Raw genomic sequence first — 135,314 nt, forward strand, 5'->3', positions numbered from 1 at the left:
CAGGCGCGGAGACCGCACTCTGGGAAAACGCATGAACGTAAGCTTCAGTACAGGGAACCCCGATCCCGTTCGCAGCTATTCTGGAGTAGATGGGAATATTTTTACATTTTACATTTTCAGCCCTGTGGACTGTTGCCGTTGAGCACTCCAGATTCCAAGGAGGAAAGACCCATCCATGCCCATCGTACCATGGCGTTCCCGGCGGAGTATATCTCATAACACTCCCCACTCGTGACTCTCAATTATGTCAGGTTTGAGGAGCGAGCTCGGAATGGGTAAACTATTAACTCAACCTCGACTCGTCAAGCATAGTAAAATTAATCCAGCAGTTCACGAAAACCCCGATCAGTCGGTTAGTCAATACGGCTCACGACGATACCGGGATGACGCCGCAAGTGCTCCCGTGAGATATCGAATCGCGTGTGAGGGGGCCACGGTCATGCTCCCGATCTCGGATTTCCGCGGCACTTTGAGACAACCGGGATGTCTTACAGCTCACAGGGAACCTCCAGAGGGAAATAGCTCTCTTAGACTCGAGATGACGAAGGTCGCGATCGGGAGGACAAGAGCACCGTACTTGAAGTTCTTCGAGACTCCGCCAGGGAAAGATGCCTACGAGTCCACCCGGAGCAGCATCTCCGGGCCCTTAGCTAGGCAGGTTGGAAGAACGGGGCGAAAGACAGGTCTTGAAAACTCGTTCGGATGAGGAATAGCCGTCAGTCAGTTATGGAATCCACGAAATGTCCAAGCTGAGGAAAAGGGGAGATAGGAAAAGCCAGCAAGTGGATATTCTACCTTTCGAAGAATGAGATGAGTGAGCAAGATGATCATCCGAGCCCTAGGGAGGCGAAAGGTGCGACTCGACTGTGAAAACCGACCGCAAGCTATCGCAACTCCGAGGCGGTCAGGGCGACACGGGGCATACTGGGTTGGAGATAGAAAGCATATCCATACCGGTACTCGGAATGCCCCTCGAGCAGGTGACTGCCTGCCTATTCTCATCGACTTGAGACTTCCGTCAATTGATAAGCTGCCCTGCGCTCAGCCTGCCGATTGAAACGGCTGCTCGAGATGTTCGCGAAAAGCTAAGTCATGGAAAATTCATTCGAAAAAGAGCTGAATCAACTCCCTTGGCGTCTTCAGATTTTACTCTAAATGTCCCACCTCCATAATGGAACAGGCTTCCGATAATCCTTCCTGATCAAGGATGAAGTTCGATTGCTTGAGCTGCCTGGGAATGAGAAGTTAGCCCGGGGAAGCAGAGGGAATCGCCCGCTGAAAGTTCCAGCATAGATCATCGACAGCATCATTTTCCGATCATTCCGATCGTCGAGAAATTCCGTGAACACAGTGTCGCGGCCCGCGATCTATCTGCGTCTTTGAAACTATGAAAGTATAAAAGTTTGCCCCATTGTCCCCGTGAGCTTCCCTGCAGGCGTACGCTGAGGAAGTGACAGTCAGCCAGGGAGGAATCAAATGTCAGAGTGAAGCTCCGTCAGATGTTCACGCAGGTCTGCAGTGAGGAAGGTCTGCAGAGAAGACTGACACTCGGCGCTCGAATGCGGGACGCGGATTCTTCGACGCCTTCCGGTGACCTCCGCCTAATGTCAGGAATGTGTATGAAACTGACATGAGTGCTCGCTTCGCTTGATGCGAAGTTCCGAAAGGAGAGCGGCGTGCTTGTTATTGTTGTTTGCCGCTCTTAGCTTCTGCTATCACAGCAGGAGGATCGCTCAACGTTTAGAGCACCAGCACGGACGTCGAACCCAAGGGAAAAGCCGTCACAAACAGACCGACGACAAATCTCTTTCGCTATTAAGCCGGACCGTGTGTGAAGCACATACGTTCATTTCCGGAGTGCGACGTGCAGTTGAAGTGCGGGACGAATCATGGCCACGGCTGCTGCGACGCGGATTAAAACTTGACCACCTGCTCATATCAATAGAATTTTCGGCCTGAACGGGGAAAAACAAACACGAAAAAAGACAAATCGTTTTGTGATCTTTGCTCGGAAATGCAACAAAGATCCTCGATATGCACCTCATACGAGCTCTGCTCTTCGCATCGATCGCCGTAGGTCTCCGCGCAGAAGAGGTGAGATATATGAAGCAGAATGGCTGGAACAGGAACGATTTCTCGTGCGAAAAGTTCTATTGAAACCAAGAGGGAATGAATGGGCTCGGGAAATCCTCCGGAAAATTCAGCGCCGTCGATGTCGTTATGATCCTCGAGCAGTATCGGTACAATGTAGGAGTGGGAGGTGTCGCTCTGCGATCATCTTCGTCCAAGTTTTTCGTTCAAGGAAGGCGGTTTTCTCGTTGCGTCGATTTTCGGGCTAATTCTGACCTCCTACCGAGGGAACGCGCTGTTTTCTTCGGAGGGCGTGCGACCTCTTCGAACACATCACACCCTATGCATCAAGAGCCGGAGAGATTTTAGGATTCAACGTAGACTTCGATTCCATACCGAAGAGAAGGGAATTCATCGATCGATACGATTGTTCGAGATCGCTCCCCCACACGTACCATGGAGTCGCTCAATGCAACACGTAACGAAATTTCTTCTGTATCCGTTCTCGGAATGGAGCTCTAAGAAAAGGCAGTCTCGGGGAGCTTCCTGATCCAATGCGTGTCATGGTATTCGTATCGATAGGAGCATCGATCATTTTGCAGTTTTTCCGGCTTCTATTCCCCTCGAATTTCGCTCTCCTCTGTAGGAAGAGCGACTCAAATCAGAATCATGTCCATATCATATGATCGATGCTCCCCCGGCGCGACGTAGTAGGAATCTGTCGCATTCGTTTCGGCTCCCTGGTCTGATTTGAGTGATCGGAGCGTTGCCGCTGTAATTCAGCGTTTCCGTCCACGCTGGTGGTTGTTCGCTTCAGCGGCAAGTCGGTCCGCTCAGAGATAATCTGAAAGTACAGCACTCATTGAATTGTTGCAGCCGCCGGTATCGGCGATTCCTCCGGACGAAAGAGACCGCCTGACCGAAGAATCGAAGCCGCTCGTTCTGACTCGGAGAGCGATTGCGGTCTCTTAGAGGCGCGCGAGTGAGGGCTCGCTTACAGAGGAGCAAGTCAAAGTTTTGAGATCGTTATTGAATAGAATAGGATATGTGTTCGATGACAGATGCTCTCGACATTCGATCACGTTCGACAACGCTGTAGTCGAAGCTATAAACGCATCGATCCGGGAGTAAGAAGCACGAGGCGTTCGATCGATTCACGGGATAGCTGGGAACTTCTTCGAGCTATGATTCTCGCTAGATCTGATCCGGCTCCGAATCATCTTCCTCCGCTGTCTCACACCATTCTCCTTCGTAGGAGATGTCGATCCGATCCGATCGATATACATCTGACACGCTCATTTTCCCGGGGCAAGCGACGCTGTCGACTAAAGAATTCTGTTCACCAAGGTCGCTGTGGCGATACGATGGGATGCGATATCTCCTCGCGGAAAAATCGAGAAAAATAACGCATCGATAACCTTTCTAGGACGCGGCAAATAATGCGAGCAAATCACGCTCCCAGCTGAGCGAAGTCCGTCCTGTTCTGCTCGTATCAACGCTGAACGGACAACTTTCTGCGGTCGACAAGAAATCTGGACTCGTCCTCTGGTCGAGATATGAGGACCCCGTTCTCAAGGTTCGTCATCGATGAAATCCGCCGTCATGGCGCTCAAACATTTCCCCCGCGAAACGACCTTGCCCTCGACGATCGATACGACGTGGTACGATTCGTCCTTCCAGGTGCCCCCGGGTGCGTCTACGGCTTTTCTGCCTGACCCCAAGGACGGATCCCTTTACATATTAGTTTCCGAAGAAAAATCATCAGATGGAGAGGCTCGGAGACCGTCCATCAAAAAACTGCCGTTTACCATTCCCCAGTTGGTCACAGCGTCGCCCTGTCGATCTTCTGACGGCATGTTGTACACGGGCCAGAAACTTGATGTTTGGTTTGCGATAGATCTAGCTACGGGCGAGAAGAGAGAGACGATTTCTCTCTACGGCTCGGACAATGTGTGCCCTCAAAGTAAATCCGGAGTGGCCTACATTGGCCGCAGTGAATACCATTTAGCTATGTTCGAAGCTGCTACTGGTGAGAAACGCTGGAACGCTACTTATTACGACTACGCTTCCACGGCGGCTAACATGCCTGAAATCGCCGTGGGCGAATACGATCTGATACATTTCGCCTCCTCGGAAGTCGGTCGGATCCTATCGTTCGAAAAGGCTTCGGGCGACTTTTTGTGGGAAGCCGAGTTTACTTCTCCCGTTGTCGCGCTTTATCTGATGGACAACGCCGACTCGACCCTGAAGAGTTTGCCGTTCACGTCATTGGCTCAACGGACCATCGAAGATATCGGCTCGCGACTCCAGAAACAGACCTGGAAGAAGTACCTAGCCTCGCAGCTCGACCAGAGCTCACTTTTTCCGGCTCTCTACGTGGGCCTGGACGCCACGAGACAAGAGCTTTACGCGCTGCCGGCGCTCGTGGATAAAAATATACCTCTCATCCCGGTGAGTGCGCCTTGCGGGTGAGAAGACGACGCTCTCGGGGCCGGTCCTTGCTATTTCCCCGGGGTGGCTTTTCCGTTGCGCGAGTTCGTGTGCTCGGAATTCTCCCCGCTCGCTGATAATGTGTTCCGAAAACTGCAGGCGGAAGCGTCCAGTCGAAACATACCGCTGCTGGAGGGTCCGAAGGCAAAGACCGGTCGTCGCCGAGAGATCTTCGAGGGTTACTACGAAGTGCCAGAGGCACTCGTGAGTTCCCTGGCACCGCGGAAGCAGATTTCCGGCGATTCGTCTCTGCCGACGGGATTTCATCGAGCTGCGAATGGTAAGCAGCGTCGACGTAGACGCTGGAATCGGACAAGACGTCAGCGTGTGATAAATCAGGTGCCTCGCTTCTGCGGCCGTAATTCTACAAGAAGATACCTTTCCTCAAGGCGTTATCATCGAAGTTTCGCACCAAGACACAGGATCCCAAACCGAGGACTCGCGGGAGGAGATATCCGTCACGGAAGAACTCTTCAAAGAGCAAATCGCGAATCAGCTTTTCTGGATCAAAGTGTCTCTGGTAGCGCTCATTACAGTAATCATGACCACTCTTCTGTGTATCCATCGACAGGTTCGCGCTTTCTGAATTTTCGATTTGAACTTCATGAGGGGAGGGGGAACTCATTGTCGGAGCCCCGAGTGAACGAAACCAATCCTACTTCTCTGACATCTTGTTTCCCTCTGCAGTCCAGCATGGTCTCGAAAACTCCGAATCTCCGGGTGTCTGGAGAAACCGGTCTCCCGTTGAGCGAGCTGGAACTCTCTGAAAACGGAATTTGCAGCGTGGGAAAAATAACCTACGACTCTAACGAAAAACTTGGTGCTGGTGGGAATGGAACTGTCGTTTATCGGGGGCGTTTCGACGGGCGTCCCGTCGCCGTCAAGAGAATTCTGCCGGTTTGTTACTCGCTCGCGCTCCGGGAAGTCGAACTCCTTCGAGAAACCGACGAGCATCCAAACGTTGTTCGGTAAGTCATCGTGAGCGCGGGGAAACTTCAGAAATTTTCTAGCCCCCGTCGATCCTGCTCTGCACAGAATCGACTCTCCAATGTGGAGTAATTTCAAATTACAGATATTTCTGCATGGAACAAGACCCGCATTTCTACTATATCGCCTTGGAGCTGTGCGCTGCCACGCTTACCGAGTTCGTGGAAAACACGGATTTCGACAGACGAAACTTGAGTCCCCTGGAAGCGATCTATCAGGCTGCAGCGGGTCTCGAGCATCTTCACAGTCTCAACGTCGCCCACCGAGACGTGAAGCCTCAGAACGTTTTGATCTCGCAAGTGGGCCGCAACGGTCTGTTGAAAGTCATGATATCGGACTTTGGTTTGTGCAAAAAACTCTCCCACGGAGACCGAAGCTTCAGCAAAAAGTCTGGAGTTCTGGGCACCGAAGGCTGGATCGCTCCTGAGGTACGTTGGGTCTTTCCGGATCGAATCATGGGAGGGGGGGAAGCATCAACTCAACATGGTGGAAGGCAGAAGAACGTTATCATGATTAAGTTGTCCAGGCCTAATTCGCCATCGAATCGGTTTGCAGGTTCTGGAAGGCCCCGAGTCGAGTCGAGTGACAAAAGCGATCGACATTTTTTCGCTCGGTTGCGTGTTCTATTACGTTCTGAGCGGGGGCCTGCACCCATTCGGCGACGTCGTCGAACGTCAGGCCAATATCCGCAAAGACCGAATGAACCTGTCAGGGCTGAGAGCTCGAGACATCACGGCCAAAGGCCTCATACACCAGATGCTGCAGGCAGATGGGAGCAAACGGCCATCTGCCGCTCAGATTACGCGTCATCCGACGTTCTGGGACAACACGAAGATTCTGAACTTCTTCCAGGAAGTTTCCGATCGCATCGAAAAAGAAGACCATGCCAGTCCAGTGGTTCGACATCTCGAAAGACACGGCTTCCGGATCATCAATAGCGTGAACTGGATCGACCAGATCACCCAAGAGCTTCAGAAAGATTTGCGAAGATTCCGCAGCTATAAAGGGTCTTCAGTCAGAGATCTGTTGAGAGCCCTCAGGAATAAGGTAGTGATCTGGGTCGGCTCTCTCGGAGGAGCTGCGCATCGATATGGAGGGGCATCTGCCGAGCACCAGTCGCCATCAGTAATCTCATAGACGACTTCATCTGCTTTTTCCAGAAACATCACTATCGGGAACTGCCGGTGGAACTGCAGCAGGAACTCGGGACCATCCCGGATGAATACGTGGCGTACTTCACTTCTCGTTTTCCGTATTTGCTCATCCACACCTACGTCGCCATGCAACACTACCGTCATGACGCCCCTCTCCTCAAAGAGTATTACGCTCCTGATGGCCTTTCGGCACCCGTCGAGCTTTGCCAGCATCCCGATTTGGATTCGATTCCGCCGCCGAGCGATGCGTGGAAGATTTGGCGCACAAACAGGATGCTTAAAAGGGTCGACGAAAAGTCGGGGGCCTCTGCGGCGGATCTCAGTAATGGTCCGAGAGGCGACGCCTCCGCGACGTCGACGATGAAGGCTGTTGCGACGACAAACGGGTTCGCGGCTCTACCCCCCTTAGCCGCAAATCCAATCGGCCATGGCGACGGCGGAACCCAGGTCATGAATCCGCTGCGAGGCTGCAAGGACGCCGAAGACGACAACGCTCAGAACGATGAGAACGCCGGATGGACAACAGTGAATTCCAGTGCTCCCCGTTCGGCGTCCTCCTCGGTCTTGATGTCGGCTGCGGTTTCGGCGCTCCAGACGAAAAAGAGGAAACAGAAGAGAGCGAAGAAAAACGATTGAATTCCCTTGCAACATCTCAGACTCAATCAAAGTAACTTCCTGCTTTCGCCTTGTGTTACACGCGCGCATTGATAACTTTTCTCATCTTTTCCCCCGCAATCCTTGTGAAGCTCTAACGCGCAACATCTCACAAACGATTCCGTTCAAAAACGACGAATCGATCCTGTACCATATGCTCGAAGGCTTGTAAATTCTTGTGACATTCCTACATTTCCATCGCCCGAATTCTGTATTATGCGCTCGACATATCCGACCGGTGTACTTAAAGCCCACCGAGAACCGGACCCGATCTCTCGGAGTCCATCGTCATTATCGAAGAGATGAACAAACAAAGAAACGACGACGGAGGACTCACGGGAATTTCGTGCCGCATGTTCAGCGTTGTTCATAGGTTTCTCCTGCGGAGGATCATCGCATCCGAAGCAAGAATGTGAATTAGCACCATGATTTATCATTTTCCTGAAGTTACGCGTCGGAGAGATCCAGCGCTCCTGATGCTGTGGTCATCTCTGGGTTATATCGTCGAAACTCGGTGAATTTCCCTGAATGGAGATTCTCGGTCTTTTCGGAAGACTTGAAAGGCTTTATTGAATCCAACCGACTCTAGAATCGTTGTCCGGATCGGCAATTGTAGGAAAGTGTGTGATCCATCCGGACGTTACACAGTGAACGCGAATCGACTTCGATCGAGATAACTTGTGTTGAAACATCTCGCGAGAGAGCATATTTTTCGCATGACCAGAGAGACCTGTCTATTTTTGAGTGAACTCACCGCCAAAGGATGCAGCAAAACTTACGCTAAGCACATCATTTATGTTAGAAAATATCAATCCAGGACCTCGAGCTCCTGGATGGATCCAGTGGATTTGTGGAGATTCTTCGATTTTCGGAAAAGCGAGAAGGATCAAAGACCGATAGTCATTTCGTTCCGATCAAACGATGAGCACAAGAAGCCTCTCCTACAGAAACTGCATTTTCGCTCGCTGCCGCTTTTTCCGTTCCGGGCAGATAGCGATTGCGGGCTATCGGAGACACGGCGGTCCCGGGGAGACTCGTACTCGAAGTTTCCCTCCGGAACACAATTTAGGATGTATAATAGTAGAGCGCTCAGCCACACAGACTGACTGACTCAAAGCCCATCGCGGCCGACCGCTGAAAATATCAATCGGAAGAGCGTACGTACAGTCGCCCATGCGCGAAATTCTACAACCACGAGGAGAATTCTGAATGCCGCGAGTGCCGGCTTGAACCCTCAGTCAAGGACCAAGATTTCAAACGGCGTGAGTTATCAATCAAATCGCAATCCCCACAGTTCACGAGGTATGAGAAATAAATCAGATTTGAGAACAATCGCTGCATCATGGGAGGGGTCGATGTGCCTTTCGGCTCGAGGATATGGAGGGTCAGATCGTTGAAGGGCTCACCATGAGCGACGACATGCACTGTAAATTTCACGATAAAGGAGCCGCAATCACCGGTAAACCGAGGAACAATTGAAAGACTCTTTAGAGGGTAAACAGATAATCGCATCATATCACATGCATGTACCTATATAAAGATATGAAGGACGACAAGAAAAGTTTTTGAAGCTATCCTTACGAGGTGTCGAATCATCGAACTCCTCATGGTGGTGAATGCTCGCTTTCATTTTTATTCATTAATCTTCTCCATCAGCCGGATGACTATTCCTAGTTATCATCGCCTGCCGTATCGAATGACTACGCTGAGTTGACAGGACTACACTCCGGTTTCCGTACAAATATACTCATGTGGGCGACACTATATGCATGAGGGCGGATCGCTCTCGCTGAAGCAAGCTCCGACTGAGCCAGTGTATATCATATAACTCTATTACTCATGAACCAGGCCACATGAATCGGCCCACATGAATCGGCACCAAATCACTTGGATCTTCCAATTGGCTCCAGCCTCAGATGCACCTCGGGAATGCACCTGTGTTGGTGCTTCACATGAGAGGGTAGCCGACAAAGTCGGACGCTTGCGAAAGTCTTACGAGTTTTTCCCGAAAGTCACAGTCAGATGCGCTTCCGCCCTTCTACCAGGAGCGGAACTGCTGAGGAACTGCTCCGGCAGCTTTTTCTCGAAGCCTTTGATTATTCCTATCGTTATCTAACCCTTCGTAATCCTTTCTCGTAAACACTTGTGCTCAGACGGCAGAAAAATACGGAGAAATGTTCGGCACGGGCGGCCTTGATTGTGGATAACAGAGGACGGTACTTCAGTCAACTCCGATAGGTAAGGTACTCCAAATAATCACACGGAATACTCTCAGGTGAAAAATTCGGGAAAAATTGCTCAGCCATCGTATAGGATTCAGTCAGAGGTAGTGCAGGCAGAGTCGTACGACAAGCCGACTTGAAAAATGCGTTTGAAAAGCCTTTTCTTCCTTTTTCCCCTGGCGCTGCAGGCTCAACTCTTGCCGTGGCTGGACTTGGTTCTATTGGACGGCTTTTCGATTGCACGTTTTTTCTTTTTTATGTGTCCTCATCGAGGGTTAACAGGGAACAACAGCGCCTCCGATCCCCGTCAGCAAACCGACGAGTGAGAGGATGCGCAGGTTCCGAAATCGCCTCAGTCTCGTTGGATTTTGCAGGAGGATCTGAGCAAAGCCATGGGATGCATCTCGCCGGCGACTGTGACACCTTCCCAGACCTGAAAGAAGAGTTAGCGAGTTCTGTAATCTCTGATCCTTGTCGATCGTTGAGCAGGATCGGGAGTAAAGGAATGTGGAGATTTCAATCCAGAAACGGCAGAAACAATGAGAGGGAGAGCTTGTCGACCAATAATTATCGGAATCAATTTTGTAGAATTGGCTCGTTACCTCGATTTGGCAGTCCTCAATGGTGCTTGGTATGACGTTCTTGACTGGTTTGTTGTTACAACTATCCGTCACGATGTGCACTGGTTTCATTTTGAGACTAATTTCGTATTTGATACCGTTCTCAACTTTGTGATGTTTTTCCATGATGTGAGCCACCTCGATACCTTCACACATCCCCAAAGTCCCCGCTTCGCGTTTCGAACGCTCCAGTTCAGCCACAACGAATTTGAGTAAAGCGTCGGGCTCCGTGGAGTCGACAGGGCGGAGCAGGGACAGCGAATCGAAGTCTGAACTCGGTGGAACGATTGCGGGAACCGCGTTGGTCTGTAGAGCGCAGAACAAGAAAAGGAGGAAGCCCGAGTGTAACATTTTGGCCATCGAGGGAATGGCCCGATCGAGTATGAGACAAGCCGAGTCACTCTAGCGGGGAGATGCTCGGAGGAGCTCAGAATCCCCAGGAGATCTGGAGAGGGAACGATCGGGGGAGGACACTTCGACACGCAGACCGCATCCCAAATCGCGCGGTATCGCAGTCTCGGAGCATGCTATCGGAAAAGCGAGGAACATCCCGGAAGCGAGGGACTCCTTCATCTATACACGCTATCATGATTTTTCCTGTCGTTACGTCGCCGACCCGCATGCTCCTCATGCTAGAAATTCAGCGGAAATCCCGTGATTCAAGGTTTCGAGTCTGCCTCGGGAGTGATTGGGGAGCAGATTCCCGGCAATTCATGGTCTCTGGAATTCCAGTGAGGAACCATCCGAGGGTTCTACAGAGAATGATGTGGAGTTCAAAGGCTGACATCTTCTCAGGGGAGCGAGTTGACGGCGAGTTCCCGATGGATTCGCGCGCCGGCATCTCGGGCAACGATCGCGCGTCACGCTCGCCCTCCGTGAGATGACTCATGCCGAGCGCGCCGAAGATCCTGGCTATCTGCAGAGCGGAGGTGAACTCCGGCGCAGTCCGAATTCCGTTCTCGGTATGAGTGCGCCCGTCTCCCTAATCCGCCCGACGAATCTGCCTGCGCTGATCTTCGCTTCGCCCCGCTCGCAAGTCGCAACGCCCCGAGGAATTATCTCTTCGATCCCCGCGAATGAGGCATTGAGCGGAAAGTCCAAAAAGCTCCGAGAAACGATGCAAATTCGCCGCTGATAAGACGAAGTCCGCCCGTTTGATTCGGGATGGCTCAGTCTCAGATTAGACAACCCCCTGAGAGATATGGCTTGGTGTTCCCCGTGACCTCGGCTCTGAGGGCGTTGGACTTCTCTGATTGATTTGAGTGATAAGATCATGCACGGGACTTCCGCAGTGAAGTCACTGCTTGAAGCTTCTCGGCGGGTAACTTCTTGTGACTTGTGGCTACGTGCGCTGTACATTGGCTGCTTATCGAGACCTCTCTCCCCTTGCTGATGGGGACCCTTTCCTCTGATGTCCTCTACTAAAGGGCCATACAGCTCTGCTGGAAGTACGATTGTTCGCTCTTCGCCGTCTTGTTCAAACGCATCAGTGCAGGCAGCTCTCGCTTGGTTTCGTTTGTCTGCTTCCCGAGAGCAGAGGCCAAAACTTCCTTCCCTTCTCGCATCGCCCTTTGTCAAGTCTTAGTGGCTGCGGTGCAGTGATCGCCGATTCTCTTTCTCAACGTGACACTCTTCCTCTCTTTTCCTCGCCACTACGCTCGGAGTCGACAACCGACCGGGTGAAGGTGCCTCTACCGAGTGCAAACAGTTGCGTGAGAGTTATATAAGCGTTAACAAGGAGCCGTCATCAAAGGCCCACCCGTTACCGTCAAGAATCATGACTACTCCTCTCAGTGACGCCGACAAGCGGAGGCAAATCTCCGTGCGCGGGATAGCTCAGGTGAGTTCCATTGCTGAACCGCGTGCATTTCTTCTGAACTCGGAACCCGACGTATCGACCCACTCCCACCGACCGGATGCATGGCGCCGGTCGCAACTCCATGGGAGTTTGCGATGAGCTACCATAGCTCAATTGGAGCCTAGTGTGAGCGATGAGACTCGATACTGTCGGAGTTTTCCGAAGATTCGTGAGATATTTCTTTTGCGAAGGCGTGATTTCGCAGATATCCCTCTCTCCGTCCACATTCCCGTCGTATCTGTCCGGAAGAATATTTTCTAAAGGTTCTTGTGTTGCGATCGAAAAAGAGAGAATACCAGAGGCCGTCGAACCTTCACGGCATCCTCAGAGCTACAGTTGTGAACAGGACCGCCGCATCAGGATGACTTGATGTTTTGTATGCGCTATACTCACGTACAGCTCGCCGCAGTCCGACAGTTAGAACATAGGGTCATATACTCTGGAAACACATTCTCTCTCGAATTGTCTCTTTTTTCCTTGCCGTGTTGAGGGAGATAATTGCCTTTCGGACCACCTCCGTCTCAGCCGCGTGGTGATTTGCATTCGCGAGACTGCTAACAGATGCATGCGATTCTTCGCGGCTGGAACCGGGTCTTCGGAATTAGCGCCTCAATCATCGATCCCCCTCCGATCTTCTATGATGAGAGATGCTATAAGATAAGCTTCCGGCGTATGCTGCCGCGAAGTACAATCATCGGGAAATACTCATCATTTGCTAGTCGAGTCAGTTCTGATAGGTTGGGAGGGTTCGATCGATTCGATCGACGACCGTCGCAAATACCGGTAGTCGACTCAGCTGAGCGCCCAGCGTCTCCCGAGTCTCTGTTTTCTTGCTCGTAGCTCTTGACATTGGAAGAATCAGCTGACGGGCATGGCCGCGTCGTCTCTGGCAGAGTCCTGCAATCGTCGATCAATAGCGGCACTTTCTCCCAATCTGTAATTCGAGGCTGAGTCCTTTTCGTCGACCGCAAGTGGACAAGGTCGCATTGTTTTCTACTTCCTAAAGAATGGATTTATCGGTGCCGCGTAGATCCCGTGAGAGCACCTGGTCACTACATCTGCAGTACACGGACCATCCTTACATTTCACTCGGCGTCTCTGCAGTGATTCGTGTCACGATAGAGGAAGTTTCCCTTGTTTCCTCCTTGTCTTCCTGGTGGTCTTTGCTTTCCGGCAATGATAATAGCGAGTACTCTGATGACAACTGCAATTCCGCTCGAGACTAGACGCGGTCAACTCAACGAGATGCCCTCTTTATTGCGGCGGGTCAATTGAGTCGACGAATCAAGGTATCCTACATTCATTTCTATCGGAAATTCAGGGAGGTCGGACGAGGTTAGGCGGAGTTAAGAAGGAATCGGCGGGCCAGTCAGAGTCGGAATTTTCCGAAAAAGTGCCCCATTCTCCGAACAAGCCGTCGTGTGTCTGCAATCAGATGATTCAATTCGCGGGTTGGCATCAGGCATGAGCACGCCACAGCCGATTGATGCATTCAATCGTTTACGATTTCCAAAACCCCTCTTCCTGTGTAGCCGGTAAAGATAAGACCACTAGCTCCAAGAATAACGTTCGGCTCTCCGCGGAATCGTACAATCGATGGCGGCTTCTGCCCTGCCGTGGATCGAGGATGACGACAATCACGAATCGAACCACCTTTCGAGAGCATTTCTAAGCTTGAAAACACGAATCTCAACGCCGAGAGACGCAAATGGACCTTGTCGATTAGAACTTTCAATTCATTTCTCCGCATTTCTCGATGCTCGACCTTGACGCTCAAGAAAATACTACCTCATCCGAGATAATCGATTTTGAATGGACAGATCGAATGACTATTGCCTTGGCTAAGGTCTCAAGGAGGATTCCTTAAATAACTTTCTCGATAGAGCTGATAGGTATGAAACTGAGGTAGCGAGGCTCCTTCCCGGGAACGTCGGGGACAGTAAAGGTTAAGGGGAAAATCTCGCGGGAGAACTCGGAATTCTAAAGAATCTTCTGCTCCCAGGTCGAGAACGTCGTGAACGTTAAAAACGCTTTCAATCGCCATCTCCACTACACACTTGTGAAGGATCGCAATGTCTCGACCGGACGCGACTACTATCAGGTGGGTGTTCCCTAATAGAGCAATCCATAGGGACGAGTCAATCTTCGGTTTCGCTCGGACGCCTCACTGGAGGTTCGATTCAGTGTATTTACCCTATTCCCGCATCATCTCCAGGCCTTGGCGCATACCGTCCGTGACCATCTCGTCAGTCGGTGGATCCGTACCCAGCAGTATTACTACGAGAAGGATCCCAAGAGAGTTTACTATCTCTCTCTGGAATACTATATGGGTGAGAAAGAGTTACTTTTCGGGTTTGAAAAATTTCGAACCAATTCATTATCGTTAGCTTCGGGCATTCTCCGAGCTATGCGTTCCGCACGTGGAAATAGTACTAAAGCGATTCAACGCATGCAGGACGCACCCTGTCGAACACCATGATCAACCTTGGGATCCAGAACACGTGCGACGAAGCTCTCTATCAGCTGGGTCTCGACATCGAGGAACTCCAAGAGTTGGAAGAAGACGCCGGTCTCGGGAACGGAGGTCTCGGTCGTCTTGCGGCCTGCTTCCTGGATTCCATGGCCACTCTCGGACTCGCTGCCTACGGTTACGGCATAAGGTAAGCTAAGGATTTATTGACTTATTATCTCCCCATCTTCGCTACCCGATAGAATATCGACAGGACCCGTGCGCTCGTTGGGCGTGGGAGAGCTCCACTCAGCCTTCAGGTTCAATTTTGCCATCACAGGTATGAGTACGGAATCTTCACTCAGGCCATCCGGGGCTCTGAACAAGTCGAGGAACCGGACGATTGGCTGAAATTCGGAAACCCGTGGGAGATTCCGCGTCCGGAATGTGAACTTCCGGTCCATTTCTACGGACGGGTCATCGACGACAACGGCAAAAGGAAATGGGTCGACACTCAAATCGTTCTCGCGATGCCGTACGATAATCCCATCCCGGGATTCAAGAACAATGTTGTGAATACCATGCGTTTATGGTCGGCGAGATCGCCGGTCAACTTCGACCTCCACTGCTTCAATACCGGCGACTATATCCAGGCAGTGTTGGACCGTAACTTGGCTGAGAACATCTCTCGAGTACTGTATCCGAACGATAACTTTTTCGAGGGAAAAGAACTCCGTCTGAAACAGGAGTACTTCATGGTCGCGGCCACACTCCAGGATATTATTCGCCGGTATAAATCCTCGCAGTACGGCAGCACACAGGCCGCTCGCACTAATTTCCACGAGTTGCCAGACAAGGTGAGCCATCGAAAAAGGGAAATCCGAGTGCGGAGCTGCAGCGAGATGTGCCTTCAAGCATCTTAACGAAATTCCAAAATTTCCCCCAGGTGGCAATCCAGCTGAACGATACTCACCCGGCTTTGGCCATCCCAGAACTCATGCGAATCCTCATAGATCAAGAAGGTGGGTAGTGTTAGGATGCGTAGTGCAGTGCCGCGAGTCTCGGGCGAAGTAGATTTTCGAGCGCTACGGCGCCGGCGTACTCGCTCTAATTCTTTTCCGCATCGGGAGCCGCTGCAGCGGGCCCATCTATACCCTAGAGTCGGAATACTCAGGAGAAAAATTCCCGCAGGTCTGACCTTCAAGGAAGCCTTCGATCTCTGCGTTCGCACGTGCGCGTACACCAATCACACCGTCCTGCCGGAGGCTCTCGAGCGCTGGCCCGTTTCCATGCTGGAATCGATCCTGCCGCGCCACCTGGAGCTCATCTACCAAATCAATCAGACATTCATGGATCAGGTCGCCGCCAAATACCCAGGTGACATGGGGAAAATGCGCCGTCTGTCTATCGTTGAAGAGGACGGCGGAAAACGCATTAACATGGCTCATTTGGCCATCGTCGCCTCGCACGCCATCAATGGCGTTGCGCGCATCCACTCGGACATTCTGAAGGCGGACGTTTTCCGCGAGTTCTACGAGCTCTTCCCCGAGCGTTTCCAGAATAAGACGAACGGAATCACCCCTCGACGTTGGCTCGTTCTCTGTAATCCGTCCCTGGCCGATCTGATCGCCGAGAAGATCGGTGAGGACTGGATCGTGCACCTTGACAAGCTCACCGGGCTGAAGAAGTTCGTCGCCGATAAAGCATTCCTTCAGGAGCTTTACAAGGTCAAGCAAGAGAACAAGATGAAGCTCGTCGAATACATCAAGAGCACCACCGGCGTTCAGATCAACGTCAACTCGATCTTCGACATCCAAGTGAAACGTATCCACGAATACAAGCGACAGCTCTTGAACTGTCTCCATATCATCACCTTGTACAACCGGATCAAGGCGAACCCGAACGGCCAGTTCGTTCCCCGTACGATCATGATCGGCGGGAAAGCCGCCCCCGGCTACCACATGGCGAAACAAATTATTAAACTAATTTGCCACGTTGCCAACGTAATCAACAACGACCCCGTTGTCGGCGATAAGCTCAAAGTCATCTTCCTGGAGAACTACCGCGTCACTCTCGCCGAGCGGATCATGCCAGCAGCCGATCTGTCCGAGCAGATCTCCACCGCTGGAACCGAAGCGTCTGGAACAGGTAACATGAAGTTCATGTTGAACGGTGCTCTCACCATCGGAACCCTCGACGGAGCCAATGTCGAAATGCGTGAGGAAATGGGCGATGAGAACATTTTCATCTTCGGAATGACCGTCGATGAGGTGGAAGCTCTGAAGAAAAAAGGATACAACGCCTGGGACTACTACAACAGGATCCCTGATCTGAAGCAATGCATCGATCAGATCCAAGGTGGTCTCTTCTCACCGTCCGACCCCGGCATGTTCGGAGACGTTTGCAACGTGCTCCTCAACCACGACAGGTGAGTCGATTGATCCATGCCTCCGGGGGGTGTTGTGCCGGAAAATCCGCTCAGGGACCGCATTCGCTTCCCTCGAATCCTCTTTTGTCGTTGGTTACCGGTTCTCAAATAATCCACGCTGATTCCAGGTTCTATCTTTTCGCTGACTACGAAGCGTACATGAAGTGCCAAGACCGCGTTGCGGAGACTTATCGAAACCAAGAGAAATGGTTGAAGATGGCATTGCTGAATATCGCCTCGTCCGGGAAATTCTCCTCGGACCGAACAATCGCCGAATACGCTCGGGAAATCTGGGGTGTCGAGCCGTCGTGGGAGAAACTCCCGGCGCCTCACGAGCCGAAACCCGAAGGAGCCAAGTAAACGCAGCGATCTGACCCAATCCAAGAGGAAAAAAGGACTACCTACGCAATTTACGCCTGCTGAAGTGACAAATCGTGAAGATTGCTAGGTAATGCAAAATATCCGTTTGACTGAGTAGTAACTAATGAGTCCGCTTGGCTCAACATCTGGGCTATGTTGAGAACTACTTCTAGATAAGATTGTTCTGTTTCCATTTAAATCCCCTAGGGATGACTTCCATCAGATTAACATAAAAGGCTTCAGATATCGCCTCCACATGAAATCTTAGCGTTGATGACTCTTTCAGTAGTTTGAAGTTGGTTCATCGTTCCGATCGGTGACAATGATTATTTCTCTTCCATGATTATCCCTCCTATACATATGGGCGCAGGTGATGGGTCATGCCGCGGACTCTGTAGACCGCCCACAGGTGCAGAATAGAGTCTCGGCACAGATCCTTCAACCTTTTAAGTGTTAAGAATATTTGAGACTCATCGGTCTCTTGGGCGAAATTAGTTTGTTGTTATGTCTTTCTCATGGTGCCGGTGTCGTTCACCGAGAATGACAGGGGAAACTGAGCACGAGGAGCCGCACAAAAACATTGGAATGAGGAAGGGGACAAGCGGCGGGAAGAACGAAACCAAGACTGCAATCACCTGAATGAATTCCGGCGATTGTTCCACGAACTTTGATTGTTTTGACTCACTGTAAGCTACCGATCACTTCGGAATCGGAGCCGCTGCAGATGTTCCGTTCATCACTCGATGTTACTGCCGTTTCCAGCAATGGACAGCACCCAATCAATAAAATCATATTTGCCAACAGAATTCCTGGATCTTGTCAATATTGAATTCCGGCTAAGAGACATTCCATTTCGGAACCCAGAAGGCTTGGATCAAAGACTTGAAATTCAGCATCGAGGATGAATGTCGCTCCCGTCCCAGGATTCACCCCCTCTCGGGTCTCAGGCGCTGAGTGAGGCGGGCTCCCCAGTCTCTATTGATTCTACAAGCATCAGAAAGGGATTCCTGAGAGTCGTTGTACTCTTTTCTGGCGACCTATGATCTCTTCAGGGAGAACGCCGCCCTCGGATGCTGTTTGGTAAATGGATGCATGAGACGATGGATGTGGGAAACAGACAGAGCCATCTCTCATCGGTTGATCTCCAACCATCCGAAGAATGGTTGGAGATCATCGCATCAGAAACCACGAGGAGATGGTAGAATAAATGCGGTGATCGATCATCGTATCGGGGCAACTTCGCTCCATTCCATGACAGTTCTGCTTTTCATCTTCCAGTTTCTTTATTTGCATATATCCAATTCTCACGATATCACTTGAGGGTCATGGACATTGTCGGAGGATATCTCACGCGCACGATTGAACGAACAATGAACAGGAGCGCCGGGGGAAAAGGAAGTCGGAGAGCTTCCCGCTACCCCGAAGATTCCAAACAAGATCAGATCAGGATTTTCTCTTCTTTTCGTTTCTTGGTAACGACGGTTCCCGGTTTGTGCTGCGCGTCAGGGTGATTCGCAAGGTCCGAAGGACAATTAGAAACTGGACTGGAGATGAGCATTTGCTTGAGATCGTAAAACAGGCCAGAATCGTCTTTGGTGCAAAACGATACGGCTTTCCCGTGTAGACCGGCACGACCAGTACGACCGATACGATGAGTGTAATCTGAGGACAAACCGGAATTAATCATTGCAGGGATGCCTTTACGGTTCCATAGAATCGGATATGGAAACGAGTACGATTTATGGAAAGAGTTCGAGACAGGGAGGTCATCTCACCTTCGATGGATTTAGCCATGTCGTAGTTGATGACCATGGACACCTTCTGGATATCGATACCTCGACCTGCCACGTCGGTGGCGACGAGAATATCTTTTGTTCCGTTCTTGAGTGAAGCCAGGGCGTACTCTCTCTGTTCTTGACCTTTTCCACCGTGCAGAGTGCACGTGTTGAAGCCGAGCTTCTCCAAACCTTTAGCCAATACATCGACGCCTTTTTTCTGATTGACGAAAATGATCACAGGCGGTATGACTCCGGCACTGAGGATTTCGACCAGCTTCCTACGCTTCTCCCCTTCGTTCATTATGTACACAACTTGCTCGACGCGCTCGGTCGGTTTGCCGATAGAACCGATGTATACCACCGCGGGCCGTCGTAGATACGTCCGAGCGAGACGTTCGACGGCAGGCGGCATCGTAGCCGTGAACATGACCGTTTGCCTGCAGGAATCGAATCTCAATGAGGAGAGGAATCGAAGGGGAATCGAGCGGGGATCAAATCGACAGGCAGCCTCTGAACTCAGGGTGCATAGCCTCACCTGAACTTCTGGGACGTGTTGAAGTTTGCCAAGAGGAAGGCTGCGTTCTCAGCGTCTTCCGTATCGGGTTTCTGGTTCGACACCGGCATGTGCTCCAGGACCTTTTGAGGGAAAGAATGAATTGTTATCGAAGGAGGTGGCGAAGGAAGAGCCGCAATCCTGGAAGAAGTCCGCGGCCGAACTTTCTGGCCATAAGCTGGCTAGAGTTGGAGTTTCGACTAACTTTTTGTACGTCTGGTTCGAAACCCATGTCAATCATCCGATCGGCTTCATCGAGCACGATGTACGTACATCTGGAGAGGACCAAATACCGGTTCTCTAGAACGTCGATGAGACGACCGGGAGTCGCGATGACAATCTGCAGATTCGAGGAAGTTCTTTAGAGCCAGAGTCAGCCCAGAGTCCGAAAACAGAAACGCATGCACATTCCGAGCGCTTATCGTTCCGGCGAGACTCGGTCCCGGCTCGAGATCCAGGAGGAGATGCTCTTACCTCGCATCCCATGCGGAGTTTGAAACCCTGGTCTTCACGAGACAGTCCTCCGATGACCGCCACCGTTCGTATTCCCATTTTCTTCGCGAACTTGATGGTCTCTTCCTCGATCTGTTGCGCCAACTCTCTCGTGGGCGCCATGATTATAGCGTAAGGACCCTGAGATTTCGGCATACAAGTGTTAGAATTAGGAAACTTTAGAAACTTGTGCCATCGATTTTTCTCGAAAACTCCGACGACGATCGACTGACCTGGTCAGCAGTTTCAATGACGTCCTGCTTCGGCAACGAGGATATCCAGCAAAGGAGCGGGAAGAGGAAGGCGAGAGTTTTTCCGGAACCTGTTTCGGCGACGCCGATGATATCTCTATTTTGCAGACCGATTGGAATGGCCTGTCGCTGAATCGGGGTCGGATCAGTATATTTCAATTCGTCAAGAATGTCCGTGATCTCCGACGGTAGCTGCGCTTCCGACCACTTGCGCAATGGGCTGGGGATGTTTCCACCTGGCAAAAATGCATTCTCACAATGTGCTCTCGTTGCAACCTATCCTCAATGAAGCTGAGAAATTTGCATCGCTCCGCTCTCCATCGATGGTTGCTCACCCTTAATAGAGATGTTGTAGTCTTCTCTGAATATTCGCCAATCTCTCTCGGTCATTTCGGCCAGATCTTTTTGACTCCAATGACGATCGTCCCAGCGCTGTTTCTCCTCGCGATTCTTCAATTTCTGGAGTCGTGCCCTTGTGGAAGAGGAGCGGAGATTACAGTGGATGGTTCCTAATGTTGACCATGTCAAACTTCCCTAAACCACGCATGGATAGAATGAATGATCAGAGCATAATATGGGGACGTACTGTTCTTGCTCCTTCTCCTGATTGGTCCTCCTGGACTCGAGTAAATCGCCGTAGAATTTGCTCTGTTCCTTCTTCTGCTGATTTATGTCGATTCCGGCTATGTGACCTCGGCCGAATAGTTGGATCGTGTGTCGGTCCTGGAATGGGAGTGTGAGGACATCTGTCAATTATTTCTTTCCCGGACGGACGATAGATGAGTCCCGCTCGAGATAGTGCCGTCGTACGGGAACCTGAGGCTAGGCGGTAAACGAACTTTGTAAAGAGGATTGTAGTCATTGCTGGTGTCTTCTGAGGGATCCCAATCGAAGACGAATTTCTTGTCGTTGAGCTTCCGGATTCGCCGTTTCTTTTTCATCATCCCCAGATACCGATCCTTGATCGCTTCCTGTTCTCGCAGCTTGTCTCGTTCAGTACTTGTACCGGGTGTCCTGAAGTGGTCATCGTCTCGTCGTCGTCCCACATCTCGGTCGTCGCGTCGACGTTCCCTCTCCCGAACTTCGTGGCGAGGTTTCGGCATCGTTTCCTCCTGCGATTCAATCCGGCGTCTGCGTTCGGCCTCCTGTTTCTTCCTCTGCTCCTCGATTTCTTTTTGTCGACGAGCTAGTGCGTCCGCCGCTCGCTGTTCTTTCGTGCGGAAGACCGGCTGGAGAGCGAGAACGAGAATAAGAAATCGCGGCAATCCACCCTCGTCCTATGAATTGGCGTATTTCTGGTTGGGAGAGATGCTCAAGCCGATCGACGATGAGCGGAACTTTTCAGTTATTCACCTTTGCCGCCAGCTCCTCCTCGTTCTTTTTCTTGGCAAGAATTTCCTCGAGAGACGGCGGATCCTTCTTGACTATCTGAACGTCTCCGCTCGAATCCACGTCTTCTTTGGTCTTGGCCTCTTCGTCCTCGTCATCGATTGTGATGACCTGGAAGCATTCGGAATATTCAATAATCGTAGATAATGCAGAATTCGGAAGCTCGTTCTTTTCCCTGAGGCTTCTGATCCACTGTACCTCTGTCGGCTTGCTGGACTTATCCCCGTGTCGTCTGTCTCTGGATCTGCTCCTCGATCGTCGTCGTTCGCGGGATCTCTCCCGTCTACGGTCCCTCTCGGCGTCACGACCACGGTCCACGGCCCTCCTATCATCCCGGTAGTCGCGGTGGGAGTGAGAGTCTCGATGGGGATGTGTGTCGCGGTCACGCTCAGGTGACCGGTTGCGTCTCATCCGATCGGGAGAGCGCCTTCTGTCCGATGGCCGCTCGTCTCCGTACGTCATTACGGGACTTACAAGATAGACTGTGGATCCAAGCAAAACTTGAGGCGAAGATTCTCGTTGCTTCCGACTGCATAATTGTCGAGCTGTCAGCACACCGCTCAAATGCTACTCCTACGAGCCTCCTGTTGAACAGGAGTCCAGGAGGGGGATCGAGAAGCACCACCGGTGCCTGAACGGGGAAGACCACGCGGTCCACATAAGCGAGAGGTTCCTCACCTGTGGCGCCAGAAGCTCCTCAATTGTTCAGTGTCTGTTCTTCCCCTCCAATCCGAAGTTCCGAAATGATTCGATGTGGAACAGGAGCTCGATACACGGTCGAGTGTTTACCTTCGGTGTTTACCTGATACTCGGGCGATTCTCACGTGGAGGTCTTTAAAGCGGCGTACAGAGCGGGATGTTCACGCGCCGAAATACCACTAACCAAGATCAGACCGAGATTAGAGACATATTATCCGCGTCGCGACGTGCATTCGGTGTCGTAGTTCCGAGGGAAAAACGTCAGATTCCTTCCTGATGAAGGACAAGGAAGCATGGGAAAAAAAACGCGCAGGTAGTGTCGAGACCACTACCGTAATATTGCGTGAAAACGTCTATTCCTCATGCAACCTCGAAATCTTAGTTCTTTCTACAGCTGCAGTGAAATCACATCGAGTACATACCCTCAGCCTTCTCATGAAGTGCGTGTAGCTTGATTTTATCTAAGAAGGGGGTTGCTGAACAAGTAACACGTCGATCGGGCTGAAACTTCGGTCATAGAACCCCTGCCCCGAGAGAAGTTCAACCCTGAGAGGTCATCCGCGTATGGCCACCTTGAAGATGTTTAAATGATTATATTATCGATAATTAGCCCTCAAGCATTGACTCTATGAGAAAACTGGGAAAGACTATGGACACCTCCTAGGGTTGAACTTCTCTCGGGGCGGGATTCTATGACCGAAGTTTCAGCCCGATCGGCGTCTTGCATATTCAGCACTCCCCTTCAAATTATCGATGTCATTCTATTGACGTTGAGATTCGTCAATTTGAGCATGACCTCTAATCCCGCGAATGCCTTCGATACGATAGTTGGTGTTCAATTGAATTTATATAGCCGTGCTCGATCCTCTCGGTTGAGAGTCCTTCTGACCTTCGTTATCCGACGAGTAATCCCTGGAAGCATGCCTCATGTCTCATGTGTGATATGTGATATATGTATTTCCTTCGTGGGATTCAATATTTCCGCGAACTGCTCCCCTCTCCTACCTACCGAGGGCTTCAGTGAAGTTTTATGCCGAAGGTCTCGACACAACGCGGAAGATGATCAAAGTCTCACAGATTCCGGATAGAACAGCTTCAAGAGTGTGGCCAAGCGGATCCTCGAGGAAACGAAACAGCGGACAGGAATGAGGATGCCTCCAGAGGTCGGAGACGCCCATGATTCGGACTTGGATTTGTATCCATTCGAGCGGAAGCGATTATATCGGAGCATTCGAGATGATTCGACTGTTCAGTGTTTATTGGTGAGGGCGCCCGGGAACTCCGCTGATCGGCGGCTTGAGAAATCGGGGTATCGGGGTCGAAGCGACTCAATGAAAAGCTCCTCGCCGATAGCATCGTCGTTCGCGATCGCAAAATGTTTGTGAACCGCTCTTATGCGGAGGCTGAGCTCACGTTCTCCGTACATTCGGAAGGGAGCGATTCTGATTGTTCCTTGAGAGAGTTCCCTTCGCTGTTGAGTCGTGCGACTCGGTAGGAATTCGAGATCGAAATAATCTCAAATACCGCGCATCGCGACTTTGATCTGATCTCCATCGATCTCAGGGAATTTTCCCTTGGATCGACTGGTACAGCCCAATGACTTGTATTCCGCCGGTCGAGCCCATCTGAATCTCCGCTACTCTTCTCAGATATATCGCACAAACTCAATATTTTCAGAGAAAATCCCGTGTTTATACACTGTCCGGGAGTATCCCTCGTGCATCCTGAATCGCTCCCGGGAACCTTCAGATCCGCCAGGCATAACCACGGAAATCGAATGGCAGATACCTCCGTAAATTCCCTTCCCATCGGTGCATCCAACAATTGGATCCGCTCTGAACAACACGAACTATCGGGTCGCAAATCGCAAAGTGCCTCAAATATCGTTGCATGGAGGACGGAGAACATTGATTCTACCCCTTGAGTGAAATTAAAGAGGTTTTCACGTCAAAATCATTGACATGAATCTCCGGATGGAGCTGGATTCGGAGGGAGAACTCGAATGACGTAGGGGAAAGGGCGGTACTGGGGGTGCCCGTCTATCCGGATACCTACGGTATACACACAGACAACGATATTCAGTCCCTTATTAGTATGACATGTAGCCAGCTGCATAGTCGTCTTTGCTGTGGAATCTGGAAAAATATCGATCACACTCCATGGGGAAAGTTGGCCTGTACCCGGCCCAGGGGCTGTGGTCACTCAGTAAGTCGCAGCTCTAGGTTTCAGTTCCACTGTTCGTCATTTATTTCTATCTAGGGGTTGCTTAAATACAGCTCTTCTGGAGGAAAAAGAGACCTATCTATAAAGAGCAGGAGCGCAATGGAGCGACACCGTCCCGTCCGCTACTGCGGCCTCGCAGGGCTTGGGGAGATGTATCATTTTATTCCTGCTCCGCATTCCCGACGAAGCTATTATGACTATTGTCGCAAAGCTCCTTGAGGAGTAATGCCTTTCATGATTAGGTCTGCAGGTAAAACACGCAGCCGCATTATTTCAGCAGAATCCGCTCGCGTCTGCACAAGGCAGCAGGGCGCAGCCCGCCTTCCATATACCCCATGACAACAGAAGGTTGCCGCATATATCATAAGCATATTTGACGATTTTGAGACGTCTGACATGAGCCCTCGCCTGCTCTAGGTTTCCAGCGTCACCCTTGAGAAGGAACTGGCGGATTCCTGCACAATAGGTGTGAACGTACGACGGCCAATGAATGGTTCGCACGTCGAAATTGAATTCGTGTTTGTCGTCGTTATGTAAGCCCGCGAAAAGCTTTTGGGTATTCGAGTTCTCGAAAACCCACTCGTTCGTCGCGAAAAATTCCAGGAGGTCCATCGACATCGACAGCCGTTGGTAGAGTTTCGAGGCCATCGGTTTCCTCCGCGCCAAGCGCAAGCCGGCATCGATGACCTGAGCCGGCACGTAGTGCTGAAGGAAGAGGCGAATTTGGTGCAATCTCTTGTGCGATGTAATTCTCGGCTCCGGGTAACGAATTATCGAGGTGGTGGGGTACTTGTGCGGGAAATCGACGGATTCTTCCATGAAAGTTCGCCTGAAACGATGGAGGAGATGTCGGATCGGTGCTTGTGCGTGAGTTCTCGATCGCGCTCAGATCGCACTTCTCCGGAATCTCGGTGGCCTCGTGTGCCGTCTTACCATTTTATTGGGTTCTGTGAGCCCGAGGTGCAATTGTAGATTTTGAATCCGTCCCTGGCGTGTTTTGCGGCCGCTAGAATTGTGTTCGCCACAAAATCGACGGGTATCAGATCGGCCGTGCAGTCGAGTTTACTGTAGAGCGTCGTGAGGGCTCCAGTGCCGAGTGCGATGAGGAGTCCGTTGGGGCCATTGTAGTTGTCTACCCAACCCGGTGAAGGTTCGAAAGCGGCCCCTGGAATTATTTTCAAGCGGCACGTCAGTCTCGAGGGTATCTCGCGACTAGTCGCCCGACTTCCACTCGCGGCGACTGAACGTAATGCTTGCGCGCTTCAGACAGAGAGCGGTTCTGAGAGACCAAGAGTCGAGTGACTAGAGTGGAAGCGCTAGCAAGATGGGGAATATTTTAAGAACGAATGAAGCTTTCGATCTTCGCATTGGATAATTTCTTCCATTCGAAGCGCATTGGGAAGGATCGAAACTCACCGGTGATGATCGAAGGCCTGACGATGGCTATCGGTAGGCACTCAGAGTACAGCTCAACCAAGTTCTCAGCCAACGCTTTCGTGAACGTGTAAGTGTTCGGCCGATCCTTGAGAAGCTTCGGAGTGATATGCTCCATGAGCTCTTCCGTCATCCACTCGCTCATCGACAACATGTTCACGGGATCCACCTGCTCCATGATGAACCCACGTATGAATGAGTGGTTGATCAATTGATCAGTAGATGAAATACACAAATCGATAGGTCTTTCCCAATTCTTTGCGAAGCTGTGTGGGCTTGGAGTTCGCGCCTCCATGCGGATTGCGATCGTCGTCGAGTGTAGCCCCGATTCGGGAGGGACTCGAATTCGGGCCGCCCGAGTCTTATCGAAGACAATAATTTCTCTGCTTCTGTCTTACCTCGCATTTGTAGATTTTCTCTTTGACTTCCCGCATCTGGCAATTCGAGTAAGCCGTTGATACATGTACGAAGGATTCCAGATGAGGCATCGTTTTCGCCAATTCGAGTACCTCGTACGTGGCTCTGACATTGATCTCGAGGCTGTTCCGGAGCGGTTCCGAAAAGCGCACCTGGAGGGGAAGCATCAGAGGATTTGCTCTCATTCGAGTGTTCACGAGTTTGCTCGGCTCCGCTAAGTGATTTCCGAGGCTGAATATGAGTCCTTGGGACAGTATCTCGAGACACTGAGATTCTAGAGATTCTCCCGAGTGAGGCAGAAACCACCTACCGAAGCTGCTGAATGGATCACGACATTGACTGTCTCCCGAAGCACTTGCAAATCCGCGTCGTTCGCGATGATTCTACGGTTCAAGAGGTCGCCGGATATCACTTTGACCTGCCACGAGAAAAGGTATCAGCTATCGCGTGCTCAGACTTCGCTGTAGAACCTCCTTGTGAGGACCGATACAGTTATTCCTGTACACCGGAACGGAAGCAATGATACTCACTTTCGCGAAGCATTCGGGATCACTGGTATGGAGGTTTTCGAACAGTTTCGCATTGAGGATATTTTCCATCCGTTTCTGGCCATTCACACCCTTCTTTTCCCGGACCAGGACGTATATTGTTTTTACTTCAGGGCATGATCGTAGCAGTTTCTCCACGAGCACCTAGAAACATACGGTCGTAAGACCTGATACACGGAGAGCAAAAGAAGGGGTACATCCGCGCTCATTTCACGAGGATCCTCCGGCAAATCGTTGCGACTCAACCTACCTTGCCAACGAAACCGGAGATGCCGGTGATGAAGACATTCTTCCCGGAGAAAAACTCGGGGATCTTGGTCATGCTGGACTCTGTTTTCTCTCCTTGCCGTATACGGTTTTTCCTCTGTTGGACCTGGAATCCGGTTAGGAGATCTTGAGACAAGATTCGACCTTCGATCGTGCCGTGGAAACCAGAGGAGCTGCTTGGAGCTCCAACTACACCACTCGTCCTAATCCATATTCAGACGTTGCTCGGATACAGGTCTGGTGCAGAGACTGAGCGCTATCTCGACCGAGTGAGGGCGAGAGGATGCTCGAATATCTCGTAGATTTATCTATTCTCAACACCCAAAACCGATATTATTCGAATTCAATGAAGCTAACGATGTTGTATCACATTGGCTAAGGGATGGAAGGTGCTACAATCTGTTCTGGTCAGGTTGACTTCGAGAACGCGGATTAGGAATGACGAAACGCTCAATTCATCCTGCCTTCGATGACCATAGAATAGGTCCACCGTTGAACGTGGTCATGGACCCACTGGCCCCGTAATCGGCGTCTGTGGAGATCCTGAGTGAGTCTGGAGGTAACGGGAATTTCCCTCCTTCGTACACAATCGAAAGATCTTGCGAGCCTTGCAAGTACCGCAAGATCTTTGAGGCCGCATTCCAGTGTTGTTCAGTATACTTGTCCAGGAAGCGGGAAAGGAAAGAGACCGGGAACGCAATGTTCGGTCGAGTACAGATAGCCAAAGACATCAGTGATCCGATAAGTTCTCGATATGGTCTAAAAGTTTTCTTATCTCTCTCTGGATTAATCTCGTGGATCGATGGGTCTGAGGGTGCCAATTGCTCATCTCGAATCGCTCAAGAATTGTTCACGGCATCGTCAGCGTAGACGGCCAGAATCTGGATGTCACTTCCTTCATGCTTGTAGTGAAGGCTTGGATCTGCTTGGCTTTGAAGGAGCTGGAAGCTCTCCAAGACGGGACATGGTTTCCCGTTGAACGAGCGGGGAGCTTGGCGCAGACCATAAAGGCCCTTGTGCAGCCTACAGACTCGGTTTGTCCCATCCGCAAAGCCCGGAGGTCGAATCATGTAGATTTCCCCTTTGAGATCACCGCATAGAAAGGCTGTTTTGATGTCAAATTGCCTTGATTGTAGTTTCTTTGCGGCACATAAGGCCAGCAAGAATCTCGCGGTTCCGAAGCGCGCAACAGTCGCCCATCAATGCTCGTAAATCATGGCTCGCTTGTGTTCGGAACCATGAGAGGTACTCTATGATTTTTTCTGATACCTCATCTTTGGATTCAAGGATGTATAACCGATTGAATTTTGAGAAGTGATCATGAATGCTCATGAAATATTTTGATCTTCCCAATGATGGTTTCATAGGACCACATAAATCGGTGTGAACTACTTGTCCTAGTCACTGCGGCTTCGTGCTCGGGGGCCTTGAACGATAAGATGCCCTGTTGATCTTCCCTTGAATTCAGGATTCACGATCAGCCGTATTATTCTTGAATGGGATGCTATATATCGCAAGTATTTGTTTGAGTCCATGTTTGTCAATATGACCGAAGGCTTCGTGAGCCTGCTGCAGAGTGGGGTTCAATTGAGAATTGATATGTTTGCCTCAGGTACATGGAGCTTCACTGTGTCCAAGACATAAATACCATCCACCAATCTCGGGGTGAGAGCTACCTTGTTTTTTGCTGAAGTCATTTTGTCTTTGTGCGCGTCCACGAACCAGCCGGATAGCGCCAAGGCAGAGAAAGAGACAAGGTTTCTTCTCAGTGAGAGCACGTAGTGAGCATTGGAAAGGCTCACAACGTGTCTTTCGGATTCCGTTTCAACTCCGAACTCTATTGTGCCAGTTCCAACAGTTTTGCTGACTTCATGATGATTGATTGGATCTTGCTTCGGTGGATAGCCGAGTTTGTTCGACCTCTATCAAGTCATAGAGATTCGTTAGAGTTTGGGATTCCTTCGGTGTCACCGTCCACATTTGATAGTTTTTCCCGGATGAGTCGAGTTTTAAGGCCGAGAAGTTCGGCATCTTCGATGCTCGGGTGTTGGTGGATTCACCTCAAAGCATCTTGGATTCGGTTGATAGCGCGGTTTTATTACTAAGATTGGAAACTGGATCGAATGAGCCCCTCGATACGAAATAGCCGTCGCTATCGATCGAGCTATTCATCGACAAAATACAGCGGTGTTGATGACACTGTTGCGGTTTCTAGATTCTTCCTACTGGGAACTTACCTCACCGTAGGTGAGTATGGTAGTTTCACTGAACTCTTTTCTCCTCGCTAAACGAGTGAAGTGGTCATAACGTGATTAGCAGGGAATATGAAAGCTTGTACTGGCTCAGAAGATTGGTTAGTGAGATAGGGTCGAGGGCAGTAGGGTCGTCTCCGCTGTCGCTCAGCGTCACCGAGGCGAATCCGAAGTTCAGTCACTACACTCGTGAAGAATCGAAGAAGCACTCGGGTCGAGTTTCCACGAGACAGCGTGTTTATTGGTTGAAAGGTTGTGTCTTATACTATTGTCTGTGAGAAAGGGGGACCTATGTTGAGGCGCCGATCCGGCACCCCTTCTACTTGATTGATGAGCACACCCCTGTACACTATGGGTCCCCATAATTAAACACTGGGCTCTCACAAGTCGAGCGCTTTGTCGGCACTTGCGGGCGTGCGTGAGCGTATGCGGAGCCGCTCCGATTCTCAACTCCGTACTGTTTCGCAAACCCGGGGCCAATGAGACCCGGATGCAGTTAGATGCGAGAATCCGAGATCGGCTGACTTCTAGCTAGCTTCTCTTGAAGACGGCTCGATCCATTAAGGATCATTCCGCCTCGATGACAGGTAGCTCGAGGCGAATGTTTGACCGGTCTTTTAGAGATTCGTGATGCGTCCTCGCGGGGTGGGAGGCATCGCTATCTATGTTTTTCTATTTTCAACACACAACCTTCTTTTCCCGAACCAGGACGTATATTGTTTTCACTTCAGAGCATGATCGTAGCAGTTTCTCCACAGGCACCTAGAAAGATACGCTTGTAAGACCTGATACACGGAGAGCAGAAGAAGGGGTACATCCGCTCTGAGTTTACGAGGATCCTCCGGCAAATCGTTGCGACTCAACCTACCTTGCCAACGAAACTGGAGATGCCGGTGATGAAGACATTCTTCCCGGAGAAAACCTCGGGGATCTTGTTCATGCTGGACTCTGTTTTCTCTCCTTGCCGTATACGGTTTTTCCTCTGTTGGACCTGGAATCCGGTTAGGAGGTCTTGGGACAAGATTCGGCCTTCGATCATGTCGTGGAAATCGGAGGAGCCGCTTGGAGCTCCAACTACACCGCTCGTCCTAATTCATATTTAGACGTTGCTCGGATACAGGTCTGGTGCAGAGACTGAGAACGATCGCGACCGAGTGAGAGCGAGAGGATGCTCGAATATCTCGTAGATTCATCTATTCTCAACACCCAAAACCGATATCATTCGAATCCAATGAGGCTTACGAATTTGTATCACGGTGGCTCAAGAATGGATGGTGCTGCAATCTCTTGTAGTCAGGTTGGCTTCGAGAACTCGGTCTAGGAATAACGAAACGCTCAGTTCATCCCGCCTATGGGACTTTCTCCAGTGGTCTGATCGCCTGATTTGGCAGAGAGATTATCCTTGCGAAGGGCTCGGTTCGCCCGATTCCCGTGGGTCGATATGCTTAAGAGCTTCATTGACTTCCTAGAGAGTGGGGTCGCTCTGGAGGATTGGGACAGAGGCTCCCGGATTTCCAGGGGAAGGATTGGGTCGACTCTGATCAGGAAGAGTCTACGATCAATGATAGCGGAGGAGCTTTGTGCTTGATTGGTTAAATTAATAGTTTTTCTCAACATTCACGGACCAGCCGGATTGCATCAGAAATGAACAGGAAAATGAGTTTCTACTGAGCTTCGGCGCGTGAAGAACAAGCTCCTCTCCCAGAACCCGCTCGTCAGAATCTGACTGTCCCTCGCGAAGCGGTGCCAGCCCCGGCCGCCATAAGGCTTCGCGACTTCGCTATCTTAACCTCAACGCTCGTGTGGAAGGTATCGTGAGGAATGGAGGATCCCGTTGCCGAATTGATTCAAAGGTCCGGAGTTCGATGTTAACCCGATGTTCGAAGTCTCCGGAAGAGGACATCAGTGGGCGGCAAGGATGAGCCTTCGATAGTTCCTCTGAGAATTCAAAGAAGAATTGTTGCAGCTCTGATAGCGTCGATTTAGGTTGGAGTCAGCTGGGGGTCTCCCTGAGTTCTTGGAGGCGGGATCTTGATTGAATGAATTTCAGTTCTTGTAGGGCGCATTTTGATTGAAAGACTTATAGATCTTGGAGGGGGATTTTGATTGAATGCTAGATAAAGCCGTTGGATTATATTCGAACCGAATCCTGCCTGAATTCCGACTTGAGACGCCTCATCTCATTTGCCTAGCCGATAAGACTACTCGATTTTTGTTGTGCTCGAGCAATAGCCGAGAAAGATTCTTGGAAAGTTCGTCAGGTAGGCAGCAAAGCATCAAGATTGCGACCGATTAGGACTGATCCTTCAAATGAACCACCAATAAAGAGTAAAGACCAATAAAGGGTGCGGGGTCCGTAGAGTGAGCTTGGGCAATCAGTGAGAAAGAGATCCTCATCTTGGGAGGGTGGCCGCCGATGGGGATGGAATCGAACAGCCTCGACTTCTCTACGGAGATTATGGTTGCAGCTGATTGAACGCGGAGCGGTCGCCGATTGAGAATGAGTTCGAGAGGAGCTCCCCCCGACTTAGCCAGGCCGGGAAACGGCATGACCAGTCGCGCTGAAGCATAATATGACGCCACAGTTTGGCTTCGGGAATAACGAAGCTGTATTTCGATTTATCCGCCGGGAGCCGTCGTGGTCGTCTTTCTACCGTCTCGGTCGACGGTCAGTCTTCAACTGCCGCGGGTCCGCTGCTGTGCGTGAAGCTTCGTGCGACCACGTCGGGGCTGCCCTCGCACCTCAGCGAACCTAACAACCCCACGACAACTCTCTCGGTTTCTCTTTATTGTAGCATATAAGTCTACCTAGATATGCTACACACATAATACCGTGTTTCCCCGAACATAGGCCAGGGCTTATATTCGCCAACTCCCTTGAAAAAAGCAGGAGGGCCTACTACCGGGGTAGGGTTTATTTCAAATTTCAACCTATGAAACGAATCGGAGTAACAACGAAAATCCGAATTCGACAAATTACCACGATGATCGTCAATCGTATACGACAATCTCATCCTCTTCTGTCACGTCTTGTTCACAATCTAAATCTAATACCGGAAGAACCCTCTCAAGCTTCTGACTTTCGATCGCAGAGCGAACCCTTGGGCCGAGACGCTCGTGATTCCCGATGTAACTGTCCTCGAAGGCATGACTTTTATCGAGATAGCCTACGCGGAGAGCATTCGCGACACACTCATTCGAAATCTTTCCCCGAGATTTCCTGACCGATGAGACAGCTCCACTCAGAGGGGGTTTCACGAAATTTCCCCGCATGTTCCTCTGCAGACGGTTCTCGATGAAATCGTAGACATTCCAGCGCAGATAAACTCTGAGTGGTTTACTTATGGCCAAGTCCAGCGTCTGAAGATAACCTGTCATGTCAGCGGGAATCATGATCTGATCAACGCCTCTACTCGCGAGAAATTTCTCCATGTCTCGGGACAATTATATGGTATACTTATTGCTATTCCTGAGGTGGAATACCCACTATTTGGACTCGCGGACCGAAGGGCTTATTTTCGGGGTAGGACTTATATTCGGGGAAACATGGTACGGTATGCGAAGATGACATGGAGACTGAGGCGCGATGAAGACCATGACGACTTCAGTAGACCCTGATGAGCTGCACAATTTCGACCATCCACTTCATGATTGGACGAGAAGCGCTCATTGTCGATTTCAAAGGTGCATAACGAGAACAACCCGCTTAGGTCACCTGGGACACCAGGCAACCTGGGAGAGGACAAGGGGAGGCCAAACGCTAGGTTCGAAGGAGAATATCGATCATGTCACTATTTTCTCTGTGCTCGCTGCTGGCTTTGCGTGGAGTGTATCGAGACTCGCGTCCACTCACCCTGGAGAGACGCCAGGATTTGAAGGGCCCTCTCTCAAGAGCAGCGCTTCTCAAACTGGGGGAACGCGTCTCCCGGGGGAGACGTGGGAGAAGTTTTGGGGGAGACGCGCAGGATCCCTAGAATTCCCAACCGACGGATTTTTCGTCTCTGAGAGGTCGCTCAGCTCATTGCTAGTTTACAATAAGTCTCTGATCATTGTACGATTCATCGAGGAAGCCCTATTCCATGGAGAAAACGGCACTGTGATATGTTCAGGTCGAAACTTCACATTCTCAGATATACGGTGATCTCCTAGGGAGAAGCGAGCGCCCCTCATAAGGCTTGGGGGAAACGTGGAGAGAAAAGTTTGAGAACCGCTGTTCTAGAGCATGCCCTCCTAAATCGGGTGATCCATTAACGGGAGCTCGAATTGAGTTTTCAAGGCCAAACTCGATTTCGCTGCCTTTGAATTAATTGATTGCTAACTCACTTCTCAATGCGATCCCACGAGTTCGAGTGAGATGCGGGCTCGATGTCCATCTCGGAATTGGGACTTGGATAGTGACCACATAGTGACCGTCGTTCTGAGGCTTGGATGGCATCCGTCGTGAAGGCCGTGCCCGCGGATATGAGCATGCCCTCCAATTGTTAAGATTATAATTGTTATACGATGTCCACTGTCTCGTCGAAAGCGCCATGATTCAGGTCCACCTCGGCGAATGCGGTTCCACGATGCTCCGACTAGCCTCGGGGTCAGGAGGACCTGAATATACCCTTCGATCCAAAAATATCTGACCGGTTTATCTTTACCAAAACTTCTCTGAAGGAAAGCGATGGATTCTCAGCTTCCTTCCCATCTCAGGATTCTCCGGTCGAGTTCGGAGTCGCATACTTTACGCTCCCTCGCGGGAGCCTCCTCCCTGTATCCTCTTCGCTCAGAAAAGGAGAGTTGACTCTTCCCGGAAAAAGGCTGCCTATGATAGCCCGATAGATGACCTCTACGGAGATCTACCTGGATCGCAGATGCCCTATTCTCATAGCGAAGCGGCCAACTTCACGGATTGATCCGCGTTTCCGTTCATGCGTCGGGTCTATGCAAGTTCATCGAACGGAAGCCCTGCGAGGATTCGTGGGAGCCCTGAGTCCACTGAATTCTCGCGACAGTGTGAGATCTCACGAGAGATCGGTGAGGCAGCGGAGGGGAGGGTAGCGCCCGAATCTCGTTGACATCATCAGCAAAGATCATCGGCATTGCTATCATCCTGACTTTCTCGACGACGATCAACCCCCCCCCTTTCTGTTTAATTACTCCTACCGCTCTCTCTCGAGGAGATCGCGTAGGTACACAAAATCTTGGACCGTTGAAGCAAGCGTACGATCGGTGTCGCCGAGCCAGCCAGTTTGCGTGCACTATGGTTTAGATTGTAGCGCCCTCCTGTTGATTCTGCTTCACATAAACACTGTAGCAACCACCGGGAGCAGCCAGTGGCCCATCTATCAGCTGATAGAGTAGATAGAGCAGTGGTTATTCACAAGAGGTTGTCCCGTCTCCGTGGGGAGATGGACCATAGAAGAGTAAGTACTGGCTGAGTGAATATCTGCGAGACACACAGGCAGTTCCTGGAGTTCCACCAGTAACCTCCGAGGTGGAGCATCATTTGCGCCTCAGTTCTGACAGCACACTCTCGATGCCTATTCAGGGAGTCGGCTCTTCGAGTAGTGGAGGAAGCTTCAAGAACTTAGCGATCCGGAGCGACAGGCTTGTCGAGGCGGGCGAGGCTTCTGAAAGCAGTGACGATGAAGAGTCTGGAGTTTTCGATGCGAAAAACAGGAAAAGAACTCACGTCAAAAGTTCATCTACCATCCAAGGTAAGCTCCGACGCGAAACCTTCCGTTTCGGCCGGTTCCGCTGTCAGATCCCGAATTCTTAGGTACAGAGATCAAATCTTATTCGCCGATGAGGAGATGTGCAAACATCGCATACTGCTCCGCCTTCACGAGCGAACTCCTGAGAAAGTGTTCAAAGTATCCGGAAGAAAACCCTCATTCTAGGAACATCATCGTTCGACACTGTGTCATTCTCATCGGTTACACCTGTCTCACCGTCGATAGCATCAGTATCACAAGTGAGTATCCATGACGTGCTTCGTCTTTTGCGACCCGAGCTGCTAATGTTCTCGGAAATCAGATCGAGCAGGGCTCAAAAACGGAATGCTGTAGGTACCGCTCTCAGCTCCAGACTCTCCGGAGATGAGCTGTCTCAGTTATCATCTCGGACTCCGAGGCTCCTCTGATATTGCCGGACTTCGGAGACGAATGAATCCTCATCATCTGTCGAGACTTTCGTTTCAACCAGCCACTCACCTGTTCCAGGAACACCCAGCTCGCCCGGTCCAGTGCCGATCACTCCACGAGTCCAATATAGCTTTAGGAAGGAACCTTCATGAGGTTGCTGGTCTGCCTTATGCGGTGGCCATCAGAGAGATCGATAACGTGGCTCTCGATCTGGTGCGCGGACAGCAATTGGTAAGTTGTTCCGGGAGATATTTCATATGACAAGTATTCATCGGTCACGGAATTTCCGTGAGAAGGAGCGTATGTTCAAGTCCGGCGGGAGAATTTCTCTCCCGGGGACGGAAATCGAAAGCTACAGTCTACTATGTATCAAACATTTCGATTACAGATGGATGACGTCTTGCGACACCTGGAACAGGTTGGGACCGGACTGCAGAGTATTCAACACGAAGCCGACGTTCTTCGAGCTCATTGTCGTTCTATTCTGCCGAGAGTTCCAACTTCCGCTCAAGGTGCAGGCTTCTCGAAAGAAGCATCAAAGCTACGAGGGTGAACGGCGGTTGATTGTGCCCTCAGATTTTCTGAGTCCGGGACATGAAGTCCCGTCGAAGGAAACGACGCTGACGCCGAATACCGATTCTCGATCAGTCGTCGTTGTTGGCGCCTGTTTCAGTTGCTCGGGAATTTCTTGGACTAGGACGCATTTCTCAAGTTTCTTGTCTTCGGAGCTCATGTCAGCAGAATCACCGGAGGATGAGACGCACTCGCTAGAGAAATTCTATGCGTCCTACTCGAATGTTATCTTTGACAAAACTGTACTGAAAAAGAAGGCACGCCCGTTTGCCGATCAAGTCGGTACATGACTCCAGTGAGATTTGTTGTTTGTGACGAGAACGTTCTTGCCACATTGTACTTTTGGATGTTAGAGACGTGAAGAAACACTTAAGGTCGACGCAAAGTATGTGTGGAAGCTTGGATTTGTTCCCTCATTCCGTTGGAAATATCTTCATAGCATTCAGGATATCTGTTCAATATCCATCGAGGATGCTATTCCTGTCGAAATGTAGGTATTGTACATGTGTCTCAGATGCTTCCACCTCGATGAGCATCCCGAGGGTCTCGTCTGAATGATCGCGTCGAGGTCGATTAACTCGCTGAGGAGCCCCACTATATTCTGCTCTGAAGCGGTCTGACGAGCATCGATCAATGAAAAAGAAGCTTAAATGGAATGGTTCTTCTCGGAGCTCGAGGTGCTGCGTGATAATGATTTTTCCTTACTTTCCTCCACATGCAGGTAGGAAAGGCATCGGACCGATTCTCTGGGGTGATAGATTCATCCTTTTGCACCGTATGTTCGTATATTTTGCCATTTCCCTCGGAAGCTACTTCCTCCGGATTCAGTCTTCGTTGCGTCTTCTTTCCTAAAAAGCATTTTTATAACCTCTGTCCTACTCACTCTCCGCTGTTTTATAGAAGACTCCTTACCGGGTGTTCATTCCTCAAGCCGGGCTCTGAGCCCCTCTCCCCATTTAGGCGATCCCCCTGCACTCTCCTCCTTCAGATCTCGCAAAGCTGGATCGTAGGATGAATCTCCCCAAGGATTTCCCCCGCAAACTCTCGCTGAAGTGCTCAGTGACGAAAGGATTTTCCTTCCCCAGTTTTAATATCACTCGTCGCGTAAATGTGCCGAGGATTCGACCAATAGACTTTACTCTGGTCCTCTGTATGCGACCTGTCACTCGGATCCCTTATGCCCTATCCTGCCAGGAGCGGGCTCTTGGAGCTGATTGATTCTACGCAAATGAGGATTCCTCTCATGGATATATTTATTAAGATCTCAATAATGAATGCATCTGCAGATTAAATAAGACAATCTCTCCATTCCAATGTTAAAACGGGATCAAATGACGAGTTCCGGAATTCGAACTCTATATGATCGAGAATCATAGCTTTGAGTGCAGCGGGAATTCTAAAATACATCCCCCATGATATTTCGAAGATTCGAAAGGGAACATATCCGCTCAACACTCCAGGCATGTACGTGTGTGGGGCACGATTTCTTCGACGGAGCTTCCTGTCTCATGTGGGCTCGGGAGCGTCAGCTCTCTTTTCCTTACCACCGGATTCTTCAGGGGAGGGAGTTCGCTCTTCTAGCGACTCGATGGTGGCTCTCGGCGTCTCGAATGGGCCATCAATCGTCTGGAATAAGGTGGCAGCTATGAGCAATGTCGGAGATTGGCGGACGAAGCAGAATAGTCCGCATAGTCTCATCAGGTGTCGTTTCATGCTGTGGGCATCTCATCTCGGTGACTCCTCTCGGGCCACTACCATCGAGCTCACCTTCACGAATGTGTAGATCCAGGAGTCGCTCTCGCTCACAAAATTCCGGTCGTTGCCGGCGCGACAGGGATTACCTGCTGGGAATTTCGATGTCTTTGAAATGGCTTAGTGACCACTCTCCCCTCAGACATTCATGGGTGGGCATCCCAAAGAAAACGTACCCGTCTCCGGAATTTGAGCTTCTCATAAATGATGCACAGGACGAGCATGACGACAAGGAATGCGCCTGGAAGAGCGACGTAGAGACCCCATAAGATAAGTTCAAGGGCTCGCTCTTGTCGGGGAAGAAACTATCGCAATCCCAGAAGATCGCCGGCTCACCTGCGATGCCGAATACAACTTTGGGATCGGAGCACCAGGTCGTGAGGGGCTCGATCTGCTGAGGTATCGCGGGACCATCGGTGAGCATATTCATCGACTCTGGCATTTTGATATTCTTCAAACGAGCTTTGAGTATCGGCCTGCGGCGGGAGTAGAGACAAGCGTTCTCACAGAAGATGGCTCTTTGTTCTGCGACAGCGGTATTAGCATATTTCGGGGACTCGTCCTGAGTCTTTTTTTTTTGTTCCCCTCTTTTGCTCACCGGGCAGAGGAGACCGAATGGGGAGCAGCGAGATTGGTAATTACAACTCTAGCACATTAAACATCAGTGTGACGGGTTCGCCGACTCTGTAGACGAAGAGCAGGAGCCGCGCGGCGAGAGGGAAGAGCAACTTGTTAGCCTGGCAGGGTAGACGGGAACGAGGGGGAAAAGGGAGGAAAGAGGAGGGAAGCGGGCCGACTCGGTTAGTTACTTATTCAGACAAGGAGACAACCCAGCTCTATGTTCACTGAACGCGAGCGGCTGGCTGAGTGAGAATGCGGTCGTGTTGGTGAAGCCTAGTGTCAAATTCACTTGTAACGAGTTCGAGCTCCAGCCTCCACTGACCACTGGTCTCGACTCGACAAGCTAACCAACGAATTTTCCGAGAGATAGGCTGGGCTCTGGCAGGGATCCCGTTTTTCATAGATGGAAGATCAACATGGGGTGATTTTATTCTGGAAACCGCGGCTGTATAAGTGAGCTCATTCATCCGTGAACGTGGAGATTGACTGTTCCCGCTACAGTCAGATGATAGAGGCAAAGCGAGACGGTGTTACGGTCTCATCATTTCATGCGGTCGCGGGAGTTTTTTGTTACTGTTGTCCGAGTCCCTCGAAACACAGCCAGCAAGCCACTCATTCACATCGAGACTAATAAGGAGCAAGAAGGGGATTTTTTTTCTTAGCGACGAAAATCCTCGCTGAGGACGGTTTGCTCCGGGAAGGAATAAAGAATTCCATAGGGTTTCCATGGTGGTCGCAGAGACGGGGACAGAGGATCATTTAATTCTCGAGCCGAGACGCGGGCTTATGACCGTGGTCACACTCCATCATTTCTGCGGAAGAGACGACTTCACATGCAGAGTCGTTCCTCCGCGCTCGTATGGTTTGAGTAGGAGGAAATTATGTCTTCGCATACGGTCACGCCGTCAGAAGAGAAGCTCGACAAAGTTCCTTGTTGTGGAGTTGAATAATTTGCCTTCGAGTCCGCTGGAGCTGTGCGATAACCGCGTCCTGACAAGAAACGTCTTCCTCGATTTCTTCTCGCTGCGAAATCAGCCGGTCTCGAACCATCCGCGGCCTACTGGTACCAATATGTACGTGGCGGTCCCCGTTGATTACTTGATGAAATCCTGCGCAGGAATTCCCGGATCTGACAGGCACCAGGGTCCAGGATGTGGTCTCATGTCACTTCCGAAGCAAAAATAACAGAAATATTGAATATCTCCCCGGGCTGGATCCATTCCAGTGCCTACTTCGAAAATCGCGGCCTAGAAAATCTGGCTCATCATCGAGGATGTATCGTTTCTGAGGACAGTTCCCAGAAGCCCGGATGATCGAACGAATTGTGGCGGAGGGAGAAAAGAGGGGCCGCTTCCTACAAGTGCAAGGAACGAAACGCGGGTCCCTGTCGAACTTCTCGGGGAACCGCGATTCCCCGTTAAATCCACTGATCTCGCTTCCGCCGATGCAGGAACCATCTATGGGATACACCTGCTCCATACGGGAATGAGTCTCAAGTCAAGCTTATTCTCGAAAGGATATATTCTTCCTTCATGAGTATGCGTGGCGGCTGCAGCCGCGAAAAGTCTGCGAATCCGAGCTAGTGCGTCCCATGGAGAGCCAAGCCCGTATAAGACGCTCTCAACGCGCTTGCACCTCGACTGCTCGCGGGTCTGACTGCGGACCTGTGTGGTCAAGATTAGCTGGACTCGTCTCGATTCTCTGCCTGATCGTCGTCGACTGCGAACCTCGACATAGATTCGGAGCATTAGGCGAGACAGCAGGAAACACTTGAAGGAGCTCGAGTGGCTTCCATCAAAGACATCGATATGAGAGCTCAGGCGACGAGCATTCGACTGATGCGTTTGTATACACGGCATCCACTAGCTGTTGTTACGTGTACTAGGCCGTCCACAATAACATCGACATATCTGCCAACAACCGTGGTCATCCACAAATGAGCGGATACTACCCAGCGGAACGAGTCATAGACTGTCCCCAGGGAAATTCGTCCCCGATGCATGCTCACAGCTCCTTACGGTGGCAGCCCCAGTCGAAGATTTCTGCGGCAAGCCCAATCAATGTCGCGCGAATTCCAGAAGAGCAACAGCTGTCGATAGTACGGATGGGACTGAGCTCAATCGTATGGCTCAGCCGGTGACCGCCCGAGTACTCTCTCGGTCAGTAAGCTGGAGAATGCGACCAGAGTTCGCAGAGAAATCCATCGGTCAGTCAGCTCTGTCGTCGATTCGATAATCATCGGATCGAAGGTGACCGCTCCGCTTTCGGACGTTGTCGCGCGGGTGATCGTCTGCGAAGGTTCATCGCGAATAAGGCGCCTCGATAAGAGGCGCTGACAGCATCGTTCCTCTGAACCTGTACAACGCGTTGTAAGCTCACAAGAAACTCTTGTGATGAATCGTTCGGGACGTCTTATCTGTTGGTTATCATCAGCGATATCTTGGGTCACGTGTGGGCGCCATTTGCACACTGCTGAAACGCCTCAGTCATTCGTAGGTGGGCGCATGCACTCAACTAATGCTCCGTGTAGAGCAAGTCGCGTGTTCGAGATCGGGGAGGAGCTGCAAGGAGTTTCATAACACTCCCATCTAGCTTGTTGGCCGGCCCGCCGCCGCGCCTCGGGTTGCTAAGTTGAATGACACTGTTCACGACGAACAACTGAGAAATTACATTTATGGACTCACATATTGACTCTTAGTTGAGTTCACATGGGGTGAACTTTGACAATTGTAGGGAATGAAACGCGAATTTTACCGATTTTGTCGATACAGCGTACCCCCGAAGCAACGGACCCGAGTCATCCGATCGAGGGATCGAAAAATCCGTATCCGAAATCTCACCTGAATGAGCTTGAGGTGTAGCCTCTTGGTGGGAATATATTTTTCGGAAGGATCATTTCCTAGGAACCGCTCGCGTCGAATCACAATACAAAACAAGGATCTCCAACGGTGGTGACTCAACATCCACCGGAAGTTGATCGTCGTTAGGTCCGAGGACGTTCCGTGCGATACGTGCACTTGGGACTCGCCGCGTCCATGCTTGTGGGGAACACTTTGAATATTTTGAAGTCCTTTCTGTCCGAATGAATTTCCTCACCCAGAGGCAGTGGCCTCTTTCATGAGCAGAAACCCGGTGTTTTTTTCCTTACCTGTCGCGCTCATGAAACGCTCTACGGCAGGGGATCGGACAATCGGAGTGAAATTCAGGAATTCAGAGTATTCTGGGCAAGGCGGACTCTCAAACTGAGAAGTCAATTTCCGTACCGCAAACCGCGAGATTTCCCTCCTCATGGAGGTTGAGCAAGATTTCCGCACTCAGACCATTCGATTACACACCCCCTCAGCGTATAAACTCGACCCACAGGTGTACTAAGTATTGACCGGGATCGTTCGATAACCGGGATCGATAACATAATCGAAGAAATCAGATTATCTTACGTACTGCAGGTAAGGAGAGAGGCGAACACGCGCGGAGCGATCATGACCAAAATCTCGAACCGCTTGGACAGGAAATAACGTTAAGTATCAGCAGCATCGTCCCGATTTTATTTCATGAAGTCGGCACCATCAAGGCATCGACATCGACCACCGCCGGCGCCGTGCCAGGCATCTGCGTAAGGCCAGCTGTATCGTATAGCACTCTCGAGGGCGTTCTCGATAGATAAAAGCTCCGAGATAAAGCTAATCTCCCTGAGAAGCAAGTACTCATTCGAGTCGCACTTCATCAAGGGAGCTATATCTCCGGGCCGCCCAACGCTGGCGGTCTCTCCCTCCTTCGGGCTTGCTCGCCCGCCCGCCTTCAGCGCTTGTCTAGACTAGGTTCTCCGGAATCCTAAAAGTATATCCGACATCAATGCCCAATTCTCGTATCGAATTATTGGGCCGTCAGAATCATCAACATCTTCTCTTCTTCATCATCAGCCGAGTTACAATCGACGGAGAAGGCATACAAATTGGGGTTGTGTGCTTCGCTGGTAGCTCTCGGAGGAGGAGAGCGGGCAGCTCGCACGCTTCGGAGACTCTCGCGAGAAAAGTGATGAGCATAAAATTCGCTGGCTTGATCTTAAACGATGCTCTTTCGTTCAGGATGAGTTCGCAAGGTGGTGGGCTCCAACCCCAGTATTTCTTTCTGTCAGATTCGATCCCTGTTTTTTTATTCCGATCCTCTTATCCCTGTGTCTTCCCTCCCCGACCCGTTCACCGCGCGAGCCCCGGAGCCGCTTCCGTGCACTCTGCCAACTTGGCAAGATTCGAGGATTTTGGAATAAGAGCTTCTGGCGAGACGATGTGACAGGTTTCCCCTGACGACAACGCTCAAACCCATCCAATCGACTTTAGCTTTCAATTGTTCTATCTCGTCTATCCCCAGGAATTTGCTCGACTTATTCCGTTTCCTTCATATTTTCGATTTTTTTCCCGATTGTCATCGATTCTCCTCCATCGAGACGTGACACAAAACGCGAGATTCGTAGGTTGGCGGAGCGATTGCGTGTTCGGGTGACTGGCTCGATGCAAGGAAATGCCATTACTGCTTACCTTATTCGAGTGCCGGATCTCTGTACTGTTTGGCACCCTGTCTCGTGTGTTTCCCACTGCTTAACAAATAGTGTTTTATCAGATCAAGCCGAGTCACGTGACGAGCTCGCGATAACCTCACTGGGCTCAAGCCCTGCGAGAACCTCGATCCTCCTCTCTCCCCGACAGGCACACTTTGTCTACCGAGCCCGCAGAAGCTCCCGAGGCTCGTTGCACCATACACAGTGTCGAAATCCCACCAGATGTAGTCGAGGACAGAGATTCCTGGGAGAGGAGCACGAAAGATGGAGCGTCGATACAAAGCTGATACCGGATAACAGATAACACCAACACGATTTCCCGAACTATATAGAGACAACGGGGTCGAGAAACGCCTCTTCCGACCCAAGAGCTCTGAGCATGACCATTTCGGCCGATTCCGGGGAGATCCGGCGAGGAAGGAAACCGTTGTTTTGTGACGTCATGATCCCTCTGGGTTTATTTACACAATATGAAAGCACAACACTGGTTCTGTTTATAATATGTGGGTGTGTTACGGCTTATGGCTGAACAATCAAATTATTCGAAGTTGACAAGTCGAAACTCTTCTAAGCTCGATACCATAGCGGACTAATGAATTGAACGTATGGAGAGATGCAATCCACGATCGCGGTAGTGGTAAAGCTCGCCTATAGCTCGTGAGTCACACTGAAATAGACGACAATCGATTTTTCACACGTTTTCCTCATCCGAAGCAGCTCCTCTACAGCTATAAGACCGTCCGGCCGGAAGGGGAAAATGACGTGCCACTGCCCCCCGAGACTCTCGAGTCGAGGCTCCCTGAATATTAATCTTATTTACACATCCCCATAATTGTTCTACGGCGATTCATCTAAATGATGCACAAAGTGCTCGAGTAAAAATGCTATGAATTCGCTCAGTCAATGCGATCCTCATGCCAGTTAGGCAGTCCGATCGGTTCTCCTCCGAATACATGCAGAGACCTGGGAAAACTTTGGCTCTTTGTTGTGCGTCTCGCGAACATCGGCTATTCCGATACATCGATTGGATCCCTCTAGGAAAGGAAGTGGAATCGCCTGAATCGTCGTCTCACAAGATCCCGAGGAGATGGAACTTATGAGAAATTGACCTCATACGCATCTTGTTTCAACGTCCCTCCGAGAAGTCCTCGTCCGCCCCGTGGGGGAACCGTGGCGAATGCGACGTCAGCGGTGGTTCTATCCTCGCGGTGACTCGCAGATGATGGCATGAGCAGCTCAAACAGGGGCCGTGCAATGAATGATCCTGACGCAGTCCTCACCGGTCAGGTCCGAGGACTACCTCGGATTGTCACGGAGAATGGCTTCTATGGAAAAAGGAGTTGTCGTAGGGTTTTCACGAGCCTCTTCCCACGGGGAGCTGGCGACTGACATACTCGCTGTCGCAGAACGGAAGGTTTCAATCTGGAATCGGAGTTGCAGAGAAGGGAGATCAATTCCGAAGTGTCCGAGTCCTCCGCGGAGCGATTCAGGGAGTTTCTCGAGACCTTGACAAGCATCTTCTAGATAGAGTTGGCGGAGAACGTTCACAATGCCTTCGCCGAGAGCAGCTAGATTCGAATTAGGTTTCGTCTGAGCTAGCTGCAGTCTCTTCAATTGGCGATCCAACTGCTTTCTAAGTTTCTTCTCTTTCTTATCCTTCTCTCGACGTTCGATCTCCGCAGGTGGAATGGGTTCTCCTGAACACGACTGAGGATGGGCATTGTGCGCGGGCCGACCGGGACCCTGGAATTCGAAGATATAGAATCAGTCCTAAAGGACTCGAACGCGAAGAGTATCTTCTACCGCCTGTATCCGCTCATAGTCCTGTGTGGGCTGGTCGAGAATATGCTTCTTACGCACCTTCTTTGTGTTTTCTTTCCGTCTCCACTTCGCTCTCCTATTCTGGAACCACACCTGGAAAAAATTGAGAGCGAGTCCGTACTACGGTCCCACTTCATTCATCAGGATCACCGATTATTATCATTCGTGCTTGAACGCGAATTCTCGCTGCGGAACAGGAGGGACCCGACTGGCAGTCGATCAAGACTTCCCGATGAGTTCTTCAGAACAGCGGGACGAGAACAGGTTGAGCAAAGGGATGGGAATCCGGCGGGTGGACGCAAGGGCGGCGTTGCTCAATGGAACAGACGCCTTGTGAACGCACCGAACGATCACAGTGTTGAACTCAGACGGCATTGAGTCGTACGTAGGGAATTGAGGCGTCAGTAGGAGCTTATTCTCCATCCGTCTCCCCGCGGGGGTCGTCGCTGGTCGCACCAAAGCTTTCACCCATCGCGAGTGCCAACTTCATCATTGATAAATGCAAGTCCCGCCGCGGTGTCTGAACGGCCCAACAATGAGATCCGTTTCTGCTCCGAGCTCTGAGGTTCACGCCTAAAAAACACTCTCATCGGCGATATTTCACTGGAGTGGCCATGGTCTAGTTGCGAACCGCAGCGTTCGAACAAAAATCTTTCGCGAGTGAAATTATAGTCCAGGTATCGGCTGATTCCGAGGGAACTCATTCGATAGATGGTGCCGCGAAGCCGGCAATCTCATCGAAGCTCCCGAAAATTCCATCTCGATGCCCTTGGAGTACCCAATGTAGCAAATAGACTAGAGCCTGGAGATGGACTCCATTCGGATAATATATGTACATTTTGCTGGCGTCCCTCTCATTCGCGCGGAACGGTTCCCGAGCTTTCGAAAACGACTGACTGGGTGAGTGAGTGACTGCTTGTTCGGTCGCTCTGTCTGTTCGGCCCTCAGTCGTTTGGTTGCTGGTTGTTGGGGTGTTAATGTGCACGAACTTAATCAATGGTAGCTCGCGGCTTTCCCTCGGCTCAAAGGTGCGTTCTTCGTCGGGATTCCTCGCCGACCGACAGATACAGCTTCGGCTCAATCCGACCTGAACAGAGACGCGCCGAGCGCTCGAGTGTATGAGAAACGTTTCGGCAGATGGTGTGAAAATTTAATTGATTGGTTGCTTGGTTTGAAAATCGGCTCATCATTCAGATGTCTTCATTTGCTGCTGCTCTTCACGCCGCCGCTCTAGTCATATCCTCGTTTTGCTTCGAGCTTCTCGCTTCTTTTTCTCAAGCACATTCGCCTTATTGAGATTTGTGGACGGCTCAATCGATATCTCTGTTATATTATTATGGTGCGTCAAGCTAATCATTATCTGTACTCTCGGTTATGCAGTCGTAGAGAGATGGACACGAGCTACACGCGTATCTGGGACGAATCCTCATGGAAAGAGATGGAATCCCAATTTTATGCATACAAAATCGGGGATTGACAACTTAACTTCGGGTTCCCAACACCTACGGCTCTCGGTCGAGTTCCGTTGCGATTTTGCGGAAATATCGAGAGACCTTCAATGTTGAACTCCACCTCGACCACGGTACCAAGGTCGCATATTCATTACCTAGTATTGAGCCCGACAGACGTGGGAGTTCGAAACGAATTTCCGGGGTCGGAGTTTCTCTAAACGTGATGCCTCCATTTGAGGATCACCGGCTCACGCTGCTCCGGTGTGACTCATTCAGCTGTTGTCTGGTTCGCTTGATTGAGACGGCTGGTGTCTATAGATTGGTTTTTGATGCTCGCCGGAGATTAAACCTCGGAACAAAATTAAAATCGAGCCCAGGAAGCTCGCCCCACCCTTGGTATCTAGTTCGGGCTGCTCCGGCAAGGGTCGATGTTTGATTAATGCCCCAGTAGTTGAAAAGCTGATTATGCTTATTTGTCACGGTTTTCGGAATCTTCTCGTCTCTACCGGCCCGCGAGCGCTCACACGATGAGTCGAAGGCGCCATGTCTCGTCCACGCTGGAAACTTTACTAGGAAATAGGAGATGAGGGCTTCGTGGTGGGGAAATTCGACTTGCGATTATAAGCAAGCCATAAGCTGACTGACCCCAGTATCCTAGATTTTCATTACACGGGCCGAGACCTGTCGGTCAAGTCATACCGAACTCCGTTAGCCCAATGATGGAAAAGTGAATGTCTCCTGGTCAGATTCTCCCACGCGAGCCGGTTATCTCCCAATCGAGGGAGCTAACCTCCGAAGTTCAGACGGGGGGAAAATAATTCATGACAGACGAAGCTGTTCAGACGAAGAAGCTGTTTTACACGATAGGTGAACATCCGCTCATCGTGTTTGAAAAGTTTGTCGTTACTTTCGGCCGGGGTTTGTGTTGAGAGGGCTCGATGCGGTGATGATGCTGCTGCTGCTTTCGTCTGTCGCTTCGTCTGACTTTCAGTCTGCATGCTGCTGTGTGTGATTGTGAGTCGAGTTCACGCATTCTCGCCGCAGGAACGCTGTGAAAAGAGTCAGCTCAAGGCATTCTAATGTCGGCGAGCACGCGAGACGTCGCTGGTCAAATGTTGAAGTGTTGCTTGCTTTGGTCACTCTGTGTGGTGTTCGTTGTCCAGAGATTATATTCCATGGATGGTTGGCCAACCGACTGACTGGCTAGGTGGCAAACGCTCGCTAGCTGATTCTTTTTACTGAAAGACTGCTTGAACGCAGAAGAAACCACGCCACAAACAGAATGGGATAGAAAATATTTTTAAATGGATAGATGGAGAAGAAGAGAGGAGCTCGGAGGATTAAGGAGATGTTCAGATTCGGTGACTCGCGGAGCCATCGTATGACCCGAGTCTCGTCTTTTCTAGCATCACCTATTGATCTGGACCTGTCCTTCCTTTGCCTCCGACTCCCCAGTGTTCCGGTGAGATCAGCGGACTCTGAGTAGAGTCGTCTTGGATGAGGTAAAGGGCTTCAAAGACGAGAAGCATCGATGAACTCCCTCATCAGGACATGGAATCGCATTATCGAAGGCCCAGGGTGAGCAAAACCGCGAATGTTCCGAAATTCTGTCCCGCGCTATCGCAGCACGCGATTCGTGTCTCCAACCATCGCTGCTGCATGATATGTGTAAATTCTCTCGAGTAATTTCCATTGCGGTCCCTTCTTGTTTCCGTGAAGATACCGAGCCCTGTTTACCCGATCCAAAGTCACTCATTCCATGTCCCGACTGTGAGTGTACGTATACTGTCATAAATCGTGTCGTCCGTCCTCTCATTGTGTCAGATGTGAGCCTATGCAGTCGGCAGCCGCCTTATCCCAAACGTTGACTTTTTCAGACGTGAACAAATTACAACGAGACAACCAGAGCGCGGCCGACATTCCCATGGAGGAAAAGGGCAGACGGGGGGAATTAGGCGAAAAAGACACACATTGCCGATGAGAGCGAGCAGTTCTCATTCCGGAGCAATAGTAAAAAATACGAAAAGCAATTGTAACCACAAGAATGGGATTGTAGCGAACAAATAAGACGTCAGTTTTCACACTTACGGACGCAAAGGGGGAACTGAACGGCTTCTCTCCGATTCGAAGGAGATTCAGATTGCCGAGGAAAGGATGCCATTGTATTTTTGACAAATTTCACACCGAAACATGACAACTGTAACAAAAAGTACCGAACTGAATACAAAACGCGTTTGTGGGTCTCGTCGATGCTGAGATTCCACGCATACCACCGGATTGAGACGTCAGTGCGCGCTACGGAGATAATTCAGTTCGCGTCGACGCTAAGACCTACGGAGCCTAACAGGTCGGCGAGTTTGAAGCAGTGACTTCATCAAAAACAAATGAAAATGATTGCGCCTCCGAACGCCAAAGATCTCTTAATCAGTGAAGTCCGCCGCGAGTGTCGATAGAGTACTCGGTGTCGGCCGTTCGGTGTTTTCGTCCGTTGAGTTTCCGCCGAGTCCACAAATCTCGGATCCGATCGAGGCGATTCTGGTGGAGTTCGTCTCAATCATGAAATCACACCCGGATCCTTGTCAATGAAGTTTCAGTGCATTGTTTCCGACAAGGAGCAGGGAGGACAGAAGTCTTCGGATCGTATCCAAGAGCGGTCGACCGCTGCACTCTCTACGCGGTTGCCGACTCAAAACGAATTGTGATTTCTTGAAGAAAATTCAATCAGGACCTAGGCGTTAATAAAATTGATCGTTCGAAAAGAGAGAAAAAAACGCGCGCGCCGAAGAAGCCACACCTGCTTCAGCGGCAGTCACAGCTCAACTTGACTTGGAGTGAGCGAGGTAGCGACGATCTATTGGATCATCGTCGTGGTCGAAGCAGCAAATCAGCTCGTCCCCAGATTACCTTCCGTTCCCTCTGATGCTATCTTCATTTCTATATTCCTTCCCGCGGCTCGGTCGTGGAGTTTCGTTGCGGTTCGCACTCTTTCTATTTTGTTTTAAATGACTTCTGGAGGCCCTCGCGTCTCTGTCAGAAGTGGACCGAACTTTCACTTTGACCATGGAGAGCAATGACGGCAGTTCCGACTCCGCGAATTAGCAGCACCAAAACGTACGGGGTTTCGGAGAGAATAAGGAGCGAGCACTCACAAACACCGAAGCAACCCTCACACCTCGGATCGCCATTCCTCACTGCGAGGTTTTCAAAGATTCGATCTTCAAAGCACGCGTGCTCGCTTCCTCTTTTTTTCTCTTTTCAGTTTCTCTTGCCGGTTTCGTTTCTTCTGAAACGTGTGCACGATTTTGATTCGTTGTCGATTTATAACGGGAGACCTTCGGTGAAGGACCACTTCCGAAAGCAACATATATCCTCTGGGTGACGTCTTCATGAAGCGCCTCGCTGTTGAGGTTTATTGGGACCTCATGACTTTGAAGGTAGCCGATATCCTACAGTAAGATACCGTGATAACAAATGAGTCTCTGTCTCAGGAGGCTATCGATGCATGGGATTCCCGAAGACCAGGGAACGAGGCATAACGCATAACTCGGTGGCGGGTTGAATAATTCCCCTATTTCGGGGACGGGGTGCGTGAATTGATTTTGGTCGCAATCATCGTGAGCAACCAGAATTAGGAATCCTGCTTTTTCTCTTCCTCAGACCCTTAGGACATTCGCAGTGAGAAAGCAGCGGAGAGGATTCCGACGGTCCCGAACCGGCGAATTTTAAGCGAGAAAGTCATTGGAGTTCCTTTCTTTTTCACCGATCGAAACATCGTCAACATCATCATCGACTCACAGTATTCAGAAAGTAAACGGAGCCCTTGGATCCCGACGGGCTCCATGGACCGGCAAGCAAAACTTGTGATGACGCTCGAGGTGGGCGTCTATAATCACACGAACAGCGAAGACGACCTCAGAGTCGTATGCCACCACCTGTTCTCCTGAAGCTCGTTGAATTTTTCTCTAGGTGTTTTTTTATATGTGTATGAAGCGCACCCAGCCATCAGCAATCATTCAGCAGCATGAAGTTTCTTTCTCTCGGTGGCCGAAACTGTCAGCGACAACCTCACCCGACAGCTCGTTCACTGACTGTTAGTGTCGTTTCCTTTCGCTTAGTGACGATGACTCCAAGTGAAGACGGGAGACCCGCTCCTTTTCACTTGATCGGAAACGTTCTTTGGTCGTTTGCTCAACCACCCCGCCATGCGGCATCTTCGTTGCTGTCGAATTTGCGTCCACAGTTCTCATAGCCCCCGCGATCGAGGGAAAGAAATCGTGTGACACCTCCGATAACAACGAGCGACGGCAGCAGACTTCTTCTGCTTCGGCAATGTCACTAGCCAGACAAACGAAGGGATAGCCGGTCGAGCGGGCGGGCGGGCAGGCGACCGGCCACTCAATGATGATTTGATACAATAAAGAATAAGCAAAGGTAGCAACAACAGCAACGTCGACAACTTAAGTCATGGGAGACGATGACGATGGCGACGGGTATCATCTGGCAGGAACGAGCAAACGCACCAAAACTATCGCAGTTTCGGCCGAAGGCATCCCGACCACCACAGGCACCAATCATGAGAAGTCATTGAGGCCTCCTCATATTTTCGGTTTACTTTTCCCTCTCTAACTGCAGAAACATACACATATCTTCTCTGAATTTATCTAAGGCTTTTCATCGCCTCCGCTCGCTCTCTCGTCTCTTTGCTCGAGAGATAATTTTTGTGCACTTCTTTTCCCATTTTTTCTCTCGCTGACAATCATTTATCTAAACAATTCTTCGCATCCTCCCCGCAAGACACTATACCCGCAACCATCTCCAGGGACTCGGCGAGTCTCTTCGTTGGGTACGAGTGATATAAGAGAAGCAGCTCGTAAAGCAAACACCTTGACCACCAGAAATTCATCAAATCGATGCAACCTCGCTCAACAAAGTCCCGGAAGCTCCACGCTAGAGAGTCATCTCGAAACTTCGCGAATGTGGGAGCTCGGCATGCATGCTCCGATCCGGACTCTGAATCAGGGAAAAAAATTGAATGGATTCTGTTCTCTCCAACTTCGATGCCCTGTCATTTCTAGTGAGCTTCGGGGAGCTCAATGAGCAATCCTGTCGGTTAGACGTCAGAGAGGGAGTGAGAGAGCGTGCACGAGAGGAGTGGTCAAGGGAGGTCACGCAACGTGAAGAAAAACGAATACTCAATCAACGCACGGTAGCAACAGACACCCAGATACGGGCTGGGTGTATCTGATATTCGGAAGAGAAACAGAGTACTTCATATGCATGCGTCGGGGGAAAACAGTCAGACCGCCTGTCGGTAGGTTCGGCAAGGAGACGCTCAGACCTACTAACATGCAGACTAAGTATGACGAAAGCACGGCACGGAAGGTGCATCTGAATGAGTCGCCTTTTTAGTTCACCACCGTGGAAGCCGTCACGGTGAGCGACAGACTGTCGTCAGCAAGCAGCGAGCGAAAGGAGTTGGCGAGTTCATCAAGTTCATGCATTTTTCACGCGTCACTTATGAATTGAAACTTTCATTCGAATCATGACCATCCACGATCAGAACCTTCTACGATAGTATCTCATGATCGAATCCCTGGGCGCAGGAGGCTGCCGCTGAGTGCATGGGAAAACTAAATTTCTCGTCGGAATCAAACATTGTTGGGACCGTCGAGACATCGGGAACGAAAGCTCGCCGTATAAAGTGGATGTCTGAATCACTTCAATTTGAAGCATCGATGAAGCGCGAACAAACATTCGCCACCATTCATCAAGAACCCGGAGGATGCTGAACACCGGATGAGTGATTGGCCGGTCGACGGCCAGTCATAGCGTTCCGAATCCTGGCGTCAGCACTTTCAGGCCCGTTTCGTGCTGTCAGGCGGTCAGCTGTTGATCATTTCGGATTTTCGTTTGTTCGGAATGATCTTCCGCGTGATTGCGTCCGGAGTAGGCGCTCTCCTTATCTATTTGTCAGTCCCACTCGATTTTTTCGGTTTCATCGGTAGAGGAGAGGGAGTCAACAGCTCATCAAGAATTTCGAATCGCTCGCAACGGGATGAGGCATTGTATGGTATGGAGATGTGGCTGAATCTTTTCACCCATTCCATCTTCGTCGTACCGCGGAGCGCAGACCTCGACAGGGCACTTTCTCATTCCGATCAGGATTCGATAAATGGGGAAACCGTGGTGGAGGTCCGTGAGGGACGACACCCCACTTTCGATGAGCTCGGGTATGCGCTCGGTGCGGGTTACACCTTCCAGGAATACCCTGCTCAGGAATGCGCGCTTTCCGGAAGTTCTCCCCCGCCTCCTTGCCTATCCGAGATCCACGGAGCTGAGGTCCCGCAAGGGCGACACTATCATTTGTCGTCTACAGAGGGAATTCGTCCGAAGGAGGGAAACAACAAGCTCTGAAACGCAGGGGTCGTTTTCTGTGATGTGATCCTTTGAGCGGGCGCATTTCGTCACTTGAACTGTGGCTAGCTTTAGCGAATGGGGCGTCTAGTCGATGAGTGCCCGCATGCCGCTCAATCATTTCATTACGCCTTGACAGAAACACACATTCGACGTCGCTTGGATGGACGGACCAACGAATGGTTACATAGACGGCCGAACGGAGCAGCCATGCAGCCAGTCTGCCAACCATCCACCATGGACGTGCTCCTCGACGTCAACAGGATCGCCAGATGCTGTCGTCGGATCACTGTCCTCATGTAGTACGATGCGGGATCGTCGTCGTTGGGCAGGCACGCAGTGTCGCTAGAAGGTGGCTCAATCGACGAAAAATGACAAATTGAATTCCGGGCCCACATGACCGACGGCGATCCGGAAAAAATCCTCGGTGTTCCATGGTCGTGAAAGGTGTTTCTGGCGGTAGCTATATCTGCCACTTATTAGCTTTCGATCGCTCAACAGAGGGGGACGGCAAGAGGAGCGCGGAGGGAAAACTCGAGGGAAAATTAGCAGAACCTCAGGATGCCAGACATTGGGACAGGGCGGCCTGGCGGACAGCCCGCTAGAACTACCCAAGGAGACCCCGCATCATCATCGGACTATCCGTCAAACCGTCATGAGGTTATCTATTTGCCACTCATCACATCTGGCTCATACTTGAATGCTCGCTCGAGTTCTTTTCATAGGACGACGATCCGATTGGTCTAAAATTATCTGTTCCGTTTTCCATTTCTTTCTGCTTCTTCAAATCGGAGTCCCCAGGAGAGCATGGGACAGACGAAAACTTTCGGGGTGTAGAATATCAAAATACCAGCACATCGGATCAGATTTGCGAACGCATCGAAAGGGACAAAAATGACCGCACGAAACATTCATCGGTCCCTCATTCACGTAACCCAATCGAATGCTTCTCGTTCATGAGCTGGCTTGGAGGCTCTTTTCTCCGTCATTCTTCCGCAGTATTAATTATTTATCGGGATAGAAGGCTCTGTCTGAAGTATTCGTCTCCGAAAAGTTCTCCCAGGCCAGTCGATTCTGAGTCGGCGTAGTAGGACCCACGGCTCGCTGTTAATACGTTTTGTTTTCTCGTAGATTGGCGCGACCGATACGTAATTTGCTACCGTGGCGGAGTCTATGGGGGTCCTCGAGAGCTGTGGTGATGACTTACAGCACGGAAGCATATACCATGTACATATGTATATCCGCTCATCTGTTAAGGGTGGCACCGAAAACAAACGGCAACGAGCTGAGCGTCTTTCGCTACCGGTGTAATAGATATTCCGTCACTGATAGCAGTGAATGAATTACGGAGAACATATATGACCGAGACAGACAACTCCGTACGGACACTCACTCACTCACTCAGTCAGGTCAGTCACTCCATGAGTGAGTGACCGACCTGCTGCCCGTGAGAGATGTAAGTCCAGATAAGTTTGCGGTCATCGACGCTAGGCTTCACATCCCCCAGACAAATCGGTTGTCGGCTCCGGCTTCTGTGGCATTATTATCCGGTCTCGAGCCAGCTCGATGTCTCGGTCTGAGGCTCAGAGCTCACGTTTGAAACCGCGGCAGTTAGTCGAGGAAACCCCCGGACCTTGCATTTCGGAATCGAAATCGGCGCACCATGGTCGAGTGCACATGGTACCGCGGGTGAGGCAGGTCGAGCCTTCCGCAGAGGGAATTTTCAGAGAAAACCCCCCGCTCCGAGCTATGGGCCTATGTTTCCCGTATATCATGCAAAGGAGATCCCTTTCCCCCTCATGCAGTGGGGAGCCGAAAATTACCTGAATCCTCGACTCGGAGAGATCGAGCCTTAACGCTAGGGCCTCGCGGAGGAATACGTCGGGATAATGGGAGATCTGGAAGGCTTTCTCGAGCTCCTCCAGTTGCCAGGCGTTGAAATTGGTGCGACATCTTCTCTGACGCGCGTCCAGATCCGAATCGCTCTCTGTAAGCAAGCGGAAAAAAAGGAAACATATTAGCGATTGAGCTCTTGAGCTTCTCACACAGACTAGATAGTATTCTCATTTGCCCATCGACCAGAGCGGATTGATGGCGAAGCAATTCGTGAACGGATGTCATTTAGCGGAAAATCGCTTGAACGGGAGATTTTCACGTTTGAAACAAAGAACATTTAGTACTTCCAGGCCATTTCGCTCACATTACATCTCGAAGGTTACTACAATATAACACCAATGCCTAGTTCTCACTCGAAATCTTCATTATCATGTCCCGATTCCGACATCCGTTGGAGCCATAATTAGCTGAAACCCGTGCCAGATGAGCGCTGTGCCCCGAGACGAACGGCTACGGTAATCCGGAAGGAGCTCATAAACTGTGGCAATCAAGCGCAAAATGTATAAGTCCGTTGCAGGTCACCGGATAGGGGATCGATCTCTCAGGCGCGGATTTTTCGGAAGGTTCCTCCATCCGCAAACAGAGGCACACCGTAATGGACAGGGGATAGGTCTTTCGAGAGCGGACTCCTGCCTGATCAGTCAGTGAGTGCGTTGGTCATGCCGAAACAGTTTTTACTGATTGGCTAAAAAGAGGGCGTGGTCATCTCGAAAAGTTTGTGACCGACCGTCGAACATTTGTCGTCGTTGTTTCGGTACAAATCGAAATGAACGACGATGACAATGGGAAGCGAGACTTCACAGAGATCAGACCGAGCGAGGCGGAGTGAGCTCACCGAAATGCAATCAATTCACGAAATAGCAGACCCACAGGAACCAGCTCAGTCTCTCGAATCATTCCTGTCGGCATCGTATTCAACCAGAGTTGAAACAAAGTACGTTCGACCGGAGAGAGAGAGCAAGCGAGAGAGGTCGATTGTCAAATCGTCATCGTATGCTTATGGCAGGACCATTCAAACTTGATCCTCAAATTGTCTAACCGTACATTTATAGCCGCGTACGTGAAATAGTACATTTTCCATGAGGTCGCTATCGAATCCAAATTGGGCTGTCGTCGCGTTTGACAGCTCAATCGTCATCTACGCTCGAACACAGAGAATTCGGAACACAGAAAGCTCGGAGACCGAATCGGACTCGATTATATGGTCAGCGAGGGAGCACGAAAGATTACCTAGGGACCGGGGAAGAATTCTCGGATTATTATTATTTCCAGAAATCATAACTTCCCGAAAGTTCACCGCAGGATCCCGTTCATTAGAGGTCGATTATTTTGGATTCTTGATTTCGATGTGGTTCGACCTAATTCGGAAGAATCCTTCATTCACTACAAATGGTTGGGGAAAAAGCTCGAGCTCTCTGCCTATCTTCCAGACAGACTGCGTAGGGCCGTCAGCGTTTCGCCACGATTCCCACGGCCAAATGGTGGGTCTGGATTAAGTTTTCGAATTCAAATACGAAGTCCCACTTTAATGTGACGAAGAGTCGGAGAAACGTCAAGAATTCGGAAGGATTCGGAACACGTGTCTAAGAGCAACTACTACTAGAAGAAGACGGGTAATTTTTGTTGTAACCGGCAAGGAGAATAAATAGTGTTTGTGAGCGCCGGTTAGACACATACATCTGCGCATATATATTTATAAAGGCTTTCCGTTGATGGCTCGGTTTCTTTGATTTTTCGCCTCTCGTCGCCTGGACCAACTCCGTTTCGAGCATTCTTTCCACAAGGTGGAAGACGTCGTTGGTCCGGGCCGAATTACTAAATCGTCAACTGGATAAAGTGGAGATTCTCCAGGGCCCATGAGCGGAGCAATGAAATCCTCGACTCCGCGCTCATTCTCCGAGATGTCCACCGAAGGTCGTATTGACTCAAACATGCGCAGTATTCACTGCAGAGGTCACAGCAGCAAAGACACGCCTGCTCTCTTTCGTCGAGGTCGGCACTTCGGCGGAACCCTCGATCCGCCGTAAATGCCGAGCATCGATGACAAACGGGAGACAAATGGATTTGGATCCGCGTCGTCGAAGCCAGAAACCGAAGAGAACGCAGCTCAGCGAAAATGGGAGTTAGATTATACATATATAAAAGAATTTCGTCTCCGAGTTGAGCGGCTTCTCATCGCTTCTTCTCCCCGCGCATCGTTCGTAAGTAATTGGGAATCCGCTCACCGGACGCTCAAGCGCGTATGTAGCGACCGGGTGAAGTCGACGAGCAACAAGTGCCATAGCTGTAGATGACCATTCGAGCCGGTCGGTCGGTCGAGCGACCGGACGACTGACTGAGAAATAGCGACTATTATTTCGAGAACGCTGACTCTTTACGGCGACAGGCAAGGAGAACGAAGAGAGAAAAAGGTTTGTCCACCATCAGACGTAACAAGCAGCCATCGGAGCTGGCGACAGGCAGAATAAGAAGTTCAAACATGATTTATAAAATTAATTGCAACACAAATAAATATAAAGCGTCTCCTTGTCCGGAGAAGAGGAAAATGACCGGGAGAGAGAAGTCTTCGCCGACGGAGTCGGAGGAGCGATCGAGGACCACGATGACGATTACATTACGTCGATGGGGTTGGATATGAATTCGAAGACTGCGACGATCGAGATAATGACGGAAATTGTGATTATGGGACGAATCGCTGCTGACAAGCCCAATTACGATGAAGTCACTCGGCTGCCCGCTCGCTCGCTCAGTCAGTCAGTCGTGTCAGAATTCGTACCCTATTCATTTGGGAGGATTCCCCCTCAAGTGAAAAACCGGTCGATCGAGTTGGCCAAGAAGTCTCAGAATATTCGCCCCGAGCTAATCCGCATCTCAGGTTCGTACAGCTCTAGCGGAGTTGTTCCTTTCCGAATCGTCTCCAGGATGGATTACATTTTTTTTTGAGTCAAGACACTTTTTTTCCCGGAGTCAGGACACTCTTCGTTCTACGGAAATCGACGATTTTTCGTGTCGTCCCTGAGGGAACCCAATGAGATTCTTCCTCCCGATCCCGCGAAATTCTCCGAAACGCTCGCGACTCATTGCACGAACCGCAAGGATATGGAAGTCTCGAACTATGTCCCATGATTCCGGTATCAAAATCGCGTTCATGATCGTACGAAAAGATGAGCCGAGGGAGTTCCTGATTTGACAATCTCCGTATGTCGCCCTCACAAACTGAATGGATTTCAAGACCTCGCATCTGTCTTTGCCCCTTTCTCTCCTCGAACAATCCCGACAGCATAATTCTCCTCGATCTGTTTGATGATGGCGGCGCACTGACTTCGCTCGAATGCCAGACGTTCCGGGTCGCGCTGAGGGAGACACCAGGCTTTATAAAACCTCGAATCACGACGCATTTAGAAATGAGATAGAGATAAAAACCGAAAGGCTGGCCGAGCGGCGAGCAGGCAGGCACGTTCGAGGAGAACCAAAGCGGACATCTGATGAAGAGGAATCCGAATCGTCGGATGATGGATCTAGCCACGGATTCGCGGATCGATTTTTCGAAATTGATGTCGATGGGTGGCTCTGTTCCCAATGCTCACTCGTTCGTTTGTTTGTTCGCCGAGTGTTCCGACAAGTTCCTTTTCCTCCATCTGGTCATCTGGATATCCACCCATCAATCGATCCATCCGAAGACCGCCCACCCGCTTCCCCATCAGTCCGCCACTGTCTTCGACTTCGGATTATAGGGACGATCGTTGAATTTCGAAATAGTCAAAACTCATTATACAGAACAGGCACAACGCGGCCGAGAGCCTGTTTGAAGGATAGAACGCATTCGGTGGAATCCTCACTCGGCTAGTTAATTCCGTTGATGAAGAGGAATCGATCCATCTGATTTCGAAATCTGTAAATCACGGACATTACGACTCTAACGGAGAGGCTTTTGGTTTTGGTGAGACAAAAAGCGCTCTGCGCCTCTCGCAGTGGTTGCGTCCCCCTGAGCCCGGGACTCCGAGCATTAAGGATGAATTAGCTAATTACAGTTTAATTCAGAGCGGGCGAGAGCCCGGCTAAAAAAAGTCAAAGACCGCTTCCCTGGAGCAAAGTTGCCCCCAGGGCGCGCATACATGACTCCTCTGTTCTTGCTTGTTCCTATGGAACGCGCGGGAATCCAATATTTAACTAGTAGAGACTCGCTAGGATGGCTCCATGAATGGGAGCGCGAAGACGCCGGGGAACAACGAGCAATGAAGGGAAGATCGGGAGGAAAGCAGAGGCCTCCATCTCAGAGTGCATCGTTATGCTCCATGCACCGGTCGGTCGATGGTCACAAGATACGCGAGCGCATTAATTATGTTGCGCTGTTATGCATTACGTCAAAAAGCTCGCTCGTACCGTCGCATCAGGCCGCTCACCCTGTCCCGGTCTTCATTCCGACTCAAGCTCAACAAATTATCCTTCGAGCTCAAAGTATCTAGAGATGGGACATATTCGACGCAATGCGGGAAGCCCCCGATCCGGCAACCGGTACATCCAAATTCGAGTGTTTTCACAGTCCGTCGGAAGAGTAGGCGATGCCGCCACTCGAGCAGTTGTTTGCCGCCGTTTGTCGCAGAACGGTGGTGGGATGATTAGGGCAATTGAAATTGTCTTCGAAAGCAACAAGAGAACGCTCCAGCACGAAGAGGATGGCAGCTGGACGACTTGCTCTGCTGTTCGCCGCGCGGCTCTCATATTTCATTTCATAACGTCGACAAGTCGACGACAGTGTAATTTTCCCAAATACAAGAATGAAGTTACAACGAGTGAGAAAGGAAGGGCTTCGCATGGCTGTTGCCGCTGAACGAAGCTTTTCGAAGACGAAAGACGCTTTCAATTTCCTGCGGATCGTCGAGAAGTTTCCCGGAATGGTCTCTCGAAAGAGTTCGCGGACTGCGCCATCTAGGAATCTCATCAAATATTATGAGACGGAGGGGATATTCATTCGCAGGAACTGGAAAATTCATTCAGCTAAACCATCAACGGGAAGCGCTAGAAAGAATTCTGAGCTGTCCACAATTATAATTTTCTAGTCCATGATTCATGACCATTGGATAATTCAAGTGTTGGATCCAGCTTCGCTATTCCGTCGCAAGGAGCAGCAGAGAAACACGGGATAGAGGGGCTACATATTAATTGCTCCAACTTATGGGGAGCGTTTGTCCGGGCGCGACGAGGAGGAGAAAATTGCTTCTGATTGTTGTGATTCCTCAGTTGACAACAAGCTGTTGCTTGTAATCTCGATGTTTTCAGTCAGACTTTCAGCCTAAGTTCTGGAGTAAAGTGGATTTTTGAGCTTCTTTTCGAGTCGCTCCGGCTGCCAGACCTCGAGAATTGCCCCTTACCTTATTCATCTCTCAGCAGGTTGACGCTTCTTTTCGACTCACCAGGATTCAAGCACCACATTTTTACCGCGAATAATATGACTCCAGGATCATCGTCTGTGACGGAACCCTGCGCCTGCGCCTTTTTGAGTTCTCATCGATAGAAACCTACGTTGCGAGATCATTCGCATCGTAGATCCCTACACCGTATCCTCTCTCTGCTTACCCTCCATCCGGTCTGCTCTTTCTCAGTTTCTATTCCGATCCTGCTTTTGGGTTCGCAAACAAGAAATATGTCGGGCACATCTGAATGTGTGATGTCACTCTCCATCGATCCCTGGTTCGGTTGTGTACGGAAGACAATAAACATCGCCCACACTCGCCGCCGCTAAATGACTCCAGGGCCAATATCGGGATGGGGTCTAAAAAAGATTTGTTGGCCGGTGCATTACGGTTCGGCGTTTCTGTATGATCCATGAATTATTCGACTTCGGTAATCGCAGGCAGTCAACGTCTCATCGGAGCGAGCGTCATAGATGAAGCGAGTTGCGACTTGCGACCCCCCAAGATTCTGCAGCGTTCTAGCGAATCATGAAATGGATTGGAAGACGTTGCCGCTTCCTCGTTGCTCCCAATGCATGCACTCCTGAGGCGGAATCAAGCTTCAGGTAGGTGAGCCTGGGGGGAACTCTGTTCCGGATGTCCGGGCACAGACTCAGCCAGTCGACTTCGGACAGGATTGATGCAACAATTCACAACATGGGTGCTTAGGAAAAGCGTGAGGAATACTGTACCGGGAGGAGCGGAACATTCGGTGTACTCTGAGTGAAAATATTTCATCGTCACGATGCCGCAAGCGTTCCCGGACAAGGGCTAGAGCTGAGACTTCTCCATTCTAATGTCCAACTGCACCCACCTGCTCCAGAACGCGGCTGGTCCGTCGATGAGCCGTTCGTACGCTCCGTGCTCGAAGAGATTATGTCCTTCTTGAGGAGGTCGTCGATGAGGTAACTGCATTTCCGACGTTCTTCGAGACGGCGTTGATGTTCTTCATCAATTTCAACGCTGGCCACCACCTGTCTCGTCGACAGATCGAGTCCGGTGAGGTCACCACCGAAAGCACCGTCACCGTTTCGTTTCTCACGATCGAAGCTATTATTGTTCATTGTGCAACGTGAGCTGTGCACTTCAAGAAGCATTCGCACTGAATCGCTCCGACCGAACGTTTCCGAGTTGCATCGTCAGCAGGTGTTGTCGCTCAGCCCTGCTGCGACCGACTCCATCGGTTGGCGGATCAACGTCGCTCCGTAACTCAAGCAATAGAAGCGAACGAAGCACCTGCTCGCAGGGTCTGCTCTGCCGCAGCCGTTTGAGGAGGCGAACTCTTGCAAACGAACTCTCGGGCTTCCTTCGGACGGACAGAGGGCGCGACGGGGAATCCTGGCCGCTGTTTCGATTGCCTCGAAGGAAACGCCGCAACTTAGAACGGCTGCTGAGGGCGGAGACTTAGGCGTGGCTTCGAGTTGAGGGGACTCGGGGGAGCCGGGCCACTCGCGCCCGAGGAGATCGGGAACAGCGGCAGCGACGGCGGCGGCGGCAGTGAAGGCTCACGGGGCCGGAAGAGTCGCCGCACAACTCGACGAAGATAGCCGAGACCCAATGGATAACTAATACGGCGGTGGGGTATGTTCCGGGGTAGGGGAGGGCAGGCAGACGAGCAGGGAGGCATTCGGAGTGGGGGGAGGGAGGCACGTGGAGGGCAACCGTATTATCACTGAGCAGCCAGCTGAACATAGGCAGCTGATCACCACCTCCAGATTGTATTTCTGATCTCTCCGAATCACTAGACGGAACGGCTTCGGGCTCTTGGAGTAGAATCCGCTCGGGAGCGAAAACTGCTGATCGAATAGAGTCTATCGATCGAAAATCCTGAGCTAGTCGACTCGGACCGGATTTCATGCTTCCGGAAAGCTCGATACCGCGCGAGATATCTAGAGTCTCGAGGAAACAAGAGCTTGGACTTCGATTGATTCTGTTTCAACGCAGAAGGGGAATTATTGTACGCGTCTGTGCTGATGTCCCTCCGCTTTGGAGCTCGAGCTCTCCCCTCGATCGTTCCATACGGCGCGGTGAAGAGCTCGATCCAACACCCCATCGGAGTCTTCACCGCAGATGACTCTGCGTGTACCGTGCGGAAGGGCCATTCAGATAAACGAATTATTGGTCTCCGCAGTGTAGTAAAAACTATCATTTAGCCACCTAGCGGCGCGCGAGTCGTCGGCTAGCTCGTTCTCTCAGTCAGTTAGTCAGTCAGCTGCTCATACGACGAGCATGACGGCCAATTGCTCTTCTCGGAGTTCACAGATAGCCTCTAAATGTTCACGTTCTGTTATGACAGGTCGAGCAGCATAGCTGATTCACACTCCGGTCGAGTCGGAACGACGGCCGAGCGAGCGAGCAAGCGAGCGAGTGGCGTGGCAGGTGTCGTCTCCCTTGGGCTACGAACGGCTCTCTCGATGAAGCGATAACGACTTTGGCTATCTCCTCGGCTATCTACTTCACTGACAACACAATCTTTCCCTCTATAGCGTGGCTCTATCTGTCGCTCCTCGGACTTGGGCTCGATGTCTCGCTGTGTTGTGATTACCGGCGGCTTCAGCGCCCAATATAGATCCTCTGGCGGACTCGCTCGCCTCCCTGCCCGACGGACTGCCTGCCTTCTCTCCTTCTATCTGCGCGTCAGGCGTTATCTCGTGGCGCTTATCTGATGAGGAGGACACGACTTATCGGAGAACCCTTTCGCCACCTCGCCACTGACTTGTTCTCTTCGTCCGTCCCTGGAGAGTAGTTCGCGCTGTATTCATCTTGATAGACCGAAGTGAACGTATGTATGCAGCAGCATCAGGTTCCCAAACGCAACACGCTCACTTGTAGGCTTCGATTTCTTTCTCCGCGGAAATTCTGTTGTTCGCGTCCCGGATTTTACATATCGCGGCTACTCGAAGCAGGACACGCCGGCGGCGTTGCGGCGGCTCTGCATTGGGATCTCTGGAGCGAAATTCATATTCCGAATCGCCCGCTCTTCCATGGTATTTCAGAATTCGACGAGACTGCGAGCCTTCGTTTCGAATAAAATCACCGCGACGATTACTCGCCTCCGCATTGATTCCCGACGATAATAAATTATAGCAACTCTCGGCAAGAGTTCTTCCCAGAAACCACCAGGTCAGAAACCACACACCATCCCGTGTGCCAACGTCATTGACATTGATGGTGACGTTCCGACTAAATTATCGCGTATTGTTGTCCCGCATCATGGTCATGCTCGGGAATCGAGCAGAAATTAGACTCTTCTCGCATCCCGTTCCACCGAGAACGACGATCGCTCGAGCAGCCTCATTGCAACAATGATGTCGAACTTGAAAATTCCCCTTGAGGAGCCTCCCTCCGGATTCACGGAGATGACTCGGGGAAAGCCGGCCCGATTTCTTGTAAGATCCGTCACAGCCCACTTTTCTGGACTCACTTTCGGACGTGGCATAAGTAAATGATTGTTGGGGGACTATTCTCCTTGTCCGAAGAGGAAAGATGAATACGCCCCCTTCGGTGGCAACGATGCTCGTTCCGTCCCGCTTTTCGCGGGTTCCGAAGGAGCTCTCGATGTTCGAGTTAGTCGGGATTCGGGGCGATAGAGGAGAGCAGTACGACCCGAGTGTGGTCAGAAGAATGGTCCTGCGCCCACCCGTTTTCGATATTCAAATTCGGAATGTCGACCCTGCAGATTCAGCTCGTCCTGAATCATAATCGGTGCTGCACAGATCTGAACCTGTCGTGAAGTCATGAAAGAGGAGTAATGAAGCGAAATTAGCGGCGCTAACCAAAGAGCTCATTACGATTCTCTACAGTCACGGTCTCGGCTCATCGGATCTGCCCCCACGGAGCGGCGGTTCCCCGATCGAGTAGTAACGCGAGGCACTGTTGCTGAGGCTTCTCTTGTTTCGCGATCGTCGATTCTCGATGTCGTTCCACAAAGCTCCATGTGAAGGGTCGAAAGCTCATTGCAGGCTCAATAGCGAATGGCTGAGATGTCCGGCGTCAAATTGTCGCAACTTCATCGAGCTGTAGTTCCAAAATTCCTGGAAATAAATCCACAATTAGAATTTTCCGAATCGAATCCTGATTATAGTCGCATGTGGAGTGACAAGTGTGCGACACTTGTAATACTACCGTCTCCCATGTTTGTCATGCGGGCGTTGTTTGTCGCTGAACATTCGACAGTTGAATCGACGTCGATTCTCAATTACGAGAGTTCAATCATAATTACTCTCATTATACCGATTTCCTCTGCTGTTTTTCGAACTTTCGGGAATTTTTCGCACTATCTCGTGGCGGATAATTGGAGCGGTCTGAACGCAGAGTTCTCGTGCATATTCAACCGCCGCCGCCGCCGTAAGCTAGCTCCTATTCTCGCCGGTGGGCCACTGACGAGACTTTCTCGAAAGCTCCCGAACGCTCTGGAAATCTTTATTTCCGACCTGAACCTAGCCAAAAACCGGAGATCCGGACATGATTCATCACAGCTTTGGACTGAACATATACTTATAGCCCGCATTTCCATCATATATGTTTGGGAGACTCGCTCCGAGAGAGGATTTGATCAGGCCTGATGAGGGCAATAGTTCTCATCCTTCCGCTGTTACAATGGAGAGAGACAAAGACGCGCAACTGCTCCTGGAAATGAATCTTCTCTAAACATTCGCCAACTGGTATGAGGACTAGCTGGCTGTCATCAAACTCGAGACTTGTGGGGCATCCATGACAAACGATGCTAACAATTAGTGCAGGAAGCGCGTTGCGGACTGAGCTCGCTCGTCGCGGTTGCGGTGTTCGTTAAAATTTTGTTTTTTCTGCTTGCTTCTCTCCCGTGAATTTCTGTTCGCATGCGTCTTCAGGAAAGCATCATGACAAGTCGCCGAATAAAACAATGAAAAGCGGACGCTTGAAGTCGGGACGGGTTAATTCTGAAGAGAATTGTGAATGTCAGAAAATCTCGAGTCTCCTCGAAGACCTCTGCGATGAGACGCGGGCGTCACGCGTCGTCGCACTACAATGTTTGATTTATCTTTCTTCGGAATAGATGCTAGGCAAGGATATGGATTGAATGACGTGTGGATAAATAAATTGTCAAACAAAGCAATCGATCGAGCGAGTAGGGAACCGAAGGCCTGAGCAACCTACGACAGCAAGGTACGAATTCAATGTCAGTGAAGAGCAGTCTGGAGACCGAGCGATTCCGCAGACCTCTGCCGAATCGCCTTGGCTCCATCGATGGAGTGAAGAAATCTGGCGTCAGGAGAGACGGTCGGTCGCCGTAGCTGGCTGGCGGGATGACTGGGCATGTTATTCGATGAGTACCACGCCGCCGAAATTACGGGGCACTCTTTGTCCGTCAGGTTTTGTTTCGGAGTTATTGATACAAACAAACCGACCGACCGAGCAAACAAACACACGTACAATCTTACTGCGAGCGAGCGAGCATTCAGCAGCCGCCCCGGGATTTCGGTCAAATGGAAATTCCCGAATTCAGAGTTAGGTATAGCTTTTCTCGAGCCGAGATGAAGAAAAACGCTTCACAAATGAAAGAAGCCAACTGTGTTATGTGCATATTATATTACCTAGGCAGTAGAACGAATCCAAGACATCGTTTACTCCGAATGAGTTCTATTACAACTTCAAGCTAACTGCAATAATTATCCCTGGGGCCTTTGTCCACAAACATAAAATGAAGTGCCTGCCCCTGGAGGAATCATGTTCACTCACGCCACGGCTAACCGAGGGAACCGGTTCCGGTGGGTAAAAAGTTGCGCTGCGTGGTTTCACGATGAACGCGGGCTATTGAAAACTCGAGCAGCATAATTAGCTCACGTTCTGCTTACGGTACGAGTTCAACGCGGAGTTCCAGCGGGTTGAGACTTTGCTCTGATTGATCGCACACCGAGTGAGCATACCGAAATATGTTGACGATACCCTCATTGCTTTTCGAAAACTGTGCGCTGCTCAATGCACGTGGCCGAGACAGCGAGGACAGAATCTGCGAAGAGCGAAGATGGAGGCAAGTGCTTGGCTGTTTTCTTTGGTCTGAGGCAGCAAGATGACCCCTCGCTTGTTGTCCGAGTCGTGATCCGAGGTCGGCTCACTGCGGCGGTATGGACGATTAGCCGCGAATAAATCAATGAACTCCATCAATTCAATGATGGAAACGGCGAGAGTGGAGCAAATATTTGACGATCGTGACGTCTCGGAACACGATCGGCTTGCTATTCCCGGCGCACGGCTGCTCCTGCGCTTGCCTCTTAAGTGATATAGATTACCCAGCGGCCAGCAGAACAGCCTTCATCACCACTACCACCACCAGCTTTTGGCTGGCTGCTAAGATGCCTGACGCATGATGTGAGCGAGCTGAAACTCTACCGAGGCAGACCGGATCTGCTTTTTCAGCGGTTCGCCGGTCCGACTTTCGAAACACGACGAGTTTCAACGAGATTGATCTTGCTTGATTCGAATCAGAGCGGCCCACGACTAAATGGTCCGGCGGCGATTCTGGCTCCCGAACTTCGGGTCGTTCGCGCCGTGCGGTACGATCTAGAATTCCTCTTTTTCCTGAATTCGGGCTTAGATTCTCGTCTTTTGAGAGGGTATGAGGATTTCCGTATTTACGGCCGAAAGTTCCCGACAGAAACCTGATCCTTCTTGATCTCGACCAGGTGGAGCTATATTGGGGGGCTGCCGAAGATTATCGCGATTTCGAAAACGATCACTGTCTCTGTCGACGGAAGATCATTATCCGAGGGAGCACGATGGGACTTAGGCGAAAAATATCATTCTGGAATGCGAACACTCGAATCTTACTTAGCGTCAAGTATCATACTTGGGTGGCATCGAACCTGAGAGCCGACCGAAGACCGTTCATGAAGACAGCGACAACAATTTCACAGCAAATGGTATCGAATGCTTTGCTCAGCCCAACTAAACGTTGCTCACTAACATGTGTGTCTCCAATGTCTGGGAGTGTTCAGAATACACTGATCTGTATGTTCATCCGTCCGTTCGTCCGGCAGAGTGACCGTCTACCTGCTCAGCGCGCTTGGCGTAGCCTGTTGACTATCAGCGGAGCGCTTCAGATCCATCACGGTGCGGTCCCGGTGTCCCAAAGCTGCAGCGGCACGCAGGGTGGTCTTCGTGCGGAGATTATCATAAAAAATATTACGCCACAGTAGAGGAGCTAGTGATCCGGCCGTTACGTTTGTAGTTCTTACGGGATGTAGCTGGACTTGGGACCGAACGACACTTGTGCGAATGCAAAAGAGGCATAAGAACCTTCAAAATTGTATGAAGACGACAAGTTGGTGAAACGCTTCCCCCGCCGACGATCTCAGTCTACGAGTCGTAAGTGTCGGTCTTTCTTCGTTCCTGCAGAACGGTTTCCAGTGTTCTGTACAGATACTACAGAGGAACGCCTGCCGATTTGAGGTTCTGAAATAATTCTGCAACGGATAGAATCACGGCTCCCAATCTCTGGATGGACTTCAGCGAAAGGGAACGAGTGCCATTCGAAACCGTTCAAATGAGCGAATGAGAACATGCATGGCAATGTTTTGAGACCTTCATCCATGGGTTGAAATGATCGGGTATCATTACTATGTGCTTGCACGGGCTGTCATTTGTGGTGCGACATGAGTCCGTGGTTTCAGTTCCGGTGCGAAAACGGTCGTGAAGAGCCTGCGGGCACGAGCACGGCGGATTCGTATTGCAGAGGAGAGCAAATCATTGTCGTTAAGCGCCGCCTGTCCGACTTTCATCCACTTAACTCGGAGCTGAGCCGTGTGTTATCCTTGTGGTTTCGAGGATTGGACTCTAAGCCGTATGATCCTGTGCTCCGCTCGTCAGCGACGACCCGAGCTTTCGGCGGAGAGCCCATTGCTCACAAATCGGATTACGCCCATTCACAGCTTCCGAAGTCGGCTTCGATGGTGAGTGTGATGAAGATCGTGTTGATTCCATTCGGTGCTCTGTTGTGCCTCAAACTAGTTGTAAATAGAGCCATAAACATTCGCTATTATCCTCACTCGAGTGTCAACAGACGCTCCGAACCTCAGAGGAAAGAAGACCGCGTTTGATCACAGCACCGCAGGTATGCGCTATATGTCGCTAAGTAAGCATCGGAGTCAACGATTTCCTCAGTCTCGGATCGTTTTTAAGGCCTCTCGAGTTTGATCATGCAAATTTTTCCCCGCTTTGTGACAATATTATTAGAACAGGCGTCTGCCGCCCTAGAGGCTCGGCAAACAGACTCGCAGCCATTTGTCCTTGGCACGGGGGTTCAGGACTTTGCCTCTAACGACCAAAAGAGAAGATCGACGAAAAGTTCGATTGTGATCATTTTCGGCTCTATCAGCGTTCACCGAGATGAAAATTCATTGGTTCGGTACATTCTGGCCGTTGCGCTAGTCCGTGATACGCGACTGCTATCACTAATGAGGTTTTGGACGTGAGCGCACGGCTCGACGTTACTGGATGGCTGGACTATATAAATAAATTATTGTGAGAGTTGATACGAATTGGGATTATTAGACAATTTGTCCAAAAAATCGTCATCTGAATATTATGCCTTTTCCGTTTGCGTGCGTGAAGCCTAATGTTGTCACAAGTGTCCGCGGACCGCCAGGTCTCGGTTCCCTCGCCACGCGACGCGTTGCCTTCTCCTCTGGGTCGCTCATTGGAGTATGCCGACAATGGAAATACGTCACGTTGGAGTACCTCGGGGAATCCGAAATGCGTATTTTGGGGATCTCGAGCTCAAGATCCGGGATCAGGAATTTGCCGTTGCGGGAGTTAACATGCTCGAACGACAAAACATCGTCCGTGAACAGCGAATTTCGTTTTGCCGGGGGGAGAATACGGGCATGTGCCAGTCCTAACTATCAAAATGGATCGCGTTAGCGTGATATCCATCGAGTCCCAATCGTGGATCTTCCACATTTCGCACCATGGCTATCTAAGATAGTGATCTGGAAGGACTTGCGCAGCTCCAAAGTGTTCCGGCAGAACTCGACGGCAACGATCGCCACATTAGCGAATTGATCCGAAAACGATCCGAAGCAATCGGTCAAGACATATCCTTGAACGACCTAAACGACTTCGCGTAGCGGAAAGATTCGGAGGCGATCGTTTGAATGTGATAGCGCCTCGAATGAATCAGAAACGGCGTACATGATTTTGTTCGGACCAAGCTCCCACCGGAGCTTCTCTGGTCATGGAACTTTTCTCCTCGTCGTTCCATACATTTTATCTCGATGTAATGGAGCCCGTCCTTCCGGGGTCACAGGCGCCGTCAATATTTTGGTACAGATCCACATGGAGGATATCAATATAGCCAGTGTCAATCTACGTGATACCCGGACAAAATCAATGTCCGTCCAACGGGCCGTCCGACCCGCTCCGGCTCCAACACTAGGTCCTCGTTTGTCGTGATCGCTGTCGTCGTCTGCCCGGTGCTGTTATAATGAAATCTACGCTTCCCGCCGTGCCGGCTGGGTTGGCAAAGTATATCATATCGTATATCGGAAAAGAGCGAGTGGCCCGGGCCGAAAGCGAGAGGAGCGTATATTTAGCGAGCGGCATAAATGGGTCTCGACGTGCTCTCCGCCCAAAACTGCACTGAGCTTTGATTAAAATAAAGCGAACGAGCGAGCGAGGCTAGCATGCGGATGGACAGGCAAGCAAGAAGTCGTTCGGTCGAGCGGACTTCGCCGAAATGAACACGAATGATTTCGTCGACACCGTTCGTGCGCCACAGCTCGTTGCAAGGCATTGCTTGGCGAGTCTGTATCCTGCGAGGACTCTTGGAAAAAGCTATAGACTGGGCACCGTGAGATGACGAAAAGCGTCGGATATCGATCAGGCACGAGATAAGCGAATCGAACTCCACCAGGTAATGTGTTAAGGCCTGAAATGGACCTTCTCTCGAAGGAGTCGGCTCCCGCTGGGGCGAGTAGAAGAGCGGAGAATCTCGCCAGGGATTCGTCGCGGAAACGCAAGAGTACCTGCTCCTCCATCCGACGGAAGACGGGGAACTCGTCTCGTGGTGGCATGCGGAGGTTCCCCGACTGGCCTTATTAATTGTAGGTACAAAACGGCCCGACGGGACCCGGACGCGAGCGAGTCGACGGAATGTTGGACAAGCGAATCTGCGGACTCCTCCGACCCCGCGGTGCCATGCTCCAAATGCGTGCGTGTCTGTTCTCGACCCCGATCTCGCATTCATGTTTCTCTTCCCTCCCCACCCCCTCCCTACGTTTATTAGGCGTGTTCGAATACGTCGGCCGCACTGAACACAGTTTGCATTTAGAATGTCTTTCAAACAGATGGTTAGGCAGCGGCGATGATGATGATCACCAGTGGACCTAGAACACGTCAGGCTGGTACAATTAGCAAAAAGAATATCAGTGACTCTGGGTAACAACGCCACCATAATTCACTCGAGCCGCACGTTCGCTGCACGTCTGACCGTAGCTTTTGTCCCTTCACTCGCTCGCCGCTCTGTCGGACAGGGCAGCAGACGATCGCTGACTCCGAGCTTTGTTGTTGTATTTGCTTCCATTTACATTGCGCTCTCTGTACCAATATCTACGATCTCTGAATAAATACGGCGTGGCCCCGGCTCGCTGGGCCGCAGCGGTTCCGGACGGTCTCGAGTCCGCCGATAGCCCCAGTTCACTGGGATCGGGGCGATCCCTTGCACTTTACTGAGGAAGCACCCTTGCGCAATAATAAATATACGACGTATGAACAGGTTCGAATTTCGGACTCGACTCCGGATCTGCATTTCCGAGGTAAACAGAGACGAGTTGGGGCGAGAACCGCGGGACAGAGGAGCTCGATCAGGGATCTCTCGCACACTTCCTGTAGGCAAAACGAGGAATCCCGGGCCGGATGTTGTTCAGAGGGAGAGGAATTCCGCACGAGGGACGAGCAAACCTCAAACGATTTAGCGGCTCCGCGATTGAAGAATCCCGACGGAGGATGGCCATAGCCATAACCGATTCGACTCTCCGTTTTCAGAAACATTCTATGAATTCCGTTTCTGGGCCGCGCCGCTGTGAATGGTTCCACTGGCTCTCATCGGGTCATCGGTAGTAAATAGCTGGTGAGTCTGGCAGTTGACGATTTCATGATTTTTCAAGTGTCAATCGTGACTGGCAACCATTTCATGGCGGCCAGCAACGTTCTGTCACATTGTTAACCTCTGCATAGGACCTTCTGGTCGCAGCAGGCTTAGCGTCGACGTCGCGGCTGCGGCGATGGGAGCAGCAGCGGCGTTCTCTCTGGGCTTGTGGTCAACGGACACCTTCGCTCAACAGGCTTTGTATAGCTCTGTGCAGCGCGGCGGTGAAATCGTGGAAACTAATGATGACGGCGGCGTTGTCGAAAAGCTCCGCTTCGACACAGCGAAAAATTTCAGTCGGTTCCGGTTTTAAAACCATCACTGAATGTCCGCGGAATCAATAATTTCGAAAGGGAAACCCCTCAATGCTGAACTCTGAAGCGAAGTCGATCCCAGTGCCGAACGATTATTATCATTATTCAATTACCAATTTACCTATCGATCCATTGTCGAAGTCGACTCCCTCGGTCAGACGGATTAGGGTGATATCGATGACTTCATTCCGGTCACGCTGTGCTGAACGAGTGGAATGAGTCAGTTTCGAGGACGGACGCTGTCCGAGCAGACACGATCGGACCAGACGCTCTCGTTCCGTTGATGCGCTGGCGCGTGGTGGAAAACCCGGTCCTCGAATGTCACAGCGATAGGAAACCCTCTTGTCGGGCGGCGACAGCGCTCGCTGTAGTGTATTTAAAAGTCACAAAGTCTCCCCTCGAGCCGGCTCGAAATTCTCGGTCGGAGCCGTGCTCACGAATGCATGAAGGGTTGATTCAGCTCAGAGTACCACGAGATCCGAATATTAAGAGGATTCCTCTCCGCTCCCGCCAGTGGTGCCCGCCGTCGTCGTCTCGCAATCGAGTTATCGGAGCCGCTCACTCTTCCAGTACCAGCTAGTTGACTTTGCCGGCTGTTGAACGTACGATGACTGAAAATAGAATGCGACCAGAGACCAGTCGTCCTCCGGAAATCATCTACGCGCGAGGAATTCGCACCGACAGCGAGATGGAGAGGATCGCGCACAGAGCAAGATCAGGAAGGGCAACCGAGCCAAACTAAACCAGGACTAAACACGTCTGGCGTGAAATAGGCAAGATCGCCGTCTCAGTCGACCGAGAGCCAAACGTCAACGCAGTCGTTGTTCATCAAGGCGAAAACTTGAGATTGTCCCCTTCCCCCACGTTGCCAACACAAACGCCTCCCGTTCCGTTCACCGAGTGGAGACGATCGTTGCCAGAGGCTGCACGACGAGAGACGAAGTTTCCGTTCGTCGACTCGAATACATCGAGGCTCCGTATAGAGAGAGGACTTAGTTCGCAGCTGGTACTTTTAATCCCGTTTTTCTTTTCCTCCGGCTGGAGCACGGCCTGCCACGGTGGCGGAGGAGCGGGGCGGCTACGGGGCTCGAAAGAGGCGGAAGCGGGGGCGGTGCGAGTCTTGGCCTCCGACCGACGTTGTTGGCTGAAAGAGGACGTGCATCAAGTGGAAAATTACTTGCGACTCTCGGAGAGCCCCGCGGCACGGGCGGCGTGCGTTACCCGGCTGCAGCGTTGACGTTCGCTCATTCGTTTCCAACGGGATTGAAGTCGACATCCGTTCTAATTCAAGTTGACTTTCGCTTCCGAGCCGCGAGAGCAGCAGCTGGCTTCGTTTGTCGTCGATTCCCCTTGTCGTGATGCGGTTTCGACTCTCGATTCACAGATTCGGGCGGCTGAGTATTTGTTTCGCTCTGTGTATGTTGAGCGACGACCGTCCGAGCCTGGCGGAACGAAGTCGTCGAAATCAAACACGCGGTACCACGAAATACGTCGGCCGTGGAGCGAAAGGCATTCCACAAATGTTGATGCTCGTCAAAAGCGTAGCGTGTCACGCGGCAGACGCCATATCTCAGATTCGCAATAGGGTTCATTTAAATGATCAATTGACGGCACGAACTGAAACACTCGACAAACACGACCCGATTCGAGCGAGTAACCTATGAGATAGATCTTCAGTGTTGCACCGGAGTCGAATCGTCCGAAAATGATCCCTTCATTGATCAAAGCCGGCGGAGTCCCTGCCTCTTCAGTTGTCCAAAACAATCATCATAGTATCGCTCGAATATTCCAGGCCGTGAAGCCCGAGACAGCTCTTCGCGGCAGATTCCTCAATTCCATCGGATCCGAGACTTCGGTCGTTTGCCCACGCGTCCAGCTACTCGTTTGTTGAATCGCGCGTGCCGTCGTCGACGTACAAACACATCATCATCATCGGTCGCCGGCGAGGCGTCGGCAGCGGGAGCACCTCTTTTGAAAAGGTCTCTGTCAGCGTCTCGCTTGTCAAAGTCGTTCCGTTCTGTACGTTGCCACTGTGTGCAGTCCGAATCAAATAGCTAGAGGAAAATAGAGCTGCCACAGTGATTGTGTGTCAATAGAATCGGGACCGTTGGTAGCAATTGCGTGTCAATTTGACTCAGTCAATGCGTCGGGAGTTCAGTAAGTGTCCGGCCGCGCGATTCATAGGTGAGGTAGATTCGCCAGAGAACCGGAGGAACGGAGATCTGCGGCAACCCGCCAATGGTTAGAACGACTCTTCAGGAACAAAATGGATGGATTTCCTCGGTGTCTGTGCCGTTTCCCTGAGTGGTACTGGACGAGCCGCGTTTTCACCGGAGTATCCACTCTCCTTTGTGGACAGTCCGACGCTTTGCGACGATAATCGTGATTAGAATCGGATTATACCGGTGAGGTATCGGCGGAACAAGACCTCGATCGATGGGGAGATCGATCGCGGATCGAATCGAACAATCCGCGGACGCAAATATGATCTCCTCGACCATTGAATCCCGAAGCCTGAGTTCGTCCAAGATGAGGACCGGAGGTGATCGCAGGCGATCTGATCTTGCTTGCACTCGACGACGGGCTCGTTCGATGCTACTTATGTGGGAGGGGGAGGGGTAGCTCGTATTCTTCCACCATCGCTCAAGTTTTCTATCCGACTTGGTGGTTTCGATGGAATTTTCACCTACGAGTATACTTGTCGTGTTCCTGTCACGGCAGAGCGTCTTAATTGTGGGTTGTTCTTCGGTGGATTCGCGTAGTTTTGAGTGAAACTCGATTTGGATGTCTCCTCGAGCAAAATCAGGATGTCGGTCGGTCGCACGGACGGATACGCCTTCTTAGGCAGCAACCCGTAATCAAGCTGTGCTTCTGTGGACGCCTTTCAGCCCAAAAGCGTAAGGTGACAATGGCCAACGGAGCAAACCGAAGTTTCATCGCTGCGAGACACACCACCGCTCGAAATGCGCGCATGTCGCTCACCTGTTTTCCATCCCGTGCGGAAGTTCCGCTCATCGTGACACCTACCTCGAGCCAGTCTCTCATCAGAAGGGGAGGAGCGAGTTCCTCCTGACTACTCTCCATCTATTCCGGAACGCTCTCGACTCGATCCGGGAACAGAATTCAGCGTCTCATGTCTCATCCCGCGGCCTGTCCGGTCAGAGAGAGAGAGCGTGAGCTCCATCGGTCGAGTCTTTGAGTGGACCGCAGAGTTTCCCGTGGATGAGAGCGATTGAGAGGCTCCGATACCGTTGGTCGAAACCATCAAGGCTCCTATCGTATCGGGTCCGAAACCACTATATGGAAACAGAAGAGAATCTCAGAAAGCGAAAAGTGATTACTCGGAAGGCATCCATTGAGCAACGGCCGAGGCTTCTAGCAGCGCCATCCTCCCCGGCAGGCGCGGAAGAGGACACCGACAAACCCATTGTACACAATCATCATCGTCGGTTTGTGCGTCGGGAAACTAATCCTGTCCGTCTCTCGCGTGAGTGCGTGCATTCGGGTGTCGTCAAAGTTTCCCTTTTGTCGGCGAGCACAAGAGAGAAAACGACTTCTCCAATTGTGTCAATGACTTCCTGCGAACTGCGACTATTACAAATGTAGCTCGTCTTACCTAATACGTTCCCGGTACGTCGGCGACGATGACGACTCTTCGAGGTTTCAGTTTGCTGCTGAAACGTTCCTCCTCAAAGTGCTCTTCCGTCTGTTGGAGGCTGCAGCGAAAACAGTCTTTGATCAAATAGTGAGCAATTGTTTCTCTGAACTGTGAGTGCCCGAGCGATCGGTGGAGTCGGCGAGCACCGCGACCCTGTCGCGGAACGCTCCGGGCGGACGAGTACCCGATGGGCTTATTTTTCTTTTTCATCTTCGCTCACTCGAGCTGCTGATTCTTCTGCTGGTGGTTACTACTACAGAAAATGGCGCTTTCCATCGCGTCACTCTTCTTGCTTAGATCATAGGCCATCGAGCGGGCGCAGGCCGTCACTCGGTGACTCGATAGGCCGGTCGACCGACCGCCCGACCGACCAGGCGACCAGCCTGGCGAGCGAGCTCTGTCGGTAGCTTTTTCGGTCGGGGCGACTGACTACGAGTCGGGACCGCAAATGAGTTCCACATAACTCTTCCACCAGCCCTTCACTCAATTTGTCCATCATGAGTCGCTAGTTTGCTAGTGCGCCTCAAATCGGAGCACAACAGACGGACGCTCGATGTCGTAAATTATTTTCAGACCCCATCCCCCGTTCAAAGGGTTGTTCCGTGCCAGTGTGTCGGACACGTCGAACTACCATGGTCCGTCGCTGTCTATGATTCGTTGCATCATTCTGCCCTCGAGGACTCGGGGTTTCAGAGCGGCCGGGAGGCTTCTCGGCGATCCCGATCCTCCATCGCTCGCTGAAATCGCTCGGTGAAAACTCCGTGGGTACGGGATATCTTCAACCTGCAGCTCTTTCCCCGACCTTCCATGATGTCCTGGGTGTTCCATCTCGAACTCCGATCAGACATGTGAATGGACGGCGAATTAATTCCTCCAAGGCCGGACGGAAGAGCTTCAGAGATTTCTGCGCTGTGTGCCTCGGATGCGACGAAGACGAAGCGCGCTCTGAAACGTTTCTAATCGTCGACGTCATACATAGCATTGAGTCGCTGTGAGTTCCTGCGGCTCGACGTCGCTCATTCGAGCGACCGACTGACTGGCCGTACGTAATTCATGTGTCTTCGTAACAATTTTCGCCTCGTTCTCTTTCTATTTCGTAGCTGTAAGTTGATGATTGTTGTCGCTGGCGTCGTCGACGTTGTCGCCCCATCTACGAAATCAACTTTAAGAGCTGGTCGTCGCGGCGGCAAACGGAAAGCAACGAGGCAACTCGGCAGGTATCTGCGGCAACAGCAGCCGCTTTGATTGTTGAGATTTTTCGCTTCAGGCTCGAGGAGCGGAATCTCTCATACCGGCGACGACAGCAGCAAAAATATTCGATGCTGCATCCAAACAGTCCTCGATGAAAACGAGCCTAATCGTCGAGCACCAGAGCTGGGAGCGCCAGCTTGCCAAGCATTCGCGCAGTGAACGTTTTTATCATCATCATCATCATGACAGCCATGAATTGCCGCCGACGTCTGCAGGCATACGGCAAACAAAACTACCTTTTCTTCTGCTTTCCCGCGTACGTGGCCGATGGCCAACATTTAAGTGAAACGAAGCACGATCGGCATAGAAACCACCTGAGACAGTAATTGTTTCGAAAGACAGGTCGTATCGTCTGCTCCTCTCTCTTCACCGCAGTCTTATATTTTCGGGGGGATCAGCCCGGTGGGTGCCATCGAACGAAGCCATCGAGGGCGAAATTGACAGAATTCGTGTCGATAATGGGGGAGAGGCGCGAAACTCACCCCCCCCCCCTTTCCAATTTCGATCGATGCTCGCTGATGCGGAAAACCACGAAGAGCAGCGAGCAAGGACTCCTGGCCTTGTCGTGAGCAATAACGGGTGCTCCGCTGTGACATCGCTCTGTCGAAAGTGATAAGCGTTCAAGGCGCTCGACGATTGTGGTACATATCGGGCCCTGACGGCCGACGCGACGTTCGCCGACCGATAGTCCGCTCGACGATGGGTGTAGACTCGAGCGATTCCTTTGATTCATCGGTATCGTCAAGATTAACTCACTCAGTTGGAGTGAGAGAAGTCAGACGCGACTTTGCTGATGCTACAAAGACAAGGGGGAAGAATCGAGCATGTTTCTAGATCGGCATCGAATTCGGTACTGAAATGTAACCCAGAGCGATCCATTGCCCTCTCGATAGGGTGGAGGACATTTGGGAGACCGATCGGTAAACGGCTTAGGTGAATGTCGTGTGGTCCGCGTCGGTCAGACACAAACGAACGGACAAACAGATACTCTGAGGAATGGATGAACCGATTGACTGTTACGTTACGATAGCACTGATTGTTCTGTTCGCCCGCTGCGCTACTCCTGATGGTCGGCTATCGTGACACACACGTTTGATCGGAATGGGCACGCTAAGCGGCACCGATATCACTGGGTGGTTACCACTTTTTCCGTGATTTCTCTTTTGATTTTCTTCCTCGGATCCCCTTTTCGAGCGTCGATCGTCCAGATCGTGAAATCTGTCACGTCCCTCCTCTGCTTCGGATTCCAGAACGTCGGAGTTGGGAATCTGGTTACTCCGAGTGACCGGCGAGCATGCATGCCGTCAAAAGCTGAGCGGTATCCGAAACTAGCCAGGACGGAGACTTGGAGCCCGGACTCCTGCCATTCTCCGTGGACGTCGACGTATGGGACAAATGTTGTTTGTGTGTACGAGGTTAACGCTGTTACGGATTGTTGAGAGACGGCTGACGAGTGCCTGCCTGACTGACTGAGTGAGTGAGTGAGCCAACGAGCAAGCCAGTCAGCAACTAGGAGCCCCTTAATTGTAAACGATGGAGCGGTCTCGGTGATTATTGTCGTTGCTGCTGCTGCTGCTCTACAGCTAGCAAAACGTCCACGAATAAGAAGCGAGAGAAGAAGAGCAAAAGTCTGTCGGAGAGAGAAAGCGGCGCAGAAAATGCAGATACCGGCACTGCCACCAACGAGCGTGGACTCGACGACAGCTAGCTCATGCCTAGGACCACACGCGAAATCCACCGCGGGAAGCGTCCCGGCCGCGTCACGTTTGCCTAGATCCATTCACGAACGCCCTGCATTGAGCCCTATGGTCGCTCGGAAGGAAACACGACAGACGACGACGCAAAAAAGTGACAGCCTCCCCAGATCATCCTCTAACCCTTTGGTCACAACCACGAACTCAGAAAATCATCTTTTTCCTCGACTGATTTGGAATGAGAGCGGGCCGGTAGGAGCGTAACTTACCGGTCGAGTTCCGGGCGGTCCCCGGAACCGAGACGGAAAGGGACTCGGAGACTCGGGAGAAAGAGATAGCAGACCGCGAAGTTGTTCATGAAGTCTTCTCTCAGCGGCTGTGAAGCGCCGCCACTTCTCGACAGTCAAAACGCACCAGGAGCAGCAAATAGCAGAGCTGAGCGAGCCTACGTCCGTGCGTCGTGCACATAGCTCCGGCTGACGCGGCTTCAATTACACAATTATGTCTCGACTAATCTATTTCATCAAAACCTCGACCGTCTGCTTTCGGTCGACCTCGTCGTCAGCACTTACTCAGTCAGTGAAATTCAGCGAGTATTCATTGCTTGATGCCTGCTCGTCGTAGCTCTTCTCGAAGATTAGCCCGACGTAACTTTAAGTAAATGCTGCGGGTGCCGAAGGCGCTCGGATTGAAACTCACGAAACTTTGGTTGAATACACAGAAACCGCTTCCATTATGAGGGCCATTACGAGCCACCCGTCGCAGAGCCCGAGCTTTCAACTTCTCTTGTGGCTGACTTTAGATGTGGTGGGAAAGATAAGCTTCGTTGGAAGGTGCTCAATCGCTCATTATCGACATCCTCTACGGCTTTATTGGAAATATCCGGAGCATTGAGGACCAAAACCTAATACTTTCATCATGTACATACAATACAACAACAACGGCTGTCAACAAGTGGAAAAATTAACATTCCCGGGGATTTCAGTGGAAGCTCTACCCGCATAGGTGTCAGCGCTTTCCGTCTCCAAGCATCACCCGGTTCTTATTGGCGTCCATATGTTGGGTGGGTCATCGTGTCAATGACGGCAGAGAATTACGAATCTACATCGACGTTAGCAGAGGGAACCCTCCGTCAAGTTCTCCTGGGGACTCAAATTCTCACAGTCATCCCTCTCTCGGACAGAAGACCACACCGCGTTCGTAGTCCACGCGCGCCGAAGGAAATTCCGTCTTTTCGGTCACGTCGTGGCCGGAAGCCCACAGCTCATCGTAACACACAATGCGAACGTCTTGGTCCCGATCGACGACGAGGTAGAGCTTGCGTTTTGAGCTGCATACGTAGATTATCTTGAAATTGGCACTATCCAACTCCAGCATGGGAAAACACAGCTTCTCCCTCCACTGACCGTTGACTCCACGTTCGTGGACGAAGGCCCTGCGGTCTTCGGGCGAGAGAATCACGGGATGACCGCAGAACACTGTCGGTATGTCGCGTTCGCAGGATTTATACGGAAGCAACGAAACGTGTTCCGCTATCCAAGCTTGTTGCGCGTTGAGTTTGAAGCAGAATACTCCCTCTTGGAGCATCGAGTCCTGGAATCGCATGGTAGCCGAGAGAAATATCTCGTTGTTGGCGACGTCTTCAGCGATCCTTTTATCGTTGACTTTGATGAGTTTGTAGCATGCCGGAAGCTCCAACGATCGGAACATTTTCGAGTGTCGGTCGAACACCTTGAGACGCTCTCCGGCGAGGGTGACCTTATGTAGGAAAATATGTCTCTCGGACTTGAGGAACGCTATCAAGGCGGCTGCCGTTTCCTCCACGGGTCGGTCCGGCTTCCCGAGCTCCCGGAAAACGACTGGATCCCCTTGGGTCTTACAGTAGAGCAAACTCGTTCCGTATTTGACGATGCAGAAGTGCTCGCAATTATACGGTAGATCCTCATCACGTGGCCACAGGCATTTCGACCAGCGTTCCCCGTCGAACTTCAACAGATGGGGAAATACCTGCTCGGCGTTCTGGAAGTTCACGAACACTTCGTTGTTGGACAACGATTCCTGTGCGACGACGAGTTTGACTTCGAGGTCGCTCTGGAGTCGCTCGACCACGGCCATCTCGAGTTCCATGAAGCACCGGACGCGGTTCGCTCGATCCTCGGAGACCCATCGATGCAGCGATGAAAATGTTTGTTTAAGGTTGAGCTTCGATTGATGCTGAAGCACAGGCAAGAGATGGGCCAACGAGGTTGAGTCTCTCACTAAGGTCTCCTCGCAATTCAATACTTGCGAGAGATTCTGACCAACGAACTCTTGGCATTCCGCGATGAGATCCTGAGCGAGAAGCATGTCCGCCGCCTCGAGATATTCCAAGCAGTTTTCGACGCTCAGATGAATATAGCCATCGTAGAAAAAGTCGATCACGTTCTCGAGAATATCACCGGTGAAAGGAACTCTCACGACACTCTGACACGCCTCCACGAAACTGGACGTGAGCATTGCATTGAAATACTCGGAATTGGCGCTAAGAACCGCTTTGTGGCATCGTAACAGTCGATCGTCGAGCGATCGTAGCGTTAGGTCACACAGCAAGGGTTCGAGCTCCCTCTGTTTCTTCAATGCTGACAGGAGTTTTCGGCAGTGCTGTACGAGTCGCATGCTCGCCGGAGAGTCCTGAAAAGAGAAAACAGAGACTCGAGTTTTCTGTTCCGTATTCGAATCGCTTTCCGTCGAAGCCTATTGTTCGAGGCGGACGATCGTAGTGGGATTCGATCCACTGAATTCTAAGAGCTTGTTTACAGCACCGATCTAGCCGATTTCTCCCTTTGGCGAACATTTTACCTTCGCTAATCTCTGCGATTCTATCGGTCAGTTCCCTACCGTAAAAAGTGTTATACATGGCCATAGCGGCGAATGGAGGAGCGATAGTCAAGTTATTGGGAATTAATCGCGGGTCTGATCGAGGACTCTGAGCGTCCTCGATTAATCGGGCGCCTAATATTAAGGGAAACACACCTCAAATATTCTCTTCTGCAATCAGTGGCGGAAGCAGCACTTGGACTGACCGCGCTTGTTCAGTTATTTCTAAAACGAATTGAAAAGGTATCATTGGAAAGAGACGGGATTTACAGCAACGTAATCCGCTCGGCGTGCGCTGTCACCATCGGGATAAGGAGAACTACAGCGCCTTCCCTCTTGCCCCCGTACCCTCACCAAAGACTCACCCTCGTCTCAGTATATTCGGTCCGCTTGATTTGCACGTTGTTGCCAACAATCGCCCCTGCCATTGGGAACTTTTTTCACTTAAGTTGAGGCCGAGGTCATGGCCTCAGCATCGCTCGCTGCAGCAGAACAGGAGTCGCACATGCCAACCGAGAATTTCCTCAACAGAAAAAATTCTGCCGAACCATCACAGCATTGTTCCGTATCCGCTCCGGCTTCCGAATCGGTGCTTCCAGGATAGCCCAGGATAGCGAGTTGCCGGCGTGGAGGGAAGCTCCAGACTGTCGTACTGCCCGAACTCAGGTTCTCGCTCACCTCTTACGTGAGAAACTGCGGAGGCGTTGGTCCTGGTCTCCCCTCGAGAATATTCAGGTCCTGGAAAAAAAGCTTCCTGAAGATCCATCATCCTCAGCTCGGATTCGTAATACAGCGGCACATTCCACGCATTGCCCTCGCGTGGATCACGATATAATCCCTTTCCCATCGGTTATGTCAGTCCGGAGTGTTCGGCTATGAGCCGATCTGCCGCCGAAAGTGACATCGAATGGTTGCTCCCTGTGACGGTTACACATTCAGCTGAGCGGTCGGATGCAAACCTCAGACAACACTGTCTCAACATATGGATTTCGTGTTGAGAAAGGGAGTCGGGCTCCTGTCCTGCCCCATGCGGAGCCCAAATATTTTGTGGGAACCATTCGAGCTCACCACGGCCTCGAAAATCGGAAATTTCTTTCGCTGAAACATTCTAGATATTCTCCAGCTGTCATCTACCAGACAAACTCAGGATTGTGCCTCCTTCGGATCTTCGTGAATGAGACGCGCTGTGAGGACTGACCTGGGAACCGCGGATATTTGAAGGTTGGCGACCCAAAGGTGGCGCGATAAGCGGTCCTCAATATGAAAGTGACGTTTCAGTCAGACCTTCACGGCAACTGCGCACAACATACGGTGGCTCCAGCCGGATCAGCTGAACGTGTGATGAAGCGCGCTGTGCCCGCATCCGACACACAGTCCGAGCAGCTCATTGATTTCACTGAAGCTGATTCCAGCAAGGATGGAGAAGACACTCATTCGCGAGGCTCGCGAATCGAAAACGACCAAACGGACTGAATACGATTCCACAGCAGCGACCGGACTCGATCCTGAGCCGTTCCAGCGACCAGCGGCTGAAACAGCTGCGTGTTTTCTGTACGCCGAACCGTCGGCGGCTAGCGGAACGTCCGACATTGGACGAAGGTCGTGGGGGAGTGGAAATATCAACCAAACAGCTAGTCAGTTCGCCACCACGGAAGCCGAAGGGGAAAGTGTGCGTCGGAGCAAAGTTTTTCAATCGATTATTATCGCTGCCTCAGCCGCGCTTCCGAAAAATATTGGAGAGTTATTTTCGTGCAAGTGCGACGGTGCGTGCGGTATACATCGGCAAGATCGGGGGTCGCCTTATATATCGCAGGTGAATCTTACGTCACATCTTAAAGTGTTCTCTATGACAGACTCGCTCCCTCATTCCGCCTTCATTTTGACACGCATTCCACGCTTTTACCCGGACTTCGAAGTTCGCACTTCGCAACGAAGGAATTACTGGCTCGAGCTCCGTCTTCCCCCATTTGCGTCAATGGCTGAGAGCGATGCACCCAATGGTGAGGGGGGAAGCAAATTAGAATTTCTCGAAACTTGAATCACCAAAAAACAAAATCAGACAAATCAACTGCGAATAAATCATCAAGACGGGACCATCAACGACGACGACGACGACGATGATGATGATGGCTCGGCTAGCTGACGGAATCAGAGTTCCGAGTCTATTAGGCACTGTAAGGGGGAGGGGGAGCGGAAGATAGAGAGAGAGGGAGTGCGAGTGTGTGTTGACTGTGAAGTGATAACTTAAAAACTTCCCCTGAGAGAGTGTCTCACTCCATCCATAGTCCATTGACAGCCTTAATTTTCACCATGAGGAAACACACACACGGGCTCGCTCACACAGAAGCGACCGAGCAGCTACAGACTGTTTATACAAACGAGCAGCTCGCGACTTGGAACATTTTAAAATAAAACTGCAATTAATCTTCTGGTGTGTCTAGCATTGACGAGGGGGAGTGAGCGGTCGGAGTTTTACCGCGCGCCGCTGGAGGAGACCGGCTTCGTTCGAAGTCAATCTCATTGCACAGCCCTCCCTTCGACCCCTCGTCCCTGTTGGTCTTTTACCCTCCGGGTTTTTTTTGTCTTTTAATTCTTGGCAAGCTCGAAACTCTTTAGGACTGGAGACGAATCCTCGAGGTTCGTTCGTTCGCTCGCTCGCTCGCTCGTACGACCGAACCCGCGAGATTCGAGTCCCGCGACAAGTGCGACCCCGGGCTCCGGTACCAGCAAGATTCGGCCATGATCTGAGCACCAAGGATCTGCAGAAAGTGATCCCGACGCTCAATCAGTCGGGTATCCAGAACTTCCTGGTAGAGTTTCCGTCCATGCTTAATCTCATGCGATTTTTCCCTCATCGAGGACACTCGCTGATGCTCCCTTCCGCAGCCGCTGCGTCAGTATAGCGATTATGTGAGGGAATTCTTCACGCGCCTCCATTCCTCAGTAGCGCATGCGTGTACAAGTGTCATGTGACTGAATGGTGATCGGTTTGAGGCAATGTTTTGATGTCGTTGCGCTTGTTGGTCCCCTGCGTGGCTTGATTCAAGACGATGGTCTGATGATCGTCAAACAAATCGAGTCTTTCCTCTTCTCGTTTATGGCTGTGGAGAAGGCGGCCTAGCGAGCTCTTTAGTTATGCTGTCGTGTCGGAATGGGACTCTGCTTGGAGATCGCTCAGGGGTCTTTTCTGACTGGCAGCCCAGGTGTGGAGCCCACTTCGTAGAGCGTGCTCCGAAGCACAAAGAACGAGAACCTTCAACGAGAGACGTTCCGCCGCTCGGATACGACTCCAAAAACGATATTCGATCATGGAATTTCCTCATGCGGATTCCTGTTATCGACTAAGCCCGGATGGATCCTGGACGCTTTCGGAGCTTTGCGAACGATCCGTAAATACTGACAAAGGGACGCGATCGGCGGCAATTCAAGCTACGAGTGCTGAGCTCGGGTCCGATGCACTCTCATCTGAGACAAGTACCAGTCTGCGCATGGGGTTTGCTTAGGCTCTAAATAGTGTTGTGATCAGCTATAAATTGGTTACAGAGTGCGAAATAAATGAGGATATTATACAAATTTTCGAATACATGATCGCAACCGGCTCGATCGCGATGGACTGGCCTGGTTCCGTTGTAGGCTTAAAAAGCTAGGACGACTGGCTCTGATTCGCCATGGCGGGCGATCGAGCGAGCGGGCGGGCAGGCGTGAGAGGTTTCTTTCTGCCGAATTCGTCCTCGGCCACAATGTCCTCGTCGTAGCTCACCTTCTGTCAAGAAAGGAAATAGCTGAGAGAGTGCGCCGTTAATAAATCAATGAATAAAACAGAGCACGTGAAATTTATTCGATACCTACCCGCTTCGGACCCTGATCAGTCTCGGGAGTTGGTTTCGAGACGAAAGCTTTTCGGGACGCTGCAAACTGCCCGCTCGGCTTTCTATTCGACAGATCGGATCCATCGAGGAATCATATCGGAGTCTCGAGTTCGAGTCTCGAGCAGAGCAACGAGAGCGAACTCAGAACTCGTCTTCCTTCGCCGAACGAGGCAGATTGCTGAAAGGGTTGCCCGTGAGGCGGGGAAGGCACTTATAGTCAGACGGGCGGAATTATGCCGCGAGAGAGCTCCACGGACTGTAATAATTTCCCGTCCGCAGCCCATCCCGCGTACCTACCTACATCGTGAAACTGGCCCGCTTCAAATGGGGAAAGTGATTTTGAGGAACCCGTATCGTTACGTGGTACGCATGCATCCGAGAAGATGGCAGCCAAAGACTAAGTGAGGCAGTCAGCGAGTACGCCGCCGCTTCAATGGCTTGGTTTGTCGGTCGGGCAGTAGTCGAAGCGTCGTGTAGCACTGACCTTTCGAGTCGAAGCCATTACGAGCTAATGCTCCTCTCGCAAATGGCATGTGGGATCTCCATGATGTCGAAAAGAATTGAGAGGAATTGGAGCGGCTTCGAGTCGAAATTCGACAGAGAAGACAACGACCACAACGGTGAATAACGATCACTTAAATCGCACGTTCGCAGTTTCACGAAATTTGAATTAGCATGAGTCGACCGACCGACCGATCAAGGAATACGTATAAACGGCCTCCTCTCCCGGATGATCTCGGAATTCCCCGGTGGGAGGGACGAGCAGTGCGGCTTGGCTACTAGAATCAGAGCATCGAGGATGCTTGAAATGAAAAGGTGTGAAAATGCTCGAACTTTGGCGAAGTTCCTTAATTGAAGCTATGTGGCTTTGCCGCCGACACGCTCCGTTCCAGGGCGTGGCCACGGGAACACCCTTCTGTGATCTTAGGTGAATTATGGGAGCGTCGATTAGGAGCCCCATTCTCTCTTTTTTCTTGCCACCTCTTCTCATTTTCTGCCCCCGTTCCTCCACGGTGCTTTCCTCTCACCCGTCCGCTCCGATTGGCTCGTATTCATCCCCCGACTCCTGACTGAGGTTCCTTTCGGTACGTCGTCAGTTCTCCTCTGCCTTGCACGTTCGAATCGACATACGAAGGCCGTGGTTCGCAGGCAGCGTTCACGTTCGAAGCACCGGCTCGCCGCGCGATCGGTGAGCTACCTGATCGAGATATCGATTAATGAAACTCCCGAATCGAATAAAACTCCATCCATGGACAAGAATCATAGAACAAATCCTCAATTCCGCGAGCAGCTCCCTCTCGAACCGTCCGTCGGTTTCTCCAATCGGCACAGGTTACGAAGCGCTGTCTCTGGTTTGAGCTTCGGTCATTCGGCATCTGCTGATGATTTTTAGGGAGACTCTCCTCTTGATAGACGCGGATTTCTCCTCATTCCACACTTTATTTTGTCGGCAGCAGCCTTCTTCAAGTTTTCATAGAACAGGGTGCCGTTCGGCGGATCATTGAGTCAAAGCTTGCTGCAAGGATTGTGTCTTCTTCTTTTTCCTCCTTTTTTTTCATCTAACCCTCTGTGTGTTTGTCTGCGGCTCTGGGTGTCTTCTGTAATGATCTCGGCACGACGCACAGAGCTCCAAAAAAAACTAGAGAGCCAATCGGAAAAGCAGATTTTGAAAACCGACAGACGACTGACTGAGGCAGGCTGCTTGGCAGGAACCAGGCGAGAACACCGCCACCACGACCATCACCAGCCACACGATTTAAAAGAATCGCTGAAACCGCAGGGCGGAGCCGTGTTCATTGGTTGCCAAGTAAACCATGATTACGGCGAAGTATGGGGACCGTCCGGTGGACAAACGGAGGGACGACACAACTGAAGAAATTGAGACGACGCGATATCATCTCCTAATTTGACCATCGAATGCCCGAAATCTGGGTGTTGTCGTATTTTATTGTTAGTTAAGGGCGGAGCGATGAACAAGTCTCGAGACTGTTCTCCTGAATCGAAACCAGGATCCGGCGCTCGGGCTCGGTCGCTGGGAATCATCTTACCCGAATCGTCTCCTAACGGGAACAGATAGATTAATTGGGACTCGTAGCCTCCTTGTATCCAAGCTCGGAATGTCTCTTGTTCTTGCTGAGCGATCGCCGAGGTGTTCAGTCGGTGAACGGAGGCCGTTCGTTGAGCCGGCATCCGTGAAGATTCTCGGCAACAAAAAGTCGTCCGTAAGACGGTGTTCGCGCCCATTCCGACTCCCCCCGCAGCGCTGATGAATCCATCGCTAGGGAGCCATATCGACTTTTAGCACTTTTAGCTACGAACCAATATCTTCATCTCTTCTCGTTCTTCCGACGGCATCGCGATATAGATGTATAAAGGGAGATATTTATAACGAGAGAGAGAGCGAACGCATGTCGGCGCTGAGGCGCAAACGAGCTCGGGCGCTTTTGATCGAAAAGCACCGACATGCGCTTTCAGCCAGAGCAGAAGCGTCAAGTCGCTCGATTGGTAAATGCGTTGGAGTGGTGTTCTCAACTCACGCTGTGCTCGACAAACGCATTTTTCTTTCTTCTTAGATTTTTCGCGTTCGGTTCGCTCCACGAATGAAGAGCAAAATGAAAAGCGAGTAGAGGAAGACTCGGCGGAGAGTGTGAGAGCGTTTGACTGCGATCTTCTCGAAAGTTTCCCGTGAATACAGAGGCGATTATACACACGTCGAGGGCAACAGATGGTCTGTCTAAAGAACAGGCTCTTATATTGGATATAAGATCGATCCTCAAGTTCGATTTTTCATTCATCTGACTGCATTTAAGTCTAAGGTCTTATTCATTCTCCCAAATGAAGCAGGAAACATGCCACGAGCTTGAGGGTGTCCTGAGAGATTCTCAATGGGGTGGAATCAGCTCATGCGAGGGGCATTACCGAAGTAGAGTTCTGAAGGGGGGTGGGGCTTCGTGAGGGCAGGCTGGGCGCTCGGGAGCGACTGTCCTGGAAAACTCGGCCCAGGATTTAGGATGGGGGACAGGGAGCGATCTGGTAGCGGCAAGGACGGCCCGTATTCCTGACTCTGGAGGCACCGGTTTAGACGAGCTAAGGGGAGCGAGTATAGGATGGAAGGAAGGCAACGAGTTGGTCATTCGGTACTGCGCTGTAATCCCGGTTCCGTTCTCCGGTTTCGATACGACGCCTTCGGGGGTCCGGCGAGGGGTCCGGGCAGCACGGCTCTGTCGTTCACGCGGCTTCGTCCTAGCATTCTACTTGGAGACCAATAAATCCATGGGAGTTCCCCTTGAGTGGGAAAATAACTCGTGGCAATTAGCCAAGAGGGAACGAACATCCTTCCGAGCCCACGTCGATGAGGTCAATGCAAAGCTGTATCTGATAAGCTCGTGCTCCACAATACAGCTTTGGATTCGCGCTTATCCGCCGATTAGTGAGCAAGCTCCGTCCTGAGGGAGAGACGGTCACTCCAACCAGAAAATTCCCAGTGCGTTTGAGTACCCGAAGTTGTCAAGGGGAGTAGCTTCGGCAAATGACAGCGTTGACAGCGACAGTGACCAGGTCAAACGGAGTCGCTATACAAACACAACCCGCTACTTGTCGCACAACCTGCATTTACTTAGGCTGCACTTTGAAGACACAGTGAGAGGCAGAGAGAATGAAAACACAATTGAGAAATACGCCCGGTACCTTCTCAAGCAACGACTATGAAGATGTAAGCCGGCTGAGTGTTGGGTGCTCCCGCTGTTAACGGCAATTTTTGGGCGGATCCTCCACCGAAACAGTCGGCGGTGGACAAAAACGGAACATCACGACGTTGGACTCACAAACCAAGAGCGGCGGCAGTTATCAAGCATTGTCTCCTCGTGTGAACTGGTCTTGCTCTATGCGTTCGAGTCGTCGTTCAACAATCCAACTATCACGAGAGCTCGTCCAATGCGCTGCAAGTCATTTAAACCAGTCCGATTCAATGGCGAACGAGCCTCGTTCCCTTTTCTCGAGCTTCTCTCAACACCCAGGATCGTCCCCTCGGAAGATGCGACGATCCTCCGGTCGAGTGCCGCGACCGAATTCCGTCGAATCGGTATCCGGTTTGCAAAGCGCCCTAATATCTCGACGACAGAGAATGGGAATTCTCCATCCCAACAATAAGCGGGGCGTCCCCTCGAAAAACGTCCACGGATTCTTGGAATCTGCGGATCCGGCTATTCGCGATTTCGTCGACGAATCCCCGACGCTTTTCGTTCGACTGTCGCATTGTTCTCGATTTTTGCTGCGAAAATCTCATTGTTTTCGATAAGCTCATGGAGTCGTCGCGCGGCCCGGGGCCGATTCCCCTGAACGGGACGCGTCGGACCGAAGTCATTGAGAGCCATCGTAGCATGTGGTGTGCGAACGTGAGTTCTGATGGTGGGCGTAGATCGGAGGCGTGAAGTGCGGTCACAATGCCTACTTAAGAAAATTCTAAATAGGTGAACGAACAGTCGGGCGATTGCGAGAATGTCCCCCTTGTTGTTGTTTCTCGATGTCAGTGGTCCAGGACTGGGGGCTGACGCTCTTGGTTCCGATGGTGCTCCGAACGGACGGCGTTGGCCCTTGGGAGGATTGCTCACAACGTGGAACAATCGGGGGAGGATCCTCGACGTTCCCAAGGAAGATTTCGGAGCTTCCAGTTCACAAACTAGCCGAAACGACGTCGGAGTGGGCGGTTAGGACCGAGTTAAAAGCCTAGAACTAGCATGAACTCAATCTCACGTTACCAGAGGAAGCACTGGAAAACGCGAACGAACACGGAAATTATAGGAAGCGACAACGATGTAAACTAGAGCCGTGATCATGAGCGAGAGATACGCTCAATAATTCCCTATCCCACTCCACAAACAAAGTTGGTCCCCAATTTTTTTCGGCTCACAAAGAAGTTGGACTTGAATGATGAGCAACTCCAGAGATGTAACTGTGGGTTGGAGCGACCGCAATTATGGTGTTCATTCGGCGTAGTGGGCTATTAGTTCGAAAAGTCGTGCACGACAAATTTAGCAATCGAATCGCCTCCGAGTGAACTTTTTCTCTACTCGACCGAGCAAGCGATGTTTGTTGTCTCGAAGTTCAATTCGAATGAGAGCACAGAATGCCCTCGGTTCTCCCGGTTCGAGTCACTTGCGCGCCGCGCAGTTGTTCGACGAGTTTCTTCGTTTGAATTCTCTTCCGCTTATCTCTCGATGAGCGCTCGTTATACGACAAGAGTTCGGCCCCGAATGTGAGCGGTGCTATCATTGGGAGAGCGTTTCGTGACTGGAGCTCATTCTCGAGAAGCCGATGTGCCCGCTAGTTTGCTCGCTCGCTCGTTCATTCGTTCACTCGTTTCATGTCCAACAACTTATATACAATTACAATTGACATATGTATGTACGCATCTTCGTAAGTAGGTAAGTGCGTCTGGTTTGTCGTCGGTCTGTCTGTCCGCCCGTCGATGCCTCTGAACGAGCGATCGTCCATCGAGTTCTCCTTCGGTACTCGATCCTCTCAGTCTCTCGTTCTATTCGCTCCTCCACCCGGCTGTTTTGTAGATCGAGTTGTATGCATGCGAAAAAGTGAGTGAGATCACGCTCCTCCGATGTGAGCACCGCTGCTGGATCGAACAGCAGCATTTCACCGCTCCGAGCACCGATATTCGATAAGTGGCTCAATCAGCTGGCTATTAAGTAATTATATCCAGTATCGCTATCTCCTCCTGAAGGGTTCTTTGCGAACCACAAGATCGTATAATATTTCAAAACCCACTTCTCATTGCTAGGTACCGCGTGTCGGATGCGAGTTTTCTCCCCCCAACGTCCGATCATTACTGTCGGTGATTGAGGCATGTAAACTCCGCGTTCCCGAGGGGAAAAAACCGGAAAAAATGAAGCGATGAGAAAACCTGAAGATGGATGAGAAATCAGGAGCTCAGATTGTTGCTCTAATTGACGACGAGAACAATTTGGAATTCGAAAAGTAGACTCAGTGGACCGAGATATTTTCTCGCGGATGAATTCGTCGTCTCGCGAATGAGCAGAACTCGCGAGCGAGTCTTTCGAGAGTCAGAGAGGAGATTCAGCGTCGTATAGTGTGTAAATTATGGTTTTATAGCTAGCGTCTCCGTCGAGAGGACGGCGAGCTTTGCAAAGGGTTTGCCGCATTAGGGAATGATAGCGGAGCGGTATTTTTTCCACCCTCTCAATCGCTATCTCCCAGGAAGGCTGCCGATTGGGAGCCTCTGAAAAACTTTTGGTACCGTTTCATTGTGACCCATTGCATGCAACGAAGACTCTACCAGTGAATTTGGAAACAGAGACCGCTGGGCTGACCGTACGCTGCGACGAGGAACGGCTCGGTGTTCCCTAGGAGCTCTGGGGAAAATTCACGCTGCCGACCGAACCTGAACTGATTGGCCTAATTTCTATCTTTCAAGCCACGAATCCCCCTGATGCTTCCGCCGCAGATATCGATGGAGCTCCGAGCTATCCCTCTTCTGTCAGATCTCTCCGGCCGATTTTTTTCTCGCCATTTCGTCACCCCTTCGCACCAGAGAGAAGTGCTGTGCTCAATCAACCATCGTATCACTTATGCTTGACACGCGCCACCAAACATTCGGACGTGATCTTGAAATGCTGGAGATTTTCCGATACCTCAGAGGGCAGAAACCTCCGGTGCATGGCCCCATGCTCCACGCTGCGGCCGCGAACATTATTCCGCTTCTTCCTCGAAAATTATCGTAATCACACCACTGTGTTCCGCAGCGGGTCGATTGCTGGCTCTCATTTCTGGGCTCATATCATCTCTCTCCATGCGATTTCCAGTCCGTACTCTGAACCGTCTCTGTACGTCGGTCCTTCTTCGGCGGATCGAGCTGCGGTCCTCGGATAGGAGAATCGTCTGTCCGTGGCGTAACGCTCTCAGGACAAGGACTCTGCAGAGGGGGCAGTTTTATGCGAGGGATGAAGTTCTCGTTCGCGGTTCCAGAATCTCTCGATTCGCCTGACCGGGCTCCATCAAAACGGGAAACGAGCGACGACGGCTGGAGCTGCACGAACGCGCGCACAAACCTCACGGAACGTATTTGATTAGGGGGTGCTGGAAAGAAGCCCCTGATTGAACTATCTATTTAACATAGTACACGAGCTGGTGGCGTGTCTTCTTCCCAGCATGACGATGAGATAAAGACATCAGCTCTTCGAATGAGTCGACGCGAAACAGCGAGCCCGTCTCCTGTTTCAGCAGCGGGTTGCGCGAACCGCTCCAGGTTTCTTTCCCGGCGCGCGGAAAAGAAAGAGAATTCGAGAGCGTGACGGCTCGTCCTGGAACGCTCATGGCCTTTCCCGGGCGGGGCGCCGATCCTCTGAAGAAATTCCATTGGATGAGGTTCCCGCATTCGGGCCACGCAGAGCTTTCGAGTCCCTCGGAGATTCTCCCGGGGACTGGATAGGGAGCACGGAAGTGTTGGATCAGATCGAGGCACCCTCTCGATGGACTCCCCTTCTACGACGGTCACGCAATGCCTTTATTTGCAAGTGGAAGAAATATGATACGGGCAACGCCCAGGATTCTATCCTGGGATATCTCTCACTCGGGATGCTGCGCCCGTCATCTGGCAGAGCTCTCAGCCAACTCTAGGAGGAAACTACTGAGCGGAGAGAGTTGCTGTCTCCCTGCTGGTGGTGCTCCTCGGCGGCAGGGGATACTTAACTGTGATGTCTCAATCAAGAGCTTTCAGGCAATCTCGTTTGAAGTTTTGGTGTCGCTTTGAAGGAGCATCATTTGAGGGCGATCAAAAATCACATGATAAAAATGATCGGGAACGATTTAAATTATCATCATCAACCATTCACGAGCATCCTGATGGGAACTGCCGCAGGAACGAGGGCGGACGAGCGCGGCTCGGCCGGGACCGAGGCACGGCGGAGCTCGCGCTCTCCTTCAACTCATCCATCGGGAAACTTCTCGGAACCACGCTCACCTCGCTTCCATGCTTCTAATGTTTCAACAGATGCCCCCATCCGAGCCTTTATTGGGTAAGTTTCCGGATGGGCGGCCATTACAGTGTGATGAAGACATCGAATCGAATCTGACAACCAATAGGAAGAGCATTAGCACGTGAAAAACTCGGCCGTCGGGGTCATCCGCCGACCCTTCGTCAGGTTCGCTGAGATTCCTAATCAAGTGTGAAGACAGCGCTGCTGATTTGATCGAGGTTGAGGGAATTTGATGCATATCCGAAGAAGATGCTGCCGGAATATACCAGCCCACTGAACGAATTACCGGCCGGACGCTTGGCCCACAGCTGTCAATGACGTCGAATCTCCCAGAGGCTCGACAGGCAAGCAAGCAGGCAGGTACGTAGGTGGATAGCAGGCACCGTGGTGTGAGATGGATTCACCCTTTATAACTGGTTCTCCATCTTCGGCACGGACGCGAGCGAATCATTCATCGCATGCCGTCCCGAGGATCTCTATGCGTTCGACTGAGCACGCTTAGGGGGAAAATTCGATTTTCAACCTCTCTGACACACATCGGAGAGGACTGACGGCGGTAAGATCCACGTACACGTGAGCATGGAGCGATCTATTGGATTTCTGCGAATGTCTCCGACATTTCATTTAATCCACGATGATTGGCATCAAAAATCCCGATTGGATGTCCGTATGACTGACGTCTCCGACCACTGATTAGCGACGCGAACGGATTGTTGATTATGTCGCGTAGGGACCCATCGCAGGTCAGGTGTTCCTCCCGTGGGGCTCTTGACATCGATGGCTCGAGGTTAGATTTCTGGGACGTATTTCTCGAAGACTCGATCCGGAATCATGACCCGGTCGAGCGACACAGCGGCAGAAGCTGTGCAATTATCTAGAGCCCCGATCTGAGCAGGAGCTCTTCCCGATCAGCTCGGAGGGAGAAGGACGCAAACATCCGAGAACACAATCGTGCTTGTTGGGCATGACAACGGAGGAGAAAAACGGCTCTCAGAATACTTGGCAACTCGCTCAGATCGCTCGGCGCTGTCACTTGAAAGACCTCTGGTTTAAAGTCCTCCGGTCTTCCACTTAGATTCGTTCTTGTTCTACAAAGGGACGTGGTCTCCCAGCGCAGGAAGTCCCGGTCGCCCGCTCGCTCGCTCGCCTGCTTGACTGGCTGCGCTTTTGGCGCTCTCCGAGACAAATTGTGATTTATCTCGTACGTGTCCTGTGGTCTGTTCCCGGAGGGTTGAAATTTAAAAATACCGCCCAAAAGACCACTGGACCAGTCCGCTCTCCGGTGATGTCCTTGTCGAAGTTGTAGCTTCTGCTCCTTGCAAGACGCGCCACCCATCCAGCAGGAGAGTCGGACACTCACCGTGTGATATAAAGTATGTAAACACCACTAGCCACTTTAGCCCGGAGGCTACCTACACATGCTCCGGGCGGACAGCGATGGGACTGCAACAGATCCGGGAGTGACCGGAGTCAAGTCGGTAAGCGTTGGGAAAACTCACAGAGGGACCGACAGCGAACGGACACGACCGTCGTTTTGGGAGGTAGATAACCGATGGAAGGCCAACGGATACGAAACTCGCAACTTCAGGGACTTGAACTTGTCAATCGTCGACTCGTCGCCTCCCGACTTTTCGAAGACTCCGCTTTTACCCAGCGTACCTACTTCAGAAGTTTCGGGGCGTTCTTTCCTTATCGTCAGATCGAACCAATCGCCCGGCATTGTCCACTGCGAAATCGGTGACCACCATCGAATTCGGACTCGGAATCAGAATCTCGGACGCGACGGGGGTGGTCGCCAGAATTTTTATTCGTATGATCCGGTAGCAACCGCCGCCCTTCGCTGATTATGCCCGACAAGGGGAACCAGATGCGAGCAGGAACAAGTCGGTAGTCGGGAAGAACAAAATACTTGTCTGCGGCCAAATCGCACTCCTCGTTTGACGCTCGACGGAGATGAACGAAGTCAAATGGAACGCACAATTCGCTCGTTCCGAAAATCGGACGCAAATCGAACAAGTTCTCAACGACGTCCCTATCTATTCCGAGTATTTTTGTGTGCGACTTTGTCTTCGCCTACGTAAGCCCGTGTGTTCGTATGGGTGCATGTGTGTGCTAGCGATTCTTGTGTTCGAACGACATCTATGTTGTTTTCGCTTGGTCGCCTGCCGTTGAAGAGGTGTCGCGCAATGAATAGCAATGTCCTCGCGTCTGATTTGATCGGCGATCGAGGGGTGGTGTTTCTGCTTGAGAGGAAGGAACCAACAAGGAAACCACACGATCGAAAATAGAGGCGGCACACAACATCGACGACGCTGCGAACTGAAGAGAAAATAACCAACGCTCCGATAAGGCACGAACAAAGCGTATTTGGGTGACGTTGCCGAATGCGGAATATAGCCGACAACGGACCGACTCGCCGGACGAACCCAATGACGGATCGCGAATCGCGCTCAACTTCAATCTACTCCGTTTCGGGAGCGACGTCGGGGAAACTCCGAATCGAAGGGAACAAGCGAGATTCGACGGATATTCCAGAAATTCACACTTGTGGTGGGGTCCGACGCAATTTCGGGTACCGTTCCCGATCGCGCTGCTTCTGCCAAGCCGCTCAGGTTGTCTCCGCGTCGTCGGGAGTATCGTCGGCAGTGATCGTGGAAGAGGTGTAATGTTTCGATCCGGCTTCGAGACGGACAGAAATCCCCCGCTGCGCCTGGGGAATCGTTGTGGAAAATGATTGTAATTCGTTTTGAAAGGCTTTGTGACTTTATCAGGGACACATCGAAGACCAAGAGTCCCCCATCGGCACCTCGCGCGTCGTCTCACGGACGTTGAGAGGAGGCGGCGGTGTTGGTGGCGGCGTGGCGGCTGAGTCAGGCTTGCAGGCAGCAGGATTTTCCTCAATCCTGGATCAAGCCCCCAAGGGGATGGTGTGGAGAATCAAGATGGTGCTGGTGGTCTTAGCTCACTCGCTAGCGTGGCATCGTCGATGGTGGTTCGGGGGATAGCAGCGACACTGCCGCCGCCGCTTCCGTCGTGGTCTGGATGGCAAAACTGATCTCGTTCGGCATCGCAACAGTCCACATCCTAAAATCTCTGAAACTCTGAAACAGGGGACCATAGCGAGATGAAAATTCCTACGACCTTCATTCAAGTCCATCATTAGAATCGCTCCTCCATTAGATCAATTACAGTTTTTCTCCTGCATAATCGACGACTGTCCCGAGCTTCGAATCCGTAGCTGAGCGAGCTCCGACCGAGCGACGGCTCGATATTCGGACTTGCGGCAGCTACAAATATGCCTAGGAACGATTGCGCCCATCGAGGCAGCGTATAAAGATTTATTGAGAGCTCAAATGAAGATGTCTCCTGTTTATCTGTGCGGCGATGCGTCCGAGCGAGAGTAATTTTTCTAGTTTACTTAGGTAGATGCCATTGCGGTCGATAATCGATGCTCGTATATTAAAACATCACGTAGTGAAATATGGATTTGCGCGAGCTGCCACCCGGCCCGGTCATTATCCCTAATCGAGTTCGTGTGGCGGAATTCAGTTTCGAGTACGGATGGCGCGAGTTCTATCGTTCCAGCTCTGCGCTTCATTCCACCTCCGATTGCAATGATTCCTGTAGCCTTGAAGAAAGACTCAAGAATGGATAATTTCGCTTCATTCCGATGAAACTCTTGAGACCCTCCGTCCCTGGCTCCGGGCGCATCGGCTCCATCGGGCACCTCATCGTCGACTTCAATCCGAGAGTCGGTGCCCTCGAAGGGAAATCTTATCCCCTCGCCCAGTGAATCTGACTTTCTCGGGTGATCTCTTGCTTCGAGACGGCCGAACGCTCTCAATCTGAGCTTCCCTCCGTCTGGTGGGCTCAGTGCCGCTACAGTCGGATGGGTGGTCGCCCCCGTCGTGGATAAAATTACTTCGCAATTAAAAGCTACCCACTTAACATTCAGCAAACGAGCCGAGTTCAGAATAAAGAGATTTCAGGATAGTGCGGACTTAGCCCGTGGGATGTCTCTATCTCCTTGTCTCACTTATTAGCTCCCTCTGACCCACTGATTAACTTCTCGACGTAGCGAACAGACGTTCCCGCCCGGTAGTCGATTGTAACGCTTTCCGAAACGGATATCGGACACATTCACGTAGTCGGCTCCGAGACCGACGATTCGAGCTCGAGGGCCGAGGCGATGTCAGGAGCCCTATCGGTTTCCGAACACCAGGATCTGTGATCCGTCCACTGAATTTCCGTCCCCTTCGAGTGAAGGCCATTCAAGTGGACTCATCCATGGGAGCAAGTCGCTCACGAGAAACCCGATCGCCTATATTGATTCGCATGGAATGATATGGCTCGGCCACGAAGCTCTGGGCCGCTAAAGCGCGTCGCTCGGCAGAACCATCGTCGAGCATCAATAACCGCTCAACAAGATGCCGATGTTAGCTGAATTATCGTAGAATATAATCAACGGAAATTACAGATATCGACAAAAGCTGTGCGTTGCACTATCGTTCGCTTCGAGCCGTGGTTCATTAAATAGAATAGCACACACGAGCCACCAGAGAACATTGACGAACAAACGAACATTCGCGGACGTTCTCAATATAAGACAAATAAATCATATTCTCAGAGGAGGCGGTCGAGTAAGGTGAGCGGAATATAACCTTTTGGAGTTGGTTCGTGTAATCGGGACCTGGGAAGTCAGGGATGAGATGAGGATAGTGACCGCGTCGGGGTCGATACTCATCCGAGCCGTCTTGGAATTCTTTTCATTTTTTTTTCATAATTGAATTGATGATCATTTTAATGGAGAAATGGCCTGGGAAGGCGAACGCTCATCATAAACTATCCACCAGAAAACACGAAGCGGTCACTCGGTCGATTGGAGCACCGTCGGCGTGACCCTGTTACATCTGGATTTGACGTTTCGAAAAATCATTCCAGACCAGCTCGCGAAACTCCGAAATATGATTCATCTTCTTTCGGTCGTTCCATTCTGCGGTCGACCAACGATGGTAACAGTCAATACAACGTCGCTCCCACCGACGACCGTATAATTCTTCAAACCGCGTTCTGCAGGACCGCGCGAATTCTTGTGAAGAAAAAGCGCGCGGCCCGAACACGCTTGATTCAGCGAGGGTAAATTGTTCGCTGCGAATATCCCAACAAAAGTGGTTCGATGAAGACCGATACCACGGTGTTCCATCCATCCATCTATCGATTTGTTGCTCTATCGATCGATCAATCAAGGCGAACTCTTAAATCGACAAAGTATCGTCCTATTCATGATGAATTGACGGAGCATCCCTCAATTCATTATTTTCAGTCAGAGAGAGGGAAAGAAAATATCTGCGTGTGTTGTTCACGGTACGCGAGGGTCTACTAGCCGCGCATATCCATCGGATTCCTCCTGCCGCCATGAATCAAGCCGCTATCCATCGCTGGTATCTATCAATCTGAATTCACTAGCTGGCAGAACAAATAATGTGATCGCTGAAAAATCTATCGACTGTTTCCAGACAGAGTAGCTCTCAGCTAATTTCGAACGTTTTACGACGGTCATTATCGTCCATTCGCTCGCTTATATTTATGAAGAGAGGCCAAGCCCTAAGCGCCCGCACGGTGAAGCTCGCCAACATTCAAACAGCCATCGAGACGAGCAGGCGGGCGATGGGCAGGCGATTCGGCGAGCGAGTCAAGACGGCAGAGTAGCTTCATCCCAACACCCATATCGCAATTTCTTCCTCGTCAATAGAAAGCAAACAGTGATCAGCAGCATCGAATTTCCCCGCGTACAGTGAGCGTTTACTGATTCCGGCCCCATTGAGGCGGCCGACGCAGAACAGTTTCATATTCATTCCCGTTGTAGCTCTTCGAATCCAGGACCCTGTTTCTACGATTTCGGTTCTCGGTCAGAGGAGTTCAGTCTCCATCGAGCATTCTCACTCGTATCGTCCATCGGTGGCTCCTTTTCGACGCTTCGTTCATCTGATCGCCGGCAGATTCCCGTCTCTACGTGAGCGTCTGCTCGAAAGGATAGTCGTCGAAAGGATGTTCGCTCGTATAGAGTTTTAATGTGCTGGGTGTGTTCGTTCCCTGAGCGACTGCCGCCGCGTTCGGTCCCCGCGACGGACGCGAAGCAGACTTTAGATTTCAGTTGATGTATCGTTATTCGATTACAATTTCATTCGCCGTATAATAATTTGATTGCGTCCGATCGGATCGAATTGTGATCTGGCTGGTGGACTCGTGCGCTTTCGAGCCCTCCGCTCGGGCGTTCCTCAACCAGTCCCAGCCTTCAGACTGATTACCTGACCGAGCGTACGTCGCGGCTAGGGAGGAGGGACAGTTCCCCGTGGAAGGACGACGATTGCGCCACGGTCAAGATTGCGGGAAATAATCAGAAGGGGAGGATTTGCCGACTTCGATGTCTACGGAGCAAACTTGTTAAGTCGGCGATGTAGACGAGGGATCTCTGTGGAGGCAGATCCTACTTTCCTCGCTCGCTGCTTCGCTCGGTTAGATCAATGTCTCCTGTCTAGCGGCGGCGGTCGGGCCTTAACGCAAGTGAGCGGCTCGAGGAAGCGCGCGGTGATTTGACAACTTATCCTGATCAACCTTTTGGGGTTCTTTGATCTGGTCTCGAGGGTAGACGCGCGAGAGATGGGCTTCGAGAATCTCGCTCCCTCGAATCCCGACCCCAACCCAACCGTCGGGATCGGGCCGGTGGAGATCCTGAATCGCGTTTTGATTATTCGGGCCTTCGATGTCGTCACCGCTCTACGCGGGGAAGCCTGAAGTACCGGGGATCTCGTTCGAACCAGCGCTACGACGACCGACGGATGGCATCGGAGTAATAATTGTAAGATTAAGCGAAGGCGATGATGCACGCGACGTCTTTTTTGCGCTCCGAGAGCGCCGTGCTCTCTCTCTCTGGGTCGGTCCGAGTGCTTCTTCGCGTGGAAGATTGATCCCCGGAACCAATCTTCGAGATTAACCGGGACGTCGAGTCCTCGTGCCCACTTCGATACACATATGCTCGCTCGGATCCATATTTCCCCGATACGCGCAACACATTTGTTAGCCCACACGTGCCCCATTTTATTATACGGTGAATTGATTCTGCTTCCTTTCTCGCAGTGGCGGAGTTGGCTTCTCTCCGTTTGCAGGAGGGAAATTGACTTTTCTGATCTCCCATCTGCCCATTTTCGCTGTCGTTCTCGAATGAGTTCCTTCGCTCCTCGGAAGGCTTGCCTCTTGACAACGCTCGCTTTGCTCCAGCTGACGAGCCTACCTGATTCGAGTTGTCTGTTCGAAATTCGGGCGGTCCTCCGGGAAGGCTTCCTCGAAAATCTCTCCATCTATTCCCTTCACTCGGCTGAAGTCTCCACACTGGATGACGACGACGACGGCGGCGGGAACGACAGTCGAGTCGGGTTCGAGTTTTTCTCTCCCGTCCCGCGCTTCCCGTTAACCAAACTTCGCTGTTCCCTTCGGTTCTGTGCTCGTGCTTCACATCTGCCCCGCAGCGATGGGTTTAGCCGTCAATTTTCATTTTTGCCCTTTTCGCCAAAGTTTCCATTGGCCGGAGTCTCCGTCGACCGCGCGCGAGCGCTTCCATCAATGATGGTGATCTCAGCAGCGCTGATCTTAACGAATAGTTCAACAAGTCTCTGTTCTCAATTTGCAACTTCCTCTTCGAGATAATATTTGTCCTCGCCACCGAAACCATCCTGATGAGTTTCCCGTATATCAAATACGTATATGTGTTTTCCATGTGGAAGATGGGGTATGAGCCCAGATCTCTGGGAAGCTGGGCCCGGGATCGACAGCATCTACGGGAGACGACCCGGGACCCGAATTATCGAGCCTCCCGGGCTCGCTCGAGGAAATATGTATGAGAGCTACGTACATCGTCCGTACGAATCCGGCATCTCATTGGCGTACACGATGACGTAGCAAACGAGCTGAGGCTCGTGCAGCGGCGCTTATCTAACGCCAGCTTTACGGGCGGCATTGGGGGCCGCTGCCGCGCCGGCGGCGGTTGGTTGGTAGTGATAATAATTAGAGGAAGCTCCTCTGAGAGCGAGCGAGCGAGCGACAAAGCAAGCAAGGGAGCAAGCAGGAGATAGCAGCGAGGAGCAAGGCAAAGCTGCTTAGCCGCCGACAGTCGACCCTCTCCGACGAGCCATAGCGGAGCTCTCTCCCAGAGTCCGCCCGAACCCGCCCCAGACTCCGCCTCGTTCGTCCAACCAACTGCGATTCAATACAGCAATTCGACGCCAGCACAGAACTAGAGAAACAATCTGAATTGTGTGGTCAACGCGAATGGTCTCCACCGCACGGGCACGATCAGGGCCAGAAGCGCAGCGAGCACTGGTCGAGTAGACGAAGTTGTTGTTTCATCGGAGTGTCGTGTCATCTGAGATTTGTGTCTGATTGTGTTCAAGTGTTGGCCGATTGTGGTTCGGCTCGATGGTGCACGCTTTCGTCCAGCCGACTGCTCCCCCGATGGTTCTGTGGGGAACTTCTTCGCGGTGAAGAAGAGGAGGAAGCAACACAAACATCTAGAAGTTCGAGAGGATCCCAGCCAAAGTTCCTATAGAAACGCGTTGCGGGCGGCAACGAGTGGCGGCACCCTTCTGCACGTCGGTCGTCGTCGTCGGGAGAGTCGAGGAAAGTGTTTGACAAGAACATACAAGTGAACAAGATCGCGTTCTCAGTGGAACTAGGTGCTACATCCCGCAGGCAAGCTGGGTCCGGGAAGTGAGCCTCGTGTTCCAATGTCACCCTACGCTGCATTTGGGGCACCCATGCCTCCATACAGCAGTGTTCCAGTGCCCGCTCTATCGTACGTCGCTGCACTTCAGCAGGCATTGCAAAACGCAGCCGCTGCAAATGCTGCGTCGCTCTCCAACCTCACCTCGTTAGCGGTCGCGCAGCAAACCGAGCTGCAGAATTCGGCGACGGCGCTTGGATCCCCAGCAAATAGTGTTCAACATACGGGCAACCACAATAGCAATAACGGGAACAACAACAACAACAACAGCAGCAGTAACAACAACCTTATAAACAGCAACAGTTTGAACAATAACCATTCTCATCACGCGAGTCCCTACTCAATCGAAGGCCTCCTGTACAATAGTAAAGGTATGTTTTTCGATAAGCATTTGCTTCTCCTTTCCGGCGACCTCCGGAAGGAGCTTCCGGTCTGGATTCTGGATCATAGCTCAAGAATATTCGCGGAGGGATTGATTCCGGCGGTGGGAGTTCCGATGAGGAACTCGACATCGTTGCGGGAACCGCGGCTTGTCGTGAAGCTTTCTGTAGCTTTACGAGAGATTGCTCCCGAATACAGTGAGCTGCGCTTGATAGGAACACATCGGGACCAGGCAATTTCGATCCGAATAGGCGGAGGATCCGATTGACCGGGGCTCAAACCAACGGAAACCACTGATCGAGACTCTCCGAGAGCGATCCGATCAAGTGGAGGATTTCCGCGATTTTCTGAAATCCCAGCCGAGAGTCTCGATTGGAGCTCGTCACAGAGCTGGAATCGGATTGACTCCAGGACGATTCGGAAAAAAATACGGATCTTCATTCGAATCGCTGTATGTCGGAGCCTTCAAATAGGCCCCGCACCTATGGATGATTTTTACGATTCTCGAGACTTTTGATCTGCTTCGAGCATTTCAAGATCCGGGCAGACCTTTCCCAGGACTCGATGCTCGCGGTCTCGCGGAGAGCCGGCTGAACTCGCTGGCGCTCTTAGAACCAACAGCCGGCCTCTGATTTCCCAATTTCCCAAAGCTCGATGAATCGTAATGAGGCTCGTGTGGTGCATATTACCCCAGAGCAATCCGGATGGTGATTGGTTCCCGCTCCTGACCTGGAAGGTTTCTACCGTCCATGAGTGAAATGAGTGGTCATCATCCATCGAGGGGGGACGGGAGGTTCTGCCGGAAGTTTTCCTATTCCGTTCCCAAAACACGGCGTGGTAGCACAACGGGTCAACACTCACGAATCCGTTGCTTCGTCCTCTATGAATGATGTACCCGGAAGGCTCATTCAGTCTTATTCTGAAAATTCCATTGGGCTCGAGCTGTGTTCGTCCAAGTCCGAGATGAGTCCAACTCCTCAATTTTCGTTTGTCTGTAAAAAGACTGGGGAACTTGAATTTCGGCGAAATGCCCGTCAGTACTTCGCGTGCCATATCGAAAGTATACACGTGGAGACTTCCGGGAGACTTCCTTTTCGGAGGGGATCGTATTGCCGTATGAGCCATAAGTCGGAGACAAGGCTACCCGAAGTATTCTACTAGGGAGTGCGGATATCAATCGAGCGTGTATGTATATCACTTATACAAGTCGGTCACTAATGGTCGTTGAAGCGGACATTCGTTTCCGATTCGCGAATTATTAGCTCGAAACCTGCTAATGGAATGAAACGGATACAGGACCCGAGCTTTGCGTGGCAGAATCAGCTGCCCCCGAACATCGCAGCGACACGGCACTGCCGACCGAATGAGGCGGAAATCGAAATCAATTTCCCGATAAGTAGGCCGCGTTTCCATCATCCGTAGCAGGGGCTGCTGCGGGAAACAGCTCGGAATACTAAGCCAGATAAGTGTACGTGTATTCAATAAAGCACCCGGACTGAGTCTTAACATCCGCTTGATTAGCGAGCGAGTTCGCGGGCGCCTCGATCTCGCGCTTTGTCGAAGAGGCTTGCCAAGTATCGGTTCACATCTGCGCGTCATCCATGCAATCGGTAACTGCGAATCGGAATGAAACATGCGTCAATGATTATCCCGCGAGTGGGATCGGAACGCCGTCACGCGTTACGTCCACGATCAGCACCAATCCGAGTGGCTCATCGTTTCAGTTAGCGCAAACACTTGGAAGGTCTCCGTGAACTCACCGACGACGCGGAAATCGTTGCGAGCTCCGCGGAGACTGCAACATCCAGAAAAAATATTATTCCGCTCAACATATGGTCATTGGCGGCCCAAAGTGAAACTTATACCGACTCGTTCCGCAGAGCAACCCGATGATTCCATCTGTTTGACGAATCGTCGTTTTTTCTTCGTGACGTCCCTCGGCTCCCAGGTCTGCTTGTTGTCACTAAGTGGCTCGTGAAGCTCCATTATCGCCGTATCGTTGTCATCGTAGGTAGTCGAGTTGAGAGTGTATATCCATCGCTATTATCCAATAGGTGTGTCAGTGGTGCGTAAACTGAAAATGTCTACTGCTGTCCCTTCGGAGGACCGGTCGGCCGCCGAGCCGACTGGCCTGCCTGCCGAGCGCAGTTTGATAGTTCACACTTCGCGGTGTCAAATAATTGCTCGAACCGTCGTCAGTCGGCAACTGTCTGACGCACAGGACTGACAGCCGAACAAACGAAACGATGAGATGTTTGAATGCAGGGCTCCGACCGAACAGAGATTTTCCTCCGTCCGATCGTTTTACTCACACGTGTGACCTCTTTCGGATATCGACGAATTCCATTCCAAGAAGACCCGGACGGTCCATCATAATTTCTCTGTTCTTTCTCGGCGATAGGGTGGGGATCCGAATGAATGCAATGCTCGGAGTTGACGGCGAAGACAAGGGGAAGGAGAACTCCTAATTCCACGGGATGATACATACACTTCCCGTTTTGACATCGAAGACGCGCGTTCTCGCCGGAAGAAAGCCGAGCGACAGACTTTCTGCCGGAGGAGGAAGTTGGCAGTGACGACTTTTGAGATGATATAGTGATGATTGTGATAGCGACGGCGGCGGCAGAAGCACCAACACACAACAACCTAGGGATCTGTCCATGAACGGGGCTGTTCAGGCTCCCAACCGTAATGATGACGGCCTAATGCGGGCGCTCGGTTTCACACAGCTGCTGTTGCCGACGCGACAGTCAACGACATCCCTAGCACCCGCAGTAGACCATCAACGCTTAGGAGGACCAACTTCGGGACGCTTCGAGTCACCTTCCGATCTACCAACCTCACCTTCGAGGTTTTCCATCGAAACCGTTCCTCTGGATAATAAAGGATTACTTGGGGAAAAATCCGTCCCCAGCTCTCCCCTCGAGCTTTCCGCCGATATATCATGAAAATCCATTAATTCGGATGCATCTTTCGTGGTCAATCAATCAAGCCTAAGTATACGTTGCGTGGAGTGAAAGGTCTAATTTCGCTGCGGTCGCCGCTGTTTGTTCGGGGCAAACCTCCTCATCAACGAGTGCGCCGATGAAGCGCTCAAAAATTCACTTTGTCCGCAAACTGCGGAAGAAAGACTCTGTCATCTACTTGGGCAAGCTTCACATGAGAAGATCCGGCGGACGATTGATTTAGGACTTCGAATCAGCTCCAGTATGCTCAAACCTTCCCGGGAGATGCAGGTTGAATTTCCGGAGTCGGCGGATCTGGAGCATAGCTCAGAGCATGATGGACACGTGAACGATGCACTCACGTTACAAAAACCTTGTCGGGCGAAGGTTTGCTGAATAAATGGAGAAACGCACGCCTTCTATGTACCTCCAACCTCGCACATATGACTGCCAATCTGTCGAACGCTTACCGCCAAGAGGGACGATCACGATTGATGGAAGCTCCAACAGAAGAACACTCGAATCCCAAACGAATATCTCGAGTCGTGTCAAGAACAAAAGACGCGTCCTGAGCTTTGGATTCTTAGCGGTGTTCTCGACGACAGTGGAGTTGGGCTGAAAAAGCGACGCTTTTCGGTGTGAGCCCGAGTTGGTCGACCTCGATCTAAGGCTGGGAGTTGTAACCAGTTTAGAGAGATTGCATCGAAAGTCATCCATCTCCACACACCGAGAGCGGATCGTGCAAAGTGAAACAAATTTTGAATTCATGTTTGGCGCGCTTTTCCCAACTGCACTCTCGGTCGTGCGACGCGTTCTGTGCAACGCTCCCGAGGCCTCTCCGATCGAAAGGGACTGAATGTTAGCGACGTCAGTAGCGGACGTCCTCACGTCACGTACTATCGGTTGAGTGTACTCGTCGTTGGAGACAGTTGATGTCAAACGATCCCCGTGACATGAGCCGCGTAGCGCTATCGAAATTTCCCGACGGGATATTCTCCTCTAATGGCGTCATGACACCCCATAGAAAAAAGCCTTTTCGGGAGGGATTTATATGGACGAGCAAGTGAGCGAACGAACGAGCGACCGGGCTAGCGAGAAGCTGACTGGAGCGACAGCAAAAAGCGAATTTAAGAGTCAACCAACGTTGAACACCAAGCGATCGGAGCATTAGTATGTAGTCTGGAGCACCTGAAGGGGAGCGATTTTATTTTGCAGCGTCACTCGGTGGGTGACTGCTATTTAACGGACGAGCTCCACAGAGATATCGAGTTGTTTTCCTCCTAAAAGAGAGGTTTACCGAGCCTTCCCGAAAGACGATTCCGGAGGATTCGAGATCAGAATAGCCCACAATCGGTCAGGTCGTAGATTTTTCTTCCTCTCATATTCTTCGTCCGTTAATTCCCTGTCCCGAGTCTTAGCTCAGACTGACGGTGCTCGGCGGATGACAACTGGACTGTCCTTCTTCCCTCACGCTATTATTTGTGAGAAGCTCCACCATGTAGGTGTCGACAACTCTGTAGACCTGTGATTCGGCTTGTTTCGACCGACGACGGGGCAGTCTCTTGTGTCTTATTCGATGTGCGTTGGGACACCGTTTCTACCGCTTGCTTGCGACGCTAAGTGAGGAAATCCCTGGGGTGGGCTCCCCTCGATGTTTTTTTTCGTAAGGTTCGTCCGCCTTCCCGGTCCCCGGCACACCTTTCGACCTCGCAGCGCCCACTACAAGCCGGCTGAGGCTGCGATTCCAACTGTCGCTTAGACGTTTTGAATTATGAACGCTCCGCGATCTATGCATGACGTGTACTAGTCTCACAGATCCGACTCCGAGTCAAGGTGTCGTCGGATTGTTGATCTAATGGACTTTTGTTTAGTTTCGCTTCATTATACATATAGTTATTGCTCACATGGCCATCTGATTCAATCCCTTCTCGTTCGGAAACGTCTGTCCCTCCATTCCTCGCAGGCCTGGATGTCGACTAACTATTACGATAAATATAGCTTGTCATGTCTGAAGCTCAACCAACTGCCTGTTTGAAGACCGGTGGGAGGGGATTGAACGACATACACGGTTTCGGGGTCTCGACTCGATTGCTTTACGCGTCGAAAGCTTGCTATGTGATCAATTAGAACGACTTAGACACCGAGATATAAGCTCTAGGCGTTCCTGTCAATATTGCGTATTCCAATTCATTTAAATAATATAATTTCAACCCACTTCCAGCTCGGAGAGACTCATCTGACCATGAGGACACCTCAGACATCGACGACCCGGATAGATGTGAGTATAGATCCGCCGAAAAAATTACCATTTCATTCCACGGACCTTTGGCTTAGGTTGAGCTTAGGTAGGGTTTGAATGCGATCGAAGATCCTGCTACACGTCGGTATGTTTGCGAGCGAATGGAGACCCCTCCAGATGTCGGGGCAGCCATCGAAACGATGAGATGTTGGAATGCAGGGCTCTGAAGGAACGAGGAGGACGACGAGATCAGAAGGAATTCATTCGTATGAATATTTTCCGCCTTCGATAGTCTCCCGATCGTAAGGAGCCTGAGCTTAATTCGGCTCCGCGAGGAAAGATGATTCCCGAAACGCCCACCTCGGATTCCAGGCGAGCGTATCCACGCAATGGAAGCGCTTCTCCTGCCGTGAAGAGAGGGAAGACAAAAAGACACTTCTATTTCTGCACGGTCCGACATCTGCTTTGTAGAAGCTTCTCAACGGTTGCAGTTGGTCTCCCCGCACGCCATATGATTGTATTGAGGCACGCGATGGAGTTTTGTCAGCGTCTATTCAGACCTAGGACCATTTTCGTATAACAGCTCCTACGGCTGCTGTTGCCTGCTGGTTACTAACTTAGCGGGATGTATCAGCATCGCATTATGCTCATCGTTTGTCAGAGCTCATCAAGCAACTGCATCGCTGACGGGGTTTCCCGCGCTCCGAGCGAGGGCAAAGGTCGCTCTCTCATTCGGGCTCATCGGCTCGAGAGGCCGAGTTTGTTCTCGAAGTCCTCTGAATGGAAATTCGAGAATCGAAGATCACTCTACTAGAGAACCCGATCGACTCTTCGGCACAGGGCGTCATCGTCGACGCGCGGGAGACGGAACCCGTTTTCGCGAATTCGTATTAGGCTCCAGACTTTCAGGCGGGTTTGGAGGCTTGCCTCTGTTCGGTCTCTGTTTTTATGTCTATTTCGCTCTCGAGCGCGAGCCCAATAAAAGGCTGGGTACCTATCTGGACGGATGTCGAAACGAGACACGAATATCGACCCAATTGGATAGAGCCGACCGCGAATGAGATCTTTTTAATAATAAATTCATTTCAATATCGTTCTGATGGATGATGCAAAAGAGAACAAGGCACGGCTCACCGCAACACTGGAATAGTGACGGCCTTAGTGTAAACAGACAAATAGGCTCCGGGGAAGTACCGGTCGAAGTGAACGAGCGAGGCAACTCGATCAACCGGCAATGTTGTCTCTGTGGTACGAAAAGTCTATTCGTCCCTCTCTCCCGCATGACTATTGGACCCATCAGGAAAAAATTACAACGATTCGCTTTCTGCTATTCGTGAACGCGCGGATGTCTTAATCAGGTGCCGAGGAGAGCGAAACAAGAAACGAGAGCCTGGTATTGCTGTGCGAGAAGGCCGGCCGGCCGGCCAAGCGACCGGCCATGGAGCCGCCTGACAAACAGACAGATGAGAGCTCGATGCGATGTGATGATCCAAGCGCCATGCGAGGGTCTCGTGATTGATCCGGGACGATTATCTCCTCGTCGACAGGAATACTCAGAGTCCGATTGATGCGTCTTTAATTGGTGCGGTCGAAGGCATTCGTGTTTTCTCTTCGTTCCCTGTGGCGCGTTATAATTTTCTCCTGGGTCAGAGTACTCTGCGTTCGCTATCGACACGGGATTCCGGGGCCTCGCAGAGGCTGCTCACTCCCTGGAAATCGCTCGCGAAAATCACGGGAGTGAGTTCACTATCGGACTTGATCGCAAATACTCCACCGCTGCGAGCTCGGTTAGAATCTGAGGGTCTGTTTCCCTTCCGAAACTATTCCTATGCGGAAGAATTTCCAGTAAGCCATCGGGAAATCTCTTTGCTGGACATGTGCGCGAAAAGAGGTCATCAAGCTATGCCATACGCAATTGGAGGCGTATTTTTGAGCTCCTCCACAGCCTATGCTCGACGATGGTTCCATAGGAGGAACTTCGCATCGATTGATAACTGCTAAACAAAGTGACTTACCATACTCGCTGAAGCGGGGATTGAGTATGTCAGAGAAACTCCGTACTGAAGCTATCTACGGGCGGTGAAACACTGAAAGCAGCGGAAAACCTCTCGGCAGTGGTGGCCTTTTTTGTTCATGAAGCTAATTAGGGTGTCGGTTGTCCGTCGATGTCGGCGGCGCGAAGTCGAAGTTCTAAGTAGTTTCAGTTCAGAGCGTACGTCCGACAGAGGCCGCCAAAGCAGAACCCCAGGTAGACAGGGGATGATAAATTTGTCTCCCGTAAAATCCACACTGCGTTGCTGCTATCCGTCTAGCGAATACATACAGTAGCTACAGCGGTGGCGGCAGCGGTAGCAGCATAACAGCCGAACGACAACAGGGGGACGCAACGACAAGAGTAAACACCGGCAGCCAGCAGAAAATTGCGGTTTAATTATTTTAATAGTCTTCGCCACAGCTTGTACACAGAATCCCTCGGCGGAATCGCGGAAGAGAGTCGGGCTGATATCAATAATGAACGCCGTGCCGGTCTATCATTTGAGGGAGCTCGGTGACTGCCAGTCGCCGAGTCAGCCGCTCTTTCGGTCAGTCAGTCAATTGGCTAGCCATCCAAGCAAACTGCATGCACTCCTGTATCCGGTATTTTCTTCGATGAGGCCGGACTAGGATCATTTTTGAAACGTTTGTGAGGAGGCTGATTCGTGGAGTCGGAACTTCTGTCGGGTGATGCCCGTCTCCTGAGGGTTTGCGGAGGCGATTCAATTACCCGAAAAACTCTCAGAAGTCGCCAACCTGTCAGTTGTCGTTCGATTGCCGCCTCTCATTTGACGCACGGACCCATTCTCCATGGTACCTGGGTTCTGATTTCTTTTTCGTAACGTATATCTGTCATAGAATCGAGGAGAGACGCGAGGGTTTTCCTACGGAGATCTCAATGCACATGATCTGATCTAGACCGAACCGGCTCAAGTTCTGTGATAATTTTCGACGCTCCCTGGCAGAGGAAGGACTGCCCAGGATGTAGAAACGGAATATCCGTGCGAGTCGAGATGCTACTTTCATTGCATTGTGGTGTCCATAGGATATCCTCTCTCCTTCGGGAACTAACCGATGGAGGTGTCGACGTGGAGACACGCTGATGCCACACGGCTGCCGGTGGCGATGTTCGTGACCTAAGATCGTTTCGCTCGAGCTTCGAGTGAACGGGAAGAACGCAAGAGCGGAGAAAAATATTCAGAACGAAAGCTTCATTCAGTTCGTCGACAGAAGACTCCAGGCGACATATTTGATTACGGTGGCCGACGCGGCGCTTGCTACTGTCGCCGAACCAGTCACCATATACGTATGTGAGCTCGTACGGCAATGACTTTATTTACTTTGAGCCGGTAGGTTGTTTCGCTTGTCGGTGAAGAAAATCGTCGGAAAGATGATGATGGAGATGTTCCGACGAGTGTTCGATCCAAAATCAGACGGCATCACCTGCTGTCACAGCATCACCCTTTCACGAAAATGAAGTGATCGTTCGTGTTCACGATATTCTCACAGAGTCTCCACACAAATGTTCCGTGAAGACCTACGAGACGTGTCAATCGCTGCTAGCATGAGAGCTTATCAAGGAAAACGCTTTGTGGTGGAGAATAAACTCGACCAGAAGTCGTCTTCATTCTCGGACTCCACGCAGAATGTTCTGGTTGAAGGCGGATTCAAGTTCATTTTGCGAGGTGTTCGGTGGAACCCCGCGTTTTTTCAAGCATGAAAAATGGGTATCTGGTCCGGTGGTCAACCCTGGATTAAATCCCGAGGCGAGTTTTGAGAACCAATACGTCGATAGAGTGATAATCCCGATGTTATATCCGCGAGCGTCGATTGAGTCATAAACCTGCCTTTATTCAGAGAGCCGTTCCTTTCATGAGCAACAAGCGTTGCCCCTGGGAAGCCTCTCATCGCTTGTATCGCGAAGAGGGATCCCCATCGAATTCCGTTCCATCGTCTTCCCTAGAACGCTGAGTCCTCAATTAGCAAGGAGGACACTTTGGGGAGATCTATTGACTGTAAATCCAGTCGGGTCGAAATCACGCCTTGATTGCAAACCAAATATTCAGCTCGATGTACACATATGCTCAATGTCGAGTGGAGAGGAGCTCTTGAAGATCGTGCACAACCGAAGAGGTATCAACAGGAATCTCTATCGACAGTCCGAACATCTAGGACACAAATTGATTGAAGCCTCTACCGTAGCGGCTCCACGAGAGAGCCGAGTCCTCAATCGACATCGAATCAACATCGAATCGACGGGCAAATAGACAAAAAAAACAAGCTGCTGCTCAGTCAGCATAGAGATAGGGCAGCGAACAAAACCGCCGAACAAGAGTTAGATGGAGTTTGAATTATCAATTCGGAAGCAGTCGCTGCCCTCAGTGACAACGACGTCGTGCTCAGCTCAGTCTGCTCCATTACGATTGATCAATCGCCGCATCTTGTTCTTCATGCAGCATCGGCCATTTGATTGAAAATCGGTTGCTTTCTATTTGTGTCGAGTAAAACAACAAAAAACAAGATGAGGCACAATTATTATCGATCGAACACTCTACTCGTTCGACGTCGCGTCCAAACCCCAGTTTTCTTCCAAAACAGTTTCCCCTCCTCATGAATTCTGTGTTCGGGAGTGGAGGGAATAATGTTTGCGGGAACCGGGCATACGCGAATTTACGTCCTAATCCACACAGGAAATTCGCCTCGAATCTTGTCTTTGTATGAGGCCCTGGTCTGCCGCTCACACTTGATCTGTAAAGCGTCCGCTGGGTCGAGAACGAGATGAATGCATTGACTCGGCGGAGCTGGACGTAAATAATTCACTCACAGACAACACGAGAACGAATCGATGTTTCTCTTTTCACCTCCTTCGTCCTCGTTCGCCGACGCTATCGCGATTGTAGAATCAAGCGATGGGGTCGGACCATTGGGGATCTGGGTCTCGCAGCGACGAGATTTTCGAACGTCAGCTCCATTCCCCGCTCTGCTCCCCTGGCTGCTATTTCTCAGAAGATCTCTTGTCAGCGAAACATCAATACGAGATATCCGCTCCTCCACGCGCCGCTTCGAAGTGAAGCTTCGGAAGTCCGGATTTCTCCCGTAGGCAAATATTCATGCTCCCCAATCTGCGCGCGTTGCATCATTCGAGACCCAGATGAGTTGGTTCGCCTGTATGGCTTAAGAAAAGAAGAGCGTAAAACTGGGAAAAGTCCTCTGGCTCGACAGCGAACCTCGACCGTCAATCGATTCCGGTACGTTCTTGAAACCTAACGGCCGGTCTTCTTCTCCGGGGAGACGCGTTCACCAAGAATCGCACCAAAGCTCTCTTTGTATGCTGGTGTTTGTTTCTCTCATTGGAGACAACTACAGACATCGAGCACCCTCCACTGAACGCGAGGTTCGATGATTTATTTCACCATTTCGGAGAAATCTTGTTCGGAATTCCACTGACGCCATGAGCTCGCATCGCACGATAGACCGAGAGCTTATGATTTTTCTGTGTCTATACTCGGAAGATACGCAGCTCTGGATCGTATGTCCTTGTTTCGATTCTTTTGGTTGTCCGGCTCCTCTTCAAATTCGCGACCGGTTAACTGCAATCGCAGACATACCAACCCTCTGAGGTTTTCCACTGACGTCGCCGTCGGAGGTGTGTTGGAAGAGAAGAGGCCGGTCTGGAACATGTCCAACTTCCAACCGATGACCTGTCGGAAAAACAACATTGTGATCATGCTTTCCTTCGGAATGATAATAATTAGCGGGGAACGATCAACACGATGTCGAGCCTCCAGTCGGTCGAGCTCTGCTAGGCCGGATCGAACACGAAACGACTCACGGAATCGAATTATACTCATTGTATCGACATGATCATCGTCGACAAGGAGCGATCCGCTCTGAGCTCTATACCGAGTTCTGGAGCCCCGATACCGTTTGAACACGTTCGAGCTCAACCTCACACCATAAACTTCGCCTGAGCAGCGGAGACGGCGACGAAGAGACGAGAAAAGTTATCCCCTCAAGGCTGAAAGAGCTGTCAATTAATTGACGGTTTTCTTGCGCTTCGAAGCATGTCACCGAGGGAGCAGTTTGATCGACTCACGGAAATCCCGTTGAACCGCGCGGCTTCGTTTGGTCCTCACCGAATAAATGCGGTGCGATACCTGCTACGACGATATCTCATGAGAACTTGGAGAGCGCGACTGGCAGTAGTTTTTCCGGCACTCCATCCCGTCGGCAGTCGTGGCGCGGCCGTAACCGCCAGAGACACCGACAGAAACCAACCCGGCTTACTCGCATAGATCCGTACACACGCTGAGCTCGCTCACACACATCGACACACATCGACACACATCGACACACACCGCAGACCCGGCGGCAGGAGCAGCCGCAGCAGCGAACACGGGGCGGGACTTAAACGTCGCTCGAGGCGGGTACAACAGGCAGAGCACAGACGGTGCCTTCGCTGCTGCTGCTACGGTTACGGCGACAGAAAAACGGCGATGGATGAGTCTTGGAGTCGCATCGCCGCACAGAGGAGCAGCAGCATCAGCACCACCGCCGATCACGGGCATCTCGTGTTGCGCGGCATCCCAATCGATGGCCCTGAGCGGGCGTTTTTGAAATCGCTCCTCTGTCCTCATGTGGACGATACCTTCCTGGATGAGAGACAGTATCGCACTGCTCCCGTCGCGTCGTCCTTGCTGATTGTGCCGCAGTCCTATCGATCGACGAAGGCGTTCCATGGTTTCCCATGAGTCCCGATCGTACTTCCTCCCCTTACCATTGAATGCTCTCCGATTTCCGATTCCGATCAAATAGACGGGATTCGAGGAAGACTTTCGGAAACAATCAAGAAAGTCTATCCCGCTCCGGTAGGAGTTGCCAAGAGTAATTTAGACTGTTTTGTATATCAATTATCCAGCCTAATGAGTTTCCGAATGAAGCCAAGACGACGAGGGAATAGAGCTCGTTATCTCGTTCTATTGTGGGAAGTGAAGTCTTTCTGGGATCGGGTTGGAACAAGTTTCGATTTCTGTCGCTTGAGCGGCGTGGCGTAGTTAGCTCCACTATGTTTTCACTTCGCAGAGCCTGAACTTCTCGGAGCGCACTCTATTGCGTGCCCAACGGTGATAATCATCGACCGTAAAGTTTAGAGTAGGAAAGAGAAATGCGGTCTTGGAGTCATTAGTGATGAACCATTCTCAGTCGGGGCGTGATTTCGCATGCGGTCGGTTGCGGCGATCTCCTTGCGCTCAGCTTTAGATTGAACCAGCGATCGCTTTCTCAAAGAGTAACGGAAACCCCGTCACGCAGCTCGCCGATGTTGCTTCTCCGGCTTGATACGGTCTCAATAGCCGCGGACAGAATGCTCTACCGAGCCGGGGCTGGTAATCTACAAAAGACTCGTTGAAGATGGGGGCAAGCTCGAGTTTGGGAGCTTGGCACGGAAGGATCGCGCAGAACCTTATCATTGGGAATAATGATTCCACGCGTTATCCATCATATACAATTTCTGATGCGTTCATTAGCGTGACGATCTGCTGTCGGGAGAGTGACGCATCATTTTATATTCGTCTCTGCTCGGAACTTGACTCGCACATCCAATCTATCTGCGCCGTCAGAATTATTCCATCAGGAAGTGACTCCGATGTGGTTCGACATGTCGCATTACGATCGACATGGAACTCCATGCTATTGCCGGGAAACGATCGCAAGTCTCCCATGTTCACCGATGAGGTCTATCCACAAGTTGAGACTGGCGAGCGTGCTCGCACACTCATCTCTGGCACCCTCAGCTTCCTTTCCGGTGGTCGGGGAAATCTTCGAAATGGAGCCCGTGAGTGAGTCCGGTAATTGGAACTTCGCTCCAAATCGATGAGCTATGGGAGCGTATAATTCACTCGTCAAAATAATGAATTCGCATTCTCCATGGACAGAGCGCTATTCGTTCTGTCGAGTGTTTGCGTGGATAAGTGCCTCGCCCCCACGAAATGCGGGATAGCCGGTGCCACCAATCGATGAGCTCGCTCGACACTCGGGAACTCTCGCAAGAGAGAAGCCGAGCTAAGGCTGAGCGTAATCGTATTAAGATATCAAACTAATCCTACCGATTATTATCGACCACAACCCGGCCACCCCGAGCGACGCCGGGTCCCTCTCGTTCGCGATAATTATTCCTCGTTAACTCCATAGGGTAAGGGGCATTTGGGCGACTGGGGGAGCCACCTCACAAAAAATGCTCGTCGAAGGTTGTTTCCTATTAATTCGTCTTTATTTTCCATCCGCAGATAACGGCGATGCCGACTCGAAGCGACGACGTACCCGCACAAATTTCAATGGCTGGCAACTGGAAGAGCTTGAAAAAGCTTTCGAAGCCTCCCACTACCCGGACGTTTTCATGAGGGAGGCGTTGGCGATGCGTCTCGACCTAACCGAATCTAGAGTTCAGGTAAATACGGTTCTGTCGATACTTTACCTTAGGGCTACGAGACTTTTTAGGGAAGTTCCGGCCAGGCATATTGTGGTTCAGAAATCTTTTGAAGAAGTTTATCTTGACATCTTGACGGAAGAATTCGTCTCATCCATTCTCGCTCCGAGCGGAATCGTTTAGATCCGTGACGAGTGCTCAAATCGTGAAAGTCTCTCAGCCAATCCAATCGTGGGGGCTCCAATGTGGTGGGTGACGACACGTTGTCCTCCCTTATTTCGATTGACGATCTCTTGAATTCACAATGCACAGCCATCATTAGCTCCGTCGTCGTTGGGCTAGCGTAGCGAGACGTGATAAGAATAAACGAATGATTAGAAGGATCCGATTAGAGACAAGCATGTCAGCGAAAAACGAAGATGAGACTGCTCTTCGAGAGATGATGCAGCCGAGATAGCGGGCCGTCCATCCGTCGATAATTCTCTCCAGCTATTCACGCCATAAAGTCGTCAACATTTCGAAGGCGCACGATGACACAGTACGGAGCCCGGTGCGGGCTCATATCCCCGCGGCAGCCAGTACCTACTCATCCCCGATAGTCAACAGTTCCTCTCATCGCTCTCATTCTCTCTCTCTCGATTGAATCACAAACAGAGCCCAAACTACTCGGAGGCAAAATCGACATCTCACACGATGTTCCTGCTCGGTTCCACTCGAAATTAAAAAGCAACAAGCTTCGAGTGTATTTCGTGGAGGCAGTTCCGACCACGGTGGTCAGCACAGATGTAGACTCCGTTCCCATCGAACGAACTTCTGCGATCATCGCTCGCGGGGAAATCGACTTTTGCCATGAACAACGCTCCGACGCGTCCCGAGGGAAAATTATTTCGCCAGGATTTCCGTGTGGAACATGATTCCGACAGGTGTTCCGCTCAGGTCTCTTATTCGACGTCTAAAAAAAGAGAATGTATTTAGATGATCGAGCGCTCACAGCAGCGATCCTATCTCCTCCAGGCTAAAGCAACCCTGACTTGGTCCTTGACATCCTGCCCCTATTGAATTCCATCCTGATCTACGCGAGCGATCCACAAAACCTGAAGAGGGAGTGAGATGACGAATTTTTTCGGTTCAAAGCCTGCACCCGAGACAACGAGAGTTCTTCCGCTTGAGAGCGAGTTGCCCACTTGATTAGGGATGCTACAGCATCTATCCGCTGACCCTAAGTTTCCCTTCTGTATCATGCGAATTGAGTCTGGGGAAGATGAAAGAGTCAGAGGATTCCAATACAAGTTGACGATCTGAGCGGGAAGATCGATTGATTCATTATTTGTTACCTTAGTATTTTCGAAGTCTCCCTCGATGGCTAATATCCCTCTCAGGTTGCTTTCAAGTTGGGCAAATGAGACGCAACCGACCAGCCTGGAGCTTGAGACTTGTTGAGCGACCGATGCCTTGAGTGATGCTTTCGTTGTCGGAGCGTTGCTAACGAGAGCTGCTCCGATAATAATTACTGGCTGACATCTCTGTACAATCCGCGAGTGCGCCTTGAGAGCTTGTGTGTTTCAATCAATGAGCGCGCTTGTCTTCGCTGGAGGATATTGAGACGTCCGTTCACGTGTGGCTCCGTTCACGTAAAAGAGATGACAGCAGCTTTCTGTAGATCATCTCAGCCAGCGGTCAAGCCTAAAACCCGAAGGGTACGAGAAGCAAAAAGCAGCCGAACAGGCAACAAAAAGATGAACAACTACATACACGCCCTCCTCAGAACGGAGCAGCGTGTTATTAAACACGTCAGCTTGAGCCTTGAGTGACAGCTAGCGAGCGAGCAGGCAGGCAGACTGAATATCTTGTTCGCTTTTCTGCGCTAAAGGGGCAACAAGTTTAGTCGCGCGCTCCAGACAGGCAGAGTGAGACGAATCAAACAGATCCGACGTCGAATTTAACTAAGGGAGCGCAGGCTGTCCGCTGTTTCCGAGCGCCGTTGAGGCTCGCTTTGTAATTCCTTGTCCGAACGCAGGCTGAAGAATGAGCCCCGCAAATGTAATTACTCACTACTCAACTCACCCCCCGCGTCAGCCGATCATTATTGACGTTAACGTGACGTCTCAACTTTGTTACGACAGCGCTCGATGCCCGAGTGAGAGATGCTCACTACGGGCTCGCGACCGCCCGCTCGGAGCTCGTCGCAGGAAACAAAAAGAGCTCCGAAGCCTCTTCTCGCTCTCATTTCCAACCATAGAAGTCTCACGCTCGGAACTTCGCACGAGCTCTGCTGAAAACATCCAGGGTCGCATCAGGGGGGTGTTCGACGGCGGAATTCGCTCGAATCAAAAGTTTTCTATATGTGGAGGCCCGACTGTGTTTTAAACAGACCAATGTCCTCAACACCATATAGACTCCCCCCCCCCCTCCAGAAGAGATCGATGATTGTTTCCCTACGGCCTGTGGTTCTCTCTCGTAATTCGCTCGATCATCGTGAGAGTTTGTTGCTACGCATCGGCTCGATAGCCTCTCATCTGTGTGGTGGAATTGTAGGGCAACATGCGGGTGCTATCCACGACGGATAAACTATCGAGCGACAGGACGCGCGAGCGTGCCATCTGAAGTCCTATGAGCGGATGAATCACCTGAGCTGTTATTGAATGTCAGCACTAACATAGAACGTCATCGCTCGGCTCATTTCGGAAAATTATTCGATGTTGTCACCTGATGGAGTTGAACAAGTGGGACCGGGCATGGGTCCTCTACTACCTTCAAGGCGGCGAAGGGAATAATTCCCTTGTTCCTCGAGCATGGGAACCCGGACCGTTTCTGACCCCTCTCATAGCCGAGGAAGGTCGATCCAATAAAATAAACCGCGGAAGAAATTCACTGGTGTCACAACTCCGTGACTGGTTCGTTATAGAAGCGAAATTCAAGAGGAGGTCTCAGCAGTTGCTCGTACGGCAGAAATCGTGTCGTCAGCTACTCGGGAAGAGCGGCCCCAATCACATTAGGGCAGGGAATGAAGAGCTCCGAGCATCAACCGTTCGTTCGACTGAAAGAAACAAGCGGCATTGTGAAATGATGAGGTGACAACGTCGAAGCATTCCGTGACTTTGATGCCGTGAACGGAGGGGTAGACCCTGTCGTCGTCTCCAGAATCGTTTACTTCAACAACCTGCCTCCGGACTGCCTGATGCTGACTGACTCGTTCGCTGGTTCGTTGGCTTGCTGTCGGAAAACAGCGAACCCTGTATTAAAATGCGATCTGTGCCTTATGTTCGGACACATCGTCGTAGCGAGACGTCTGACGTCTGAATCAAGACAACTGTCAACGATTAGCGTCTGGAGGATGTAGGTCCGCTCGGAGGGTAATACTCGAGTCTTGCTTTGATTCTCGAAGTGCTCCCGCAACCACTGATCACTCCGTACAACTTCTCATTCAGCTAATTCGGTGTTTCACGTCATGGCCGCCGTCTGCATCGTCGGTCTCGACGACAGCGATGGGTTTAATTTCGTTCTCGGCTTCGAAGATCGTCCCATCCGACATTCGAGACAATTGTCACAATTCCTGATCCGGGAGTCGCGGACCCATTTGATTAAGCAGTCTTGATATCGACGGCGAGCAGGTGTTCGTCACAGGTCCGCACGGTTTCACGTTGGAGCTGTGATCCCGCGGATCTCCATCTAGAGGGTCACGGAATGACCGGAATCGCGACCTTACGGCCCGAGAGTGATATTATCGATCGAGACCGCTCTAAACCGTACAGTGCCAATGTGCTATTCACGGATTTGCGACCACGTACTTAATCGCTTCGCTTGACGTTTTCAGGTATGGTTCCAGAATAGGAGAGCCAAGTGGAGGAAGAAAGAAAATACGAAGAAGGGTCCTGGTCGGCCTGCGCACAATGCTCACCCTCAGACCTGCTCGGGAGATCCGATTCCTCCTGAGGAGATCGAGCGTCGTGAAAGAGACAAGAAAGAGAAGAAACTCCGCAAGCAACTCGAGAGACAGACAAAACGGCTCGAGCAAGCGCGCCTCAAGCCCGGCGTGAATCTGACGTCGCTGCAGGAGGCGATCCACCAGGCGTTACACGAGCTCTGGAGTCATTCGCCTGTCAAATCGGCTTCCGAACTCGTGGGGCAAGAAACGTTCGCGCTTCTCGAATCGATGGGCTTCAACGTCGCCGAGCTTCTTCTCAAATTCCAAATGGAGCCGAGCCCCGTTCTCACATCTCCGACCAGCCACGACACGGGAAGCAACAGCTCGGTGGACGTCACCGCGAGCATTCACCGTCTGGTGTCCCAACAGGGATTGCACGGCCTGAAGCCCCGTCACGGTGTTGCGTCCTTCAGCATCGATAACCTGCTCTCCTCGGCGGCGGCTCTCGTTGCCCGGAAATCTCCAGAACCCGAGGACATGTCGGTGAAAAGACGACCTCACAGCGTTACACCTCCCCCCGCCGGACTCACTCCTCAAGCATTGTTCAGTCTAGCGGCTATCCATAGAGGCGCCGTGGGCCTAACCGGAGTTCCTAATCCCTTCGAGCTTCTGCGACGTGCTGCCAGCCAATCCCCGCGCGAATCCGAGCCCGAGGAAATCACTGGAGAAGACGACGAGGAGAAGCTTAACGTCGTCGATTGCAGTGATTCCGAGGCGACGGGAGATTACGATTCGCATCCGACGAGAAACGTCATTGGGAAAAAACTGAAAAGCAAAACGAACAGCATCAACAACAATAACCTTCTAAGACACAATCATCATCATCATCTCCTCAATCGCCACGACTTGGACGAAGTCGATGATGAAGACGATATCGAAGACGAAGACGATATGGGAGATGATGACCATGAGGTCGACGCTCTCGACCGCGGAAATGATCGTGTAGACAGAGGGAGCAAGCAGAAGTGACGCAATAGCTACGCACATGGCCCGCGTCTCGGGCCTGGCCGAGAGTGAATTGTCTCTGTGAGTCGGCTCTCACAGGAGTGTCTGTCGACTCGTCCACCGGGAAGCTGTTCCGGCGAAGCAGCCTCATCAACTGACCACAATTCCCGAACAGATTCTTCTCTCACACACATTTAGAGTTCCTTGTCCGTGAAGCTCTCCGACTTCGCGATTTCGACTTCAGCCGTTTGGGCCTCCGAATCTGCTCTCGAGCGGGAGCGCTTGTATGTACTCAATTTTGCTCGTCAATTTCAAACGATCGATAAGATGGTACGTCTGTCCGTCACGAAAGAAAAAGCACAAAACTTAGGCTGACGCTGAATCGGAAATCCTACCGATATGGGGAGAGGGAGGACGGGCGATGGCTGGGGGAGTTGAAATACTCGTGAGTGACTGAGATGCAGTTTATCACGGTGGCGGGAGTTATCTGGATGAAGATGTCATGACCTCTGGAGACGGTCTTGGCAGTATATAGTGATCGTAAACGGAAAATATATCTATGGAGATGAGAGAATCAACTCATCGTGATGGAGATGGTGGTGGACGAGATCCGCGCGAACTTGTTCTATGTACGTTCGCTGAGAATTGTACCATTTCATAAGCAATCGTGGTAATGCTCGATTCGATTCGGACGAACCGGGCAGGTTGGGCTAGGGAACCCATTTCCCCGAATGTTCCGAAGGTACCCATCATGGTCTCCAGCATCATTATTTATTTAAGACACACATGAAGAATGAGTATAGAGATGAATAAACATACCTAAATAATATGAAACATCGATCACAACGTGTTGTCACTCGAGTTGTGATACAGTAGGTGTCCTACTTCCAGAGCACACCAATCACAATTATCGAATGTGAGCGGCTCGCCAGCGTTGATAGATGGAGGTCGTGCGTGAATGGCTCCTCCGTGATCGTGTGGTCGACCGGAGCGAAGCACTTCTTCCCCGGTGTCTGCTATATTCCGGGAAGAAAGTTTTTGGGAAGTCGATGCGGCGATTATGATACCCCAATTAGTGAAGGTATCCGATCCGACTCCGAGATGCGGCCACAAAGCTGCGCAAGGATACATATCAGATTTCAGTGTTCTTCCCCGGTCTCACAAACTTTCAGATTCCTAAATAAGGCCGTGGTGATGTCGAAAGTTACGTGTTTCTGGTTGGCATTGGTGACGCCAGTGCTTAACTGATGATGATCGATAGCGAATGGCTCTCTTCCGCATCGGTCACAAGGGATCTAATGGCAAGCAAACATAGACGACACGCATAATGCACCTGGCGCTGGGAAGCACTCTCAGAACTTCGGATTCCGGCTGCCCGGAAATGAAGCTCTGCCGTGGAAACACTTCCCGATTCTCGAGCAGGTATCATTGAGCCGTCGCGATCTCCTCTTAACACCATTACATCATCACAAGTCAGGCTGGAACCAATAGACCTACAGGATTCACGCAAGGATTGACTGCTTCCAAATTAAGGTCAGAATCTCGGAGAATGAAGATCGTCGGTTCTCAAGATTTTGTTTGGAATTCTCAGAAAAGAACGCGATCACATCAATCGAACCCTGTTACCACTCGTTCTCAAGGTCGCGAATGAGAGGGCGATCGCGTGGTCGCTGCTGAGGATCTTCTGGAACAGATAGAGGGATTTTCAATCAGCCTGATCAAATCATGGGAAGCTTTCTGAAGGATCGTGGGATCGAAAAATGTGCGTCCCCTCCCTCCGCGTGGAATATGTCCTCGTTTCTGTCCATCCCGGACCTCGCCGGCAGCGGTCCGATGATCGTCTAACCGTCGACGTCATTCTCTACCGCGGTGGCAGCCGTAATTAGACCGACCAATTTATTGGATCTATCCGTTGAGCAACATCAGTCGCGGCGGTGAAGTGGATGGCAACAATTAGCCGAAAATTAAAATATAAACCCAGCTATCAGAGGCTATCATCCAGTCACTCAGCATCGTCGTCGGGCAGACCGCCGTCGCGCGCCCTTACAAACGTATAAATTCTCGCGAACAATTCCGATACATATATTATCTTATCGCAGCGATCGTTCCGACGGTGGCGGCGGCCGTTTTGACAATTCATCGGAATTTAGCGGCGTCATTAGCGAACGCCTCGAGACAAACGCCGCGCCGCTTGTGCAGTCGGTCCCCATTCACAATAATGTCTCAGGTTTGCGAGAGCTGCAATATGGCCCGCCGTGTCAAAGCAGACGATCATGAGTTTCGCACTGGCCTGTTTATGGCGGAACCCCTGCCGTGCCGTAATCAAATTTGGCGGCGAGTCCTCCCTCGTAGCACCTCCCATCGAATATAATCTTACCATTGGGTTCCCTCAAACGACCGGCTCGAGCACTTATGTTCGGGAGATATCGCTTCTCGATTCGCTCGATGGGAAGTTTCTGAGAAACAGGTTCCTGTTAGCATCTGTTCGTCGGTAACAGCCTCCTGCCCCCGAATCGGAGGGCGTTTGAGGTTCCTTGTTATTTGTTCCTCGTCGAGCATCGCGAAGGAGCCGGCGAGGCAATCGTCACTCTCACGGTCACGGTACATCGAGGAGCAGGTCGGCAAATTTGACCTCGCTATAATTATCGTCTTTGTTGTCCGCCTGCCGCTGATTGTCGAGGATGATCCGATCCCCGATATACTCACCGCCACAGGAATGCAAAGAGATCTCGCCGGAATCGGTTGTTGCTATTTTCTAGACGTCGTGAAATCTGAAACGCTTCGACGCAGAGCACTCCGCCGAGGAAGACACATTTGAGCATTGTCACGGTGATTCGTGTTTCGGAGGCTCGCGAGCTGAGACGTCCGCATGGGATAAGGAAGGATGGGTCCTATCCGTGCTCAGAAGCCGAGAGCTTGAAAATTTCCGCTGCGAACCAGATTCCATGAGAAGACACCGACAATGAGAACAAGGGGGAGCGCGCTATATTATTTACGGTCGGGACCTTCTTGATGGACGCGGTCATAGTCCGGGAATTCAAGATTGATGACGATTTTCTCTGCCTTGTTGGCTGACTTGCTTGCGCGACTGACCGGTTCGCGGTAGATCGGAAAGTCGCGTTTCTAGATTCAACTGAGGGTTGGGGAGGCCGGAGTCGAGCCGCTACAACCACCACCAACTTCACGAGCGTCGTTGTCAATCACAGGAAGAGTTGAAAGACCAGGACCGCGATGCGGGCACACGCTACACGATGCCGCAGAACACAAAGCCTGCAGTTCTCAAATTCACTTCACAGCTCACTGTCGAGCTCGTCCCGTTTCTGGCGCTTGTTCCATGAGTGAATTCTCTCTGCCCACGGTCGTATCTCTCTTTTTTCTCTCTCACGGGGCTTGGTGCCTGAAATTCATTCGATTGCTCGTTGGACGGTTGACGAACGTTCGAAACTTCGATCCGGTCGGTTGCAAAACTCGACGCGGCCTTTGCGACTCTGTGTAACGTCACGATGGCTCCCAGGTGGCTCTCCGAGAGTCGTTCTCGCGTTTGTTCGTGTTGAAGACTCCGGGAAACTTAGCTATCTGCGACTGTTGAGCGAACGACGGCAGCCCTCAATTTGTCTTTCTTTCGATGTACGACATAAAGATCTCCTCTAATACATAATGTGATGTTCGCTCAGACGAGAGGCGCTGCAAAATGTTCCGAAGACGCGGCCACTTTACAGTCTGGACCTAAACTCCTCCGAGGGCTGGAGATCGACCCTTGAAGTTTCGGACTTTGAGAGAGTGCTGCAGGCGGCTATCCAGACTAATATGGCTCGAGAGGGCACGCAGAAGCACCGCCAGGGAGTCAGAGCCCTGCTCCTAACAAGGAGCGTGTCACTCCTCGTGGCGTATTCGCGCTATTCCGAAAATCGGATCCGATTGGAAGATTCCTCACAATGACTAGTTCCTTCAATTCCTCAAATACATTCCGCTCTCAATTGCATCGACCCACGGTTCTGACTGTGAGAGCATTGTATCAGAAAGGAACCTGGCAAGCTGGTAGCACGGATGCTTTTCCTGAACTTGGAAGCTGCACCTCGAGTTCAGAGTGATCGACCGATTCACCCTTAGCCAAGAGTCCGAGTCCAATTTTTCATCTTCGACGTCTCCTCCATTGAACTCAACAAGAACGAAGATGGATTGGCAAATGGATCTCCTCCGCAGATCTCTCAGATTTCTCGAAGAAACGAATCAGCCTCTGATCCCTGTGATGCTCCTGGATCGGACATCGAATGTTCCGACGCTTGAGCTGTTGGGACAGTGATCCTGACTTCGGAGCAAATCGTTAAAAAAAAATCGTCATTCTCAAAGACGATTCGATGCTAGACTCGAGTCACGTCGACGGATCGGATATTCGATGGCTGTACCTACTCTTCAAAAAGCTCCCAGCTCCGAGAGGAAATCGTCATCCCTGTTTTCCTCCCGAATAGAGATTCCTTTAATATATAGGAGATGGGAGAGAGTTGTTCGGCTAGAGAATCAGCACTGCGAAGCGGAACACGAAAAACAGTCGCAGTCTAGAGCTTCCGACAATAAAATTCTACGACTAGAGTAGCTCCTCGCGTCGTTCTCAGCGAATAAAACATCACGACAAAAAGGCGAGTGGCGACTCGGACTGCTCGGAGTGCCACCGGGGAAAAACGGCGCGCATTGAAAACACCTCAGGACGGGAAGCCTCGGGATTCGGAGACACCCCCTCCCCCACGCCCCGAAGGTGGCTAGGGGCGAATGGGGGAGGGAAGGGAGTTGGAGAAATTTGGGTAAAAACGTGGTTAATAGAGGGGTTCAGTCGGACAGCGTAAGAGGGGACCATTGGGGGATTAGGGGGAAATGAGCGCTTGCTCGTTTGGCTCACTTGATTTTACGGGCCTCAGGAGACTCCTCATCGACGGTCATCTTCAGCTCGCTGGACCGGAGTTGCGAAGCTAGCCGCGTTAACTAAAGAGTCTCTAAACGACATTGGGCGGCCAGGAGCACCCACGCTCGCGTTCCGCCTGATCCGATATTCAGCATTGGAAGTGCACGGGATTTCTCTTCATGCTTTTAATTTTTTTTATTCCTCCATATATCTCTTAGGTAGGGGCCCCGAGCTCCACGAACTCTTGGTTGCCAATTCTGACGGCATTTCCCCTGCGTGACGTGACCGCTCCCCCTGCCCCCATTACCAACCTCCACCAAGGATAACCCGATACAATGCCCCGGCAGGTATTCATTATGCTAATTATCTCCCTTCCGAAGTTTATTTTTTTCATGTTTTCATTTAGCTTCGCATTAGTATTCTGATCGGACTCGGTGGAGCTGACTCTAAACGCCCTCGAGTGAGGGCCCCGACATGTCATCACCACTCATTTCTGTCCGCGCCCGTGCTTCCTGCTTCACTGAACAAATTACGCTAAAAGTCGAAATATACACGAACAGAACACCACCTTTCAATTTAACGAAGACCATCCTAATACGCGAGTTTATGATCGTAGCTCGATGATTCCCATTTTGAGCCTTCCTTCACTGCACCTAGGGAAGAGAATTACCCCGAGGATCACACGAGTTCAAGATTTGACCTGATTGAAGATCCCTCTCCCCTCTCGCTGAATGCTGGGGTATTTGGCGGCTCCGGTACCGCCACAGCAGGAGCTTTGCTTCTGTTCCAATTAGAGGTGCACCTACGAGGGGAGGGCACGAGGGAGCCATGTGCCGCTTGTCCCCCCAAGATTTTCCGCCCCTCGATTCTTTACGTCGATGGACGCTACTTCGCGGTGTTTGCTCCTGCAGAAGACTCGAGGCGTGCGATGGGGTGATATCAATGGGAGAGAGATCAGAACTTCTGCCTCCCGATCAGGTCCCCATTTCAGTCTATCAGGTAGCCTCTGTTCGCCCCTCCCAACCAGAAGAATCCATCCCTCTACAAGGATCCCGACGATGAGCGAAAGGGGTGATACGGAGAGCTCACTTGATGGCTCTTCAAACAAGCGTATGTCTTCATATATACATCCATCTCTTCGGCTCCGCGTCGTACCACTGAGGATGGAACCGCTTCGTGACATTCTGCAGGATATCTCGATGTTTGACGTGATTGTAATGATTTACTGATCATTGCGACCATATGATGTCGATTACGGCAGCCCGAAATTGAGAAGCAAAACCGTGGGGGTCGTGATCCGTTCAAGGATATTCAGCCACATTGGGGATGCATAAGCGTTATTGCATAAAGTTCTAGATGAGGTGAGAGCACGCCGCTGCTAGGAATTCCGGCTGTAGCTGGGTGTTAGCCGGAAGCCTGACGCTTGCTTCGAAGTTCACTCGTGCTTCACTCCAGCAAACGATTTCGAATACCCCTCGCTCCTGCACGTTCAAATCTATCGAGTGGAAGCCTCCAAACCTTCGGTAATGAAGGCACGCATGAATCTAATGCCTTGAAAATGTCACACGACAGCCCTGGAAAAGTCGATGAGCCGGAGCTAGAATGAGGATTTTCGCGAATCGAGAGTGATGAAATTCGGGGCCGTTTGGATTCGATTGAGGGAAGACTTCGTCGCTGATGGATCGGCTCAATGACATCTAACAGGGGAGCAATGAGTTTACTTTACACGAGGCTCGTCCTGTAGCCCTCTTCACATCCGCTCCTTCATCCAGTTACCTAGTATTTCCGTCAACCTACCGCGCTTAAGCGCTCGCTGCAGTTCACCCTTCGGTGTGAGTGAGGGAAGATGTAGAACATCTGCGCCTCTTTCTGTTGACGCTGTCGATGTTACTGTAGTTGGTAAAGTGAAGCCGCAAGTTTCGGCCACCAGCATGGACCGAGTCCACCACGTCTAAAATGACTACTTGAGCGCTCATTACACCTCTGACTGAGGTCTACGATTACATATTTATTAGCTGAAAACGACTCTGGCGAAGGGCGCGCACGAAAAGTGCTAGGAACAGCGGAGACGACGAAGAATTGTTGCTTTCGACCGGATGTATAGATGCTGATTCTTACTGCTGCTGCTGCAGCAAATGACACATGGGAGGCACCCAGCTCGTTTTTTTCCCGTAGATCTTCTCTCTCTTTTTTCGTTTTTGGATCGAAACCTCCAACGACAATGCGCGTACGTAGGCGAGGCACCACGGCAAATGGAATAATTTTTTTACAGAATGCTCTCTGGGCCCATCAATCAATTATTCTGATTACGCAATATGGACTGAGAGGAGCAACAACTCAGATACACGTTTGCGCAGTATGCAGAGCCTGCTCGCGAGCAGCTGCGAACGAGAGACTTCCGCACATCCGTACCATTTATCTGAGGGGAGAGTCGAATCAGTATCTCCGAGTAGGTCCCCCTAGAAGCCGAAACGGATCATCTTCTTTTGAGTTTTCGACTTTCGCTCCATCTGCTCCCAACATTGAGGAAACTCGTTCCCTCTTAATCGTCTCGGAATTTATCCTTTCCGATTTGACCATTGTTCGGGGGCGCGAGCAGCCTTGCGAGTTGTGATCGTTTTGCTCCCGTTGCTCGTCGCTTCGCAGTAGAAATAATAAAAATATCTTTATCTAGTCTCTTGATATAGATATATATTGAGAGCAAGCGCAGATTTCTGGCGGCTGATTGGTGCTGCTTGGCTGCCCTGTTGCTTAGATCCCGGTTCGGTCGGTTGCGTGAACGATATTGAAAGTTGTGGCTTTCCCGAGATGTGAACGGGGAATCGAAACACTCATCCACTAGAACGCGATCCATTCCCCGGAGCCTTGCCTTCTTCTCACCGATTCTCCGCAATCGAGCACCGGGATCTGAGGTTTCCGATCCTCGGTCTTACTACATTCGAATCTTCATGATCCCTGATCGTAATCTGCTCGATTGGGAGCGAAGCCTGTTCAAACAAGAATGTAAATGGAACGCGGAGTCAATTTGTCATTTGACGTCCATGCGATCGTTTGTGGAGCGAACGCCGATATTTTCTAGCTTTTAGCGACTCAAACGACGGCCTGAAGTGGGAAAGCATCATTATGCCCTCCGTTTTTTCTTTGAGGCAGATTAAATAAAGAGACCTCGCATATGAGAGTGAAGATGAGCTTGCCCAGCGGCTTCGGCGAGGCATGATACTGCGCCAAGCGCACTTCGCTGATAAATACCACCCGGATTCGGTGCGGGCCCTTCCTTCACCGTTCATTATTTTGATGACGCATTTTCCGCGAGTCTGCCGCTGAATTCACTCTGCATCCTCGCGATCTTGAAGCGATGGACAGATGTCCGCATGAATGAAGAGGCATCGCTGAATGTTGATTGTGCACCAAAGAATTCATCATGAGTCATGAGGTTTCAAACGCTCGTTTCCTGAGCGTTCGAATTCCCAACGGGACCCCGGTGATCGTGTGTCTGGACCCCTTGACCCGTAGACCCTTCGAAGGTTCGAAATTCAATCGATGATATCATGCTTTTCCGGACCTGAGCGAAAGTGACCGATAAAGCGAGTCTACCCACTGACCGAACAGCCGACGTTGCGGTTCTCGAGTCTCGATGTTCGGAGCGCGAGGAGAATCACTCGGAAGGCCGTGAACAGTCGAGCGAGAAGGAGATATAAAGACCGCGTGTTCCGTACATAATTCACCACATGAAGGGATGTGCATAGCTTCTTTTGTCAAAAATATCGCCCATCGGCGTCATATGCCGTAGTGTGTCGAGCCAGCTATTGCTGCAGGTGACTTGCTGACTGCTTCTCGGACTAGGACGAGCATCCCGGGGGACGGCAGAAGGCTCCTGTGATCATCAGATCACCGCTAGATCAGAACATTATAAATTTATTACCTTCCAAGGCTAGGACCGGCCGCTTGTTCTGGGGGTCTGCGTGGGCTGCCAGGGGTTGCGGAGAAAATGGGGACGGGCTTGATGGACTCGGTCGTTTCACCTGACTCACGGACGCTCGGGGTTGTTAAGTAGCCGGATCATCGCCTCCTCAGTCTTTTGCCGCTTGCCCTGGTTAATTTTTAACGCTATTTAGTGTAGCATTGTCGTCGGTCGACCCCGCTGTTCGACAGAGAGTGGCACAAAGTCCACCGGCCCGGCCTACCTCTCTCGGAGAGTATCCTGCTGCCATGCAGGGGTTTTTGAAGCAGAGTCGCTCGCCGACCTCAGCGAGCTGTGGGAAGACGATGCTCAATCATCGAAAATGACGGAAGAAGGTGTTGATATACGGAACGTATCTCACCGTGATGCTTCTACATGGCGATAGATCGCGAAATCCGAGCAAGAGCTCGTATCGGCTCTACGTAGCCTCAGTCGATCTACCGGCGAACGAAGTAAGTCAGATATGAATATCAAAGATTGGAGCACCGGAGCGGCTCCGGGGGAACAAGGAAATCAAGCAAGCCATTCGTTTGCTCAGCCAGTGGCCGTGTCGACGCTGACTCGCCTGCACTAGGGCTGACAGCCTGTTTGCCGAATCGACTACAAAACTGTGTTGTGTGCATCGTTGCCATCGGCGTTCTGTTGATCATTATGGGGCACGTGAACGAATCCCGCGTTCACAACAGATTATAATCGACGGCGTTCCTTCCGTTTTTGAAATCAATATCCCTCGATATCAATTCGGTAATTCGTGCGTGTCCGAGTACCCTAATGTTGGCCTCTGAATCTCCGCCGACCACGAGCCTACTCTTATGTTCCTGGATGTGGAAGAAGGTTATCTTCTGTAGATCCTCCGCGGACCATTGTTTCAATGACCCTGAAACCATAGAAATTATACATGACTCGGAGATGTGGGAGTTGGTCCGGAAGGCACAATCGCCATCGATTCGCATGAACTTCAAACAAAGAGAATATCAAAGTTTCCGTTTCGTGGACGAATAATTGGAGGAATGAGCCCCGGATAGAAAATCGCCACAAGGAGGAAATGCACAGGGAGATATGGAAAACGCCGGAGAATACGAGAAAAATGAGGAAAATAAGAGAAGAAATAAAAAAAATATGGGTGCCTCAGGGCACGTCATTCGTAATCACGGACCTTTCGCTGGGGATACGTCTGGACAGTTCTAATTCTGAGGTGTCAAGCAGCCCCAGGATCAAACAATCGGATCTCGAACCGGAGTCACCCAGCTTGGGCGACTCGCGTGACTGGAAGAACTTGAGTCGATACTTAAACCCAGTAGATTTCTCGGTCCGACCCATTGAGTTGATTTCTCTCCGTGGAAATTCCAGGAACCGATCCGATTCCCGAAGACCTAAGTCTAATCTAGAATCGACTTTCGCAGAGCTCGGCGGACGACAGCCCGATACTCTGAAGGGAACGCCTCAAGCACGCCCCAGCGCGAGGTCGAGGTGTAGAATGCACCTCCGGCAAATCCATGATCCGTTGAATGCCCCTGGGGCCGGATCAACAACGCGCCTCATCATACGAGCCTGAGGATCCGCGTGCTCCCTATTGGAAACTCATCATCGATCCATCCTCTGAGTCATCCGATTCAAGGGACACCCCTCCTTTTAACCTCTTCAGCTGCGGAACCCCTCCAAGCTCCTCTAGTCGACGTTCAGTCATTTCCAGTCGCGTCCTCAGACTTACCAGTCCCGAGGACCATGGTCATCATCAAGGATCTGGGCCGTCTTTTGCTTCGATCTCGAGCCCCGTGGTGTAGCAGGGTAGTTCTCAACTCGTTCGTACTCCGTCGAAAATCTGAAGCTCGCTTGCGCCTCAGCGAGATTGGCATAGCACGTCGCGGGGATGTCTTCGTGTTACAGGTTGGATCCCTGCCGCTCTCCGGTTCGCTTTTGAATTGAACGAGGTTCTCGTTGTGTTTCTTGTCGCTCGCGGTCCTCCCACACAAACATAGATAAACAACAAGCTGCAATATTCAACGTGCAGAAACGAGCCGTTTAGCGGGCTCTATTTCTCTGCCTTACCCGAGGCGATGTTGTCTTTAATTCACCAGCAGCAGCACTGCCAGCAACGAAAGTGTCGCCGCAAGTTGGAGACTTGCTCAGCGGAATCTCTAGAAGGGGTCCGCGTACTGGGGAATAACACTCGCTGCTCAACGGTACAACGCTCGGTGATTTTTGGCAAAGGACGATATGCATCTGCAGCTGAGCTCAACTTGACCTGACGAAGAGTTCGAATCGAATCGGGCGGATGACACCGAAAGCGCGTGGCACACGGAGGTACTGAGGTACTGAGTATTTAGGTGTCTATCCTCCATTAGGAATCTGTGCTGAAGCAACCCGAAAACGAGTTCGGGACTTCTCATACGGCCCTCGTCTGTATTACTTCCAACGCTCAATGCAAGAACCCAGCGCAACCCTGCATCCCTGGCTCTGCAGAAGACGAATTCAGATGTGCGACTCGAGCGATTCGCGGTGAAGCCTTCCGCGCGCCTCCGAATTCATAAATTTTTGATTGACGAAAAACTCTTTCCCAGTGAAGGGACGAGATGTCAGGGATTCATTTCGTTCTGTTGTCAGCCGTCTATCGCGGATTTTATTCTGCCAACAGAGATCTCCAGCTCTCTCATCAACAGTGATCGGTGAGATCGACTTTGGATGGAGCTTTCAATTTCGTAGGGGCGAACCGGACGTACAGGGTCTCTTCAACCCTGCACGGTCTCATCAGTAGCATCACGTCGATCTCTATCACAGGCTCCAGAGGAATAATCTCGGGGATCGGCCGCACAAGTCGCGGCAGTGGTCGGATTCGTATTCATCGAGACGATCATTATTGTGGACCGACGAATTAGTTTTAATTATATTATGCCGAGTGATGTAGCGCCGCTCACGTCCGAGCACGGGTCAATTTATTAGCCCCGAAACAGTGCCGCTGAGAGATTGGTCGCCGTGAACGCCCCGAGCCACCCAAAACCCGCCCAGTAAGCCCGACGAAGATCCCTCATTGTGCTGTGGGCACAAAGGCACCCATCCGTCGACACCTTCGTTTCGCAGATTGTATATGACTGGATTATTCGATTGAACGATAAGCTGATAATTTTCAATGGTTGATGCAAAGTTTCGCCAAGAACCACAGAGGTTGGACTGTCAGGGCTCTAATCACCCACCCATCCTGGAAGACGATCAGAATTTCGGACGCAGTCGAAGGTAGAGCCCGCGATAGACATTGCCGTCGCGAGACATCCTATTCCAGCTCAGATTCCTGTGCAAATATAACATACAACATCGGGACAAGCTTCTCGCTACCCCCACAGCAGCTTCCCCGCCTCATCCCCATTAATCCCCGCTAGCCAGCTAGCCGCCCTCCCCCTCGTTCATCCCTGCGTCCCACAGGCCGCTGTCCCTGATTCTGACTGTTGATATTAATAGCTTCTTCTTGCTCGCCTTCGTCGAGACTTCTTTGCTCAGCTAGTGGAGAAGGAACGAGAACCAACCGGTGCGCGTTCGTTCATTAAATATTCATTAGATCACCATCATCATCATCATTCAGCCATTCATTCGAGCAGCCAGCCAGCCCGCCAGCCAACCAACCAGGCAGCCAGTCAGCCTACTCTGACGAGATATATGCAAGGCAGAGCCCCCCGTCTCTCCGCCTTGTTTTGTGTACGAAAATAATTAAGTGATCTGATGAATTTTCCGGACCGGTGCGGTGCCCGACCCGTATCGGTAGAGAAGTATGTTTGCTTTCGGGTAGAAATCCGATCCTCTCATTCGACGGAGTGACGGAGTTATCGCTTGAAAAATATTCGACATATTTCTCCCCCTGTCGAGTGCCGTTTCCGGTCGATGGTGGAGGAGATGGCAAAGAAAGATCGCAGCGACTTCGTACGAGTCGACGCTACGCGATTCTATCGTCGAGATCAGATCTTCCACTAGGGCACACGACAGCGGCGACGAATCCCTCCGCCAATGTCATTCTCGTCACCCTCATCCCCCGGTCAATTTGCCATCATGGATAGGATTACCCCCAGGCAAGCAGGCATCGCCGTCGTCGCAACCGAGGCCATCCGCCCAAGCGACGGACCTACGAACCACCCACCATCGAGCCCGCTAGGCAAGTAAACTCACCCACCTACCCCCGGGCTCATTTCACGCTTAGGCCCAGGCTGACGCCACCGCCATCAAGCTGAACGAATCTCAACCAACTATAGCAGCTCAACCAGCCAACCAACCAGCAGATCGACCGACCGAGCGAACGAGCGGGCGGGCGAGCGAACGACCAACAGCATGGGCTGAAAGTGAGCATTCACCCTGTGAAGTGCCACTGGAACACCCCTCCCCTCTCCCCCCTTCTCGTCAGAGGGATCTGAAAGGGGACGGTACGGGGAGTGGTTGCTGGAGCTGGAGGGACTGCAGTGGGGGAGCAGACCAACTCAATCAAAGCTCTACAGGATCGCTTGCATAACATGGAATTCAGGAACACCAAAAGCGACAAGATTCGCTACGAATTCCCCCAAAATACTCGAGCTGCAACAACTTGTTGTGCGAAACCACCCCATTCGAAGTAATACGGATGAATCCGGGAGAACATATGAGGCTCTACGATTACCCTGCACGTGCTCATAGAGCTGCCGCCTGCGCGGCTCACTCCTCCGAAATCATTGAGGAGGGCAGGGAGAGAGGGGGGACGGGGAGCGCTCCTCTCAAGAAATCGTTTCATTTCCGATGCTTCCAATAATTTCAAAAATATTCTTGCTTCGGCTCGGTGTGAGCCACTTCCGGATAGGATCGTTTTCGGAGATGTTTCGATATCGGATCGGCGGCTCTCACCGCGGCCATATGGTCATATCATTAAGAGGCCTCACTAAGGGAAATGACAGAGCAAGCGTTCTCTTGAGAGCTGTAAGACTTGAATTCCGCTCGAGTATTGTTCTACCTGTTGTTGGCATATCGCTTAATGTATGATTTTCGCGATAGCAGAGAATCATTCTTTTATGACCGAAGCTGCCGCTTTCTGAAGCTATACCTTTAGCAACTGTCTGCTCCTCTATCTTTGCGGAGCTACATCAGAAGATGCAATGCGGAGAATCTTCTTTGTCGTCAGCAACTCCAACTGTGCCTCGAGGCGAATTTTGCAGAGTCGTGATTTACAACGGACGCCGATCTTGCGATTGGAACGAGCTGAAGACATACGCTGTGCACGATATGAGGATGGCCACGGAGGTCGGGCAACTTCGCAATGATGGGACTCGGACCGTGACTGAGCGAAAGTGAAGACCGAGATCACGCCGCCGGGAAGAATATCATCCGACCGCCGCGGATCACACGACTCCTCGGAACGTAAATAGGACAGAATTTCCCTCTTCCCCCTTCCCCTACGAATCCCTATCGGTGCTCCCGGAACCCTGTCAGTGCACCTGTGGGAGCCCATTCGCTCAGAGGTAGATCTCCAATCCAGATTCGTAATTAATTCTGACACTGAATCAAAGTCTTGTCACAATGACATCTGACATTAGAGATATTCCTCTGGGAGAGGAGACCGGATCGAGACGAGTGAGGCCCGCCTGACGGACTACCCTCTACCCTGGACGATGACGACGGCGGCGGCGAGCACCACCACCACTACCACTACTACTACTAGCTCTGATGCAGCCGCCACCGCTCAGACTGACACCACAAGCGCTGCCGTCGCTTGGAGAGCTATCAGAAACGATGAAGACCTGTCAAACAGGTG

At 51.3% G+C, this 135,314-nt stretch overlaps 9 protein-coding genes across 12 annotated transcripts; 3 read left to right on the top strand and 6 right to left on the bottom strand.

Annotated features, from left to right (window-relative positions):
• Positions 1 to 1,836: 1,836 nt before the first annotated feature.
• Positions 1,837 to 7,677, top strand: Ire1 (serine/threonine-protein kinase/endoribonuclease Ire1). Its single transcript, XM_029112108.1, has 9 exons — positions 1,837 to 2,094; positions 3,497 to 3,646; positions 3,751 to 4,525; positions 4,667 to 4,840; positions 4,950 to 5,131; positions 5,194 to 5,528; positions 5,633 to 5,975; positions 6,103 to 6,594; positions 6,708 to 7,677. The coding sequence occupies exons 1-9, from the start codon at positions 2,035 to 2,037 to the stop codon at positions 7,335 to 7,337; spliced, it is 3,141 nt and encodes a 1,046-aa protein (XP_028967941.1). The 5' UTR covers positions 1,837 to 2,034; the 3' UTR covers positions 7,338 to 7,677.
• Positions 7,678 to 8,918: 1,241 nt separating this feature from the next.
• Positions 8,919 to 10,608, bottom strand: LOC100904815 (uncharacterized). Its single transcript, XM_003745524.2, has 2 exons — positions 10,180 to 10,608; positions 8,919 to 10,010 (listed from the first exon to the last, which is right to left on the bottom strand). Exons 1-2 carry the CDS (start codon positions 10,555 to 10,557, stop codon positions 9,930 to 9,932), a joined length of 459 nt encoding a protein of 152 aa, XP_003745572.1. The 5' UTR covers positions 10,558 to 10,608; the 3' UTR covers positions 8,919 to 9,929.
• A 1,306-nt stretch (positions 10,609 to 11,914) lies between these two features.
• On the top strand, positions 11,915 to 18,093 carry Glyp (glycogen phosphorylase). Its single transcript, XM_003745525.1, has 8 exons — positions 11,915 to 12,037; positions 14,058 to 14,156; positions 14,271 to 14,385; positions 14,511 to 14,715; positions 14,845 to 15,361; positions 15,451 to 15,526; positions 15,696 to 16,932; positions 17,061 to 18,093. The coding sequence occupies exons 1-8, from the start codon at positions 11,975 to 11,977 to the stop codon at positions 17,290 to 17,292; spliced, it is 2,544 nt and encodes an 847-aa protein (XP_003745573.1). The 5' UTR covers positions 11,915 to 11,974; the 3' UTR covers positions 17,293 to 18,093.
• Positions 18,094 to 18,730: 637 nt separating this feature from the next.
• LOC100899893 (probable ATP-dependent RNA helicase DDX23) lies at positions 18,731 to 22,538 on the bottom strand. Its single transcript, XM_029112135.1, has 12 exons — positions 22,434 to 22,538; positions 21,906 to 22,237; positions 21,720 to 21,866; positions 21,206 to 21,595; positions 20,953 to 21,089; positions 20,702 to 20,838; positions 20,349 to 20,602; positions 20,098 to 20,256; positions 19,829 to 19,963; positions 19,606 to 19,706; positions 19,068 to 19,507; positions 18,731 to 18,954 (listed from the first exon to the last, which is right to left on the bottom strand). Exons 2-12 carry the CDS (start codon positions 22,215 to 22,217, stop codon positions 18,731 to 18,733), a joined length of 2,436 nt encoding a protein of 811 aa, XP_028967968.1. The 5' UTR covers positions 22,218 to 22,237; positions 22,434 to 22,538.
• Positions 22,539 to 24,950: 2,412 nt separating this feature from the next.
• LOC100900035 (fatty acyl-CoA reductase 1-like) lies at positions 24,951 to 27,401 on the bottom strand. Its single transcript, XM_029112136.1, has 7 exons — positions 27,327 to 27,401; positions 27,059 to 27,220; positions 26,839 to 26,946; positions 26,510 to 26,680; positions 26,094 to 26,280; positions 25,611 to 25,842; positions 24,951 to 25,506 (listed from the first exon to the last, which is right to left on the bottom strand). Exons 1-7 carry the CDS (start codon positions 27,396 to 27,398, stop codon positions 24,951 to 24,953), a joined length of 1,488 nt encoding a protein of 495 aa, XP_028967969.1. The 5' UTR covers positions 27,399 to 27,401.
• A 10,129-nt stretch (positions 27,402 to 37,530) lies between these two features.
• On the bottom strand, positions 37,531 to 41,655 carry LOC100905395 (uncharacterized). Of its 4 annotated transcripts, none has more exons than XR_001951209.1 (6): positions 41,510 to 41,637; positions 38,647 to 38,732; positions 38,385 to 38,524; positions 38,225 to 38,289; positions 38,064 to 38,137; positions 37,531 to 37,922 (listed from the first exon to the last, which is right to left on the bottom strand). XR_001951209.1 is itself a non-coding variant. In XM_003745528.1 (6 exons), the coding sequence occupies exons 3-6, from the start codon at positions 38,488 to 38,490 to the stop codon at positions 37,803 to 37,805; spliced, it is 384 nt and encodes a 127-aa protein (XP_003745576.1). In that variant the 5' UTR covers positions 38,491 to 38,524; positions 38,647 to 38,732; positions 41,510 to 41,637; the 3' UTR covers positions 37,531 to 37,802. The 4 variants fall into 4 exon arrangements, 3 of the variants coding, with proteins under 3 accessions (XP_003745576.1, XP_018495946.1, XP_003745577.1); XM_003745528.1 differs by having other exon boundaries at positions 38,064 to 38,156; XM_018640430.1 differs by lacking the exon at positions 38,647 to 38,732 and having other exon boundaries at positions 38,064 to 38,140; positions 41,510 to 41,655.
• Positions 41,656 to 44,520: 2,865 nt separating this feature from the next.
• LOC100900177 (homeobox protein Mix.1-like) lies at positions 44,521 to 61,323 on the bottom strand. Its single transcript, XM_029112109.1, has 4 exons — positions 61,074 to 61,323; positions 54,734 to 54,939; positions 45,085 to 45,138; positions 44,521 to 44,967 (listed from the first exon to the last, which is right to left on the bottom strand). Exons 1-4 carry the CDS (start codon positions 61,321 to 61,323, stop codon positions 44,521 to 44,523), a joined length of 957 nt encoding a protein of 318 aa, XP_028967942.1.
• Positions 61,324 to 79,295: 17,972 nt separating this feature from the next.
• Positions 79,296 to 81,742, bottom strand: LOC114828346 (uncharacterized). Its single transcript, XM_029112134.1, has 3 exons — positions 81,520 to 81,742; positions 81,311 to 81,379; positions 79,296 to 80,968 (listed from the first exon to the last, which is right to left on the bottom strand). Exon 3 carries the CDS (start codon positions 80,951 to 80,953, stop codon positions 79,463 to 79,465), a length of 1,491 nt encoding a protein of 496 aa, XP_028967967.1. The 5' UTR covers positions 80,954 to 80,968; positions 81,311 to 81,379; positions 81,520 to 81,742; the 3' UTR covers positions 79,296 to 79,462.
• Positions 81,743 to 101,809: 20,067 nt separating this feature from the next.
• Positions 101,810 to 120,722, top strand: LOC100900460 (uncharacterized transcriptional regulatory protein YLR278C-like). Its single transcript, XM_018640398.2, has 4 exons — positions 101,810 to 102,176; positions 107,335 to 107,409; positions 115,689 to 115,849; positions 119,643 to 120,722. The coding sequence occupies exons 1-4, from the start codon at positions 101,810 to 101,812 to the stop codon at positions 120,720 to 120,722; spliced, it is 1,683 nt and encodes a 560-aa protein (XP_018495914.2).
• Positions 120,723 to 135,314: the final 14,592 nt, after the last annotated feature.

Source organism: Galendromus occidentalis, unplaced genomic scaffold, assembly GCF_000255335.2.
Source record: "Galendromus occidentalis unplaced genomic scaffold, Mocc_1.1 scf7180000077484, whole genome shotgun sequence".
In the NCBI taxonomy this organism is placed as follows: domain Eukaryota; kingdom Metazoa; phylum Arthropoda; class Arachnida; order Mesostigmata; family Phytoseiidae; genus Galendromus; species Galendromus occidentalis.

Excerpts from the sequence above, each read along its gene's own strand:
- Ire1 (XM_029112108.1), top strand. The coding sequence starts at position 2,035 with ATGCACCTCATACGAGCTCTGCTCTTCGCATCGATCGCCGTAGGTCTC. Across the intron at positions 2,095-3,496 it reads TAGGTCTCCGCGCAGAAGAG|GACGCGGCAAATAATGCGAG; the intron begins GTGAGATATATG and ends TAACCTTTCTAG. Across the intron at positions 5,976-6,102 it reads AAGGCTGGATCGCTCCTGAG|GTTCTGGAAGGCCCCGAGTC; the intron begins GTACGTTGGGTC and ends ATCGGTTTGCAG.
- LOC100904815 (XM_003745524.2), bottom strand. The coding sequence starts at position 10,557 with ATGGCCAAAATGTTACACTCGGGCTTCCTCCTTTTCTTGTTCTGCGCT. Across the intron at positions 10,011-10,179 it reads TTGAGGACTGCCAAATCGAG|GTCTGGGAAGGTGTCACAGT; the intron begins GTAACGAGCCAA and ends CTCTTCTTTCAG.
- Glyp (XM_003745525.1), top strand. The coding sequence starts at position 11,975 with ATGACTACTCCTCTCAGTGACGCCGACAAGCGGAGGCAAATCTCCGTG. Across the intron at positions 12,038-14,057 it reads CCGTGCGCGGGATAGCTCAG|GTCGAGAACGTCGTGAACGT; the intron begins GTGAGTTCCATT and ends TTCTGCTCCCAG. Across the intron at positions 14,716-14,844 it reads GCCTACGGTTACGGCATAAG|GTATGAGTACGGAATCTTCA; the intron begins GTAAGCTAAGGA and ends TTGCCATCACAG.
- LOC100899893 (XM_029112135.1), bottom strand. The coding sequence starts at position 22,217 with ATGACGTACGGAGACGAGCGGCCATCGGACAGAAGGCGCTCTCCCGAT. Across the intron at positions 20,257-20,348 it reads TCATTGAAACTGCTGACCAG|GGTCCTTACGCTATAATCAT; the intron begins GTCAGTCGATCG and ends CCGAAATCTCAG. Across the intron at positions 19,508-19,605 it reads AACACGTCCCAGAAGTTCAG|GCAAACGGTCATGTTCACGG; the intron begins GTGAGGCTATGC and ends CGATTCCTGCAG.
- LOC100900035 (XM_029112136.1), bottom strand. The coding sequence starts at position 27,398 with ATGACCAAGATCCCCGAGTTTTTCTCCGGGAAGAATGTCTTCATCACC. Across the intron at positions 27,221-27,326 it reads TCTCCGGTTTCGTTGGCAAG|GTGCTCGTGGAGAAACTGCT; the intron begins GTAGGTTGAGTC and ends GTATGTTTCTAG. Across the intron at positions 26,681-26,838 it reads TGATCCATTCAGCAGCTTCG|GTGCGCTTTTCGGAACCGCT; the intron begins GTAGGTGGTTTC and ends CTTCCCCTCCAG.
- LOC100905395 (XM_003745529.1), bottom strand. The coding sequence starts at position 41,565 with ATGATCCTTCCGAAAAATATATTCCCACCAAGAGGCTACACCTCAAGC. Across the intron at positions 38,525-41,509 it reads TACACCTCAAGCTCATTCAG|GCCGATACTCAAAGCTCGTT; the intron begins GTGAGATTTCGG and ends CTCCCGCCGCAG. Across the intron at positions 38,157-38,224 it reads AGCTCAAATTCCGGAGACGG|ACATCGAAATTCCCAGCAGG; the intron begins GTACGTTTTCTT and ends GCCATTTCAAAG.
- LOC100900177 (XM_029112109.1), bottom strand. The coding sequence starts at position 61,323 with ATGAACAATAATAGCTTCGATCGTGAGAAACGAAACGGTGACGGTGCT. Across the intron at positions 45,139-54,733 it reads TCTCCGAGTCGAGGATTCAG|GTGTGGTTCCAGAATAGGAG; the intron begins GTAATTTTCGGC and ends AATTTTTTCCAG. Across the intron at positions 44,968-45,084 it reads GGAAAGAAAACACAAAGAAG|GGTCCCGGTCGGCCCGCGCA; the intron begins GTGCGTAAGAAG and ends TTCGAATTCCAG.
- LOC114828346 (XM_029112134.1), bottom strand. The coding sequence starts at position 80,953 with ATGCGACTCGTACAGCACTGCCGAAAACTCCTGTCAGCATTGAAGAAA.
- LOC100900460 (XM_018640398.2), top strand. The coding sequence starts at position 101,810 with ATGTCACCCTACGCTGCATTTGGGGCACCCATGCCTCCATACAGCAGT. Across the intron at positions 107,410-115,688 it reads CATCGACGACCCGGATAGAT|ATAACGGCGATGCCGACTCG; the intron begins GTGAGTATAGAT and ends TTCCATCCGCAG. Across the intron at positions 115,850-119,642 it reads TAACCGAATCTAGAGTTCAG|GTATGGTTCCAGAATAGGAG; the intron begins GTAAATACGGTT and ends TGACGTTTTCAG.